This window comes from Pteronotus mesoamericanus, unplaced genomic scaffold (genome assembly GCF_021234165.1).
Source record: "Pteronotus mesoamericanus isolate MK-2021 breed Mesoamerican mustached bat unplaced genomic scaffold, CSHL_Meso_final contig_164, whole genome shotgun sequence".
Taxonomy (NCBI): domain Eukaryota; kingdom Metazoa; phylum Chordata; class Mammalia; order Chiroptera; family Mormoopidae; genus Pteronotus; species Pteronotus mesoamericanus.
In genome coordinates this window covers 1,228,137-1,370,617 of record NW_026555065.1, presented here as the reverse complement: position 1 = coordinate 1,370,617, position 142,481 = coordinate 1,228,137, and the positions used below count along the sequence as shown (strand labels likewise).

The window sequence follows — 142,481 nt, the reverse complement described above, 5'->3', positions numbered from 1 at the left end:
TTTACTTGTTTATTGTGTTTTCCCCACAACATAAGCGCCTGAAGGGAAGGCGCTGTATCTGTCTGGTCTATCACTGAATCCCTCGTGCCAAGCACAGCCTGGCACACAGACCCCTAGCATTCGTTGGATAAATGATCTTTTTAAATCCTAACAATCTAGTGAGGTATGGACAGAACGGAGGTTCTGTTAGGCCAAGGATCAGAGTTCTGGCCTGTCTGAGCACGGGCATCGCCTTCCTTCTTAGGACACCTCGCCTTTTTTCGCCGGAAGCAGTTCCCCTTCTCCCATGTCCTTTCTCACACACTTCAATCCACCTCTCCAGAAAGGGCAGGGCGGACCTCCAGTCCCTCTCAGCCTGGTGCAGAGCCCCTTAAAATCTTCCCAGGTTTTGGAAGCTCAAAGAAGCCGCCCTTTTCCAAATATGGACCCTGCCGGGTACCGCAAACCTCTCCCTGAGCCCCCAGTTAGGGGCAGAGTGGCAAGGGGGCTGGGTCCCCGGCGGGGGGGGGGGGGTGTCTCCGCACTGTTTACAGTAAAATGGGGCGGGCCCTCTACCCCACCGGTAGCAACCGTTCAGTGCCTTCACTCAGTCCCAGTCCTTGACTAGGGATTTCCCCAGGGCCGTGTAGGGACGAGGGGCAGGAGCCGGGCGTCAAGGGCAGTGAGGACATCCAGGCCCCAATTGGGGATGGGCGAATTTCGCACAGCAGAACCTTTCTTCACCAACACGTCGTTTCCCAGCCGGCCGGCTTTGGAAGAGACACCCCACATTAACCGTCCCTCCCGCTCGCACCCGCCCCCTCCCGGCCCTGCCTGGAGAGGCTCGCCTTCCTCGCCGCCCGGAGGTCGGAGCTGCTGCCGCGCTAGCGTTCCGCATCGCTCCAGGGCCCCTCAGGCGCGGAGCTCCGAATCCATCAAGAGTCTCCGGCACGTCTGAGCTCCGGTGGGCGAGGGCTTGCGTGTTTCCTCCAGCTAGGGAGGTCGGAGAGCGGAGGTGGAGGCAGTTTCAGGCCTTAGGCCTGGCGGGCCGGGTCGGGTGAGACGCGCCCATCATTAGCCAAACGGGGCGCCCGCGGCCCTCTTGGGACCTCACCAGCGACCCGTAGCTCTGACACGCGCTGGTCGTACCCCGCAGGAAGGACGGGTCCGGCCTGAGGCCTGGGGCGGCGGCCACCATGGAGATCACCTCGGCCCAGGGCCGGTGCCAGGGGCCTTGGGGGCGGCCCTGACCGTCCTCCTCCCCGCCAGTGCTGGGTCGTGGACGTGCCCCCAGCGGCAGTCCGCCACCTCTGGCTCTCCGCCTTCCCCGGGCCGCGCTGCTGCCTGGGCGCGGCGGCGGCGACGGCGCCCTGTTGAATGGGCTGTGAGGGCCCAGGTTTGTAGCGCTGGCGAACGCGGCCTCCGGGGGCGCAAGGCAGCAGCAGCGGTGGCGACCAAACGGGTGTTGGAGTTGGCGGCGGCCATGGAGGGCCTGGCTGGCTATGTATACAAGGCGGCCAGCGAGGGCAAGGTGCTGACTCTAGCTGCCTTGCTCCTCAACCGGTCTGAAAGCGACATCCGCTATCTGCTGGGCTATGTCAGCCAGCAGGGAGGGCAGCGCTCTACGCCCCTTATCATCGCAGCCCGCAATGGCCACGCCAAGGTGGTGCGCCTGCTGTTAGAACATTACCGGGTGCAGACTCAGCAGACTGGCACCGTCCGCTTCGACGGGTAGGTACATCCCAACTCCAGCTTCCGCTCCCATTTGCGCCGACCTACCACTTCATGGGTCTTACCCTCCCTTACTCTCTTCATGGAAGTATCACTTATCCCTTTTTCTACCTCCTGCCCCATTAATGCCCACCTCATCTTCCAGGGGTAATATTCCATCCCATGTTTTGCTACTCATCCTCATCGGCCCCAACATTTTTTTTCCTTTTTAGAGGTAAATAGCCACACCCTCTCTCTTGATGTTTAATAGTTCTTTTCTAGATAGTCTGTGAAGAAACAATACGAAGCCGGTGGTTGCTTTTTCAGGTTTTACCTTTATCAGTACTGAGGTTGTAAGAGATCAGAAATTAACGAGATCGGCAGTTAACATTGGAGACCTCTGAAGAGTTATTTGGCGAACCAGTTTTTACTCTTTCAAGTTAGTGGTATGATAAACCCTTTGGTGGTTTTGCTGGGGCCTTAATGTCAAAATAAGCCCCTAGAACCAGCAGCAGCTCTAGTCTCTTGAGGGATTGTCAGGCAGCTAGACGTCCCCACTGATTCTTCCCCATTGCCAGGGGTAGGTATATTGGCTGCAAAAATGGCACTAGACTGGGTGTAGGAGATGATACAATTGTTAAATTACATGTTATCCGATGATATTGTGGGGAAGCTTTCTAATTTACTGTTTGTGTTTTTTTTTTTTTTTTTGTGGTGGGGAGTTAAAAAATTCATATTGTCATACTTAAAATTTGGCTTTTGAGTTTAATTGTACATTTTGGGGATAGTGATAATGTTGAATACGGAATTGTCAGATTTAACATTATTCTTTTTCTGTGCCGGGTGATTATAAAGTATTTTACAGATTACAACTGCATGATTTTGCTTCACTGATTGCATTTATTTTTGCTGACTTGTACTAGTACATAAGCTATTCTAATATTTTCTTTTGAGGTAGATGTGGTCCAAGCATAAAGATATGTAGCTCTAGTTTTGGTGATTGAAAACTGCTTGGTTAAAACATGATTAAAAAATCACTTCTTGAAGATGACTAGAGCATTGTTGAATTTTGATGGAGTCTTTTTCTTCTGTTTTTTAGATGAGAGGAAAGTATTTTAGAGTATTACATTTTAATGAAATGATAGTCCATGGGTCGTGGTTAATCTCCCCTAACACCTCTGTAGACATTAAGGAGATTTTTTTTTTCATGTTAACCAAAGATGGCAACCCGATTCATGTTTGATTCCCCGTACTGGCTTCAGTGTCCTTTCTGTAGCTCCCTGCATTCCCTAAGCCTTTTCTGTACCCAGAGGGGGAGCAAAGCAGAAAGACCCCTGAACTTCCAGCACCATTCCAGCTGTATAGACATATGCATCCACTGATAATATGAATCTTGGCAAAAACAGCTCCTGGGAACAGTGCTGCTAATGAGCTTAAGACGACCTATTTGGATGAGGGAAGTATACTGGAGAGAAAACATAGTTTTCTAAAGAATTTGGAAAGGCTTTGCTTTTATTTCTGTCTTTTTTAACCTTCAAAGAGAAAGGTATTTTGAGATGGCAGTTAAAAGAACCCATAATGACTAGAAATTGAGCCTATACAGTGGCATACCTTGCCCACTAATCTGCCCTGGCCTTTGAAATTAAGGGATTCAGTGAGCAAACATTTATTGAACACTTACTGTGTGCAAGGAAGGCTCTGTGGTATTAATTGTGTAGGCAGAGGTGAGTAACATACTGTGCCCACGGTGGAGGAAGACAGTCTAGTGGGCGCCGGGGGAGAGATACTTATCAATGAGTAATTGCAGATGCTGTGCCATTTAGGTTTCTAGAAATCTTCTGGACTACTGAGGGGCACAGGAAGAGGAAGTGCTTAGCTTTGCCTGGGTGAATCAGAGAAGGCTTCACAGCCAGGTGATGTTTGAGCTGAGTCTTAAAAGGATTGTAGAAAGTGAAGAAGAAGGTCAGCAGCATAGTGCACTTACAGTGACAAGTGTTTCAGTGCAGTCGCAGGAAGGGATTCAAGCCAGGGAAATTAAGACAGAGACTGTGGGAGCCTGGGTAGAGGTGGAGGCCAGATGTTGGTGAGCCTTGTATAAAGTACAAGAGTCAGACTGGTGAGACTGAAGCTGCAAGCGTTTCTATCGTTTGTGATTTTGTCTGACCCTTCTTGAATTTATATTTTTTTGTTTATGCATCATTGTAATTATGAATTTATTAGCTGCTATGTTAAAATAGTTTAATATTTATTTTACTTATTAAATGCCTATGATGGGCCTAGCCTTGTGCCACATCCTGTGAAGGTAGAGAAAAAATGTAAAGGTCCTACTTTTGAGGAGCTTACTAATTAATTAACAAAGGAGAATTGAAGTTCATGGCCACCTTTCTGCCCACTCACATGACTTGGTGAGATTATTTTGCAGTTTATCCCAGTCATTCTGGCATTTTAGAACTAGATAAAGAGGGTGTTATTGTAAATGTGATGATTTCACTTTGCACTCATTACAGACATTGTGAAAATGTTAGCCTGAGTGAAGTGTTCACAGTATAAATCTCACTCACCCCTTGGCGGCTGGCTTTTGAGGTACTTAGCCAACCCCCCATCTTTATTAATTTATTTATTGGCCTATTTTATTTTTATATATTTTTTCCTTACCCGAGGATATGCTTTTACTGATTTTAGAGAGAGAGGAAAGTGGGTGGTAGGGGGAGGGGAGAGAGAGAGAGAGAGAGAGGCAGAAATATCGGTGGGAGAGAGAAACATCAATCATCTGCGTCCTGCACACGCCACAACCAGGGATTGAACCCAGGCATGTGCCTTGACTGGGGATCAAACCCGCAACCCCTTGATGTCTGGGAAAATACTCCAACCAACTGAGCCACCCAGCCAGGGCTATGTTATTTTTTTTTAATTGAATTTATTGGGGTGACATTGGTTAATAAAATTATATAGGCTTCAGGTGTACAATTCTATAATACATCATCTGTATATTGTATTGTGTGTTCACCAACCCAGATCAAGTCTCCTTCTGTCTCCGTTTCTCCCCGCTTTACCCTCTTCCACCTTTCGCTCTGGTAATCACCATACTGTTGGTACTGTTGTCTGTGTCTATGAGGGTACCCCTCTCCTCTTAATCCTTTCATCTTGTTCACTTGTTGCACATTTACAGAATGGAATACTGCTCAGCTGTTAAAAAAAAAAAAAAAAAAGGAGCTCTTACTGTTTGCAATAACATGGATGGACCTGGAGAGTATTATGCTAAGTGAAATAAGCCAGTCAGAGAAAGACAAGTACCTATGATTTCACTTATATGTGGAATCTAATGAACAAAATAAACTAACAAAATAGAAACAGACTCATAGAGACAGAGAACAGACTTACAGCTGTCAGAGGGAAGGGAGGTTGCGGGGCTGGATGAAAAAGGCGAAGAGATAAAGCCAAACCCCCGTTTTAGATTCCATTGGCACTTGAGACCCATGGCTAGGTGGGGACAAACAGGTTCTTTGTGCATGCTAATATAGGTGTTTCCTAACTTTCAATTACTTGTGTACCAGCCTCACAATTTTTTTGCCAAATTGTTCATCACCTCTCCTGTTAGTTGCCTAATATTTAAAAAAGTCTCACTTCTTAGCTTTATACTGAACATAGGATCTGTGTAATTATGGGTTTGATATGGAATGTGTTTTCTGTGTGTGTATGTGTATGTGTGAAAGACATTAAATTAACATTAAAATAAAAAAAGTATGTTATGCCTCAAAACTTCTATAATACCTTAGGAACATAAGTGGATTGATTCATTGTAGAGCTTCAAGGGGAAGGGACCACCCACCCTGCTTAAGCTCCACGATGATATTTGAGTCCCTGTTCATATTTTTAGGCGTAACATTTGATACTATTTCACTTATGGCTTAATATGTGAAGGCTAAAATTGACACAGATGAGTATGAATGAAAGAACCTTTAGTTAGAGAATGGGAAGTTGTTAAGAATGTTATAGAAATGGAACAGAACAAAGGCTAGGTGTCATGTGACCATGGAATATTGTGCTGGCTTGAGTTCTCCAGGCTTGATTGCTCTGTGCCAGAATTTGTGGGAACCCCTGTACTATATGTTGGTACTAATAGAGGTTTGCTGATATGGGTGGGAAGAAGAATAGGACCTCTGGGAATTCTGAGGCTTTTTGTTGAGTGCTCTTATTTTTTTTTTAGTCCTTACCCAAGGATATATTTATTGATTATAGAATGAGGTGAGAGAGAGGGAGAGAGCGGGAGAGAGAGAAGGAAAGCAAGGGAGAGAGAAACATTGAACGGTTGCTTTCTATATGTGCCCTGAACGCCCTGACCGGAGATCAAATCTGCAGCCTAGGTATGTGCCCTCACTTGGGATCAAACCCACAGCCTTTTGATGTATGGACGTGCTCCAGTTGACTGAGTCACCTGGCCAGGGCAGCGCTCTTTCTTTTAAAGTCAGTGCTACTACTTACTAATACTTTTAATGGATATCCAGGTAGAGGAAAGGAATGACAGTCGCATTATTACTTGACTTCATTTAGAAAGTCATTGCTAGTATGTATTTCCAGGAACTTTATTTGATCTAGTGAACGATTTTAAGGACTTTGGTTAAAATAAAGTGCTGATTATTTACGTCTAATGAATTTTTATTTCCATTTCAAATACTTGAACCAAACATTTTTATTTCAAATTGAACCAAAAAATAGTTAAGTTTTGTGAACAGCAATGTTATTTTATATTGTGAAGTGTTTCCATCATCTGATACGTACATTTTGTTTAAAAAGGTGAATGAATATCAGATCATAGTTTCTTGATTTTTTTAAGATGAAATAATAATAGAGAGTTTACATTGCAATTTTGGTCTGAGTCTAGAAAGATCATTGTTTTATATAGTGCTTCTCCTATAGACACTAAGTAAATGTTGCATTGATTTTATTACATTTTTATTTTTGTTTGAGGCAGTATATGCTTATAATTTTAGCTGAATTTTATGAACAAAGGAATGTCAGCTGTTAGGATTATAATTCTCTTTAGTCTATTTGATATATTTTTTAGATGTAGAAATTAAAAATTTACTATGGCTAATGTTTCTGAAGGACTAGTCATTTTTTAATACATTGCAGTGATTTTGTCATAAACTATTTAAAGAATTGTAATTGCCTCAGTGAAAATAGGTAATGGAAACTTTCTAGAGGTGCCTGTTACCAAAAAATGAAAAAATGGAAATTATTAGGTTGTACCAGGGAAAGTATTAAACTATGGCAAAAACTAAGGGAAGTATATACTTGTAATTTAATTTTTATTCATACCATTTTTGGAAATTTGAGGTCAGAAAATATGTTAATCAGTTTTTTTCCTCTTTTTTAATTTTTAAAGTGGGGTCATATTTATCTTGGGATATAACTTCCAGAGTTACAGATACTGTATGTGAATACCTATTTTAATGTAACATTTCTTAAATTTTGGGTAGATTAGGTTCATGTTCCTGGCACACAATAATTTTATACTTTTTTTTTTTTTAAAGATTTTAGTTTTTTATTTTCAGAGAGTGGAGAAGAGGGGGCATGAGAGAGAGAGAGAAACATCAATGTGTGAGAGAAACATTGATTAGTTGCCTCTTGCTTGCCCTTAACTGGGAACCTGGCATGCAACCCAGGCATGTGTCTTGACAGGGCATTGAACCAGCGGCCTTTCGGTTTGCAGTCTGGTGCTCAGTCCACTGATTATTGGCTAATAATTTTATACTTGAGTGAAATTGTGGAATTATGTAAATGTATATATTAACTATTTATTTTTTAGTAGATTATAGTTAATACTCGCTTTGGAAATGCTTTTCAAATAGAAAAAAATGTCATGGACTATGATTTCTTACATTTGATGCATTTTATAGTTTCCAAAGTGCTTTTTTATTTTTAATCTCATAAACTTTTTAGTTACATCTGTAAAATGGGCATATTAATAGTACCCACCCCATAGGGCAATTGGAAGGAAGTTATTGTTAGAATTAAATGAAATATATTGTATTAAGCACTTAATACAGTGCTTGGCACATTGAAAATATATATTAGCTATTTGTGTTTATTTAAACTGTTACTCTTTAAGTTGACTTGCTTCCTTTTGTTTTTAACTATACCTATTTTTAGTTAAGGTATAATGTTTAGTAAGGTACATAAATCTGAAGTGTACAATGTGATAAAATTTTAATGTTTACATCCATGTAATCACCCTTTAGATTAATATGTAGGACATTTTTATCATTCTAAAAGTTTCTGCTGTGCCTTTTCTTAGTCAGTTCCTCCCCTCACCCCTCCCAGAAGTAATGATTTTTCTGCCTTCTATCACTATTACCCTTGAATTTCCTATAATTGTAGTCATAGCAGCATACTCTTTTCTGTATAGCTTTTTTTTTTTTTGCTTAATACTATCTGAGCTTCATCCATGTAGTTGCATGTATCCATAGTTGTTTATTTAATGGTTTGTAGTAGTCCATTGTATGAATATGTGGCAGTTTATTTATTCTGTTGATGGATATTTTGGTTATTTCTAATGTTCGATAGTTATGAATAAAGCTGCTATGAACATTTTTGTATAGGTTTACTGGTGGACATTTGCATTCTTTTCTCTTCAATATATATCAAGCACAGAGTTGCTAGGTCATAGGATGGGTATATGTTTAACTTTAATAGTTACTGCCAGTTTCCCCGAACTGGTTGAACTAAATTACATTTCTACCAGCAGTTTTCACCCGCAACGAGAGTTTGTGTTGCTCTACAACCCGGCCAGCACTTAGTGTTGTCATGTCAGTTCTTACTAATTTTAACTATTCTGGTGGGTGTGTATTGGTAACTCCTAGTTTTATTCTGCATTTCCCCAGTAAGTATTTTGAACATCTTTTCATGTTTGTCATTTGAGATCTTCTTTTGTGAAGTATGCTTGTTCAGTCTTTTCACCCATCTTTTAACTGTATTGTTTGCCTTTTTCTCATTGACTTGTCAAATGCATCTGATACAAATGTCTTCTCCCAGTGAGTGGATTCCCTGTTTTCTTTCTTTACAATGTCTTTTGATGAGAAGTCTTTAATTTTAATGTAGTCTAATGAATCAAATTTTTTCTTTTATGGTTATTGCTATTTTTGCATTCTGTTTAAGAATTTGTCATCAACCAAGGGTCATGAAGTTAGTGGATTTTCTTTTGAAACTTTTATTGTTTTGCTTTTTATATTATAGATCTATGCTACTTCTATAATTTTTGTGTGTAGTTTGAGGTACAGTAAGAGTCAAGGTTAAATTTTTTTTCCCATACAGGCATCTAGTTGCTTTAGCATCATTTGTTAAAAAGACTATACTTTGTACCTGAATTTCACTGGAGTATTTGTCATAAATCAAGTAACTCTATGTGTATGAATCTGTTTCTGAAATTTTTGTTTGTTTGGTCTGTCCTTGTGCTATGACACACTATCTTAAGTACTGTAGTTTGTCCTTCAACTTTGTTTATCTTTCAAGACTATCTTGGTTGTTCTAGGTCCTTTACATTTCTATATACATTTTAGGATTGGCTTCTCAGTTTCTACACACATGTGGATGTGTGTGTGCACGCGCGCACACAGTGTGCCTGCTTGGATTTTGGTTTTGATCACATCAAATCTGTAGATCGTTTTGGGGAAGAATTGACATCTTAACACTATTGAATTTTCTAACCCATGAACATGTAATATTTCTCCATTTATGTAGGCCTTTAATTTCTCTTAGGAATGTTTTTTAGTTTTCAATTTGGAAATATACATTTTTTGTTAGACTTATTACTAGATACAAATTTTTCTGATGTTGTCTGGTATGCTTTTTGACAGTGAAAGAAAAAGTTTTGAACCTTATGTATCATCATGACAATAAAAATGTAATAAGTAAATTTTGATTAAACTGAATTGTTTGTAAAAGGTACAGTTGATAACAACTAAAACACATCATGGATGTAATATCTTAATTTTTTATTCTTTAGTTTAAAACATTAACAGTTAAAGAGCATTTATAAAACAAACATTTAAAGAGAGACTTCAGAAACCTAATTTTTTTGAGGTTTATCTGAGGATTCAAAATGCGCAAATATTAAGTGTACAGTTAGGCTGAGTTTTTTCCCTAAATATCCACCCATGTGGCTACTAGCTAGATCGTGATTTAGGTCATTTTCAGTAGCTTTAGGCCTCTTCCCAGTCACTCCTACATCCTCTCACATAGGTAACCCCATAGGTAACTGTTACTGAGAAGGCTTTGCTTACAGACATTTTGTGTCATTATTTGAAACTGAAGAAGTAAATTGCTTTTGAATTATTACAAACTGTTTTCTTTTAATTTTCATCAGAAATAATAGGTGGTGATGTTTTCTCAGTGTTGTTAATTGGGGTTAAACTATGATATTTATATAGGCTTATATTTATATTGGGAGATTATACTCTTTTTCACTTCATGGGAGGTATAATTTGACCTGTGTGGTATGGTGAGAAACTCACTAATCAGGTGTTTAGTAATAAATTGCTCTAGTGAATATTGGTTTTGATTGATCTTATTCTTTAACATGTTCAACTATGTATATTTATTTTAGTGGTTCTAGCACAGTAGAATTAAGTATTTCCAGCAAAAATCTATTTTTAGGATTAATGGTCAGTAATAGATTAAAATGTTGGGAAACTGAGGTTGGGGAAAAATTGGAATGGAAAGGTGGGAAAGATTGACTTCTTAGCAAGCTATTTTTTTTTTTTTAAATCCTCACTCAAGGATATGTTTATTGCTTTTAGAGAGGGAGGAAGAGAGGGAGGGAGAGAGAGAAACATAAACATCAATATGAGAGAGAAACAATGATTGGTTGACTCGTATCCTGACTGGGGATTGAACCCACAACCTAGGTATGTGACCTGTGACCTTTTGGTGTACTGGGTGATCTCCAACCAACTGAGCCACTCAGCCAGGGTGCAAGCTAATTTTATACAAGTAGTGAAACTAGCCCATATTAGATAGTAAGTAAGTGGTGACTGTGAAGCTGCTAAGTCCAATCATAGACCAAAGGTCAGGGAAGATGCCTACTTGGTTTGTGGAAAGTATTAGTTGTTTACTGCTGTTAGTATTTTTTCCCCAGTGGCTTAGTTGAGGAACACACATAGACACACAATATGGACACACACATATATGTACATATTTTTTAAACTTTTAAATTGGAGTAAAATGTATAGAGACAAATGCACTAATTAAAAGCGCATGTTTGTTTAACAAAGTCCCCTGTGTGCTTCCTGCCATTTACTACCTTCCCCGAAAGGTAACCAGTATCCTGACTTCTGACACAACAGATAGATATGTAAATGTAATAATATGATATGTACTATGTTCTGGTGACTTCTTTTCCTCAGCATCATGTTTATGTGACCCATCCGTATTGTTGTAGGAGCAGTAATTGTTTCATTCTCTTTGCTGTAGTAAGGTATAATATTTGCTTAGCTTAGATGATCTTAGGGCATAGTTATGGGCTTAAGAACTTTTCTCCCTAAAGCAGTTTCTAACACAATGTTACTGTAGGGATTGGGTGGCTTTCTTACCGACCTGCTGAGAGAAACTGGTACCTGGGGGACACTGGGAATGAGGAACATGCTGTGCTCTTAAGAGCCTGTGTATCAGCTTGGTGGTAAAGAAGCTACCTCAGTACATTTCCTCTGTCTGAAATTTATTTACTTTTGCTAGTAAAAAGAGAGTGTTTTTTAAAAAAATTCATATACGTTAGTAATAATAGTAATAGCTAACGTTTTTTGAGCTCATACTAGGTACAGGTACTATGCAAAGTGCTTTCTGTAAATTACCTGGTTTTATTTTCACCAAAATTAATGTTTTCCTAGTATTCTGTAGATTGAGGTTTTGGTCAGTAGTAATGAATACATTCTGTACATTTATGTCAGGGTGTGTGGCCTCCATTTTCTAACTCTTTGTTCTTTTCATGAATAATAGGTATGTCATTGATGGTGCCACCGCTCTTTGGTGTGCGGCGGGAGCAGGACATTTTGAAGTTGTTAAACTTCTGGTCAGTCATGGAGCCAACGTGAACCATACTACAGTAACTAACTCAACCCCTCTGCGGGCAGCATGCTTTGATGGCAGACTGGACATTGTGAAATACTTGGTTGAAAATAATGCCAACATCAGCATTGCCAACAAGTATGACAATACCTGCCTAATGATTGCCGCATATAAAGGACATACTGATGTGGTCAGGTACCTTTTAGAACAACGTGCTGATCCCAACGCTAAAGCACATTGTGGAGCCACAGCATTGCACTTTGCAGCGGAAGCAGGGCACATAGACATTGTGAAAGAGCTGATAAAATGGCGTGCTGCTATAGTAGTGAATGGCCATGGGATGACACCATTAAAAGTAGCTGCCGAAAGCTGTAAAGCTGATGTTGTCGAACTGTTGCTCTCTCATGCTGATTGTGACCGAAGAAGTCGGATTGAAGCTTTGGAACTCTTGGGTGCCTCCTTTGCAAATGACCGTGAGAACTATGATATCACGAAGACATACCACTATTTATATTTAGCCATGTTGGAAAGGTTTCAAGATCGTGATAACATTCTTGAGAAAGAGGTTCTCCCACCAATCCACGCTTATGGGAATAGAACTGAATGTAGAAACCCTCAGGAACTGGAATCCATTCGGCAAGACAGAGATGCTCTTCACATGGAAGGCCTTATAGTTCGGGAACGGATTTTAGGTGCTGACAATATTGATGTTTCCCATCCCATCATTTATAGGGGAGCTGTTTACGCGGATAACATGGAATTCGAACAGTGTATCAAGTTGTGGCTTCACGCCCTGCACCTCAGACAGAAAGGTAACAGGAATACCCACAAGGATCTTCTTCGATTTGCCCAAGTTTTCTCACAGATGATACATTTGAATGAAACTGTGAAAGCACCAGATATAGAATGTGTTTTGAGATGCAGCGTTTTGGAAATAGAACAAAGTATGAACAGAGTAAGAAATATTTCAGATGCTGATGTCCACAATGCTATGGACAATTACGAATGTAATCTCTACACCTTTCTGTATTTAGTGTGCATCTCCACCAAAACACAGTGCAGTGAAGAAGATCAGTGCAAAATTAACAAGCAGATCTACAACCTGATTCACCTTGATCCCAGAACTCGGGAAGGTTTCACCTTGCTGCATCTAGCTGTCAATTCGAATACGCCAGTTGATGATTTCCACACCAACGACGTCTGCAGCTTTCCAAATGCACTTGTCACCAAGCTCCTGCTAGACTGTGGTGCTGAGGTGAATGCTGTGGACAATGAGGGGAACAGTGCCCTTCATATTATCGTTCAGTACAACAGGCCCATCAGTGATTTTTTGACCTTGCATTCTATCATCATTAGCCTAGTTGAAGCTGGCGCTCACACTGACATGACAAATAAACAGAATAAGACTCCGCTAGACAAAAGTACAACTGGGGTATCTGAAATACTACTTAAAACTCAAATGAAGATGAGTCTCAAGTGCCTGGCTGCCCGAGCAGTTCGGGCTAATGACATTAACTACCAAGACCAGATCCCCAGAACTCTTGAAGAATTTGTTGGATTTCATTAAGTGACTGGATATGTAAAATTGTTTAATGTGGTGCTAAAAAGTAAAGAACTTTAATCACAGACAATAGAATTATGTGTTCATAAATTCTACTTTTCTTTCCATTACCCTTTCTCCCTACCCATCCTTCCTTAGTTTTGTATTCGGTCTTCTTGCCTCATATGGTAATTGATTTCAAATACACTTTAAACAAAGCCACATTGTTTAGGTGTAACTAATCTAAGGTGTTTGAATATTGGTCACTTAACTATTTTTTTTCTTTTTTAAGGAATGAATATAAAATGTTTATGTAACAACATTTATGATTTGAAGTTCTGTTGAAAAAAACTACCTACAAAAGTATTTCTGTTAAGCCTTTGTCAGCATGTTATCCTTGCAGCAGTTTTGAGGATTCCATGAAGAAAAACAACTAAAAATGAACATTATTAATAATGGGGTACCCAGGTGTTCTGCACATGCCAAACTGCTGTAGGTAGTTTTCACTCTTTCAATAATCATGTGGAGTGATACAGCACATTATAACATCAGGAGGATTAAAAAAATATAGCTGCGGATTAATCTAAAAATGTGCTAATTTAATAATAGGTATAAATTTATAAAGTTAAATCCATTGAAATTGTTGCATTATGCTGGATGGTATATACCAAGTAGTAAAATCTTAAAATAACTTTTCAGAGAGTATTGATGGACTATTTGCCTTTAGGCTTGAATTCTAAAATTCTTTGAAGTCTCTTTTAATGTAGTTTATCTAAATTGTAGCAGTCTGCATTTGACTCAACTCACAAACATGTAAAAGTTATGAATGCTGTGTTTTCTTATGAAACAAATTGTCACATATAGTTACACACTCTATTTTTGTTATTTTTCCCTCTCTTTCCTCCTGTGTGGTATCTTAAAATTTGGAAACTACTTTTCCAGAGGGCATTATTTGTGCCTCCCTAATAAGGTGTGTATGACAGATGAAAGGAACCAGGATGTTTTTAATTTCTTTGACTTTCCTAGTCTTTGTAAGTAGAAAAATAATCACTAGAATGGTACAGGAAATTAAATATTTTTCATGATGAAATAATTTGCAATGCTACTTTGAAAGATAATTTATGTCTGAGAGCTGCAAATTTTTCAACCACAAAATGTCAGTCATTCCGACAGGCTGTACAGAGGTCTTTATTTTATTTTATTTTATTTTTGTTTTGTTTTAATGGCAACATTTTAAATGTAAGACTAAAAGAGTATTCTGTGATTATCTTTTAAGCATCACAGAAATTCAAGTAAAGCGTACACACCTATTTTTATTGATGTTAAAAATGATAAAATAAAATTAGCTATATCTGTATTTTTCTCTCTAGTGCCAAATGAATGCCTTAGCTACTCGTAGTGCATGGTACTGTAAGTAAAGACGTACACTTTTTTTTTCATGAAAAGCATTATAATGATGTAGCAACATCATATATAAACTTAAAACCTGTAAGGTTTCAATTAACACTTTATGTATGGATATTGCTTTGTGAAGTATAAGAGAAAGGTTGCAGTTGGATCAGTATAAAACATAATGACCAAGCCAAAATTAGCACCTAGGGCCTTAAATAAAATAAAGGTACCCCACAAAATGAACTACTTTGAAGGGTGGGAGGGAATGGAAGGGGGAACTTTAAAAACTTTTTCCCCCAAGAATGCAAGATACTTTTACAGCTACTGTAGTTATAGTTTGTGTGTCCTCTTGCTTCAGTTAGGAACGTTTTGATGGTAAATTCTGTCATGGTAATATATTTCTGTTTTTCTAACCTGAAATTTTTACAAGGAAGGTTTTTTAGGATGGTTTAAAGGGAGGTATTTGAATGAACCCTAATTTGAAAATTACTGGCCTTGATCCTCCTGGTGTGAGTCAAGGAAATACTGCACCTTGCTTTTGACACCCCTAGTGGACAGAGAGAAAAAGCACGTCCTCAAGGTGAGTGAATCATGTCTTTCTGCAACTCAGATCGGACCCTGCATTTTTCAGACTTCAAGGCCTGCTTAATTGACAGTCTGAGGAACGGCTATAATACTTGGTATTAAGCTGGTTTCATTAATAATGTATATGATTTTTAAACACCAAAACTTAAAATATCAGATAATATTGCATGTTTTAAAAACCATTTCATCCCTTTGGCAACACAAGACCAACACTATTTTAGATATTGTTTCTTTGTAAAATGAGGATAATGATTATATGTACATATTTAGACATCCAAATCTAATGACACAGTGTTTTTGAGAAAGGAGAACTGAATGCTGGAGAAAGTAAAACTGCTGATTGAAATGCTGACAAAGTTGGAGAAAATTTGAAGACAGTGGAATAAACTATGAACTCTGCTAATGGTAACTGAGTTTTTTTTTTTTTAAACTATAGTAGAGAAGTATGTTGTGCACTATATTGCTAAGGATGTGTGATTCTGTCTTGTAAAATAAATCCAAATATGTATTGTGAAACACCTGTATAAAACCATTCTTGAAACAAGTGACCTACATGCCTGTTTTTTTATTTGTTTTTGGTAGAATTATTTTAAAATATGTTTAGCCAAACCCTTCCCAAGGTTAAGTTTTTTTTTGTTGTTTTTAGATTTTTGTTTAAGGGAAATAAATAGGTAAGAAAGGTGATAGTTCTGTATCTCAGCTTTCTGAGAACTCCAGGCTGTTTCCATTTTCCAGCCAGTTTTGTCATTTTATGTTTCATATTGGTAGGATTAAGCTTTGGATTGTAAGTCTTCCCTGATAACATTACAAATTCAATCAAAACTTCTTTGTCTTGCTCAGTGATTGTCATATAAATTTGGTTGACCTGATGACTACCTGGGCACACACCATGTGAAACTTAGCTTGATTTTGTGTAGAGTTGCTTAAATTGAGTTCTTGAGTTTAGGTGACTATTTAACTCAAGGAACAGGCAGCAACTCCATTCCCTCAATTGATAAAGAAGGGGGATGCTTTTGATAGAACTCTGACACTACCATTTTTTTCAGTCTACCCTGACTTGCTGTAGTAGGCCGCAGTCCAACTACCGTAAGGTTCTTCACTGTGGGAACTTCAAACAAAGCAGGCAAGCTTTGGTCTTGCTTATTTCTGGGAGAGGTTTTATTTCATGATATTAATCTTGATTAATAACTGGTAGTTATGAGAAACTTAGGTGTGATAGCACTGCGTGAAGTAAAAGATGATAAGGGGCAGCGGATGCCTAAATAACTACATTTGGCAAGTGATTTTGAAAATTAAAATCCCAAGGGAACAACACCCTGTCGCCAGTCTCCACTGCAGCTCCTTTATGAATAAGACCATTTTGGAGTATTCAAGCAAAGCATTTCTGTTTTGGGAATGGGGCAGGGTAAGGAGTGAGTTGCTGGACCTTGGACTTCAGTTTGCTGGTTTTAGAAGCAGCCAGTGATTAAACTAGTGAGTAGATGGATAAAAGTATAAACAACTTGTTTTTATGGTAGATTTTCTGTAAAAATCGTAAGTGTTCCTTTTCAGACTAGCCAGATGTACCAATGTACAGATGACGTTCTATTTTTCCTCAGTGACTGTACTGTAACATTAAAATGGGTTACAGAAATCGAAACTCTTGCCTTTTGCTCTCTGACAAGTTAGTTACTAGTTCATAAGATTTTAAGCTGTGTTCAACTGTGAAAGTGCACAGCTGTGCTCCGGATACCCTCTCTGAAAAGCAGAAAGCTCCTAATTATGTGTGGCACGTTGCAGGGCTTTCTCACACATTTCTGGCAGATTTGCCCACATCTTCAGATGGGCTGGGTTATATAGCATCCCCACCCCCATAAATGGGATCTGAAATAAATACTACACTGATAGTGGTGATAGATACATTAATTTTTACAACTGTAAAGTAAATGTGGTCTTTAGTCCTAGGTTTGTGGTGTATTCATTTGTGTTAATGTGTAGGGAAGGGACATTAACTTGATGGTTATGGGGAGTGTATCTTGATGTGTGTGCAGGGGTGAGTATTGCTAAATCATTAACAGCTTTTCATTTAGGGGTGAGTCACGTGATGAATGGCCTAATCAGAAAAATGAAGGAGCGAAGATGCAAGCTTTACCAAGTGATGACGTGAACAAGGTTTTGTATGTTTTTTATCAGGTGTTGTAAAATTTGTGCATGGCTTCTTTTTTGTTGTTGTTACTTAGTAATTGGTAGAGGAGAAAACATGAGGGGGAAAAAAAAAACCTCAGCTTTGCTAACCAATCTTTTCAAAGGTACATAGTTGGGGGGAGTAAAATCTGACTGGCCTAACGTGTTGAAAGATCCCATCCTCTATAATATTCACCCCATCCTGCAATCTTCCATGTAGAGGAACTAAATGGTTGTATTCTAGTAATTCACTGTGATTTATAACAAACCAGTGATGTTATTCTATTGTGCACTTTTGTCAAACCATTTACGTGACTTTAATAAACTTAGTAAACTTGCTGACTGCACCAGAGATCTGTTAGTGATTTATATATTGCATGACATTTTCTGTTCGAGTTTGACATGTAGAATCATTTTTAATTTCATGGCAATTGACAGTCCTAATAGCTCAGCTAATTTGAAACTAACAAAATTGCTGTGTAAAAGGAAAAAATGGTGTTTGTGTTCAGTAAATGTTAAAAAAAAACAACCTACCTTGAAGTTTGTGTCTTTATTGTTCAGTGTTCCTTAGTTGAGATATGTTTTGTTGAATTCATTTGAAAAAAAGTTTTCAAAGTTAGAAATGTGAATTGGGAAAAAATTCAGATAGTAAAGAAAACTTCAAATAGTAAAAAAGACAGAAAGGTAAGAAAGAAAGAAAATTCCCTTTTCATCTCTCTCTGCTTCCCATTTGGAATCTTCAGAAGGTGGTCACCATGACTAGTTTTTTGAGTTGCTTCCCAGAATTTTTCTGTGCATGTATGTACTTATTTTTCTTTTCATTAAAAAAAAAATACAAATGGATTTTACCTTTCTTCCACTATTCTTCATCTTGTCTTTTTCATTTAATATGTCTTAGACATTTTAAAATTTTGGTATGTGTAGATTTAAAAAAACAAAGCTTCATAGCAATTAATTCTATGGGTGGACCTAACATTTATTAACCAGACCTTATTTTTGAACTTTTAGGTTTTCAGTTTATTTATATTCCAAGTAATGCTTCAGTGAACATCCTAATATACTATATTCATAGGACAAATTCATTGCAAGCACTGGAACTTCTGGTTTAGCTACTGACTATTTAAAATCTTTATAGAAGTTAACAAATTGTTTTTTATCTCCCTATACCCTTACTGACATCAGATATTACCTAATGATTTAATTTTTGTCAAGATGATGGATGAAAAATAGTATCTCATGGTTTTTGATCTGTGTCCCTTTGTTATGAATGAGGTCGACACTTTCACATATATTTACTGACGTTTTATATTTCTTTGGTTTTCTCTTGGGTTGTGGTCTTGTTAGACATTTTTTGGAGTTTAAGGAAATTTTCTTTGACATGTCACAGTTTGTAGTTTGTTTTTTGACTTTAAGTATAGTAGTTTTTATAGAAGTTTACATTTTTATGTAGCCAAATTTATCTTTTTTAAAAATGGATCTGAGTTTTGTACTTTGCTTATTGTAAGGTTATCTCCATTTCAAGATCAGAAATCTTTTTCATCTGTGTTTTCTCCTAGGCATTTAATGGCTTCTTCCTCCCACTTCTCTCCTCTTTTCCTTTTCCTCCTCCTCCTCAGGTGGTTCACAAAGCTTGTTGGCAAGATTAGACAAAATCGTATATTCTAATTTGCCTGTGCTCTGTAAATTGGGTGTGCTTATTAGTCCATCCCAAGAGCAGGACTGGGGTTTCCTCCTGCCTCTACAAGTGGGAACAAACTGTTGGAAATTAGTACTTAATAAGCACCAGCTATGTATCAGGAACTATACCAGAGATGTGCATACATGAATAAGAAAGAAGGTTCCTGTCCTTGGTAAGCTCTTTGTCCAGCTAAATGTTCCTATTTGAAATCCAGTTTTCTAGTTTTCCTACAATTTTAATTTTAATTTCCTAAATAAAATTTTATGATGTTACTCTTGACTGTGGCTTGGGACAGTTTCTGAAACATTTTAGAAAACATCATTTGAGTTGCTGCTTGTTTTTTTGTATACTACCCCAGAGATAAGAACAAAGAATGTGAATGACTGATAAGAGAGGATGAATCCATAAAGGAATGGTATCCCATCCTTTCTAAAACAAGTATTTTTCTGCTCATACCCGACGGTAAGCCTCATGAGTTTGCTAGGTACATTTTCTCCTATGTCACATTGAGAAGTTTCAGAGCCCAAGTGCCAGGCTAACTCTGTTCACGGTACACCAGCAAAGCTCCTCTGTGCTGTTTCAGCTTCTGTTTTGGAACATGCTGTCCTACTTTAGTGGAAGCTAATGGAATAGACAGTGACACAGAAGTACTCTGCAGATTTTAATGGAGTCGATCAAGCTTGACTGCCCTTTGAAAAGAGCCTAGTTGATGTTAATACTAATATATGGATAATTTGGGGTTTTTTTAAAATAGTAAGTAATGCAGAATAAAGGGCTGATGGCATTAACTAAGAATAAAAACAAAGGCTAATGTATTGTTGAATGAAAATGGGATCATTCACCACTGAAGGTGATATTAAGCCACCCAAGGCACATCTGCTGGTGGATAGACCTGGCCACTTCTTGTTTGGGGTGAGGTGTGGTTGCCGTGAGTCACTGTGCCAGCAAAGGAGCATGAGTAAGCCAGCTGCTTCTATTATAGGCTGCTTGGCATCTTGGTGCTTGAAGCTAGTGGGACTGACTCAAGTCTAGTGTCTTATTCTGGGGGAGGATTGACACTAAAAGTCTTGAGTACTGATGTAGATAATGGCTTGCATTTTAAAAACCTCTAGGAAAGGCAAGTTCCACACCTCCCAGGAGCTCTTCCACATTTGCCTGGGCAGAGTTACTCCCTTCTGTTGTATTCAAGTGAACACTTCGCTCTTTCCAACTGACATCTGCCAAGTAAAGAAATACCACCTTAACAAAAGGAGAACCCAGGAACTCCACTGTTTGCACTGGAAGGAGGTCTACTGGGGTTTTTTTCTGGGGGTTTTGTCCATGGCTGCCACCCAGATATGACCCAGGGCAGCTGAGAAAGGCTGCACTGTTTAAGACACTGACATTGACAATTAGAGAATAATAGACTTTTATGGGTCTAGATGGCTGGTTCTCTTAAGTTTTAATGTGCTTGAAACTATCTCATAGGTATCTGGTTCGGGAGGTCTGGGTGGAAGGAACTGTGTCGTTTTGAGGTGGTTCTGGGACCCGACTTTGAGAGGCTCACCTCTAGATACATAATCTACTTGAATAAGCACAGTTTGCCCCCTGAGCATGCGTGCCCACATCATCTAATGGCAGAGAGAGAAGCAGCACTGATGCCTGGATTTCTCATTCCCAGCTCTCAGCTGGCCGGAGCTGACACTGCAGTTGATGTCCGTTTCCCTGCAGAGGCCAGAGGCCTCTTTGGAATCTACCCATGGATTGCACCTTAGCTTCTGTATTTTCACGGAGGGCTTACCCCGGCCCACGTGGGCTCTTCCCATGTCAGAGTCAAAGGTGAAACCATTCAGAACGTTTTGCACATCTCATTTCCTAACTTCTGGTTGGAGGTCTTTCTCCTCTACTAGATAGCAAGCCTAGAACTTAAAAAAATCCCCACAATCTATGGGCCAAATTCTAAAACCACCTTCTGTTTGGTAATGTGGTTTACAAGAGTCAGACTTTGCCCCAGGCATGTTTTTCTTCTGTGCTCTTGTTTGTTGCAGATTTGCTTAGGTATCAAGGGGATACCTGGAAGTCAAAGCAGTTTGTCTAAAGAAGTGTCTAGGATGAGCCAGTAATGCTTTAAAAAAACCATTTTTAAGTTACACTTTATGTTAACACTCTTGAGTTCAGCCCTTTAGCTCCATCATAAATAATTATTCTACTAGATAGAACATTGCTAATAATGGATAGAACATTGCTAGTAATGTCCCTCTGTGAACCACAGTATGAATTTTAATGTTGATTTGAGGTTGCATTTTGGGTTGCTTGCCACTAAATGCTAAAATTGCTGTTCATCTTCCATCCCAGACAACAGCATCATCTTCCATCCCAGATAACAGCAAAAATCTGCAGCAAATCCCACTCTGGAGACTTGCTGAAATGAGAGAGTCTTCTAAACTCCAGGCTGGACTTGAGTTAATTTGAACAACATTATGATGAGAGCGCAGTTCCCATTACTCATCACGGAAGGTCATTGGTGCATGTTAACCCCTTGTTTGTTTTCTAGCCTCTACGTTCACAGGTCTGTCGACCTCAGCTGTCAGCACCAGGAGAACTTTGATCTCTTCCAACCAATTAAGTCTTAATCCCTGGGCTGGGCCTTTGCATAGCTAGCTTTTAAAACTCCCAGGTGATTTTACTATGCAGCCAGGCCTGAGAAACTGCCCTAGCGTGAGGCTTTGCCCCTCATTAAGATGCGCCTTCTCTGCTCGCCCTGCCCGGCGCTCTTAAGGCTGGCCTTGGATGTTTACACCCAGAGCAAACACATTTAGAAAGGGAAATTGATGAGAGAGACACACAATGCAAAGGGCTTGAAGATTCAAGCCTCCCATTTTTTCCATCTTTTCACCGTTTAGTTGTTCTCGGGGGAGGGCATGGTGGGACTGTGGAGTCCTATGGATGAAGGCTGCCTCTTGAGTCCAGAGGTTCCAATTCAGTGACCCTGGGCTGCACCTGACATGCAGATAGGTTTTGTTTGGCCTGCACTGTGGTTGCACATGATAGTAAAGAAATTTTAGAATTCTATTCTCCAAGTCAGATTTCTATAAAAAGGCATTTTGAGTTGGTCTTTAACAGGAGACTTGGTGCTTAAACAAAGCACTTTTTAGTGGGTTCATTGATTGTCCAGCAAGGTTGCTATTCATGGAGGTAATGATGCAAATAAAATATGATTTGTAAAATGTCTCCTGATTTTGCTTCACCATTTAAGAAAAGTATTTCCATAAAGAGTTACTTTATATAAATTTCCTTTGCTCCTTCAGTAAGCCCTCCTGGCGCCAGGCTGGAACGACAGGCTGTGGTGAGCGTGAGCTGTCCTGGGATTAATTAGCCTTGGTTTTGCTGTGAAAGCTAGGGCTGCCTCTTAATTTCTCTGGTTCTGAGGGTCCACATCTGTGGGGAAACAAGATGAAATAATTTCTGTGGTTCTACTTCTGATTCTTGGGATTACAATGGCACAGGAATAGAATGGAGACAATTTGGTCTAAGAGCAGAGTGTGTGTGAAGGTGCAGAAACTCCAAGTCAGGCTGTAAGAAGGTCAGCACTGAAGTGCTAGCTTGGGGAAGTCAGGGAGGCCTGAGGGGAGAGCTGGAACAAGGGGGTAGAAGCTACAGTGACGAGGGTTTCAACCATCCTAACCGGCCAAAGATGGGACGGCTGGTCTTGGGAGGAAGGGAGTGCTCTATCAGTAGCGCCATCGGTCCCAGAGCAGGCAGCAACCCTCCCCAGCACTTACAGATAATGGCAAGGAAGCAGGGAGCCTCTTTTTTTTTCTCTCCCTCCCTCATCCATTTCCTCCACTTCAAAGGAGAGTGTATTAGCTACCACAAGCTCCGCCCACAAAAAAGGGAAGTCAGTGCTTTGGTTGTTTTTAAACACTTTTTCTTTCTTAAAAATGTTTACGACAGTAAAGGTCGTACTATGTAACGGGGGACAGATGCCTTTGATGTATCCCCCTTTCATTTCTACCTCAAAACAAGGTTAAGGCATAAATTACTCGGCTTGGGCACCAGGCGTGCCTCTTGTCCTCGCGGCGCCGTCATTGGTGGTACCACTTGCTCCGAAGGCGGGCAGATCAAATATTTGCCACCGAAGGGTGTCCATGCACCGGCCGTATTCAGTGCATTCCAGAGAGGACCCCTCAGCAGCGCCGGCCGAACCCTTTTCCCGTGCGCGGGTGAATGGAAGGGAGAGATGGGAGGCTGTGTGTGCGTAGGGCGGGGGTGATACCGGGAGAGGAGGCTCCCCACCCTCACCCTCGCTCCTGCCCCGCCCCCAGGCCCGCGGGTGGCGGCTGGCTGCGCGGGAAGACCGAAGGGAATGCTGATCCATAGGGAACTGCGTCATCCACACGCTTCCGGATGTACTGGGAACAAAAGCGGCCGGTAGGGGAGGCAGCCGAGGGGGCGGGGCGGGCCCCGCGCGCTGTGGGGGAGTGTGGGTGACAGTGTGAGCAAATGAGGGTGCCTCCCCATCTCTGGGTGGGCGACCTGTATCCTGGGCCCCAGCTGCCTGCCCGTCACAGTCTCCACGTCCCAGAGCCTTTCTTCATCCCTGGCCAGCAGCTGTCATCATTAAGCCCTCGGGCTCCGGGGACCCATCTTCTGCTTGGAGAGGGGTTAGGCGTGACTCAGGAGCCATCAGCAGCGTGGGGGGTGGGTGAGGGGACAGTGCAGAATTCATCTGCCGTCCACTGGGTCCTACTGGAACTAGAGGCCAGGCGTGTGCAGAATGGGTCTGCATGTGCAGTCTTCCTCTCCAGGCTTCTTCTGAGGATGGGGATGATTAGGAATTCCTAGCACCTTAGTGGTGGGGGTAGCAAATGCCCCTGCAGAGCCTGGGGGAGGCTTTGGGGTGTGCCTTGGGAGGGGTCCCTTTATATACCTAGGGGTCTTTGTTGGAGGTGTCTTGGTTTCCCAGTAGGACAGTCCCTCTTAAATCTGGCTTGAGCTCCCTTTGAAGGGAGAGCAGGCTCCGTTTCTCAGATGAGGTCGAGTGCAAAGCGAGCTGGCATCCTCTCTGCCCCAGCTGGGTGGGGCCACCGGCCTGGGCCTGCGTACTGCCTGGACCTGGCCCCCATGGACTCGCGGCCTCCTCAGGAGCCTCACTCCAGCGCTTTGGAGGTAGGGTCCAGGCTGGGCTCCCTCCTGCGCTTGGCACTTTTAAAGAAGCCGAGCTGTGGGGAGGCAGAGGCAGACATCTCAGGAGTGGGTAGAGTGTTCAAAGCCTAGCTCCCCTTCCTGCTCTCTCTCTACTAACCCTCCTCAGGCGTTTCCCTCAGAGGGCTTCCAGAATGCCCCAGCTCAGGATGACAACCACCAGCACCCTCTGTCCCGCCCCAGCTCTATTGTGAGCCTCATGAGGCGTCACTTAATTGGTGAGGGAGCACTGGAACAGAGTGAACAGAGCCTGGGTCTGGAAGCAAGAAGCCATGCTGGGTGAAACGCTCTTCTCTGGGCCTCCTTCGCCTTGTCTGTAACAGGAGGAGGCTGGGACCAGGGCTTCTTAACCTGAGGTTCAGAGACAGTGAAGGGCTTTGGAGGCTTTGTTAACAGCCTGACTTTGTGGGAGACACTCTGGTTGTGTACACTGAGAGGAACTCGGGCTCTCCCCAGGTTCTCAAAGGGACCTACCAAAGGGTGGGAGCCACAGGTGGAGTGCCCTCTGGTGGCCAATTGGTCGGGGTGCTGCTCCCCACCTCCACCCCGTGGGGGGCCCTCACCTTCCACAGCGCCAGAACCAGCAGGGCCAGCAGTAGGAGGCCCCCCAGTGTGCTGCCCACAATGATCCAGATGGGGATCTGTGAGTCTTCTTGCTTGGAGATCTCAAACGTGATCTGCAAGGGGAAGAGGGAGGCCAGGTTCATGGCATTACTGTCCTGGGGCCTGGGTGGCAGCCTGGAGCAGGGCTGGGGCACAGGAGTCACCTGGCCCCTGGAGGGAGGGCTGCTTCCCTGTCCTCAGGGAAAGATGCTAGAAGGCCGGTGGGTGCCACCCAGCCTGCAGAGGCCTAGGAGCTCCCAGCCCCTGCCCGGTAGACACCTGGGGTGAGTGACCCAGGGGATCTGCCTCCTCTTTGAGACATTTTCTGCCTCTGGCCTTTTTTGTTGCTTCCTCATTATCTCCCAAACTTCTAAATGCTGGCATGTCCCATGGATCTGCCCTCGGGCTTTTCTTGATCTAGTCACTCCCTGGTGAGCTCAGGGCCCGTGGTATTTTGAGGGGCCCGCACAAATGATCTTACTTCTTTAAAATTAGAAGAAATAAATAATATAACCTTGCCTGGATTATATTTGTCTTTATATGTACACAATCATGAAATGCTCATTTAAAATAGTTTTTTTCACGGAGGAAGTGGCCCCAAAAGCGAAAGTGCCAGGGCCATGGACGTCCCAGTGCTGCCCTGGGCGAGGTCCGTCAGGGCTGGAACCATCCATCCTCTGACCACTCTCACGCCTCTACAGCCAACCTGGCCTCGGGGCTGAATCCTAGGCTCATATCTGACTGCCCGCTTGGTCTGCCTGGCGCTTTGAACAGGTCCCAAAACAAACTCTCGAACCTACTCCTCACCCTCAAATCTATTCCTTCAATCTCTTTTCCATCAAAGCAAATGGCACCCTCGTCCTTCCTTGCTGTTGCGCAGGCCAGGAACTCTGTATTTGTCTCACACCCCCATGGACTCCATCAGCAAAGTCTGTCTGTTTTACCTTTGAAACACCCAAAATGTGGCCCCTCCTCTCACTTCCAGGGCTACTCCCTGGGCCTGAGCACCCTCAGCGCCCGTCCGCAGACTGCAATAGCTGCCCAACTGCCTCCCTGCCCCTGCCTCAGCTCCCGCAGTCTGTTCCTGGTATAGCTCCCAAAGGGAGGCAGGTCTGTGCTCTGCTCAGCTCAGTGACTCCAGGTCTCCTTCCTCTCACTCAGAATGAAAAACAGGGTCCTTGCCCTGGCCCGCAGGGCCTGCGCTCCCCGGCCTGCTTCCCTCGCTGACTCCTCTCCCACTCCCTCTCGTTCCCTACTGCAGCCCCCCAGCCGCCTGGCCTCCAGCCTGCCAAGCACACCTGCTGAAGGGCCTTCGCATTGCTGTGCCCCCAGCTGGCATGGCTCGTAGTCTCTGTCAGATGTCACTTCACTGGAGAGGCTTCCCCTAACCTCCCTGAGTGACATAGCACCCCCTGAGTCTCCACCCTTCCGGGCTTGCCTTTTTTGCTCTTTTGGCAGACCTCAGACCCTGTATATACATTGTGTATACAGGGGTGGGCAAAACCTACTGCAAAACCTACAAAAAAACCTATCAAAAGATGTTCGTATGAAAAATAATATAATAATAAATAATAATACAAGAATAAACTGTGTTTTGTATTACAACTGTAAGCCTACTTTTGCCCACCCTGTATTTCTGTTAGTTGCCTTCCTTCCCACCTGGACTGTCAGGACGGCTGGGGCTTTATCGGGTTTGCTCACGGCCCTACCTTCAGTGCCAGGAATTGTGCCTGGGGCCGAAGGCGGTGGGGGTGGGGGTGTGTGTGTGTGGAGCGCTGTCAAAGTGTTGAATGACTGACTGACTGAGCCCCGGAGACAGCAAGGTAGAGTCCTGGCCTGGCCATCGAGTCACTATTCAACTTAAGCAAGTCACTGATGCCCCTCTGCCTTTCCTCACACAGCCTCAGTTCCCATGCCTGAAAAATGGGGGCGGTGGTACGTCCCTCACAGATAACACATGAAGTGTCCATTACAATGCTTGGCACGTAGTTAGGGCTCAACAGATCACAGGTCCCTTGCTGCCTTCCTGCCCCCGGCCCCTAGCACACAGCTGAGCCAACAGGGACTAACATCGGAGGTTGCTGGATTTCAGTAAGAGAAGTGAGGCACCCAGGAAGCATAAGGGGGAATTTTGGTGGGGGGGTGGAGTGGGAATGGAAGGAGGAGGAGAATTCATTTGAATTAGTGTGGAGGGTAGGCTAGTCTGTGTATGCATGTGGGTGCCTGTACCGTGCCTCTTCTCTCTTGGTCACCTGGGAAATTCTAACACATCTGTCAAGATTCAGTTCAAGTGAGCTCCCTCCAGAAAGCTCTCCTCAGTTTGACCACCTCTCACCACCCGCCCCCCTGGCCCCGCCCCCGGACCTCTCCTTGTTCCTTTGTCTGCCTGTTATCTTTGTATCCCCTAGGGGGCCAGAATCAACAAACACCAAATGAATGCATGAATGAATGATCAAAAAAAACCCACTCCTTGGGTGGGCCCCCTGCCTGCAGTCCTTGGGCTTTGTACCTGCCAGCCCTGTGCCTGGCACACCCACCGTGTTTGTGATGGGTGTTTGTGTATTTCCTTAAGAGGTGGCTTCCAGCCCATGCCTGCTTTGCTCTCCTTCGTTTCCTGGGGTGCGCCTGGGGCTTTACCCAGCATCTGGTGTCTAACGCTCACCTGGAGCCCAGGTTGGCAGTTTGGGGGCATGGCCAGTGGAGGGCAGCAGTGCCTCGTGCCTGAGATGCCTCTTTCTAGAGGACTGGACATTTCCTCAAGATCCAACTTCTCATTTTCCCAGGACAGCACGGCACAGAGCCCCACCCCTTTCCTAGACCCTGATTCAGCCATTTAGGTCTGTGACAGCCTGGCTTTACTCAATAGAAAAAATTTCAGTATCAAGACATCTTGCATCCCTGGGCCTTCACCAATTCAGTTCGCACCAGACATGTAAAGCACAGGTCACATGTATTTCATTGGATTTGAGGTGCGAATGGATGGGGAAGATAAGGGTAGGAAGGTCATTCTAGGCTGCCAGCCTGCCCAGGACACAGCGTCACTGCTGCTGGAGCCAATGAGCCACCCAGCAGCAGGCTGCCCCGGGCCCCAGTGTCCGCTTCCTGTGGTGTAAAATGAGCAGGTTCCCCTCCTTTCCTTGGCCCCTTTGGGGCTGTTGAGGTGCAGAGCCTGGGGTCCCTGAGGCACCGGGCAAATGCCTACTTATGGCAGCCTGTCCACTTTTGCTCCCAAAGGCCTATTTGTCTTGCTTTTTTTCTCCTCTGATGCTGCACTAACTGCTGGCAGGTCTGCCCATCTCTCTCCTACAGGAACACACAGCAGAGGGTGTAGGAAAACTGTAGGGGGTGGGGTCACCCCTTCCCAAGCTAGCCTGGCTCAGGCCCAGGTCTGCAGGGCTCACCTGGCGGCTGGGATCCTCCTCTCGGAAGATGAAAGGACTGTGGAACTGTCTCTGCAAGGCTGCGTTGACCGTGATTTTCATCAACTTGTACTTGAGCTGTATAATCAGAGGCCTTGTCAGAAGCGGGCCCCTCCCCAGGTGGGAGTCTCCCTGGCACCCACCTTCTTCCCGTTTTCCTGCCAGCCTAGCCCAGGTGCTGTACTTACTGCTTTTAGGGACCGCAGCCACAGGTTCCCCAGCAGATGGAAATTGACTTCCTGGTTGGGGGCCAGCCTCACGTTGCAGTGGATGGAGACTACATCAGAGTTGCTGTGATTCTGAAAAAGAAGGTGAGTCTTGGGGGTGAGCAACCAGGCTCTAGGGCAACAAGGAGGCAGACACCGAGCTATGACCTGAGAATGTGAGCAGGTGCTTGGGCCTCCAGGGAGATGGCTTAGCTGTGCTGCTAGATCAAGTGGGACTTTGTTTCTGGGAGTGGAGGAACAGAGGACAAGGGACAAGGAGAGAGGTGGAGGTGGGGGACGCATTGGCTAGGGGTGCCAGGAGGTGGCTGGAGGGCAAGGTGAGGATGGTACAGCCAATGCTGCGTTTGAAGTTGTGCATAATGGGTGTATTCCAGGAACAAAATTTTGGTTCAGCGTTAGGGAACCTATAAATGTCATTACCATACAAACAAATTAAAGGAAAAAATTAGATGATTACTATAACAAAGGCAGAAAAAGCATTTTAGGAAATCCAACTTCAGTTTATGATAAAAACTCTTGAGGAACTTCCAGAATCTGAATAAAAGGTATTTATAAAAAACCTATGGTGAGTATCATATTTAATAATAAAAAAATTAAAAACAATTCCTTTAAAATCAGGATCAACAAGACTCTTTATTTACCATAACCCTGGCGGTCCTAGCCAGAGCAATAAGACAAGAAAAACAATTTATATGGATTGAATGGTAAAGTTAAAGCTATTATTATCAGCAGATGATGTGTCTTAATGGAAAACCCAAACAAATCATCAAATAATTAGAAAGTATTGGGATAAAGTTATCTGTGTCACTCTTTTGCATCCATCTCAACCCTATCCAAACCCAAGTCTTCAATAAAAAGCACTACCTTTAAAAAATGCTTGTGTGAAGCACCTGTTTGGGAAAACCAAATAAAACAGCTGAGATTTTTGTCTGGGTAAGGAATAGAGAAAGCATACACCAAATACCTATCTGAGGATAGAGGCAGCTGTGAGAACTAAAACCTGGAAACCAGCAGGGGTCTGAGGGAGGGCTTTGGGAATTGGAGCTGAGCTGCCTTTCATTTCCAGGAGGCAGGGAGATCCCAGTTGATGTGGTCAATGTCTCTAATACAAGTCATGTATGTTCTGGCCCCCATAGTGAGGCTCCGTCTGGCTTCCTCCCCTTCCCTCTGTTTATCTGTATCCCATGGCTCTGTTAGGCTCAGGTGCAAGCCCACTAGCCACTGCCACCTTCTCCTCCGTCTTTTTTACTTTTTAACTGTCTTCATCCATTCTCCCACCCCCACTCCCTGCCTCTGGTTATGACCAATCTGTTCTGGGTATCTATAAGCTTATTTTTTTAAGATTCCACATATAAGTGAGATCATACAGTATTTGTCTTTCTCTGTTTGACGTACTTCACTCGCATAGTGCCCTCAAGCTACATCCATATTGTTGCACACGTCAAGATTTCCATCTTTTTTTTTATGCCAAATAATGGTCTATTGCATATATATATATATACCACAATTTCTTTATCCATTGACAGAAACCTAAGTATTTTCAATATATTGGTTGTAAATAATGCTGCAGTGAACATGAGGGTGCAGATATTTTTTGAATTTAGTGTTTCCATTTTCTCTCACTGTTCTTTTCCTGGAGTCGGTGTGCGCCTGTCGTCCATCTCTCTCCTACAGGAACACACGTATCACAGGCTTGCTCCCTGCCTTCTTAGGCACACAGTCTTGTGTCTCCTGAGAGATAATGAGTTCACTAAGGGCAAGAAGTATCTTTTCCTTATTCTGTTTTTCCTTGGTTTGAGGCTGGGCATATCAGTGCTCAACACACTCTTATTGACCGACTCTGGGCTAAGGAGAGAACTAGCCCCCGCAGCTCCGGAGGCAGCACTCTTCTTCCCCCATCCCCAGGGCCCTCGGTGTGGGGGCGCTCACCAGCTGTGGGGCATGACTCAAGTCTTCCTCCATCGGGGAACGCCGGTACTCAGTGCTGTTTCCCCAGACGTTACAGGAAGTGTTCACCTGCACGAGGAGTACACACAACTAGTTTCACAAGCATTCTGGCAAAATCAGCATCTGGAATGTTCCTTTCTCCTCCTCTTCCAGAGAAGGCCCAGCTGGGCCTGGTTTTGGCAGAAGGAGCTGGGGTCTGAGGACTTGGGACACACCTAGGGGTATGTATGCCTGTCTCCTTCCAGCCCCCTCCCCTCGGCCAGCTCCCAGAGGGCAGCAGTACCTGGTCTGTGAGGAAGTCCCTCAGCATCAGCAGGCGGTTGCCACCCCTGGTGGCGATGGGCACGGTGATCTTCATCATGACTCCGTGGACGGGGAACAGGCCCAGGTTTTGGATCTGCAGCCGAGAGGGACGAGTCCGTGCATCAGCAGCAGTTGGGGGAGGGGAGGTGGGGAACAAGGTCTGTAGGGGCCAAGCAGCCCCTGGGGGCTGTGATCCCCCAGCAGGGCTGGGAAAAAGGCCCCTTCCAGCCCCCTGGCATTTTCACTGTGGAAGCTTTGAGGCTCTGCCAAATCACTCTGGGGGCTGCAGGGATGCCGAAAGGGGTGGGCCCTTGTGAGCTGGGGACCAGTCAGTGGTGGGGGGCATGAGCCTGGCAAGCAAGGGTCACTTCCATTTTCAGTTCCTCTTGGCTCTGGGGGGTTTTGTTGCCTGGCACTGGCGGCCACCCTGGGGTTGGAGATGGTGACAGCCATTAATTTACTATAAGAGATAATCATTAATTAATGAAGGCTTTGAATAGTGTGCGATAGTTCACATTCCAGCTGTGACACATTTGGTATTAGAGCCACAGTGATAAAAAGGAGGACTCTGAAATCAGAAGGGCTGGGACTATAACTTGGGGCTGCTGCCACGCGTGAGCTGTGTGGCCTTGGGCAGATGCCTAAACCTCTCTTGGACAAGTCTTCCAGGTCTCAGTGAGCCTGGTGTGCAGTTTCCAGCTGTCCCTGCCCCCGGCCCTCACACGGCAGGTCGGGGTGGGGGAGACGGCAGGGCCCACTGTGGCAGACATTGCTAAGCTGCCTACTCAATCTCCTTCTCCTACCATCCTTAGCGACAGACACCAAGGCAAAAAGGCTCAGTTCCTAGGCTCCCTTACAGCTAAATCACAACGTTCTGGACAAAGTGGGAAAAGGCCAAGGAGTTCATTCCTGCTCTTTGTCTGGAATGAAAACATGATGGCTGGGCTGCAGCCATCTTGGACTGTGAGGTGGACTTGAGGTTGATAATTGCATGTTGAGGACAGTGACACATAAAGACAGGAGACCCAACCCTGGATGACTTTGTGAAACTGCCAGCTCTGGACTTCTTGTATGGGAGAGAATGAACCCTGTTGTGTTTAGATCACTGTTAAAAAAAAAAAAAAAAAAAAAAAAAAAGGAATGTCTTGACTGGCATGGTTCAGTGGGTTGGGCATCACTCCACAGACCAAAGGGTTGCTGGTTCAATTCCCAGTCAGGGCACATGCCTGGGTTGCGGGCCAGGCCCCTGGTGGGGGTGTTTGAGGCAAGTGATTGATGTTTCTCTCACACATTGATGTTTCTCTCCCCCTCTATTTCTCCCTTCCCCTCTTTCCAAAATAAATAAATAAATAAATAAATCTTTAAAAAATTAAAGATAATATTATATGCAGTCACACTTAATTTTCACTGATACGCTCTCCCAGTCTAGCCCTGGTATTTTCCCGATGTAGGCTGAGAGGCCCAGAGAGAGGAAGCGACCTGCCTAAAGTCATCCAGTGGGTGGGCGGCAGGGTTAAGGTGATCCTGAGCACTGGCAGTGATTTCAGATTCCTCCCCGCCTAAATGCGGGGTCTTCACCTCCTGGCCTTCGCCCTCTGCCAGGCTCCCCTCCAGTCTTACCTTGAAGATGCAGTGGAAAGGAGGCCCAATGCCATCATAACTCTCCAGTGAGCTATTGGGCTTGACCTCGTAGTGGCTCAGACTGCTGCTCCTGCAGGGACAGAGGACAGGGCCGCCGTGAGCTCACTCAGTGTTGGCTAGATGGATAAATGAATGAAAGAGGGTGTGGGCATGGGTCTGTCTCCCCCTAGACCACAAAAAAATAGGTTTCCTCTTGTGTCCATTGGGAGCGCTGTGTTGGGAAGGCGGGGCCCAGCAGGAATAAGTGCTGACAGCCATCAGCAATGTCTGCCAGGGGTGCCGGACGGGCACGAGCCAGAAGCGCCAGTTATTTGCCAGCCATGCCCTAGCCTCTCAGGCCAGGGGCATGGCCTCTTCTGGGCCCGAACTTGCCCACTGTGCCCCATTCCAGCCTCTAGCAGCAGTCATGAGAGAGCCTGAACTTGCTTCCTGTGTGTTTGCTCTTCTGCTCGGATGCCTCCGTCTGCCTGGGAGCTCTCCCAGGACAGACGGGGGCCAGTGGTGCACCCAGGGGGTGCGGGCAGTACGAGCGCCCTGTCCAGGGAGGGGCATTTTCTCACTCACATTGTTTAGAACTGCTGGGGAGAGGTGGTAATGAAAAGCAGAAGAACTTTGTAGGTTTTATTACTATTTTAAAATTCTCCACAGATCATGCCTTACTTATGGCCCGCACCTGGGGAGGACAGCGCCTGCTGCCCGGCCCTCCGCCTTTGTCCCTGCCGGGGCGGGGCGGCGGGGTGGGGGGGTCAGGTCCGCACCTCCTCCTTCCTCTGTTTTGATACCATCTCCCTACCGTGGATCAGGGAACTGCACCCTCTGACCCCCCAGGGACACACTTGGCTGCACCTCATAGTCCCTTAGCACTGGGCCCGGTTCCCGGGGCCGCTGACCCTATCAGGGCCCCCCAGAGTGTGTCCCATCTTAGGCCTTGCTCCTCCCATGCCTCCTCTGCCCCAGGGCCCTGAGGCCCCGCCCACCTGGTGAAGAGGATGTCGGCTTCATATTTGAGGTGGAAGCGCAGGAGGGCCGTGTTGTCTTCCTTGGTGCTCTCCTCCTCGTCGCTGTCACTGCAGGGAGAGCCAGGCAGCGCGGTGGGGAAGGAGCCTGCCCTCTCTCTGCCCAGCACCCCCAGCACGCGGACTGGCTCCCCGCATGGGGGCCTCGGTCAGACTGAGAAGGACCATCCTTGCCCCTCCAGGGCACAGGGGCACTAGAACAGGAGGGGAAGGGCTGGGGCATCCAGGGAACTGGTGACCTCAGCTTTTCTTTTTAGTATTGGTTGATAAAATTATATAGGCTTCAATTCTATAATTCATCATCTGTGTATTGTATTGTGGGCTTACCACCCCAGGTCAAGTCTTCTTCCATCGCCATGTATCCCCTTTATTCTCGTCTACCCCATGCTGCCTTTTCAAGTGCAGCACATCTGGGCTGGCGTGGGGCAGGAAAAGACTCGGGATGGAAGCTGGGAGGACCGTGCAGGCTTGGCCATTAATTTCAAGCCTTTCCAGCTGAGCCCCTTCCTGGGCCTGAGGGGCAAATCCTGTGCTGTGGGCCTGGAGGGAGGCGATGCCTTTGGGACAGAGGCTGCCTGCTCTGCCCAAGTGAGGGGGCGGCAGTGAGGCGTTCTCAGTGCAGCAGTGGATTTGTCCTTGAAGCGCAGCTCCGGAGCTGACAGGGTGGGGGCAGCTCCCACCGGTTGACTGAGGTGTTTTGCTGCCTTGAAAAGGCTGGAGAATGAACTTAGGAGACGTTTGGAGGGAGTTTTGTCAAATGTGCTGCCCTTTCCAGCACATGAATGAGCAGGGAAAATAATTTCAGACATAAAAAGGTACGATTTCCTCTTGTGACATACACTGAGTTGTATTCTCTTCAGGAGCCTTACCCCCCGAGGATAGGGGTTCAGTTAGAAAGGGGGCACTGGACACACACAGACACTGCAGTGTCTCTTCCCCGCACATGCCTGATTCACAAACACCCACAGCGGTGCAAAGATACCACTGTGCAAGCGCATTCATTTTCCTGTGAGAACAGGAAGAGCATGAGGGAGGTCTAAAGATATCAGTACATCTTACAAACTTTGCTTCACGTCAAATGAGAATTCCACCCAAACACACGATTTGTTTAACCGTGGCACAGGCTGGTCTGTGGGTCCCCACTGCTCCTTCCTGTGACCTCTGACTGAGCGTGTGTGAGTGTGTGAGTGCACATGTCCGCATGTGTTGGAATGCTGTTCGGTTTGCCTTCAGTGTTTATTTCTCAGCATGGGAAAGTTCTCAGGAGGGTTTTGGGCATTTACAAGGCTCCAGAGTTGGCAGATCCCTTCCCCTCTCCCTCCCTTCCCACACAGAGGTAGTTCTGAGAAAAAGAAGAGTGTTCACTACTGACACAGGGTGACGCACAGTGTCAACCTATAGCAAACTCCCTGGGAGGGAGACAGACAGACAGAGAAACAGACAGATCTACCTACATAGAGTAAGGGAAGCTCTTTTAAAAATGGAAACATTTCCAAAGGGAGAGAGGTGACCAGGAAAGAAAGAGCCCTGGACAAGGAGTAGGACAACTAGTGTTCAGCTCCCAGTTGCATTATTTACTTGCTGTGTGTCACTGGGAAATTCACTCAAGTTCGCTGACCCTCCGTTTTCTTCCCTGTCACTTGGAGATGGGGTGGGGAGTAACTCCTGCTTTACCTATCTTAGGGGGCTGCTGTGAGGACTGACTGAGATATTATATGTACAGTGCTTTTTAAGTGTAGGGTTTTTAAAGAGCTGCTGTATTAAATACGGCATTATTTACATCCAAGCTGCCCAAGAGCGATCGGTGGCAGCTAGCAGGCAGCGGGTTGGCCCAGGTTTGGGGACTGACCAGGGGCCCTCCCAGGTTGGGGCAGTTAGGGACAGGGCTTGGTGGGAGATTCAGTGTGGGGAGGGGCAGAACAGGGCCCACGAGACGTGTGCTGGGAGGGAGAAGGGGCAGGCAAGGCCCTGACCTGCCCGCTGTGAGCTGGATCTCCAGGTGGTGCAGGAAGACGGATTTGCTGAACTCGAAATCTAGACGGAAGGCCACCTGCAAGGAAGAAGTCACTGGAGCTGGGGCGGCTGGGCACTGCTCGTGTGGGCATTGCCTGGACAAGCGCTGGCCCACCCCTCCCAGTCCCCCGCGTGCTTGGGTGAGCCCTGCTGGCTGGGAGGGGGCTGCGGGAAGGGAGCGGCTGGGCCTGGCGCTGCTGAGGAGGACACGCCCAGACGGCAGCTCCTCTGACAGGATTTCTGGACGGTGGGGCAGGCCGCCTGCCTTCCTCCTCCTGTTTTGTTTTTAACTATAGGCAACTAGAAGGCAGCAAGTTCACCTTCGGATTCTTCCTGCAGGATTTTCGCAGGGAGGGCTTGCTGGCGGGAAGGAGAGCTGGCTGTCACTGTGCAGCCGAGTGCGTGGGGGCTGGACACGAGAGGAAAGAGGCCCTCCCAGGCCTTGTTCTCGTGGGTGATGGGAGGTGAGGCCTGAAGAAGGACGATGGCTGCCCAGGGGCCGCCCAGCAGGTTAATAACCCCTCCTGCCCCTCTGAGGGCTGCCTGTGTCCTCTGCCCAGGAGTGGGCCTGGGGCATCTGGGGTCTGACCCTCCTGGAGTTTCCCCAGAAGACGTGGGGCCAGGGTAGGGGTGGGGTGGGAAGCCTGTGCCCTGTGCTGCCCCCGGGGCTCCACTGCAGAGCCCCTGGGTCGTCAGAGCTGCACCCTGAACCACAACCTTGACTTGCGCTCCCCTGGGAGGTTCCTTGAGCCCTCATCCCCCTGCCACCAGGCCTCCTCCTGGTCCCCAGCCTGGCAGACCTGCTCTCTGGCTGGCTCCTGCCTAAGCTCCCCTCTGTCTGGTCCCTGCTTTACAGGAAGCGTGGCCTCAGTCAGGTCTTCTCTTGCTCCAGAATCTTCAGTGGCTGCTCACTGCCCAGGGGGCACGGGCAAATGCCCCTGCCATCCGGAGTCTCCCTTTTCCCTCAGATTTGCTTCTCCCTTCACTTCATGCCGCTTACGCTCTTGTCAAATGCACTTTTATGCACGTGGTAGGTGCTTGAGAAACGGTAATTTTTCTCCCCATTCATGGTTCAATGTCAGAGGCTGGACATCTAGTTTAAAAGAGCCTAGAGGACAGTGGGATAAGGGGACGAGAGTGGGGGGCGGCGGGAGTGGTAGGACTGCCCCGAGGGGCGGGGGAGGGGCCCGGGGCTCTCGCGGGGAGGGCTGCCCGCTGCCCTGGGGCTGGCTGGCTGGTGAGAGCGCTTGAACCTCTAGGCACAGGAGAAAAAGCTTCAAACCCACCCTCAGGCCTCCCCATCCCTCCCGTCTGCCCACTCATTTCTCTTGCCTCCCTGGGCCTCCCAGTACCCACCCTGGTCCCTCCCCAAACTGCCCCCAGCCCCAACCTTGGCCTTGGCCCGGAAGAAGGGGTAGCTGACATTGCAGACTTTCTTGTGGAGTCTCTTCTCCTCGTTCACACACTCAATGCTGCCGTCGGAGTCGTCCTGTGGGGGGAGGGGGGGCACGGGGCAGCAGTTCGGTGGGGCCTGAGACCCGGGTGTGGGGGCCACCCTCACCCTCCACTGCCCACCCCGGAGCTGCAGCAGAGGCCTTCTGAGGCTGGGGCCGCAGGGGCCCTGGGGGCTCAGGAGTGGCCGCGATGGGGGACCCGCTCAGGGCTGCTGGGTTGCGGAGCGGTCAGGCACTCCCGCCCATGCCGTCCCTTCCCCTCCGTACCAGCCCGGACACAGCACTCATCGTCTCGCTTACAGCCGGGGACACTGAGGCCCAGAGACAGGAAGCAACGAGCTCAGACCCCCCCGGAAGTGGCTTCGAAGGCTCCCCAGACTGGCTCTTCTGCCTCCCTCTGGCTTTGCAGCCCTTTAATTGACCACATGTCTTTCCATCAGGATTGAAAAGGATCTCTTTGAGCCAAGAAATGAGGCTTTTGCGGTCTTGTACGACTTTGTAATCCAGGATCCCCGTGGGCAGGCGGGCAGGTGGGCAGGCTGTGGGCTGACCCCCGGTGGGTAAGTGTGGGGGGTTTTTCTGAGGCCCTATTCTGCCTCCCCCAGCGCAGGGCTGCTCCCCTGTCAGGAGGCCCCCTGAGCCCCTGCTACCGCCAGGCTTGCAGGCAGCGAGTGCTGCTTTCTCTCCTTTTCCTGTGGCTCCGTCCCTCGAAACTCTCCCACCAGTGTCTGGTTCCAGGCTCTGAACAGCAGGTCACCCACGGGCAGGACATCGAGAAAAGGCTGACCGAGGTTAGGGGAAAATGCTGCCAGGCTCCCCAGTGTGACTGGGGCCCTGCTGGGTTAGCGGAGTGTCCCTTGAGCACAGGTCCAGAGGGAAGGGGCTCACACACTGGATTCCAGCTGGATGCTGCTGGCTGACTGTGGACTCATTTGCATGGGTCTCATTTTGCTCAGGTGTTAAATGGGAATGATAATACCTATTGCATTTAATTGTTCTGTGGATTAAATGATACAACGCATGTAAATGCAGGGCCTTGTTCAATGCCCAGACTTGTGTAATCACCCCATGCACGGCAGCTATCACTATGGGGGTTATTTGTACCTGTCATTGGCTCTGCACTGTTGGGCACAGCCTGGGCACGTACATGTGTGAATGTAGAGGTATGTCTGTGTAGACTGTGTGTGTGGGGGGGTCTGCACGTGGGTACATGTGTGTACGTGCACCCAGTTGCATACATACCTAGTATGTATGTTCCCTTGGATGTATATGTATGTATAGGTTTGTATGTTTTTGCATGTGTGTGTACAAAGTGTGTGTGATAGACTAACACATCGGTACTTGGCTGAGGGGGTGTTTCCTCTACTACAGCTTCCCTTGCCCGGATGGTGGGGAGGGGTGGGGGCAGACAGCGGAGGGGCGTGCTAATCTCCAAGCTGTGAGCATCTTCTGGGCTGGGGACAGATGGGCAGCATCTGTGAAGGAGCCGGGCTGCAGGCCAGCCCTACCCACGACCTGCTGTGCGTGCGGACACAGCGCTTTACAGAACACATTTCCCACTTCTCTTTCCCTTCAATCACTTTCAGAGCCCTTCTGTGCCACAGAGACGAAATCCCATGATTCCTTCCTTCTGGGGCTGTGAAGAGGCACAGGGCTGCAAAATCTGGGCCAGGGGAACAGGAAAAAGTGGCTGCATGTTTGGGGCCCAGTTTCCCCTAAACACCTCACATCCGGACAGATACAAAATATATGGGCAGGAGAGGGCCGGGAAAGGCCATCGGATGGGCCCCTCATGGTCACTCAGGGTTGCGGGGGAAGGTTGGGTGGGGGCCCAGAACTGTGCCTGACAGAGGAACTGAGCACAGGGGCGGTGCTGGGCAGTGGCTCGGCAGTGGAGGTGAGGACAGAAGGGTACTGACCCCGGTCCCCGCCCTCCACCCTGGGCTCCACGTGGCTACTTGGAGATTCGTGAGAGCAGAGACTATGTCTGAGGGGACCAGGGACCCTCACCCCCACCAGCATCCACACACGACAACAATATCTTAGTTTAAATCAACAAACATGTCTTGAATGTTTTCTATGTTCCATCCCTGGCTTGGCCCTGGGGGCAGATGTGGCCAAGACAAGGCACTTGCGCCCCAAGAGTTCAGGGCTACAACAGGGCAGCGTTCAGACACTGGTGATCTTCTTGGATCCCACACAGGGCTGTGCCAGAGAGCTAGGCGGGGCCTTTCGGAAGGTATCGCATAGAGCATGACATGAGGACTAAGCCCTTGTCCTGACGTGCAGGCTCAGGAGCCAGCTGCTGGGTGTGAATCCCACTCACCTATTTACTAGCTGTGTGGTCCTCTTCAGACCTTTTAACCCCTCTCTGTACCTTAACTTTCTCCTCTGAAAAACAGGGATACTTCTACCACTGCCATCTCCACCTCCATCACCGTCTCCACCACCATCACCACCACCTCCACCTCCATCACCTGAACCACCATCACCACCACCTTCACCACCACCACCTCCACCTCCACCACCATCAACATCACCTCCACCACCTCCCTCAATATTACCACCACCACCAACTCCGCAGCCACCACCACCAATTACCACCATCACCACCACTACAGTCATCATTACTAAGAGGCAAGCACAGTACCTGGGCATTGTAAGTGGTTACTAAGGAGGGGGCATAGGAGGGAGGGAGTCCCAGGCAGGGCCTTGCTGTGCTGGGGAACAGCGTGGCTGGTGGGGCTAAGGGTGTGGAGGTGAGTGCAGAAGTGGCAGACGGCGGGTGGGGAGGCAGGGAAGGGCTTTGTATTCCATAATAAGGAGTTTGAAATTTATCATGAAAGCAACTGGGAATGATGGGAGGTTTTAATGTGGGAATAACTTCTTCTGATTCTTGTTGGAAGGCTCCTTCCGAGAAAACCTGGAGGATAAACTGCAGGCAGAAGGTGTGTATGTGCTGGTGTGCACACACTTGGGGGGTGTGTATGTGTATGTGTGTGTGCGTGCTTGTGCATGTCTGTGTGTGTGAGGGCCGAGGGCCAAGGACACAGGCTGAAGGACCTTTCGCCCATGTTCCTGAAGGGCTCAGACTCCCCTCTATCGGTGGTTCTCCGCCCGGGCAGCACACTGGCTTTGCCTGGGCAGCTGTGAAAGCACAGCGATCCAGGCCCCGCCCCAGAATAGGCCACTGGGGGTTTTTGGGAGAAGCCTGGACACAGGTGATCCTGACATGCAACCAGCCGGGCGCCTGCCTGCACCCTCCTCTCCCGCCTCTGCCCTTCGCCTCAGGCAGGACGTGCAGGTCACCATGGTCTTACCTTCTGGATCAAGCTGGCAAACTGCAGGTTTGCCGACTGTGAAATGTTTAGGACTGTGCCATAGGCATTTTCGCCCCTGTTCTCCAGCATGGCCTCCACTGCCACCCGCCGGCGCGTGCTCTCTACGATGAAAACCGTGGTGTCAAAGGACAGCGTGTATGCGGAGCAGTCCTGCGCAGGCTTCCTCAGCACCCTCTGGCAGTACTCCCTGCAGGAAGGAGACCACCAGGGATCAGGCCGATGGAAGGGCAATGCAGGGCAGAGTACTCATGTATTGCCTCTCTACTCAGCACGTTTCCCTTCGGGCTTTGGCTGCCAGGAAGCTCAGAGCTAAATGTAGAGACAATTCCGATTATTAGCCTAGGCGCTTGGAATATTTGCTTCTTCGTCCTTCTACGAGGTTTGAATGGGCTATTTCTATTTATTGTATATGTCATGGTATATCATGGTGTATATATCTTCTGTCTAAACTCTAAATCACCTCATAGTTGTTTAAAAATGGAGCAGAAATTATTGGAAAATATATTACATAAATTTAAAATAGGGTACGGTTCCTTGTGTTTCCTCGTATGCTAGTTTGTTTCTTCCAGGGGATTTGTGGGCACACTCTGCTAGTCTCCTTAGCATAGGACTCAAGTGGGCAGTCAATGAATCTTAAAGGTCACCTCATCTGGGGATTGGAGGAGGAGGGCCTGGATCTCCAGGCCCCGGGCCTCTACCTTTCATCAGTTTTATAGCACGGGGTCCAAAGAAAGGATTCCTTTTTCTAAACAGAGTTGGAAGACCTTGGTTTGGACTAGGAGTATTCATTTTCCAGAGTAGGTAACTGAGGCTTAGAGGACAAAGAGACTTGCGTGAAGTCACACAGGAGTTAGAGGCAGAGCCTGGATTAGACTCAGGCTCCAAATTTAGTGTTTAAGCTGCGCTGCTTACGAGAAGGATGTGCAGGAGATAATCCAGGGCCCTGGGAGCCTCAGCTCCACGATCAGGGAAGGAAGTCAGGGTAGGGGCAGGAGGAGCCAAACTCACATAGCTGTGGGAAGGTCACTGCGGGCATCCAGCAGGAGGTCAGGGACACAGTGCTCGTCCTCATTGCAGCCATTCCAGAAGGGAACCTGGGCCAGGGAGAGCCAGGGGTGGGTGGCTGGACAGGAAACCCACAGCCTGGAGTCCCCATCTTTGCTGCGGGCCCTCCCTTGCCCCCCTAGCACATCAGCTCCTCTACTGCACTACACATGGGCGTTGTCTTTTCCGCCCCTTTCATGGACACCGCACTGCTGTGTCTCATGCTTTTGCATAGATGTTAACTCCTTTAAAACATGGCTCAAAACTCAAGTTCTCCTGGTTCCCTTTCAGTTTTTAACTGAGCTGGTAGCACAGCATACCCACTTACTCAGCACAGCAGTTCCAGTGAAAATTTACTGACCATTGACGGTGTAGGGGGCCACGTGTTTGATACTACGGCTATAGAATGAGGAAGACACAGCTTCTGCTCTCAGCTCGTGGGGAAGATGGGTGTGTGAGCAAATAATTATAGTGTGAAATGTGCAAAAAAATAGAAATCTGCATGACAAATAGGAGAGGCAGAGAAGAGGAAACAGTTATTTTGCCCTGTAGATGGTCAGAGGAAGCTTCAGGGAAGCTCAGGGAAGTGCTGAAGGATGAGCCGGTGAGCTGGATGGACCAGAGAGCGAGGGAAGTCCCGGAGCGAGGACGAGTCTGTGCACAGGTCCTGAGCCATGAAGTAGCACGGTGATTCTGGGAAACAGTGGGTAATTTGGTGTTGCTATAGGAAGGGGTGGAGGAGATGGGGAGATGGGCAGGGGCCTAGGGGTCATGCCTTGCAAGTGATAGGAACCACTGATCGCTTTTGACACGGGGTTGTCCTGCTAGATCTGTCTACTGAAGGCTCCTTCTGGCTTCCGTGGGTGGATGGACTTGAAGAGTGAGGGCTAGAGGCAGGCAGACCATTGAGAAGGCCACTGAACGGTTCACGAAGGGGTGATGTGACTGGTGACAGGGTGGCAGTGGGTGTGGAGAGGAGAAAACAGGTCAGGGGCCTCAGAGGTGGGGTCGGCAAGTCCTGCGGTTCCTTGGGGCTAAGGGAGGAAAGGGCCCAGGATGTTGGCTGAGTTTCTCTTTCAGCGTCTGGAGGGAGGGCCGCATCGTTCGTTCATGAGAGGAGGGGTTAAGCGGAAGGGGCATGTTCAGGCAGCTGGGTACTCAAGCCTGGAGCTGAGGAGCAGCAACTGTCACTACCAAGAACACAGCCCAAACGCAGGGGATGGGAAACAGGTGTCACAAAGGCCACACATATCTTAAATTCATTAACTTTTCTCAAAGGTGAGCTCCCTAGCCTTTACTGAGATCGGCTTGCTCGTAACTGAGACACACCGCCATCGAGCCCGCCCCCGGAGCTTCCCAACCACAGGGTGCGTTTGTGCTAGAAGCAGGCACGCTGTAATAACGCCAGGGAAAGGCGACAGCAGAGCCATGTAAAGTAGGGCAGAGAGAGGTCATCCCATGAAGGGACATGGTTCAAGACCCTTTGGCCGCCTCAGGGGCTTCACTGTATTCTAATAACCATGTCATTTTGGTGATTTCAAGTCTCCAATAAAATACCTCCCACCTTTGCCCAGCATACTCTAGGAAGTGTGAAAACTACATAATAACCTTTGGGAAAATTTCTATCCAGTTCATTAAAAGGAATAATTTAATGCAATGAGCAGTTTTTATACTCCATTATATGGAATGGCTCATTCCCCCAAGAGGTGAGATATTACTGCACTAGAACAGTGTTGGGCATTTAATAGATGCTGAATATGAATTTGTGTAAGAGTGATGGGAAGGATGTTTCTAATTTGCTGGGGGCTAGAAATCCAGATTAACAGGCTTTCTAGAAGTTTAGCTGCTACTCAAAGCCATCAATGGTATGGCCCAGACTGTCCTTTTCAGCTTGTTCTCACCTCTTCCTCACACACCCCTCACTTGGCTGTGTCCCACGCTGCTCCCGAGCGAAGCCCGTCCTCCCCACCTCTGCCTGTCTGACTTCTGTCTATGCTTTAAGGTCCAGCTGAAAGCCACCTCCCCTGTGAAGTCCGCTGCCCCATCATCTGATTGCTCCATTACACTTCCTCTGAGCTCTTTGACCTGGCCCACGGCCCTGTCGCCCCCTTGCATTGGGATCACCAGCATCAGAGCAGAGTGCCCTGCACGTTAATCTGCATCATGTGCTTCCACCTGTGTGTAGAACGAACGACACGCACTCACCTATTCATTTGCTGCCACGGCTTTGTAACAACTGTGGTGGGGAAAACCAGTAAGGACTTAGTGCAGCCAGCCCTTCCCCTCTCCTGGCTGTGCCAGTCCATTTCCCTCCCTCTCTCTTGAGCTGCATTTTAAGGCAGCCTCTCCTGTGTTTGTGACTCAGAGTCAGGGAGAAAGTGGAAGGGAGGGTGCGAAGGTTGAGGGTTGGGTGGTGGAGTGTGGAGGTCCGGGAAGAGGTGGGGCGCCACGGAGGGGCTGTGGGCGGGGGCTGATGGGGTGAATGGGAGCAGAGAGGGGATTTTCAAAAGTGTTGCTGTTTGAGTCCTTTCATGTTGGAGAAGTACAGGTAAGAATGTGAGTATTTGAAGTTTTGCTTGCCAGCTGGATTCTATAGAGCAATTCTCAGACACCGTAACCCCCCAGGCCACAGTCTTCGAAGCTTTGTGGTATATTTTGGAGTTGTTCGCTAAATCCTGAGGGTTCAGGTATGAGAAACCCCATTTTACACATTTTGCTGCTCTCCCAGGCCAGCCCTGACAGAGTGGCTAGCTGCCGGACATTTTCTCTGAGTGGGATGTACCAGGAGTGGCAGATGTGAGGAGCATCTGGTGTCAGATTTCAGAAAACGCCGATTGCTCCGATTGCTCCTCGAACCAGGCATTAGAGAATGGGGTGGAGGGTGAGGCCCGGGCCAAGGGTGGGGCTAAAGCCACCTGTTTTGGGGAAGACTGTTAATAAGTCAGTAATTCAACACACCACTGACCAGGCTCTCTCAGGCCTCCAGGGTCCTCATCTGTAAATGAGGTGGGCGACTGAGGTCTAAGCCCCCCTGGTCCTGTGGGTCTCAGGTCCTGTGATCCCCTGAGTGCTCACCCTGTGTCGGGATACAGGGAACCCTCCAAAAGGAGAAGGTCCATACCCTCAAAAAGTTGTTCAGCACAGGTCACGAGGGACGAGGGAAGGAGGCGGGAAGGTGTGCTGGGGAAAGGGCGACTCTGTACCTGTCACATTCAGGCCTGGGCTTCGGGGCGGAGGTGGGCGTGGGGCAGGGTGTGCCCCCGAGTTGTGCGCCCTGCCTGCCAGGACGTACCGAGACTCTGAGGGACGTGGGCCAGCCGTCGTCCAGCACGGGGCCGTGGTCGGGGTCCTCCAGGGAATACTCGACTGAGAAGGTCACTGGTTTCACGTAGTCAGCGGTGTCCTGTGTGGGAGGAGATGAGGGTGGGTGCGGGAACACCCGTTTCTGGGCCAGCACCACCGAGAGAGGACTTCACTGCCCTAATCCAGGAGGGCTGCCCTGTCTGCCCTCAGCATGAGTCCGGGATACAGGAGCTGCCAGGTGGGGGGCGGGCACTGGAGAGTCCCCTGGAAAGGACCCGGGGCTTGGCATAGGACAACCTGACTGCTCGAATGTTTCACTAAGCTCCTGCTCACGCTTCAAGGCCGGGCACCCGTCTCGCCCGTACCTAGGCCTCCAAGAAGCTAGGCACCAGCCATCCCCACATCCTGTCCTGCCTTGCCACGGCCACTTCCACGTGGCATTCCAACTCTGATTGTGTGTCGGTCTCCCTCTGTCAGAAGCCTCTTGGCACAGTCCTAGCACTGTGACGGGGCTTAATAATTGTGTTAAATCCATAGAGGAAAAACCTGTGACCAGTAAGGGGTGATTCAGGTTGGACCTATGTATAAGAAATGGTAAGAGGGGATGCGTAGAGCTGCCTAAACAGTCTCCCCCAGGGAACCCAAGTCCCAGTGTGAGTGGCCTCTTTGTATTAAGGCAGTGGCTCTCAAACTTGATCTTGCACCAGAATCCCCAGGGGTCGGGGGAAGGCCATTAAAACACTGAGTTCCACCTCCAGAGTTTCTGATTCAGTAGGTCTAAGATGGGGCTTGAAAAATATGCATTTCTAACAAGCTCCCAGGTGATGGGGGTGTGGCTGGTCCAAGGACAACGCTTGGAGAACAAGTGTATCAACACATCAGAAGAGGCGCCGTATTAACAGACGTGAGGACTTCTTACCGCTGCTAGCTTTTCTGACTTTGCCTGTTGCATCCTGGGGCCAGGACGCTCTGAGTGTCCCCTGCTGGTGTTCCTGAGGCTGGAGCTGTGGCCCAGGCCCTTGAAGTTTCTGGATGAAGTGAACTTCTCATGCTCTTCTTCATCCACTGGTCCTCCCTCTCTGCCAGGTTGGCCGCTCTCTGCCCCTCCGCCCAGCTCATCCTCACCACTGGCCTGCCAGACCTCCTCTTCATTTTTAATTGATGCCCACTTATTCTTTCTTCCAAGCCATGGTCCCTGCTGGCTGACCCTGTTCTTTCTGCTAGACCTCAGCGAGCACCACCTCCCTCCTCACACTTCACCCCCTGCTGAAGAATTTGGGCCCTTGACAGATGCGGGAGAAGGAATTTGGGAGGAGGGTACCGTCAGGTGGTAGGTTGTAACTTTTTCTCTGGGGCCTGAGTACGGGGTGGCCGTGGCCCAGGACCCTGCCCGCTGGCTGGCCTCCTGAGGTCTGCTGGCACCAGCTGGGCTCTCCAACTCTCCCATGGCAGCACCCCCTCCAGCTCTGTGTCCCCTTCCTGTAGGAGCTTGGGTTCTGCTAGTGGGGCTGCTGGGCATCAGGCTCACCAGGACATGGAAGCTGATCCGATCGCAGTGTTCCTGGCTGGAGGAGAGCAGGACAGCCCTGTTTGTGTATCGGTCCCCGCCTTCATCTAGATGGGCTCGTGGTGTGTACCGCCTCTCGTCCATCGTGGCATTGTATCTGATGCCTAGAGGAGGGAGAGGACAAGACCATGAAGGTGAAGTCACGTTTCCATTCAAGACTGTTTGCCTCTCATTTAAAAAGGCCTCTGAAAAGTCAGCCCCTTCCAGGAAGCCATCCAGGCTGGTCAGGAAAGAGCTGCTCATCTGTCCTTAGGAGACCCAGTGTGGGCATGAAACTCCCAGGCAGAGAGCAAGCAATGCAGTGAAAAAGAAGAAAAGAGAGAAACTGAAACAAAGAGGGAGGCAGGAGGAGCAGGAAGGGAGATGGGGCTGACAGTGAGGGGAAAGAGAGGAAGAAATGGAGGGAAAAGTGAACGTGGTAGAAGAGGCGAGAAGACAGGACAAGGGGTGGTACACGTTTGAGCCCCTCCTGGAGTCAACACAACTTCCCACCTCTCTCCTTTCCTCTTCCCAACTCTCACCCTTGGCTCTGGGATCCCATCATGTCTGGTTCCAAGGCTCCGCATGTGTCAGGTCCCATTATACTAACGAGGGCTGGCCAGCTCTCACCAGCTTCCCACCAATTCCTCAAACTTAAGACTCTGTTCTGGGGTTAAAGGCCTACAGCCTCCTCCCTTTCAAACAGGCTGATCTTGTGTTGATTCCAGGAAAGGCGCAGTCCCTTCTCCTGTAACCCAGCTAGTCCTCTGGGTACGCCAGGTCCTTGCATCTTTCTCCTTTTGTAGGTAGATGTTGAAAGAAGGGCACAGTCACCCAGGCCTGACTTTGTTCTCATCTCCCCTGGACATCCGTTTCTTCTTCTTCTGGTTGGCCCTGCTCCTTGGTTGGGAAGCTCTCTGTAGTCCCCATTTCCTGCACAGGCCCAGCCGGGTCCCAGCTGGGTCCTAAAACCTGAAGTTGTCACTTCCTAGAGCTGCCCGGTCCCAAGGCTGCCATGAGCAGGTGTCTGACCCCAGCCTTGACTACAAGTGAAGTGATGGACCCTCGGAAGGAAACTGCCCTCCTACAGACTCATACCTATTTTGAAGAGTGACCACCGCTACCTGGGTCTTCATCCTCCTGATCGCCTGGTTTCCAGCACCACCTCCTGGGTCTGACTCTTTCTCTGCATCCGGGCTGACTTAATGGCTCTCACACCCCAGTTTACTCCACTGCTCCCAGTCCCCTGTTGGAATCCAAACTGTACCCCAACTATTTCCTTCTCCTGACCTTGCCCTCGGTCACCATGTCTCACTGCCGTCCTTGCTCTGGCACGATATCCCCTCTCTGTCCCTTGGAATTAGAGCACCACGTGGACATCCAGCAGTCAACAAAGGTGGCTCTGGGTGTGACCTGGCACTTAAAACATGGTAATCCTGAAGTCCCCGGGGGAGAGAGAGGGGCCCAGTTTACCGACTGTCGCTGTTTGGAAATGGTGTGCCAGGAAGACGGGTGTGAAGCAGAGGAAGGCGGCCAGGCAGGTGGCATCTCTGCCGCTGCGTTTGCAATCCCTGTGGAAGATGTTGATCTTGGACGGCTCAAAGTGGAGGCTGGCATTGATCTGAACCACAGGGCGGGACCTGGAGAAGAAAGGCATGTCACTGGGGCGGGGTAAACCCAAGGCGGCCCCACTGGGACCTGAGGGAAAGGGGAGGGCCAGATGGGAGTGGAATCTTCAAGACCAAGACTGGAGGGTGAGGCAGGCTGTGGGGATGGGGGTGCAGAGGAGCCCCAGTTGTTGAAGGACTGGGCAAAATGTGTACAGGTGATGAGGGATGGGCTCAGCAACCTCCTTGGCCCTCCTTGGCCCCCGAGGTAGCCCTTCCTTATTTTCTTTGCTGGAGGTTATACTGACTTCCTTTTGCCTCCTCATCAGTTTTAGATCAGTGGTTCCCAACCAGGGTAAACACTAGGCTAATCTGGAGAGTTTAAAAAAAATCTTGGTGCACAAGTTGCACTCCAGGTCAAATTAAATAAGAGTCTTTGTAAACATGCCTTAAAGCTGTGCTTCTATATTTTAATACATTGGCGCATCTCCTGGGGATCTGTAAAAATGCAGATCCCGACCTCATAGGGGGGCACAGATGCTGCATTTCTAGCAAGCTCCAGGGTGATGCTGCTACTCTTGGTCCCTGGACCAGACTTGGAAGAGCTTGGGGTTGAGGCTCCCCAGGGGATTCCAGGGTGCAGCCATAGTAGGGAACCACTCCCTGTACCAGAGATTCTGTCCCCATGCACCCGACACTACCCATCCAGGCAGCCAAAGAAATGTAAACTTACTCTTCTATTGGTCTTAGTCAAACATATTCAGGGAAGGAAATGTGTTGCCTTTCCCCATGCATTTGTATAAAAAGAAATGAGTATAGTGTGATTTAGATGCTTCAAATTTCCAGCGTGATTGTCTCTGCTAATACTCGGAGACATGGTGATAGAGGACTGTGGAGTGAAAAGGGTGAATTTGAGTCTTGGCTCCATTGGGAACCTGGGTAGGTCACATGACCTCTCTCATGGGAATTATAAGAATCAAAGCAGGAAAGTGAGACAGTGTACAATGCTGTGTAAATGTAATAGCTTATATCAGTAGTTCTTAAGTTCTGCTATCCATTGGTAACAAACACATGTGGAGTCTTTAAAAACTACCACCTCCTGGCCCCTCCCCCAGAAATTCTGCTTCAAGTGGTTTGGGCAAAGCCCTGGCAGTGAGAGTTTTAAAAGCTCCCCAGGTGACCCTAATGGGCGGTCATTCCCGCGTGAGATCCATGGGATTGGACCAGATAGTCTCCCCAGTGGGCTCTGCCCACAAGTTCGTCACTACTCAGGGCTTTGACAGAAAGCAATCTCTGTATTAGATATCTTCCTTCCTGCAAGTGGAGAAGGGAGATCTGTTCCTTTAAGTAGCTGGAAAGGCTGAAGTTGAAAAAAATGCCTAAGTAGCCAGGACTTTTAGGGTAAATTCTAAGAGAGGCTTTTTGACACTAAATGCTTGAAAATCTTAGAACTCCCTTGAGAAGAGGGATTGGGATTTCAGAATAATTTACAGTCATTCCATACAAAGGAGATTTGTAATCATGATGGGATAAGAACAGGGTGAATTTGGCTGACAGTGATTAAAGACAAGGGACAAAGGTCCCGAAGCATAGCTTTTAAACCCTGTATCCATCATGAGTCTCAGGAGAGCCCGAGTCAAGAAAAGCGAAGGAACCAACCACAAAATCACGGCGTTGCCAAGGCCGCCCACCGCCAGGTCGACAAGCCCATCTTCGTTGAGGTCCAGTTGCCCGTGAAGGCTGCAGCCAAAATACTGGAGGCCGGGAGCCAGCTCTGTGGCGGCAATTCTCTAGGGAGTGGAAGGAAAAAGCTGGGACCGGACATGTGAAAACAGGGTGCGGCGTGGCCACCGTATACACATGGGAACCCCGGAGGGAGCCTGTTTGAAACCATCAGGATGTTTCTCCAGCCCAAAGTTATCTCCTGTCGTGCTGGCACCTGAGATTCCTATCATTAAGTCATAATTTTGGACTCAAGTACTGTGTCTGCAAATAGTTCCCCATTAAGTGTAAATATGTTACCTGGCAGGTAACCTGGTTAGCATCTCTAACCGTGGTACATTGACTAGCTTACTAATAACATATTGAGCAAAGATAATGATCCTGAGGGGCTGGGAACTGGGATGGGTCACTTTTGAGGGGAGCAAGGTGTCCAGCATGAAGCATTTCTGGAGCAGAGCAAGCCCAGATAGGAGTTCTCCACTGTGGTCAAGTGCATGAATGCATGTGGAGGGGGTGAGGTTCGGGTCCCTGGGGCTTCGTTGTTGTTGCTGTTAGCAGGGAGAGGGTGGCCATTTTTCCTAAAGAAAAATGTCCCCATTTTACAATTTTGACACAAGGCAAGTAGGGCTAGGAGATGGGAATCCTTTCTTGGGAGAGGACACAGCAGACTATCCTGAACCAATGACCAAGCATGAGCTACAAGGACTCCAGGTCCCGGCTCCACCCATTGGCGCTACCTGCTTCGGCGTCTTTAGGAGGCCGCCTCGGAAGCCGTGGAAGATGTAGATGGCCCCTTTGTGGTTGTCCTCCAGAGGGGCTCCCACCACCACGTCGTTGTAGGAATCTTGATTGAGGTCCTGCACTGAGACGATGGAGGACCCGAATCGGGCATTCTGGTAAATGTGGGAATCCTTCAGTGTTCCGTTGTAAACAAACCAGTTCTGTAAAACCGGGGCAGGAAGAAGCTCAGGGGGGGCCTCTGACAAGGGCCCTTGGGGTCATGACCCCCTCTGGCCTGCAGCATCCTCTCTCTACCCCATCTTCCCCAGCATCCCTTCTCTGGTGACAGAAGCCCAGCAGAGGAGCTTCCTAGCCTCCCCCGCCCGGCTCAGCAGGCAGGCGCTGGCCTCTCTCGTGACCCAATTTCCCTCGCGGATACGAGCGTGAAGGCAGGGGCCAGGTGCTCCTGGGAGGCTGCCGGACCCCACACAGCCGTACCTGTCTCAGGTTGTAGACGTACACCCGGCCTCGCTCTCGGCCCTCGCTGAAGTACATGGGTGCGCCCACCAGCAGGACGTCAGTCACACCGTCACCATCGATGTCCGCCGAGGTGATCTCACTCCCGTAGTAAGAGCCTATCTGCGGCACAGGGATGGGGAGGGGGCTGTGGGGCTGGTTGCTGAAAGGCCTTGCCTTGCCAGCGCAGGGGACCAACGACAGCCTTGGCCTCGGAATGTTGGGTGCACAAATGAGGAAGTCCTTTCCTTCTCCTGCCCCTCACTCCGTCCCCTCCCAGGGAGTGGGCGTGCCCTCTCAGTTTGTCCTTCCTTCACCTCCCTTTTCTTTCTGTTGCCCATCTCCACCCCCACTCCTCTTTCTTTCTATTGTTCAGTTTTATCAATTGCCATTCATTCCGTTCATGACTGATACATTATAATGGCAAAAAATGAGCATATAAAAAAAGGTTTGAAGAATAAAAGTCACCCATTGTCCAAACATCCAAATATTATGAATGTTTTAGTGTATTTTCTTATAGTCTGTTTTCACAAGAGTGTGTGCCTTGTTTTTGTGTATATATATGGCTTTATTTTTCTAATCTGGGCTCATTTTATATATATATATATATATATATATATATATATACACACACACACACACATATACACACACATATATACATACACACATATACATATACAGTTTACAGACTGATGGGTCATGAGTATTTATTAATTCTTTTCTACTACACAATCATTGGTGATTCTATAATATTCAAAATCATGCATGTGCCAAATGTGTTTAATCAGTCCTCTATTGTTGAACATTTGCCTTGTTCAATTTCTAATGTCACAATAACTATGGGATTAGCACCTTGTGTGGCAAATTATGATTTCTTTGCAGCAGTTGAGCATTCACTGGGTTCCTCCCGCACAGTGGGTGCCAGGCTCGCCACTTCAGTGAGGGTGCCATCTGCCCACTCAATCAGAGGGTCCTCCCTGGCTCCACCCTCTACCTTACCCCTCCTTCCTGCGGTTTCCCAGTGAGTCCTGCTTGGTGTTTGTCAAACATGGCCCCAGTCCACCTACTTCCCTCCTCTGCAGCCTCTTCCCTAGGTCAGGCACCAACCAAAGGCCCTCCGCCTCCTGGCCAGCCCCTCCAACCTACCCCCATGGGCAGCCAGAGTGGCTTCCTAGCAGCTGACCATGTTGCTTCCTTGCTTCTGGGAAAAAGTTCAAACTCTCCAGTGTGACCCTGCTGGACCTGCCTGCCTCCCTCCCTCCCCAGCCTCTGGCCCCCACATCTGGCTCCCAGACACCCTCCTGCCATACCCAGTGATTTCTCTTCTCCCAAAGCCCCAGACCCTGACTGGGTTCCAGGCTTCCCTCGGCACAAACTTTTTCTTGTCACCTCTTTTCTCCTTTCTTCCCTCCCTGTGAATGTCTGCCATCCCTCAGGTCAGTCCCTCCGCAGGTGCCTCAGAGGGTGGGCACTGCACCTGCTGGGTCCTCTCCAGGCCTGGGTGCCCTGCCTGGCACACAGGAGGCACTCAGGAAACGTTTGCTGGATCAGTGAGCCACCTAAGAAAGCAAAGAAGCCCTTCCCAGGGACAGGCCTTGCCTGATATGCTTTGCAGCCTCGGGTCGGCATGTGTGAGCCTCGTGCTTCCTTAGGAGAGATCACAGTGCTCATTGTAGCGGGAAGGAACCGAGCAGAGAGTTTGAGTCACTTGTCCAAGGTTAGAAAGCTGGCCATGGCCAAACTGGGCTGGAACTTGGGTTAGTCTGTCACCCAAGCCCGTGATTCTCCCTCCCCTAGTCAGCTCTTGGCTTAGGGTGCTTTCAGAAGCATGAAGAGCTTTTTGATGAAGAGATAAAAATACAGAACAGAGAGAAAAAAAGTCATGAGCATGGGGTGGGGGAGGGAAGTGATGTGCTTGCCTAAAGTAATTAAGAGGCAGACAGCAATAAGGGGGAAGGGAGGGAGATTGTCTAAATATATGGCCTCAGCTATGTGGGTCATGGTGATTTAGAATCCACTTAATTTAGCTGCCTTCAGCACTGCGGTTTCTCCTTCGGATGTTGGAGGCGGGACTGGGTAGTAAAAATGTCATAAACTCATCAGCAAATTCCCTCCAGCTCTCAAGTCTAGCCTTGGATTCTGAAAAGAGCCAGCCCTGGGCGGAGTGTGGGTGGGGAGGGTGGAGGCTGGGGCACAGAGCAGTGCCCTGGGGCCGCCGTGGAATCATAGCTTCCCACAGCTGGGTGGGGTTTAGGTTAGACCCAGTGAGGAGCTTGTCCTCATGGTGACAGGCCAAGGTCAGCAGACGATGCAGGAGACAGGGCTGTTCCCAGGCTCTGGAGAGCTGATGGTGAGCTGGGAATGACAGCAAGGACCTGGACAGGGTGCCGCCTAGCCCCAGGGTGCCATGGATGCTGGGTGCTGCCATCAGGAGGGGCCAAGGCCTGGTTTTGGGGTTGTTGGGAGTCAGGAGGTGGCACAGTGTTAAGAGCCCCACCAAGAATCCTGGATTCTGAACTTGAGCCGGCCATGAACCTACTCTATAACCTTGGACAAACTATGTTGCTTCTTAGGACCCCAGTTTTCCTCAGCTACTGAAATGAATTTTCTGTTTTCTGATCTTTTTCCACTGATGACTCTATCATAGCTTTCTACTTTATATTCGTGGCCATCCAACACAAGACTGTCAGCAGTGCGGCCTGGTTGCCCACCACGTCTCAGGCGGGGCAGTGGCATTGGCCGCGGTACCGTTCTGCATTGTGACCATTCCGGGAAAAGGAGAGAAGCTGGCGTCCTGGAGAACCCATGGGGCCTGGAGTGGGTAGCAGCATGAAGGTGGCTTGAGGAACATGACTGCCCCTCAGGCACCCTGGTAGCCCAGGCCTTAGTTTAGATGCTGCATCTAGCCCTGGACTCTAGAGACAACCAGGGAGAAGCTGGCAGCCAGAGGCAGAAGCCCGTGAAATGCCAGCAAGCAAGTTCTCCAGCTTCTCCTTGCTGTGGCAGGGACCGGGATCTGGCTTTCTGGGGATGGGCCAGTCCAGCTCCAAGGCTGCTGTGAAGGAGATATGTGTGCCCCAACCAGGAAGGATGTTTTTGGGCCTGAGGACCATCCTACTGAGAAGGAGGAGATGACCTCCAGGGACCCCTCCAGCCCAGCCTTTCCCATTTGTCCAGCCTCCTTTGTTCCCCACCCCCAAACTCCCCCTTCATTACCTGCTCGCCCCGCAGGGCCTGGTGGATGGTGAGACTCCGGTTGTTGTGCATGGTGAACAGGATGGCTTTGCCCGTGTGGTTGAACCGGGGGGCTCCAGCCACGTACACCCGCCCCTGCCTGGAGGACACGACCGATGTGACTGTGTACCCTGCCACAGGAGGAAACAGGCTGGTCTCTGGCCCCACGTGCTCAGCAGGCCTTGCCAGGGCCCCCCGAATGGCTCAGCTCTGCCGGAGGGCAGGGAAGGCAGGGAGGGCATGGAGGGCTGGCCCGGCAGGTGCGTTAACGCAGGGCGGTCGTTCCCAGGCCTGTGCCCGGTCCTGGTGGGAGGAATAAAGAAAGCCAGGTGGGGCTACTAAAAGGCATGGCTGACCTGGAACATCCACAGCGCCTCCTTCACAGCCCCTGCAGGCTTGGCTTTTGATCTCCACCAATTGGCCCCTCTCAGGGGCCAAACTGTGTCTTCTTCATTACCATAAACCCCTGCTAAGTGGCTCATGGAAACTAGTGCTGTCTATCTGGGGATAAGGATTACAGGGATTTTTGCAGCCCCAAAGCTTGCAGACTCAAAGGAGGGAGCTCCCAAGCTCCTCCAGGCCATGAAAATGCCACACAAAAGAGGAAGAAATGGAAACCCAGGGGCTCTTTGGAAGGGCACCAGTCTGTGTTCTCAGGATGGCATTGCCCGATCATTGTGATTCTCGGGGTGCCCAGCCAGCATCCAGAAGGTGAACGTGTAGCACCTTCAGGCCACTGTCCTGAAAGTGGGGCAGGTGTGCAAGCTGAGAGTTCCACTTCCTGCCACACGACCTTGAACGGGATCCCAGTTTTTAGAAGGTGTCAGGCCTGTTGGCAGCTCCTGGGCTGTTTCTGGGGAATGGATGTCTCCTTCTGCCATGTGTGCATGTGTGTGCAACGCTGTCCCTGGGGTCCTACCAGCTGGCCCCAGAGTGGCTGCAGGATGCACAGATGAGCTGATTGAGTGGCCAGCGGTGTGGGAGCAGTAGGGTGTCTACTTTGGTTCCATACACAACCTTTTTGACTCTTGAAAGCGTGTTCTGGGAAATGGGGCTTGAAAGGTCAGGAAAGGTCAGGACATTGCATGGGGGTCGCGAACGCGGCTGTGTATTTAGCACAGTCCTAAATGAGGGTAGGGTGGCATTAGCCTTGCGATGTGGAACAGAGATTTCTTCTGAGCTGAGTCCGCAGTGGCATGACTGGGAATGTTTTCAGTTGGCCCTGAGCTATTGGACTTCCATACAAGGAGGGATGGGTGGTGGTGGGAGAGGCCTGGGGGCCTATTGTCATGGGGGCAGGCATGGGCAGACCCCCAAAGCTCCATCAACATTGAGAACTTCCTGCTTACATCATTCTGTTGGTGGTGGCTTCAGTTTTCATGTGGCTGTTTGGCCAGCAGGCAGGGCCACCCTGAAAGCTGAACCAGCCTCTCTGAAGGCCTGACAAGAGGACCTGCGTCAGAAGGCCGTACAGCTTCCTCAGCACGGAGGCGGAGAGCCTGGCCTCCCAGTCTCCTTCCCCCATAGCTCTCTCTTGGGGCATGTAGGGAGGAATCTTCCCTACCCACCCAAGGTGGTGACTGTGGTTAAGGCCAGACAGCTGGGCTTCATAAGGGGACTTCATCCTGGCTCTACCCATCAGGGTTTTCTGGGAGGAGGGGGAGCATCTAGAAGCAACCACTGGGTACATTTCAGGTAGAGGTCCATGCCTTGTCATTTATTCTACCTACTTACTTGCCAGGCAGGGTGCCAGGCATGGTGGGCACTCGGCTGAAGAGGCGATCATCCTGATCGGTGCTTGAATCAGCACCGAATGCTCCGTGTCGTGTGAGGGCAAGTTCTGGCTCCCCCGGCTCCCCTCCCTGCCTGTGGCGCATCACCCGCCCTTGCTCTGGCTCTCACCCAGATATGCGCCGTGGTTCTTGAGCTCCTCGGGGAACTCCTTCAGGTAGGACTCCCGGAGAGGAATGACCTTCCCACCACTGGTCTCCTTTAGCACAGCTCCGTTCCAGTCATAGGCACCGACGGCTCCCAGCAGAATCCCATCCTGGCATTGGGGAGGGGACACGTGTCAGCTCTTATCCCCCCAGGTGCCCCTCTCTGGGAATCCACACCAGGTCCCGCCCCATGAAGCACCTGCCAGCCACCCTGGACATCTTCTGGATTCATATTTAACAGCCCACCTTGTAGCCAGGATCTTTGGCTTTTGAATGAGCCAAGGAATCACTCCTTGTTCAGAGTCAACTAAACACACAGGCATTTTTGCCTCAACACATCCTTAGAGAAAAATGGGTCAAGCAAATCCCAAGGGTGGGATCTTAGGAGAGAGGGAATGTTCTAGAAAGAAACTCCAAACCCACGACCAAACCTCTGTTAGTTTTGGGCTTCAGAACCCCACCAGGAAATCTCTTGTCACTATGCCTTCCTCCTGACACTCCTTTAAGCTGTGCCCCTGCACTTGGCCTCCTTCCACATTCCTTTGTAGAGTCTGAGTTGCTTCCCTGTATGTGAATCCTATTTCTTCAATTTTTAAGTAAAAATTTACTGAGTGTTTACTTTTTGCCAGATGCCTCATGGAGCTCCAAGATCCTAATTGAATACACGAATAAATGTAATAGTTGCAAACTGGGATAAATGTGATGAGGGATGTAATCAGTGCCACAGTGAGCATTCATTTAGATTGAAGTGGAGGTCAGCAGAAGTATTTTTGAACAAGTGATGCTTACCCAGATGCTGGGAGGGGGTGGGGACAACTTGTGCAAAGGTCCTGAGGCTGGAAAGAGTTTAGAGCCTTTGGTTTGAAGGAACCGAAGGCTTCTTGATGGGTCTGGAACAATGAGTGAGATGGGGCAGAGTGGTTCAAGAGGAGGCGGGACAGGTGAGCCAAGGCCATGCATGATGACCAACGCCCTGAGGACAGAGCTTGTCATTAGTTGTAAGGTAAGTGGATGCTGCAACTCTCGGGCAGGAAGACAGGAAGCTCTGACTCCTGGAGTGAAGTCTCCATGTGACCGAGCCCAGGGTCCTTTCCTGAGGACTGGGTCTGCTCACACTCTGGGCTACACGTGCACGCTATGCACCACCGTCCCACCTCCTTAAACAACCCAAGGAACCAGTGGGTACAGGAAGACAAACAGCAAGCACTTAGAAGGGGAAGAGAAGTGAGTAGGGGCAATGAGGGACGAGAAGGGCGGTGGGAGCAGGGAGGGGCTGCCTTCCTGGGTTACACTGGTGATTAGGGGCCGAAGGGTGGGGAAGCAGCTTTGGGCTATTAAAGCACTAGCTGGTGAAGTCGCCCTTCTCCCACAGAGCCTCCCTAAGCCCAGCTCATCGTCTGGATTTGAGGTTCCCCCACCATTCGGAGCCCAAGGCATGTAATCCCCCCTTACTCTCAAAGCAATGGTGCCAATAAAAAAAATGTGATTCTGGCCTTGGGACAACCAGAGCCAACTAAACACACAGGCAGGGTCTTCCTGCACTAGCGTCATTGGTGGCAGAGGAGGAGGTGAGACTGTGAACCTTAAGCTGTGCTTCCTTTTCTCATTTCCAAAGTGTCGCTTTAAAGAGTAAAGTTGATCTTATCAAAGGGTTAAAAATCCCAATGTTCTAGAGGTAGAATGGGGCATTCTGACAGTGTTTTCATAACTATAAATAAAGTGCTCTGGAGAGAGTCCGATGCACTTGGTTGTGTTTAACATCATGCTCTCTGATTAGCTTTCTCCCTCCTATTCTGTTTGGGCCTCAGCCTGGGAGAGCCTGGTGACCCACTGGGGCCAGGATTGGGGCCAGGCGCTCAGGACTCCCTGCCCACCATGTCACCGCCAACATCCCCGAACTTGGGTGTGCTCCATTCTTTTCAGAACACTTTCTCATCCAGTCACCCATCTGCATGAGGCCAGAAGGACAGATGTCATTATCTGCACTTGACAAAGGAGCATCTGAGGTTCAGAGAAAGAAAGGGACTTGCCCAAGGTCACACAGCAAGTCAGAGGCAGAGCTAGGATTTCAATCAGGAAGGCAGGTTGAGGAGGAGAAAATATCCATCTGCTTGCCAGAAGCCTCTGGATGCTGCTCCCGGTTCTCCAGCTGCGCTCTGCTCTGGGAGGAGCGCAGGGTTTGGGCTTCACCTCTCTCTCTTCCTTTCCTCCCTCTCTGCCTGTTAAGTTCAAGTTTGCAACTACAGGTCAGACTTTTTTGCTTCGTGGAGAAACCTTTGAAGATGAATTTTTGACTTTGCAGATGACACAAAGCCTCTGTGATGCACTGAGAACGGTGGGCTCAACCCAGGCGCCTGGGATTCCGCTCGGGAACCTGATGCTGACTTGGCACATGTGAAGCCTGGGGGTTCCACAGGGGCTCCTGGATCTGGCAGCACGGGCCGGGGGATGGCTCCCAGGCTCTTGCCTTCCGCCGTTTTACCCGGGTAATGGCTGCAGGCTTGTGGTCTCAGTGGGAGGCCCTTTCTGGGGAGGGGCCTCCTGGGGGCTGGGAGAGCCCCACTGAGGACAGGTACACTGGGAGGGGAGTAAGGGGAGGGCTGGCTGGAGCATAAGCGAAGCCACCAGAGCCAACTTCATTATGTCACAATTTTTTCCCAGCTGTGGGAGCCCAGATATTTGGAGTTTGGAAAAAAATCTCGAAGCATGTGGCCAAAGTCGTGACAAGAGGGAGCCGCGCCTATAGGCCCAGCTGGGAAACAAACAGCAGGCCTCACGCTCCAGGTCCGGCAGCTGCTCCCTGATTTGTGGTCTCCTTTCCTGTGGGGCCCTCTGGGCTCCCACCAGATATCAGCAGGGTGTGCCTGGGTGCCCCTTGTGCAGGTGGACCCGTGGCACAAGCTGGCTTTGCTGGAGCTCTGCGTGAAAACGAGAATGCAGGCTTGGCGGCCCTCAGAAGGCCTGAGGCCCAGCCTGTGCCCTCTCTGAGGATGACCTGCACCTGTCATCGCCCGAGCACGGCGCCCGCTGTCACATCCTGCCAGCTCAGCTCCTACCCGCCCTCTGACCTGACCTCTGCAGCAGCCCTCCCTTCCCAGACGAGCTGAATGCTTCCTGGGCCGTGGCCCTACTTCCCCCAGCTCCACATTCCAGAAAAGCCCCTGTTCCCAGCCAGGTTGGGCCCATCCCCAGCCCTGGAGGCCCTGTAACCTAGGGCAGCGGTTCCCAGCTGGGGGTTGATTAGCCCCCAGGCAACATTTGACGATGCCTGAGAAGAGTTTTGGTTGTCACAGCTGTGGGTGGTTGTTGGGGTGGCTATGGCATGTGGTGGGTAGAGGCCAGGGGTGCTGCTGAACACCGATTGTGCATAGGACAGCCCCACAGCAAAGAAGTATCCAGCCTCGATCATCAATGTGGCTGAGGCTGAGAATCCCTGGCCTTGTGGCTAGAGCATGCGCTCTGGGGACAGACATTCCTGACTTCCAGTTCCCCCTCCAAAGCTTCTAGCTGTGTTACCTTGGACAAGTTTCTTTCTCTGAGCCTCAGCTTCCTCAGCTGTTCTGCTGTAAGAATTAGCATTTTTAATTCTTAGCGGGTGCTTGGCTGATAATAAGGATTTGGTACATAGCAGCTCTTCTCATTGATTAATTCATCCCAAAGTACTTCCAGGAGGCAGGAGTCAAAGAATCAGATCTCACAGTCGAGTTAGTGCTGCAGATGAGTCTTCATATCAGCTCGTGAGAAGTGCTCGGATGGAGGCACAGACAGCTATTTTGGGGCCCAGAGGAGGGGATGACTGATTGGGTGTATAGTGGAGTTAGAAAAGGATTTTAAGAAAATTTTACTTGATCGATTATTACGTAAGTCTCAAAATGCACACTTCAGTTCCAAGCATCAAGATTCAATTCTACAAATATTTTTCAGACATCTATTCAAAGACTAAGGGTCAGAGAGGTTAAATGATTTGTCTGAGTCTGCGTAGCCAGGCATTAATGGAGTTAGAATACCAGACGCCAGCAGCTCTTCTTGGCATTGGAGAGGAAGGACGGTGGAGGCGGGCGGAGGTGGCCACTGGCGGTCCTGTGCGCAGGTGTGCAGGGAGGCCGCCTCGAGAGCACCAAGTGCTAGCTCCTCCCCCAGGCCCTCCCGTGGCTCTCTAGTGCCTGTGATTCCACCATTAGAATGACTGTAGAGGGGGCAGGAGTCCATTCTCAAGAGCCCCTTCTAAGGCAAATATACCATTAAGAGGGTGGATTATACTGTAGTTGCTTGGATCCTGGCATTAGACTTGTTTTCAACAAGCTCAAGGTTGAGCCCAAGGAAGGACGAGTGCCAGGATGTTTAGACGGGGTGGGGCAGGAAAGACCCAGAAACGGGTCCTCCCCGTTTCTGTGGAGGGAAGCCCCTCACTGCGTGCCCTGCTGGAAGCCGGTGGCCAGGGCAGTGAGCAGGGGCTGTGGGGGCAAGAGGCACATCGCACTTGACTGCTCATCCGAGATCAGAGGGTTGGTTGCCTCTGCTCAGAGTTTCCCGGAATGAGGCCCAGGAGCGAGGTGCTGAGCACCAGGGCGCAGCCCAAGGACACACAACTGGGCTTAGGAGGACCCTAGTGAACTGGAAATGATCCCTGCCACCAGCAGGCACCTTGTGAACAATCTGGAATAACATGCCGGCATGCTTGGCGACCGTGCTTTGGCCTCACGGGAGGGGCCCATGGCAGCCCTGATGGCAACCCCGGCTGCCTGCCCTCGCTGGCGGGTGCGGGGGGCACCCCAGGGTTCATGCACACGAGGGCGCAGGAGGCTCCTAGGTCATCTCACCATCGTGGATTAGTTTCTTTCACTTTGGAGTGAATCAGATATGCACAATGAATTCAAAAGCAAAACTCTTAGGAAAGATTACAGCTTTAAGGTTTCAACGGTTGAGAACCTTAGCTGTCCAGCCCACCACCCCGGGAAGGCCCGTGGAAGGGCTCAGGCCGAGGAAGCAGAGGGTGTCAGCTCATCCCACGTAGGTTACGGGAGAAATGATCTTTTTATCTTGGGTGAGTCACCCAAGCTTTTGTGTAGACAGGCCCACCCTAATAAAACTGCTTCCTTCTGTAAACTTTTGTTGTTGAAGAGGATTTATGGACTGCAGGGTAGGATGTTTAGTCTGAAATTCCTCTGCAGGGTCCTCCTGTAGGAGGAGCCTCCTAGTGGTCCATCCATCACCAGCGGATATCAATTATTTATGGTCCTGTTCCTTCCTCCAAACCTTCCCCTTTTGGCCCATGGAGATTACAGACTCTTAAGAGTCTATGCCCCCCTGGGAGGTATGGATCCCTTCTGCAAGCTTTCTGGTAGCTTCTTCTTGATTACTCAACTTGACAGGGAGTTCACCACCTCAGCAAGCAGCCAGCAGTAATAGGAGCTATTTCAGCTATCGGGTGACCTCTGCCAATAGCGTTCCAAATACTAATGAAAACATTGGCTTAAAAATCCATTCTAGAATTTGACCAGGGATCCATAGCTGGTCTTTCTGATGGTAATTTCCAGAATATTCTCTTTCCCTGTTTTGTAAGTCAAGACTAGAGTTTCCTGGGTTGGCTCCAGCTCTCTCAGTTTCCCCAGTGGCTCTGTCTTTGGCTATCAGCATGGGATGCAGTTTCTGTGGTCTCGAGCCGTGAGCTCTTTGGGTGGCCAGGTGATGTCTCGGGGTCTCCTCTCCTACTCTGGGCTCTGGTCCCTTCCTCTTGTAGTTTTAACCCTTCCTAACTCAAAGGTTGGTTTCCTTGCTAGACAGATGACCCTAGCAGACAGGGCAATGGGCCACTTGGCCTTTCCCCTGCCATTTGAGAATGTTCTCCTGGGTCCCTCCCCCAGGGCTGGAGATCTTTCCTCTGACTTAACTAAACAGGCCTGGGGCGCCGAAGGCTCCTTCAGCTCATTTGCAGGAAGCAGCTGTCTGAGGCTGCCAAGGTGGGCACTTCTGGGGGAGAAGAAGCCTGGGGGCTTGCCCAGGAGATGGACTTCCTTGGGCTCAGGACTTGCTTTGGGCAAAGCTAAAAGTGTGGAGCCACCCCGATCCCCAGAGAGATCTAGCTGACCCTGAGAGCAGTGGAGATGGACTCACAGGGACAGGCTGGCTGTGGCCAATTATGATGGCATTAGTGGCTGGCATTAAAAAAATCTGTGCTCTAATATAGTAACCCACTGGCTGGTCACAGTACCAGACAGCCCACCATCAAATTGCACCATTTCTTTGGATTTGGAAGGGTTCCTTTCTTTCCCTCCCCTCCCTCCCCTCCCTCCCCTCCCCTCCTTTCCCCTCCCCTCTCCTTTTCCCTCCCTGCCTCCCTCCCTTCCTTCCTTGCTTCCTTGCTTCCCTCTTTCCTTCCCTCCCTCCCTCCTTTTTCTTTCTTTCTTTCTTTTTCTTTCTTCTTTCTTTCTTTCTTTCTTTCTTTCTTTCTTTCTTTCTTTCTTTCTTTCTTTCTTTCTTTCTTTCTTTCTTTCTTTCTTTCTTTCTTTCTTTCTTTCTTTCTTTCTTTCTTTCTTTCTTTCTCTTTCTTTCTTTCCTTCCTTCCTTCCTTCCTTCCTTCCTTCCTTCCTTCCTTCCTTCCTTCTTTCCTTTCTCTTTCTTTCTTTCTTTCTTTCTTTCTTTCTTTCTTTCTTTCTTTCTTTCTTTCTTTCTTTTCTTTCTTATTAAAGAGTCTCAGAATCAAATGTCAACATCTTCTCTTCCACAGTCCTATCACATAAAAAATTCCAATACCTGTCACTTGAAAACAAGATGGGGCGATAGAAGAACTGGGGTCTGTATCTACAGGTTGGGGAGAGGCACCCTGCTCTCTGTGACTGGGCAAAAGAAAAAGAGTTGGGCATGTAGAAAAAGCTGCACAGGGGAGTGTATGACCTTGACCTAAACAGCAAGCTGGGGCTCTGAGTCCTGGTCTGCCCCTGCAGCTGGGGAACCTGTAGGTCCTTAAGGACTCACCTTGTTCCACTCACTGAGCTGCATGGGCCGTTTTCAGGGCTCAGCTCAAGCATCCACAAATAGCTGAAGTTTATCTTAATTTCCCTTCTCTTCAGGTTCCCTGATTTCTGGTGTACACAGATCACAGTATGAGAAGCAGGAGACGGAGCTTGTTTTATAAGAACATATCTCCCCAATTAGATTTCGAACTGCTGCCAGCTGAAATGTTACCTCAATCTTTTTTTTTTCTTGTTTATTCTGTTAGTTGTCCTAATTGTTACCCTCATCTTTATCTATTTTTGTCTCTCCATTTCCTGGTACAGAGCCTGACACACAGAAAGATGCTCAAAAATGACTGTGGAATGAATGAAAGAGACAACGGACATTAACTCTCTCTCACTGTCCCTAACATCAGGGCTGGCCCCGACGTGTGCTCAGATTTCCCCCAGTGTTGTGCACACAAACTTCCTCTATTCTCCTGCTCACTGCCACCTATAGCTGCAGAAATCCTTGTCCTCAGGGCCCTGCCCAAGTGCCATCTCCTCCCCAGATCCTTTTCTGACATGGCCCCCATCCCGCCCAAGCTTGGGCCTTTCCTTCTATAAGACCCTGATCACACACTGTCTTGATTAGCATGAGATGTGAACATGTGGTTCCTCCAATGAGCTCCATGGAAGGGGACCTCCTGAAGTTGTACATTTTTAACCAGGAGAAATCCTATAGTTTCTTTTATTCTAGTTGGCAACGCTCAGGACTGCTGCTCTGGGTGGTTTGCAAGTTGACCAACTCCTGGTGGCAACAGGAAATTCTGGTTCCTTTTCGTGACTTAGTTGCATTTGACGAATCCTTGTTGGATTTGATTACACTGGATATCCTTGCTCAAGTTTCTGATCAGCTCTGTTCCCAGAGGTAGGAGATCAGGGCTAGTCCTGACTAGTACATGACTCGCTGCCTGACCTATTGGAGGGATACTCTCGTCTCTCTTCCTGCCGGCTCCTTATGCTCAGACTGCAAACTCCTTGCGGGCAGGGCTCTCGCCTCTGCACCTCGTGGGATCGAGCACAGGACCCAACATGGGGGAGGCACTGGAAAGATTTGCCGGTGTGACCAGCTGAAAAGGACAACTATTACCACCTGCTGACGTGGCAGGACTGTTTCTGAGCATGAAGTGGGGTGCAGGAATTCCAAATTCCTGGAAAAATGTTAAGTGCTCTGCACCTAACTTGACCGTTAGGGTTGCAGGGCCGCTGCATGTGCATCTTGCTGTATGCAAGGGAGCATGGGATTGTCCAGATGCTGCTCAGGAAGAGCTGAGCGTGAACCGTGTTTCCGCCCATCTGCCTGCTGCATGTGGGGCATCTGTCCCCACACCCTCTGATTTGGGATTTCTGACTCAGACCCCTAAGATTCTGGATTCTCTTACCAAGCAGCTGCTTGGTGTAAGGGAGAGAGCGTGAGGTGAATATTTCTCTCACTTAGACCACTTCAGCTGGTCACTCAACCATTCTGTGACTTGGTTTCTTTAGCTGGAAACTGGGAACAAGGAATCCTGCCCTCTTCATCTCAGTTGCGCAGAACACACACACGCACTGGGACACATGTCTATTCAAAGCTCGCCCACGAGAGCTCGTGCGGATATGGACACATGCAGGCTTTCCCCACATGACACTCTTTGCACGTGGAGCTCCCAGGAAGGGCTCATGCCCAGACAGTTTATAAAGCCTTTTCACTGGCAGCACTTCCTCTGTCCCTCAGGCAATCCTGTGGTTTTCAGCGGAAGCTTGCGAATCAGAACCCGGTGAAGTGTGAAGGGGCTGAGTGACTGTCTGAGGCTCTGGGGCTGCCAGCAGAGCCCCAGATGCCACATGTTGTTTGTGACGCCATGTGCTCACCTGGGACCTCTGTAATCTGATGCCGAGTTCACACAGAGAGGGGAACCATGAGGGCCACATCTGGACACCCTCGTGATGTCGGCGCATGGCTGTGTCCCTGCTGGCACAGACTTTCTTGGTCACGTGTGGGCACTATTAGAGCACATGCAATTGGTTTTGCCAAGTTGGCCTGGTTTTTACACGAGGCCCTATGGACTAAGTGGGACCATTGGTTTTCAAGGAAATGTCCCCATTGGCACTCTGCACAGGGAGCATGAGACAACTTACTGTAAGTTGAAGACCTTGACATCCCTTTTCCAGCCACAGAAAATGGGAGGCAGAGAGACCAAGAAGAAGAGAAGGGAGAGAAGAGACAGCCCAGGAAAGGAGTAGGTTGACTGAGAGCGCTGGGGGTGCAGGAGGGTGGCTGTGACCTGGTCCGTACCTCCACCACGTGAGAGGAGAAGCCCGTCTGTGACATCTCCAGTCCGAAGGAAGTTTCGTTCTTGTTGGTGCCTAAGACAGAGGGACAGAAAGAGATCAGTTCCATGGATGGCTTAGTGCCACACACATTTGCAGCTTAATCCACAGCATCGGCTTCCCAGGGGGCACCTTCCAGGAAGTGAGAGGGACGCTGAGTCAGCCCCTCCTTGTCTGCCCCAAGTGGCAGCCACCCTGCAAAGGAGGCACCGAGCACCTTCCAGGGGGTCGTGTGCATGGATTATTAGTGGTCCACTCCCTGCTGCAAAGGGCTTGGGACAACTTATATCATGGGGTATGTCTGCCATAAAATGGTCAGCATCGGGGAAAGGTCAAGAGAAGTGCATGGAGAGAAATAGTTTTGAGCAAGAAATGGAATTTCCTACTTTGTTCATTCCTCTTATTCACCATGTTTGGTTCTAGCTGCCACTGGATGATTCCCAAACATCAAATAGACCCTCTGGAGGGAGACCGTTGCCACCACAGAGGTGCATGGGAAGCCTCCTGTGTGCTGCAAGCCCCTCCCCGCAGAGGGCCTTCAGCTTGTCATCGGAGCCAGTGTTCTTGTCACCCTGGACAATCATTTTGAGGAGAATTACACTGATTTGCATATTTAAGTTCTAGTGTTAGTGTCAAAACTCAGGTTCATACTTTCTATTTATCCTTGTCTACGCGGACTGTGTTTTGTCTCCTGTGTCTGTAGCTCATTGTTTCCGACTCCCTGCAGGCTGCTCCGGCTTTGGGACGCTGCTTTCCACCTCTTGACAATCCTCCCACATGGCAAAGCCCAGTATGGAAAGGGCCCTGTATCGTAATATATGGTGCAAATCTATGGCCAGTCAAAACTGGAACTTCAGTCGAAGGGAGAAAGGCAATCTGAAGGAACCCTGCAAAAAGCTCTTCGGTGGAGTGGGAGGTAGGGATGAAGTGTTTTAGACTCTGGAGTCAGTCCAGCTGGGTTCAAAGTAGGGTTGCCAGAGAAAATCCAGGACACTGTTACTTCATTTCAGAAAAACAACGAATCTTTTTTAGTGTAAGTCTGCCTCAAAGATTGTGTTTTCTATTTGCTAAATCTGGCCACTATCGTTCAAACCCCAGCTCCTTCACAAGGGGTGGGTGTGCTGGCAAGTCACCCAGCTCCTTTGAGCTTCATTTTCCTCCTTGGTAAAAGGAGGAGGCGATCAGCAAAACCATGTCCCGGGGCTGTTCGTAGAGCACACGCAGCTGCATGTCCAGCACAGCTACACTCCAGTGCTGGCGTGTACCGTGAAGGGGGGACTCCTGCGAAACCATTTCCTTCTGCGGGGTTGGATATCACTCCGAGGTCTTTACCTGATGTGACCCCAGGAATATGGACCCCTCTCTATATGAATTGCTCACCTTCCAAGCTGAAGATCCTGTCTCCCAGGGCATCGACAATGTCCTTCAGGGCCGCCTCGTCGGTCACGTTGAAGAAGTGCTTGTCATCTGGATCACTGGCGATGTATTTGATTTCATTTAGAAAAGCTTCTGGATTGATCCCCCTGCGGTTGTAGTAGCCCAGGACCTGCCAGGGAACAGGGCAGGGCGACAAACCAGGACATAGCGCAGACCTACCCGCATACCCACGGCCCCGACCTTGGGCCCCAGGGAGGGCTGGAGTCACTGCTTCGATAGCCATGTGTAGTCCTCAGAGTCCCATTTGCATTTTGAAACAGACAGTTACAGACTGGTGTGGTAGGGGCCAGAGGTAACCCTGTTCTAAGATGGGGCTCTGGGGGTTGGGAGGCTGGAGGGTTTCTAGTTTTCTGAGGTTTCAGAATCTCCCTAGAAGAGAAGAAAAAAGCCCCACGACTATTGTGGATAGGCCTAGGCAGAACAGAAAGAAGGTTCTCAACTTGCTCTTTGGAAGATAAGGCAAGGAGAGGCCCGTCCAGGCAGCTTGCTCACTGTCCAGAAAATGCCCCCCCGGGGACCCCGGGGGTGTGATGGTGGAGCCTCTATAAGATAGCTGGCAGCCTGCGGGCGTGGGCAGGGAGCGGGCAGGACAGGCGGGACAGCACTCACGGCCACGGCGTATCTGGTCACGTTGTCCCTCTCGCTTTCCTGGATCACCTTCTCCAGGTCCGGGCTGTCGTGGGACTCCCCGTCCGTGATGACGATCATCACCTTCTTGGCCCCTTTCCTTCCGCCCTTCTGGAAAGCTTCTGAGCTGAAACCCAAGCGAGGGGGGTGGGGGTCACAAGAGGGACATGGGGATGGGGCAGCCCCTGGTGTCTCCCCAAAGGGGCAGCCGCAGAAGCCCCCTATGCTCTCCTCCAGCAACCCAAAAGGTTTGGGAGCTTCAAACCACAGAAGAAGCGGGGCTGAGACGCCCAGGCCACTCCAATGGATCTCTATCTGCTGGTCTTTAAAAAGTGACTTAAAAAAGGCCCTCTAGCCTCCTGACCATGCTGTTTTGGGCAAATAGAGGGGCTGGGTAAGCCTGGGAGGGGAGCTCAGAGCCAGGTGGAGAACTTCAGAGGCTCTAAGTTGGTGGTCGAAAAACCCAGTTGCACATTAGAATCACCTGGGGAGTTAACTAACTAACTAACTAACTAACTAACTAACTAGTGATGCCTAAACCCTACCCAGACTCTTGAAATCAGAATCTCTGGGTGGGACCTGGTCATCAGTCTCTTTCAAATGCTCTGAAGAACGCAGGCATTGAGAACTGTTTCCCTATGTACTGAAGAGGTGCCGGGTAACTTAACACCCAAACAACATTAATCCATAAAACCCAGTTATGAAGCCTCACAAAGTTCTGATTTCTCCCACGAGGACAACTTGATTCTAATTTGGGAACTATTAAATATCACATTCTATGACAAATATTCCTCCTTCTCACATTTTATTTTGTTTTCAGTGCTGGGAGCAGGCGCTTGGCCTGCCTGTTCGGCAATCCAGCCAGAGGATGGGGTGGGGGTGGGGACTGGCCCACTGACCCCGAAGCGTGGAAAGAATCTTGCAGCTGGAAACCTGTCTGTGAAGCATGGAAAACTGGCTCCTAAGCCATCACTGGCTCTTGGTGCCTCTGTGATCCACCCTCTTTCAGACTGTGAGGTTCTGAGAAGGGCAGAAGTGGTCTGGCCCGAGAGTCTGGCCCAGCAGGTAGAATTTGCCAGTAACGGTATAGAAACAAATGTTACTCTTAGACTCCGCAGTGATTCCTCGTGAGTCGACCCACAGGTTTTAGCTCCATGAGGCTAGGTGAAGCCGGTCTCCAGGCCCCAGGGCTTTGGTTGCCAGAGGTATCTCTTATTACACAGCAAGCTGATGAGCTGATGTGTATGATTTAGAGGTTGAGGATTTCACAAAATTTGAATAAATTAGTTCAGAGCATCTTCAAGCTACCAGTTAACAGACCATCTGCCATTTTCTTGGCAGCTCTTCTGGATATGCTGACTTAAAAAAAACCCTCTCATTTTAGTATGAGCTGTGGACTAGCGGGGGGCAGAGGCATACTCAGTGTGACTGGGGCGGATTTTGGACTTAAGTCTGACTCAGTGGAAGGAGAACGCTGCTAGTTCCTCAAAGGAGAGTCTAGATGCTTCCATGACATCCTTAGAGGGCCAGGCTTGGGAACAAAACCCCATGCAAAAATGTATAATGGGGAAAAGACAGGTTTGATTATATGTGGATTCAGGAACAATTTCAGGATTGTATTTCCACAAGCTGTAGTGGAATAGTGTGAATATCTGTGTCAATCTGTAATAGGGTAAATACTGGCATGAATCATCAGATTTAATATTGTGATTTTTGTATTGTGCAAAGGACTTGGCTTTGCTCCTTTGTAAATCAGATGATAAGTTCCTGGAGAGCAGTGAGAGCTTTATACTCACAACATGTTCTGTGAACCTGGAAGCCAAAGTGATCCTGTGGCAAAATAGGGCAGTCATGTCTCCTTCCTGCTCAAAACCTGCGACGGCTGCCATTTCTCCCAGGCCCTGACACTGGCCCACCGGAGCCTTTATGATCTGGTCCCGTTACCCTTCTGAGCCCCTCCTTCCGTTTGCTCCCCTCCGCCCACACTGGGCTCTTTGCTGGTCCTGGGACCACCGGGAGTGCTCCTATCCTAGTGCCTTTGTCCGAGCTGTCCCCGCTCCTGAAACGCTCCCCCCAGTACTGGCTCGGCCGACTCCCTCCCCTCCCTCAGGTCCCCACTAGAATGTCAGGCCTCAGCGAAGCCTCCCCTGAGGACTCTGTTACTGCCTATTAAATAAATACCTGCCCTCTCCAACGTGCTTGGCTGCCTTTCCCATGCTCTATTTCCCCCCACAGATTTTAGCGCTATTTATTTGTTCCTTTGTGTATTGTCTGCCTCACTCTCTAGAATGTCAGCTCCACAAAGGTGGGACATTTGTCTGTTTTGTTCACTGCTCTAACCCATTGCCTAAAACAGTGTGAGGCATGTAATAGGTGCTCAAAAAAAAGTGTCGTATGAACTAAGGTGGAAACACACCATTTTGTCCCTGCGCCTTCACAGCCCAGCCATATGCGGCTGCCAGACTGACTTTCACGGGCTCATCTCATGATAACACTCTCATTTTCAAGAACTTCAGTGGCCATTCACGCTTGTTTTAGCTACAATATCATTGCCCTCACAATTTGGCTCCAAGACATCTTCACAGCTGTGTGGTTCACCACTGCCCACCATGAACTTCAGCCTGTGGTCAGAGCATGACCGGGGATGTAAACATTCTCTTTCCTAAACTTTCCATCTCCTCTGTCCTTATCAGGGCAGAATGTCTTCCGTGGCATGTCTTCTCTCCACCTCCTCCCGCTGGAATCCTAGGGTCTTCCTAGGACGGGTCAAATGCCACCCATCTTGGCAGGCTCCCCTGACCCCTTTCTCGGATCCCTGCCTCTCTCAGCCTCACTGAGTTAGGCTGACACTTATCAGAGTTTCCCTGTTGGGCTGGTGCCAAGGGTTATCGTCTCTGTAACCCCTCAAGTCCATGGCTTGGACCTTTGCACCTTAGTAGCTGCACAGCAAAAGTGCATCATGAATCAGTGAGTGAGGAGGGAAACCCTTTTACTTTCAGAGGCATTGGCTACGATCTGGGACCCAAACTTAGTGGGTTGGGAAGATCAGATTTCAAATGTCACTTGAGGTGCAGATTGCACACTGCAGCGGTCTGGTCTGCTGTATGAATCATGAATGGTTTAAACTACCTGGTGAGTCACACACTTCCAAATGCCCTGGGGTTGGTGGGCCGTGAAACAGGACCAGAACTGTGGGCTCCTTCCCTGTATGGGGCAGTTAGCCTTACATGGAGGAAGTGATAGCTCCAGAGCCCAGGCTCCCTCTGTTGCCCCAGATATTTTGCAACTGGCTGCTGGGGTTTCAGGAGCTCACCCCAATGATGACCAAACAGAAAAACAGCTTGTTCCTTCTGAGAATGAGCAAGAGCCATTTTCACACAGAGGGATGCTCATTTCGGGAAAAAGCTTGAGCAAGTTTAGTAGCAAAAAGAAATATGTTAGTGGAGCAGTAACCTAATCATAAAGGGTTGTGAGGTTGGAAAAAAAAAATCTTTTGACCACATGAAGTCATGTTACTACGATATAGCTCTAACACTGCAGGATTCTGGTAAACACATTGACTAACCGTATGTGAGGCAGGATTATAAGGAACTGGGGCTGCGGTTTCAATGAACATAGCAGAACTCATATTCATAGGTGTGAAATTTACAATTTAAAATCCAAATGCTGTGGAAACAGTTATCTTAGGAGTTTAGGCCTCAACTTGAAAGATCTTGAGGATGTGCCTTTAAAATCACTCCATTTCAGCGGGGGTGAGCACAATGGTCTGAACAATGGCAACATCCCTGGAATAAAGACGTAGTGCACTCCACTGATGACAAACACTCCACAGGAAGATTCTGTCCTCCCAGAACCTACACACTCTTCACAGTGTCACTGTGGCAGAGCGTATTGTCCAAAGTTGGCTGCAACAGTATTTCCTATCTCAAGGGCTCTTCTGCAGTGTGACTTTGCCAGTCCTCCATCAAGAGGCAGAATCAAGTTTTCTTCCCTTTGAATCTGGGCAGGCTTTAGTGGCTTGCTCAATCAAAGGTATATTCTGGGACCTCCGCACCTAGGTCATGGGCAGCCACACAGTTCCTGTGTCGATCTCTTGGAAAGCTCACTTTTGAGATGCTCCCTCTCAGAGCCTAGCTGCCACATCATGAGAAAACCAAGCTATGTGGCCATGTGTGGGTGCTCAGGTCACCAGCCGCAGCTGGGTTCCCAGCCAACAGCCAGGAGCAACTGCTAGTCACATTGGTATGCCATTTTGGATGTCCAGTCTAGTTGAACCTTCAGATGACAATAGCCCCAGCTCACACTGAACTTCAACCACATGAGAAAAATCCAAGAGAGAACAGGCTGAGCCCAGCCAATTCCCAGAAATTTGAGGGATGAATAAACTATTGTCTTGAGGTACAAATTTTGCGGGGGTTTGTTACACAGCAATATATAACCAGAATGATATCTAAGATTTAAAAAAATTAAAAAATTTTTTTCCTTTTTTTACCGAGCAAATTCAATGCCAAATGCCGTCCGGGTCTCTGTTCCTCCTCTCTGCTCAATGTGGCTGGCGGCTTCTACCACGTCTTTCACAGACTTGTAGTCATTGAGGTGGAATTCATGGACCGCGTCTTCTCCGTACTGAACAACGCCAACCTGCAAGTTAGAGGAGAGGGCATCAGAACTCCTGGAACTCCTGACCCCTGAAACTTAGACCTTTGGTGGTAAGGCTCCCTGGAGTCATTTTATGCCTGTGACTGTTCAGGAGCGAGGAGGGTGGGGGATCTCCCCAAGCTGAGGGGAAGCAGGTTCTGCAAAGTTCTGGGAATAAATGGATGGCTTGGTGAGATGAATGGGAGGTGCATTTTGCGGAAGAGACTGTGGTTTAAAAAAAGCCCAACAAGTCAAGTTCCTTCGTAAAAAGACAAAAGTTGAGAATAGAATTGAAGTCTAGAATATTAGGAAGAGAATGGATGGAGGTCATGGCTTTCAAAACTCTGGAACTAAGGTTCCTTAAAACTTCGAAGAGGAAAGATCCTTTTATCCCTAAGGTTGACATCTTGACAATATTAATAGCATTAAAGTGCAGTAGGGTTAGAATGATAACACGTTACCATTGGGTGGGCCCAGGGTTTATCTGGTACACATGCATTACAACTGCTGGACTTTCACCCATGATACCCTAAAAGATCATCTTTCAGTGCTGGGGAACTCATTACTTCATAGGATAGTTCTCTCCCTTTTTAACAGCTCTGATCATTGCAAAATGATTTCTTAGATTGATTCGAAGTCTGCCACCTTGGCTTCTAGCCATCAATCTGCCAAAACAATATGGAATAAATACACTCCCTTTAGCCAGGCAGTGTTTCAGTATGTGCTGGCAGCTATGACCTCCTTCCTAGTCTTCTCTCGGAGGTCAGTGTGTCTAATTCTCCTCTGTGCCTCACCCAACATTTCCCACCTTCCTTCTCACTCTGTATCTGGTTAAACTCTTTCCTAATAGGTGGTGACTATCCCAGCATTTGACCTGGGAAGTGAGGTCTCCCCCAAACTCTCCCTTGATGAGCTCGGCAGAGATGGGTGTCCTGGGCTGCGGGGCCCTCGTGCTGGCCCTTTCACTTACACCTTCTTAGCTCATGCAAAGATGCTCTCTTTACCTCCCAAAGCAGCATCCGCCATGGGGTTGGGGGGCTCTGTTTGGAGGAGGAAAGAGCCCCAGAGATGCTCACCTGGATCTGCCCAGGGCCGATATAAAACTTCTTCAGGATGTTGATGAGGAAGTGCTGAACCTCCAACCAGGGGTAGATGCTGTTGGAGCCATCCAGGACAATGACGATGTCCATGTAGGTGTGGCACCCTGGGAAGTTGGGGACATGGTCACCGCTACCCAAGGAGCCAGTGTCTGCAAGTTTCTGATTCTCCAGATGATTGTCCAAAGGACAATAGAAGAAGGACCCTGTTACATGTGTGTAACTACACGTGTATAATTCCCTGGGCTGGGGAGCTCTTGTTGGGCAGGAAGTTTATATGGGCAACGTGAATGACAAGGCCAGGAATTCCTGCCTCTGCTCCATCACTCAGTGCTGGCTGTTTGAACAAAGCTTAATTACACCCAACTGCCTCTTCTCCCCAGGGACGGACCACCGTCAGTGGGTCAATGTTTCTGAGGCAGCCAACACTGTCCAAAAGCAGTACTTGGTTATCATTTGTTATACTGTAATGTGCAGACTGGCATTTACAACTCTCAGCCCGAGTGAATGGGTTTCACTTTTTAGGAGGGTGGTATGGTGTAGTGGTTAGTAATGTGGAATCTGTTTGACTCCTGGCTTTGAACTTGGGCAAGTCATTTAACATCTTGGCATCAGTTTCCCCTTCTGAAAAATAGGCATAATGATAGTAGAGGATTGTCATGAAGAATAACGAGATGATGATGCTTCTGAAGGGCTGAACACCAAGTAAGTGCTCAAGCAGACTTAGCTGATAATCTTTTTCTTTAAAAGCAAACCACTTTGTTGATGTGGCAATTGCATCATGGGCCAGGCTCTCATGCTTGTGGCTCTGCTCCAAGCATAAAGGTTTCTCTATATTTTTGTAATATTAATACGAAATTAAAATGAATAATAAAAACCAACAAAAAATCCAATGAAACATTGGTTAAGTAAATAAATGTAAAAAACTTTTAAAATGTAAGTAATTTATATCTGTTTGTGAGGCGTTGGGGTTACTTTGAAATAAGACACGGTATGATACAACATGATATAATATGTATTATACTATACCATATTGAAATATTGGGCATCTCCTTATTTTTATTTAAAATCTACTTTACAGCAATACGGATGGCAGGAAGCTTTTGTGTGTGAACGAACATTCCAGCAACACTTGCGTCATAAAGGTACATTATGTTGCAGTCAGTGTTCCCCAGAGAAAGGAAGGGGGTGGCTTTGAGCCTTGGTGCCCATTGCCTTGTGTCTGGAGGGCATTTTAGAAGCATTTGGGTGGTCTGAATGCTCAGAGTCACCTCTGTTTTAGGAGAAGTTGTGAGACATTTTTGTCCCATCTGCATGGGATTGTACAGCATGTGATGGCGTGACACTTCTGGCTGACAGCACCTGATTGCTTTGTTTCTTCCCAGTCCGGTTTAGCTCAGCCCCTCGGACTGAGCACCTGCCGTGTGCTGGAGCGCCCTGTGACGGGGCGGCCACAGGGGTGACTGGGACAGCAACGCCTTCCTCAGGAGCCAGTGGTAGGGGCCAGGTTTCTTTGATTTTTAAACAAGTTTTTATTATTAAATGCCTTTATTATGCTGATTTTTCTTTACAGTTTCAAATTTTTCTTTTTAAGATACCTTGGGAATTATGATAAGTGAAATAAGTCAGACAGAGAAATATAGGTACCATATGATTTCACTTATATGTGGAATCTGAAAAACAAAATAAATGAACGAACAAAACAGAAACAAACTCATAGATACAGAGACAAACAAACTCAGGTTGGGGAGCTGGGTGAAAAAGGCGAGGGGATAAAGAAGTACAAATTGGCAGTTACAAAACAGTCATGGGGATGGAATGAACAACATAAGGAGTAGTCAATAATATTGTAATAACTGTGTGGTATCAGGAGATTACCAGGCTTATCTGGAGGATAACTTTGTAAGTTATATAAATGGCCAACCACTATGCTGTACACCTGAAACCAACATAATATTGAATATCAACTGTAATTGAAAAACATTTTTTAAATTAAAAATAAAATTAGATACCTTGGGAAGAATCTTGCTTTAGGTCTGTGGTTCCTAAACATGGCTGAACACTCCACTGAATCTCTCTCTCTCTCTCTCTCTCTCTCTCTCTCTCTCTCTCTCTCTGTCTGTCTCTCCCCACCCTATCTCTCTGGGGCTAATCTCAGACATGCTGAGTTCAAACCTCCCCGCGGGGCTGGGGGATGCTCTGAGCTCTGTATCTGATAAACTCCCAGGGCTCTGCTGACGGTCAGGTAGGTGGGAGGCCTCCACCGCAGGAGGTTCTGGAGGCTGAGACTGTCACCCCTAGGCCAGAGGAAATAGCGGTCCTGGAGGAGGGGGTGGTATTCCTTTAGGCACACCTCAAGACCTTGAGCCCCCTCCTGAGCTTCGGCACTGCCCTTCCCTCTGCTGTTTTGTGAGGTTAGAATCAATGCCTTCTCATCGTCCTAAAACGACCACTTTCCAGCCCCCTGGTGCAACCATCTTTCCATCCCTGACTGGGCCCTCTTGTTTAGAGGGAGGCTGCAGTTAGCCAGAGGCGCTAATCCCCTCGCCCTCAATAAAACGGGCAGCAGCTGTTTGGGTAATGGTATTTAGACCGGAGGAAATAGTGAGGCTCAGAGCCAAGCAGTCTGGGCTTGCAGGAGGCAAAGTCTGAGCATTATTTCCCAGATTTTCCTGGCGGGTGGGGAGTGAGTGGGAGGTTCACTGTTCCATGAGGCTCTGGGAAAACTGAGCAGAACTTCCTGAGGTCCAGGGACACTGGTTCAATGGGACTATTACCTCGAATCTTTCTGTTCTCCTTGGTCTTCCACCTACAGCGTGACTCAACTATATAACATCAAAGGGCACCATTCACATTGTAGTCTAAGTGAGTGATGTCCCCAGAACTGTGCAGTACGCAGCTTGCCTGCTGGACACGGTCGCCCAACAACTTCTTCCTCACTCAGGTTGGGTTTGCAGTGAGCTTCCCTGGCTACCAGGATTGCCTTCATACCTTTAGGTCATTTGCCTCCTACCATCACTCTGTGGGGGAGGGTGGGCCTACATTACGACCCCACAGAGGCCCAGAGAGGTCAACTGGGTTACCCACAGAGACAGAGCAGGGTGGAATGAGAGTCCAAGTGCTGCTTTGTAGCTGCAGGGTAGCAGGGATCAGAGCTCTGAGCCTCCTGTGGACTGTCGGCTGCTCAGGCTGAATCTGCAGATTTGAAACCACTTACTTTGGAGAGCTGGGGCCACAGTCTTGGAGAATCGGAAGTTGGAGTTGACTCGCGAACACATCCCTGTCGTGTAGTAGGAGCTCCCACACTCGTGAGACCAGAGGGGGCTGCAGGCCTGGAGATCGTAGCACAGACCCCCAGTCAGTGGGGGCCCTCAGGGTGGGCCCAGGCCCACTAGCCTTTGGCCCAGCCCCAACCTCCGTCACCCAAGACAGGTATCCTCTGAGTATTGTTATCCTCCAGCTTTAGACGATCTTCTCTGAATACCTAAACTCTCTTGCTGCCATTTCCCTTGGTTTCGGGGTGATTAGAGAAAAATGGATTTTAGTGTGCTCCTTTTTTTCTGTTTGCAAGGGTCTCATTCTCCATTTCACCATCTAGGGTTGGTTTTCTTCTTCACCCTACCTGCCCACCCACCTCCCACACAGGAGAGTTCATCCATGGGAATAGGCTCTCTGTCTGAACACATTACCTGAAGGTCCTTACTGGGCACACTTCCAGGACTTGGTCCTGACAACATGCCCCTGGCTTTTACGAGGGGAAGAAAAAAGACTGAATGATGAGTTCCTCTCAGAGTCACAGTCATTAAATTAAAACGAAAGCCCAGCTCCATGTCTCAATTTTTCCCCTGCTGCTGGGAAACCCAGGACTGAATTTTATGCTGTAGTTTCCTTTGGTTTGGAGGAGTAATTATTCCACTTCCAACCTCTTTATTTAATTAGTTTTCTATTTTTACTCAGATTTTAAAGGTTTAATTTTATCGACATCCTTTGTTGAAATGGCTGGAAACTATTTTTGGAAGTAAGGGGAGGATAAAGAATGAGAGGGTGGATGATGGGTGATAAATGGATAGATGGATGGATGGATGAGCGGATGATGGATGAAGCGTGATGATGGATGGCTTGACAGATGGATGGATGGGTGAATGGGTGGATAAAACGGCGATGGATGTATGGATGGATGATTAGATGAGAGGATGGGGGGATGGATACTTACCCAGGTGGATGAGTGGATGAATGAATGAATGGATGGATGGATGAATGGAGAGGTAAATGGAGAGATGGACAATTGGTTGGAGGAAGGACTGATGAGTGGATGGATGAAAGGATGAGTTAGTGAGTTAACAAAAGTTGCTATTTTATACTAGGGACTTAACATACCCACAAAAGCCCAAGATGGTCCACCACACCGTCCTTCTTGGGCCTTCATCCCACCATGTGAAGTAGGTGAAATCGAGTTAGTAAGAATGTGACAAGGAGCCTCAGAGGGAGCAAAGGCCCTGACACATATGCGTGTGGGCTGAGCCAGAGGTCCTGCTGCCCTTGGCTGGAGACGATGAAGGGCTGTGGGCTGACCACACAACGAGCCCTCAGGACTTTCGCCAGCGGAGCCACTATGCTCTCCTCAAGTCCCTGGGCACCCTAACCATCCCGTTGCTCTCGTGTCTAGTGCTCCGTGCCCCAGATGTCTCATCTGTCAATAGACATGGACCAACAGACGAGAACAAAGAATGACACATGCCCTCCCATCTTAACATGAGCAGTACATTATAGCAGGCTTTCTGGGGTAATTTTTTTTTTTTTCTGAAATCTTCTCTTGCAGCTGTTTCTCAGAATAAATCTCAGGAGGATCTTGTTTTGAACCCCTAGTTTCACCCAGAGCCATGGTGGTTCACCAGACCGTGGTGCCAAGGAGCAGGCAGTTCCTGTTTATCCCTCCACATGCACATGCCTACTGCATGCAAAGCCTGTGTATGCTCACCTGGGCAGGTGAGAGACCTCCAAGCATGACTTGCGGCTGCCTGTCTGTCCCAACATCATGTTTACATCACTCATTTGCTTACTGTCGACCCCCAAAACCAGAATGTAAGCTGCAGGGGGCGGCAGCTCTGCTGACTGCTGAATCCCCAGCGCCTGGCATCGGGCCCAGGAGATTGCGAGTGCTCAAAATAGTTGTCATTAAAATGAACGAATATCTCTATTACCTCAGTCCAAGTACCCTCTCCTCTTTCTTCATTGCTAAAGCCTGTTTATTCTTTAAAAACAAAACAGCAACCCCCGCTGGGAAGCCTCCACGTAGGCCTGTGCAGTCCAGGTGGTCCGTCACTCTGCAGCCCTTCCCTTGGTGGTAGTAAATCAGCGTTCACTCATTTTTGGCTTCCCTTCGAAGTCCCTTAGGGTGCGTGGTGTGTCCTATTTCTTTGATCAAACCTGGACAGAGATTCTGCCTCTGCCTTGGACATTTGGCTCCCCAGAGGAAGGGACAGTCCCCCATCGGACTGTTGGCCTTTATTTATTCCTGTTCCTTTTCAGGCTGCCAGTCCCCTACCCTTGGGGTGTGTGCACAAAAGAGCTCAATACTTTTTCTTGCCCGGATTGTAGCCCCATTCCTGAAGTTGGGGGCACAGCAGGAAGCTAGTGGAGGACCTGCCCTCCGGGTGAGCGGATGGGCAGCCTGGTGGGTAGCATGCAGAGCGTGCGTGAAGACACACTCAGTCGCTGCGTGCCTCTCCTGGTCCTGAGAGGAGGATCTCTGGGGCAGGAGGGCATGGTGCTTGGAGAGAGGGTGGGGCGGGTGTCTCTTACCAAGAAGCTGTTGTCCTTGGGGTTGGTGGCCAGGCTCAGGCCGAGGCGCATGTTGTCCTTCCGCTCGGACACGTTGGACAGGGTGACCCTTCCTGAGGTGGGAGGGAGAAGCTCAGCCTGAAGCCCCTGCTGCCCGCCCCTCACCAGAGTCTCCTGCTGCTGCTGCTGGCCACCAGAGGTGCCTGTGGCAGGGTTGGTGCCAAGCAGAGTCCTCCCCAACTCTCCTTGCACATTGGTGCAGACCTTCACAGTTTACTAAGTCATCGCCCAGACATGGTCTAGTTATTTCCTCTCAACTCCCTTGAGATGAGGAAGATGGGTCTCAGAGAGGCCAAGCAACCTGCCCAGAGTCACACAGGAAGCATGTGGCAGAGCTTTCCATCTCCTTGTTCAGAGATTTTCCTCCTCCGGCCCCCTGATGGACCCCAACACTCCCCTTGTGTCCCATCCGACACATACCAGGCATCCTTCGTGGCCTGCCTTTCTTTGGGCAGTGCCACCTCCACATGTTTCTTCGTGCCAGCCTGCCACCAAAACTTACCCGCCCCCTGCCCTGATCTCTCAGGGCCAGGCGCTCTGCTATCCTGATAAGCTGATGCACGACACCTGATTCCCCCTCTCAGGTAGCACATGGCCAAATGACAAGAGCCTTCTAGAGGCACAAAGTCTTGCCAGGAAGGTCATTCTGTGGTTACTGCCATGAAAGGTACCAAAGAGAAGGATTATCAGTCAACTGGAGGTAGGGAGAGGGTGGTGGCAGTTTAGAGTTACTCAAAAAATTATTTCGGTTAAGATTTTACTAGATCATTCTGTCAGGCCCCCGAAGCAAAGGAAGTGAGCTTGAACTCCCTAGACACGTGTTGGTATGTAAGTGTATATGCATGTGTGTGTACATGTGTGAGTGCACGCATGGGTATGGGCACATGGAGGGAGGGTTTAGGGTGAAGCAATCGGGCACTTTGTGGAGCCCAGAGCAGGCCGATCCTCCTCTGCTGTGAGGAGGACCTAGTGTCTTCTCTGCTGGGAGAAGGAGCGTGATCTCTCGGGACCCTGCCTTCTGGGCAGGGGCCAGCAGGGCCTGGGGCGGGCAGCAGCAGAGGCCAGGGCCGCGGCCGCCTGGCTCTACGGGGCTGGGGGCGGGCAGCTGTGTTTGTTGTTGTTTCCCTTTGGGCTCCCTCAGTTTGCAGTCAGGCTCCTTTTGAAATCTAGCCCCTCTTGGCTGTGCTGTGACTGAGGTGGCTTTCTGCTTTGCCTATCCAAAGAAACCAGAGAGAAAATAGTAATAATGACCCCAAGTTTTTAAAAAATCATTTCTTATTATTTACAAAGTACCATCCACGCGTGCTCTCCCAGGACACCCTCTTGGTCCTGTGAGGCCCAGGAGTCACTGTCTCCATTTTACAGATGAGAAAAATCAAGGTGCTGAAAGGGTTAGTGACTTCTACAAAGGCAATCGCTGGAAAAAGGTAGAGTGGGGACTTGAACCCAGGACATCTAAGGTTACGTCCTCAGTCTCCCATCTGATGGCAGGGCTGTGGTGGCTTTGGGATGGCAGTGAGAAATATGGAGAGGAAGATCCAAGCCTCAATTGGGCAACGTGCACACCTCAGTGGCTTGAAGAATTCTGCCCTCCATTTATTTAAGGGGCATGTCCCTTCCCCCAACTCCCCCTCTCTATCTCCTTTGTCTCAGTAACTGAAGTCCTTAGAAACTGGGCCTGCAAGGAAGCAGATGGGCATGGTAGGGAAGACCGTGTGTTGGAGTAAGAAAGACTTACTCCAGTCTTTCTAAGTTCGAGTCCTGCTTCTGCTTATGCATTTGGGGCAGTCACTAACCTCTGCTCTGTGACCAGGAGAGACTAACACCTTTCTCAGTGGGTCTCTGTGAGGATCTGGGACCTGGCTTCATGCAGGTGTGGGGAAGAAAGTACCGTCTGTGGAGTCTTTCATACTGAGGTGTGAATGACTGACACCCCTAAGCCTTCCCTGGAGAGAGAGGAAAGAACATTCCTGGCTTGGCAGGGCTCAGCGCCTGGAAAGGCCGTAGGAAAACCCAGGGCTCCAGTTTCCCTGCCTTGCATTTTCCAATGTGGGATAAACCGACAGATGGTCTTCCTGCTGTGCATTTTCTCCGGCATGGTAGGGAAAGAACACTCCTGAGATGAAGCACTTTTCCTCTGCCCTGACTCACTTTGCTGCTCAGCTTATGTCCCGGTGCAGGAATGTTTTCCAGGGTCTGGTGGCTTCTCACTTCTGGCAGGGGCTCCTCCTTCGCAGGGGAATTGGGTCCACATTGGAAACCAGAGCACCAGAGGAAACTAAATGATTGGTTCATGCATCTGCATCCCCACCTGGACCAGGAGCATCTCTCGGTGTCCTGGGCCCCAAGCCCAGGGCCCACACTTCCCATCAGCCCCCTGGCTCCCTCTGCCCCCATCATACAGCCATTCTTTCTGTTTTTCAATGGAACAAGATTATTCCCGCCTCAGGGCCTTTGCACTTGCTCTTCCTCTGCCAGGAATGCTCTGGTCCCACCTGCCTACTTTTCACCATCAGACCTTTACTCAAATGTTCTCTGCTCAGAGAGGCCTGTCTGAGCACCTTGCTAAGGTAAAACCCCCTCCCCACCTCCTCCCCACCCAGTCTATCTTATCATATAGCCCCCGGTTTATCACACAGCATTTATCTTGTCTCTACCTGAGCTTATCCTTCTTTCTGGTTTGTCTACTCACTATTGTCTCCTCCCAGTGGGGCCTATTGCATCTTATTCTCTACTATATCCCCAGTACCCAGCATTGTGTTTAGCATATTCCAGGTGCTCATTTAAGTTTGGGGGACACATTAGCCTGGAATGGATCCTAGGGTCATCGGTCATACCCTGTCCACTTTACACATGGGCAAATGAAGACTGAGAGAGCGGTGTGAGCTCCCTATGAACACACAATGAAGAAACTACACAGTGGGAAGGAAAAACGCAGCTTGGCCTGTTTTGGAAGCTGAGCTTCAGAGTAGCGATGACTGGGATCCATGAGCCACCAGCCAGGCCCCCACCTCCCCTAAGCTGTTTTCCTGAAGTCTGGGCCTCGGCTGTACTTGGGTTTGAACTTCCCACCCGTGGTGCTGATGCAGATATGAACAGCAGGAGCATCCAGCACAATGTGATGGGAGAGCGGCCGCCTCTGACATCTGAGTTCTTTGGGCTTTCTCTTTGATGCGGGCCTTTTCATCATCTGCTCGTTCCTGAAGCTCTGCCATCTTCCCACCTCCCCAGGGAGCCCCAACTGACTGCTCTAGGGTAGAGGCTCCCCTCCTGGAAGAGAAGGAGGCTGAGGCTCCTGGCCCTGGGGCAGGCCAGTCCTTTAGGACATGGCCTGGGATTGTGGCTTTTCAGCCCAAATGGAACTTTTGCTCCCCTCTGTGAGCAAAAGGGTGGCCTGGCCGTTGTCTGACTTTAGGACAAAGTGGAAGTGCTCTAGAGGACCGGCGTGTGTGTTTATGAATGCACACGTCCACACACACACAGAGCAGATTTTACAAGAGCTCGAAGGCCTCGAGGCTGCTCATAGCAACTCTTAGGGCTGAAAGGTCTTCAGTGAGGAACAAAGCCTTCATTTCAGAAGGGCAGTGTTATGTCGTTGCGGCTAAAGGGTGGCCGTCGACTGGCTGGATTGAAATCCAAGCCTTGCTGCTTGTTAGCTGGGCGACCCCAGGCAGGCCCCCCAACCGCCACATGCAGTCATTTCCTCCATTGTTTAATGGTTAAATTTCATAGGTTGTTGTGGGGATTAATGAGTCAGAACACCTAAAAGTGCTTAAACCAGTGCCTGACACGGAGTGAACGTTACGTAAGATGTGTGAATGCCAGCTGCTGTCGTTAGGACCTCTGAACCAGAAGGAAGACAGGAAGTGTTTTCCTCCTGCGGGGAGGGGGCAGTGGAGGAGTCAGTGCCCTGAGACACTGGACGCCTGGGTCTGATTCCTGGCCCACCTCTCACAAGCTGTGTGACTGCGGAAAAGTTGCTTCCCCTCTCTGGCCTCAGCATCCTCATCCATAAGATGGCACAGTGATACCAGCTGGTCACCTCTGGGGCAGCTGGGTGAGCCTGTGTGACTCTGTATTTTAGAGCCTGTTCCACCCTAGACAATGATTGGCCTCTTGGTGGAGGGATCAGAGGCCCGAGTTACCTAGATTGAGTTTGGTGCAGTTCCCATGGGTCACTGGACACTTGTACACGTCTCCCGTCTTCTGGTGGCTGTTGGTTTCCAATGGAGCACCCACGACGAGCCTGGGGAGGGAGGGAGGACAAGTGAAGATGCTGGGGGAGGTGGTCCCTCCTGGTAAAGGCTGGAACCTGGAGGGCAGTGATGGGGGAAGGTCAGGTAAGGGGGGAACCCGGCAGGAGCTGCCACATGCAGACCTTCAGACTCAGACCTTTGTCTCTCTGCAGGGGGGATGCTGGGCTTTCAGCATAAAGTCACGGGGCCTGAGGCCTACTCCAAGCCCTTTCCAAGATGAGGAGATAGGAAGATGAAGACCACGTGGGCCCAACCACCAATGGGGTGGAGGCAGCCCCTGAGAGAAGAGAGCAGGGCACACATCACGGAGGAGATGATGCTTAAGCTGGGTCTTAACAGTTGAATATGAGTGTGTCCAATGGTGGGAGAGTGGTAATGGTGGCCCTCCGGGCAGAAGACTAATTTTGGAACTACGGAATCTTAGCCCTCTCTCACTGTCGGCAGGGGCCTCATTTTTCACCTTATATGAGCTTCTCAGCTAGTGACTCAGATTTGGGTCATGGTGCTCAATGGTCATGGCTGTCCCCTGAGCCACTAAGTCTTGGCTCAGGGAGGGCCAGGCCGCCAGCAGGGCTTAAGAATGCCAGAGGCAGCCAATCCTCAGGGACCGCCTGTCTACTCTGTCAGTGCCACCTGCTTTAGGCACATCTAGGCTTTAGGTGCCAGTCTAACTCTCAGCCAGCAACTGCCACCTCTGTTCGGGCCCTGGTGCTCATAGTGACTCAAGAATGGAACACTCCCAGGACAGCTGTGCTGGAATAGCAGAAGGTGCCACACCTCACATGGCTCTGAGAGGTCTCCCAGATTCAGCGGGCCAGAGAATAGAGGATGAGGGAGGTTGGGGCACAGGTACAGGTGAGATACCGCCAGGCAGTGTGGCCCAGAAAGAAGCCGTCACTCGTCTTCTGACTTAAGAGGGTTGAGAGAGGACAAGCCTGGAGGTTTAGGCTACATGGGACTTTGGTGGCTTCTTGCAGTCAAAGCCCCCAGCCCCCACTCCCACCCTCTCTGTGCTGTCAGGAAAGAAAGTGAGGCCTGAAGTGGGAGTTAATAGAGCTCTGTTTGAAATTAAGAGTCTATGAAATAAGAGCTGAGGTTTCTCCCCTGGGGACCAGATAATGACAGATTCTAAATATATTGCTTATTAAGCATGCCTTTTTTGACTGGCAGAAATTAATTGGACTCATAAAAATCTGTTTGTCTAGACTATGTGATTTTTGGCTACTTAATTCTGCTAGGGATTGTGTGGTCAAGTCCACTCCATTTTTTTTCCAGCCAGAGAGAGAGAGAGAGAGAGAAAGAGAAAGAGAGAGATATCAGTGTGTGAGGCTTAGGCTCCAAGCTTGCTTTTCTGGCTGCTCTGGTTTTCAAAGCCCACCTGATACATAACCAAGTTTTCCAGAGGAATGTTCCCTCCCAGAACCCCTGCCTGACAGGGAGTTCTTTCAGGACAGAGTACCTTCGAGGAATAGCTTGCAGGTGCCTCTGGGAGAAGAAGAAACTGCAGGTTCTAGATTAGAAAAATCATGGCCATCTTCTAGAATAGCTACCCTCATGTGTCTTCTAGAAAACGCTCCAGCAACCTGACCAGGTGGACTCCTCACGTTTCTTCCCATTTTATAGGTCAGGACTCTGAGGCCCCACGACCTGTTTGGAGGGGTCCCCGACACAGGGTGGGATTTTTGGGCTGAGAATCCAGAGGCTGGGTCTTCATCCCGATAGGATTCAGCCTTCGGCTGATAGGATTAGGCAATTCCTGGACTGCCTACCTCTCAGGGGCACTGTGGAAAGTCAGAGATGTCAAAAGACATGGAGAAACAGAAGGGCTTGGATCAAAGTTAAGTTATTCACAAAGACTGGTGGCTTCCCTAGAAGACATGTGTCCTGGTAATGGCCAACATGCTACATTCCAGCAGTAAGTCCACCGAGTCTTGGTAACCTCCGAGTGTGCTACGAGACTGGGCTTTGTCCTTTACAAAGAACCACAGCCGTCGCCTACATCCCACTTCCATTCTCCCAGGCCTGATCTCTCTGGGTGTCTGTGGCACTACAGGACGTAGCCGGACAGCTTACTGTCCCCATATTACAGATGCAGAAACTGTGGCCCTGAGGGGGGACTGACCCAGGTCCCACAGTCTGTGGTAGAGAGCTGGGACTTGTTCACCTGGGACAGCTTTCTTTGTGTTGCCCCAAATATGCCTTCGCCACGAAGGGAGGACCTGGGTCATTCTTGAGTGTCGGCATTACGTGTGCCTGTCGGGCTTGAGGTTTTGAGGATATGATTCAGTCTCGCTGCGAGGGGAGAACTGCCTAAGCACAGGGAAAATGTTTGCATCACCACCGAGACCCGCCAAATTACTCCTGGGGTCTGGCAGCCCCTGCCACCTCCTGCGGCCTCAGCCTTATATAGCCGTCTACAGCTTCAGGGCCTGCTGTGCTTCTTGGGGACTGGATACCCTATACCCTCTGGCGTGGGTACCAGCACGGCATGGCAAACCCCGAAGGTCGTGGCGAGCATCGGGCCCTTTCCGTGGGCCGTGTGCCAAGACTCCCGGGCTGTGGGCTCCCGGCGTTCTTCCCGTGGAGGCGCGGGGATCGGGGCTGCTGTGGATGGCAGGGTTGGTGGCAGGCTTCAGCCACAGCCCTGTGGGACTCCCCGACCCCGTCGGGTGCCTGCCCTTTAAATGCGGCCTGGGTAGGGAAGGGGGCTCACTGTGGTATTGGTCACCTGAGGAAGGCAAGACATGGCCCCGCTGGGCCCAGGGTTTCCTGACTCCCAGCAGGACACGGGCTAAGAGAAGGAGTTTATGGTTCCCTGTCTCACACCCTCTCCAACGGCCCATGGGGACTCATCCTGACTTTTGCTTATCCTAGGCTCCACGCTTCAAAGCAATTCTAGTCTCTGAACTTTTATTTTACTTTGCTTTATTTTATTTTATTTTTTCACCCTGGTTAGTCTCTGAACCTTTTAAAGTGTACACTCTTATAAGAAAAAAAGGTAATAGGTACTTCCAACGTGTATAAATTTTTATGTTAATGAAACCAGTGTACAGCCATCAATCTGTGTATTAAATATCTATAATCCTGTTTTCTCAAATAAAATGTAAACCTAAAAAGAGCTTGAATCATTTTGTTTCTATGCCCCAGCATTATGTTTTGCACATCCTCTGTGGTATGCACACTGTACCCTGGAGATCATCCGTTTAAGATCCAGCAGAAATTCACACCTGCTTCAGGAAGCCCTCCCTGATTACCCCAGTCTTTTCCACATAAACCAGCATCTAATCCCTGCTGTCTGTTGTGGCCACTGTTTTAATGTCATCTTTCCTTGCAGGCTAAGATGTTTTCGTGCGCCCTGCTGTGCTAGCGTAGGGTGATCTGGAAGGCCCTTGGAAAGAGGTACCCACTGGCTACTCTGACCTCCTCTCCGACTAACAGTCTACAGCAGCAGCCTCCGGAACTTTCGGCTTTGCCTCGGGCCTAACAGGGGCCTCCAGATTCAGTGCCTGGAAAAGGGTTGCTCAGAAATTGAGTATTTTTCTTGTGTAGAGGTGCATACAGTGACCCAGCTTCCATTAGAGTCAGTATTGCTGCCCTGACCAGTGTGGCTCAGTTTGTTGGGTGTCGTCCTGCAAAGCAAAAGGTTGCCAGTTTGATTCCTGGTCAAGGCACATGCTTGGGTTGCAGGTTCAGTCCCTGATTGGGGAGCGTGCAGAGGCAACTGATAGATGTTTTTCTCCCTCCTTGTTTCTGTCCCTTCCCCTCTCTCTAAAAATAAATGAATAAGCAAATAAAATCTTTAAAGCCAATGTTGCTTGCTTCTCTGGTTTCCACTTCCCTCTTCTCAACAGTCCTCATTTCTGTATGGGGACCCAGAGGACCTGGCTGGCTCCGTTCCCAGTCCTAGGGATAAAGCGCCTACCTCAGTCTAGTCCCGTTTATCCCCTGGCTGTAGTTATTGAGTCAGGGTGGGCAAATGACTTTAGTCACCCCAATCAGAATGAATCTGAGGACTTCTGCTTGGGACTCAGGAACCAAAGTAGTTCTTATCCTCAGGATATCGTAGTATGTAGATGCAAGCCCTGGAACTGCTGACAACGACCTTGTGACAATGAGAGGCGTGAGCTGACACATGGGGGATGGTGGTGTGGCTGAGAGCAGCATCAAGAGGAGGAGCTGAAGTCCTGATGATGCTGTGAACCCCTAGATCAAACTATACCTGAAGCCTGAAGCCTGACTCTGCTGATATATAAGCAATAACTACTTTTTACTGTATAGGCCTGGTTGGGTTGAGTTTTCAGGTATTTATGACTGACAACATACTAACTAGAATGTGCAAGGCAAAAAAATAAAAGGAGCACATAGTTAAATCACTCTTAGAAATTCCATATATTACCATGCAATAGGAGGAACATGGCATCCAAGACCAATGAGAGAGAAGCAGGTTCATATCCCCCAGCTCTTACTCCATCTGGGCATATATTTCCTGCTTATGTGGTGGGTGGGCTCTTAGGTACCGCACACGCTATTTTTCTCTGGTTAACTGCATGTGCAGAACTGTCCACTGGCCCAGCCTTTTGGCCCATCCTTTTGTTTGCTGTGTCTCCCATTTACAACAGACACTTGGATAGGGAGCTCTGCACTCCGGAAGTTTCTGGTTACCTGGTAACTGGCCCTGCAGACGGAGCTGGGCAGAAATGTGGTGGTTCCTTGGACTAGCTGCATTGTGGACCAACGAGGCACTGAAGACCTGAAGCAGGGAGGGCTGTGTCTGAGGTCTTAGAGCAGATGGTGACAGAGCTGGACTGATGCACAGTGACCTGATTCCCAGGGCAGTGCTCGCCCAAGCAGGGCTGGGGGCCGGGGGATCTAGGCCCAGCTTGGCCTGTTACTGGGGAGGCAGGTGTGAACCACTTAGTTTCCCAGCAGATGGGGTGAGCAGATGCTACGGGCAGAAAAAAGCCACAGGATGCTTGGGGAAGGAAGAAGGAAACCTCCAGCTGATGGGCCTGCCCCCGGAGGAGGTCCTGAGCCCAGAGGCCAGCAGGAACTGCAGAGGAAAGGCAAGATGTGGGTTTCATCCCCACCCTGGCTAGCCTTCTTGATCCTCTCTGCAAGACCTGACCTCACATCCCAGGAGGTCTGATTATCACAGTTTATTCTTCTCATTTTAATGATCCACTTTTGATGCAATTTAATTGCATTTGATTTTGATCACAAGACAGCTTTGTGGCTGGAAGTGCACTTAGTATCTGAGGCTCAGACAGTAGATATGACAAGCCTGTGAAGAGACACTGGTCAGTTTCAGAGCTGGACTCTGTGTCCAGGGCTCGCCCCGCTACTGTGAAAGACTGGGATGCTCGGAAAGCCCAGCCGTGGGGGCTGGGCAGTGCCCTGCATGCGGGGGAGGGCTGCCCTCTCCGGAGCCAGCTGGGCCTGGGTCCGGGCCCCAGGGCCTCTCACCTGCCCCTCTCTCACCCCATTCCCTGACTCACCTGTTCCTCCCTCTCAGCTCCCTTCCTCCACTCAAACCCACTCTGGGCCCTTTGTTCCATTTCTTTCCTGGCTTCATTTTCCTTTCCTGAAATCAGATAGGGGCATTAGGCAGGGGGTTCCACGTGAGGAGCAGAGAACTCAAGGAAACAAAAGAGAGACTATTTCTTTAGCGAGGCTTTTTTCTCCCTCTCTCCATGGAAAATGTAATCTCCTCCAGCCAGGGTGAGTATGGTGGCTAATGTGTTCAAGATGGGGCCGGCAAGTGCTGAGTGCAGCAAACCCGGCTTGGAGCGCGGCCCCGGGGCCGTGCTGCCCGGGGCACGGTGCGGAGGGAGAGCTCACCTGGGGCCTGCCTGAGGGGAGATGAAGGCACCTGCATGTCTTCCTGGGCTGGTTGGAGGGGCTCATGGTTCACTGTGGCTCTGACGCCTGGCGGGACCTGGATTCCTGGGGGCCAGGAAGATGAGGACTCTGCTGTTTGCCAGCACATCCTTGACACTCTCTCTACTGCTGTAAAACCCTCATCAGAGACAGGAATCCTTTGTGTGTATTTTAAACAAACACAAATACTGTGATGCTTAATTTTATGTGTTAACTTGACTGGGCCATGGGGTGCCCAGATATTTAGTTAAACATTATTCTGGGTGTGTCCATGAGGGTGCTTTTGGGTGAGATGAACATTTTACTTGGAAGGCTGAGTAAAGCAGATTGCTTTACCCAATGAGGATGGGCCTTATCCAATCAGTTGTAATCCTGAATAGAACAAAAAATGGACTTTTCCCCAGATAAGAGAGAATCCTTCCTGACTGACTCACTGGGACATCCACTTGCTCTTACCTTTCACTCAGATTGAAACATCAGCTCTTCCTAGGTCTCCAGCCTGCTGCCCTCCAGGCTGCAACTACGCCATCGGCTCTCCTGGGCTCTAGCTTCCTGACTCACTCTGCAGATCTTGGGGCTTGTCTGTCTCTATAATCATGTGAGCCAACTCCTTATAATAAATCTCTTCGCATACAGGTGGTTTCTGACTTACAATGGTTTGACTTAGGATTTCTTGACTTTATGATTGTGTGAAAATGATATGCATTCAGTAGAAACCATACTTTGAATTTTGATCTTTTCCCAGTTTAGCAGTGTGTGGAATGATGTTCTCTTGTGATGCTGGACAGCGGCAGCGAGCCCCAGCTCCCAGTCAGGCATGTGATCACGAGGGTAAACAAGTGATACTCTACAGTGTATTCATTGTGTTAGATGATTTTGCCCAACTGTAGGATAAGTGTTCCAGGCATGTTTAAGGTGGGTGAGGCTATGCTATGATGTTTGGTAGGTTAGGTGGATTAAATGCATTTTAATGATCGAGTTTCGATATTTTCAATTTACGGTGGGTTTATCGAGATGTAACCCCATTGTAAGTTGAGAAGAATCTGTATATGTACATCCTATTGGTTCTGTTTCTCTGGAGAACCCTGACTAACACATTTACATAGTGTTTGTTATGTTCTAAGGGCTTTACATACATTGTTTTATGCTGCTGAAGATCCACGCCCTTATTCATTCATTGAATCACAACAATTTATTAAAAAAAAAATCCCTGGCCGGTGTGGCTCAGTGGGTTGAATGCTGGCTTGCAAACCAAAGGGTTGCTGGTTCGATTCCCAGTCAGGGCACATGCCTGCAGGGTCACAGGTCCCCAGCAGGGGGCACGTGAGAGGCAACCACACATTGATGTTTCTCTCCCTCTCTTTCTGTGTCCCTTCCCCTCTCTCTAAAAATAAATAAATAAGATATTTTTAAAAATTTTATTGAGCTCCTATTAAGGCACCTAACACTGGGGGCATGATGATGAATGTAATGTTGTCCCTGCCTTCAGGAGGCCTCCAGCATAGCAGAGGAGGCGGGCAGGTCAACAAGCCGTCACTACACAGCGTGGTTCCCTAAGTGGTGCCCAGCCCAGCAGAATCAGTCTTCCCTGTGAGCTGGTTAGAAATGCAACGTCTTAGGCCCTACTCAGGCCAACAGGCTCAGAAACTGAAGGTGGGGTCCAGCATTTGTGTTTTAATAAGCCCTCCAGGAGATGCTACTGCACGCTCAAGTTTGAGAAGCATCATAACACAGTGCAAGACATGCATATATGGGGCAGCTGAGGTAGGGCAACCTGCAACCTAGGCTGGGCTCAAAGCCCCAGATCCATTTCAGTGAAAGCCATCCTCTTCACCATGACATCAAGATTCCATATTCTTACACTGCTGCTCACCTGTCTGCCTGTCTTTTAGCGGGGCTGACTGTTGCACAGCCAAGTCATCGTTTTGGGCTCCCCTCTGATGTCACCTCCCCATAGAGGCCTTTCCCGACCACCTGTCACTTCCCATTTCGCCACCCTCTCTTATCCTCCTCCTAGCACTTTGTACTTTCTGATGCCATCTTCCTTATTTACATTTAATTGTCCTTACCTCCTAGTAGAATGTGAGTTGCAGGGAAGCTAGGACCTCGTTGGTTAGGTTTGCAGCTCTAGACACCTCAGCAATTAGAACAGTGCCTGGCACAGAGTAGTTCTCTGTGGTTCCTAAAATGTAGTCCCCAGATTAATAATTTAATCTGTTGGCTTAGTGGGACAACTGTAATCCAATAACCTGCAATTTGGGACCACTGGCTGCAGGCCCTTCACTGTCTTCCAACACCTGTTAACCCTGCTGGGAGAGTAGAACAAGCTCTATTAGAGGAACTAACAGACTCCACGCTATGGCCCGAGACAAGGCTGTTAACTGCCCTGGGCCTCGGTGTTCTCATCTAACAAATGGGACTGTATTTGCCTGGGCTATATACCACCCAGGGTTTCAAGGGTGGTGGGTCCCATACCTTGCTGTGCATTAGAATCACTTGGGGAGTTATAAGTGTAGGTTCCTGGGCCTCCTCTGCAGAAGGTTCTAATTCAGCCATTTGTGGCGGGGAGCAGTGAGTCTATTTTTAGAAGCTCCTAGATGTGCAGGCAGGATTGGGGCCCTTGTGTGAAGGATCTGCTTGGGAAGCAGATAGGAGGCTGTCCGCAGTGTGGGAAATGTGTGTTCCAGGAATTTCCACTACATCTGGGGATCATGTCCACGACAACCTCACTGACAGTCCAGACACAGTCCAGGACTGGGTATTACACAATTTTTTTTTGTTTTTTGTTATTGTTTTTGGTTATAAGAAAACACATAAGAAACACCTCCTTTAACTGGTGCAAAAAGTACTACCTTTAGAGGGACTGAGCAAAAAGGAAAAAGGACTCAGGGACATGCACAACAGTGTGGTGATTGCAGGGGGAGGAGAGTATTAGGGAATAAATGGTAATGGAAAAATACACTAAAAATTAAAAAAAATAAAAATATTGTTTAACATTTTTTTTAGATTATAAAGGTAACACATGTTGGTTGTACAATGCTCATAGTGCAGAACTGTGCAGAGTAAAACATGCAAGGCCTCTCCTCCCTTTCTCAACCCAGCCCTCTAGACAAAACTACTGTTAGTAACAGGAGTGCAGAAAACCTCCTAGGCATTTATATAGGGAATTTAAAAAAGGGAATCCTTTTACATATGTGGCTCTGTAACGTGCTTTCTTCACTTGATTATTTTATATAATTTCCATGTTAGTATTTATCCTCGTCACACTTGGACCTGGTCACCAGGGCCCCTGTCCTGGGTTCTGCTCTGACTCTCCTTTGGCTCTCCTGCTTCCTATGGGGCAAAGAGTCCTAGAAGTCAAGGGGACAGGCCCCCTAGAGCCCATGTGTCACCACTCTGGGTACCAAGGAGGCCGGATCTCCTGCCCAAACAGCCTGGGCCAGGCCTGCTCCCTGGATCTGATGTCGTGGTGAGTGATCACAACACCGGCAGGGCCAGCCCAGGAGTGGCTACTTGCGGGGGTGCGGATAGAGCTTGGATATATTGGATGGAGTGTCCAGACCTGTGAGGTCCCTCAGTTCCCAAGAGGGAACTGTAGGCGGGAAGAAAAAATGGCGTGCTGTGGTCAGAGCCTCCATGTGCTTTCTTGCCCCAGGCCCCTCAGATGTCAGGGGTGGGCCTGGGATAGACGGATAACACAGCTCTGCCTCATCCTTTATGCAGCTTGCACAGTGTTACACTTTTCTGTTTAACCATTCTCCTATTGATGGATATTTAAATTGTTTCCTTGTTATCCTCATTGATAGCTATATTTAGGCGCTTTAAAAATTTCCGATTGCACATGGCCTTTTGTAAATACTAATGAATGAAAATGCCTCAGTACACAAGCAGCTATGGGGAGCGATGCAAGCAGTGCGTCCAAAGCCCGTGCGCGTTCTGGTGTGGGCTGGCCCTGGAGCCGGCCCCTGTCCTCTCGGGCACAGAGCCTGCTGACGAGCCTTATCACAGCTGCTGATTTCACAAGCTTGGCTCTCTGCTTTGTTTCTGGAAACTCCTGGGTCCACCTAGCTTACATCCAAACAGCATTTTTTCCTAAGTTGCAGAAGTACTTCGAACAGAAGAGGAAAGGTTACCTCAAAGGCTGTTCTCAACCCATTTGAATGGAAAATGAGAATCTGCCTCCCTGACTGTGAAGAATAGAGTGGCCAGCTTGTGCCATTGAGCGCAATGCCCTTCCCCTTCTTACACCCCAATGCCGGCCTCCCCGGCCACTTGTCCTTTTCTCATCACACCTTGCACTCTCCTTCCTGCCTCTGTGCATGTAGTTTCCTCATCCCCAATTCTCAGCTGGCCCCCTTCTACCTGCCCTTTAGGACCTCTTCTTCTAGGAAGCCTTCCTTGATCTCTTAGCTGAAAGCTCTCTTTCAATTCCTATGATGCTTTGTTCCTCTTCTCTCCCCCGACCCTTCTCTCCTGCAGATAGTTTGCCTCTAGATAGCAGAGAAAAAAACAGACCCATGTTAAAACTCCACCTCAGTGCTGGTAAAACTACCTTGTTTGTGGATTAAATGGATGGGCAGTGAGGAGGCTGCTCGTTTTGCAAAGACAAGCTAAGTCTGCTCTTGGGGTGCAGCTGGCGCGGAGCTGGGCCGGGCTCTTACGAGTCCCCTTTGTAGATAGACCACAAGCCTTCGGGTGCCTTTGGTCCCACTCTCCCAGGAAGGTGGCTGTGATCGGGAGTCCCCACAGAGAGGCTGAGTCCTCAGTGTAGAACTTTCCTTTTCTCTTTTGAAAATGTCTGATAAACACTTGTTGGTTTTTTCAAGTCATGGTCAGAGAACCGCGGTCCCCACCCCACCCCGGTTTTATAACAGCTCTTTCCCTGGAAATGAAACATAAACACAGTAATAGTTTGGGCAGATGTTTCACAGTGGAATGTATAGTTTTAATTTCTTGGTATGTGGAAGGCTGACAACTCCCCTGCTGGCAAGGGGCCTTGGCAAGCCCTGCCCCCCCATTCTAGGCGGGCCTGTTTACTTAGGATCAAAACTAGGACGGTGATATTTTCTATGTGACCAGGGTACACACCCAACAGCTCATGGCATTGGACCCATGACCAGAGGAGGCGACTAGACAGGAAAGCAATTCTCTTTGACTGGAGGAGAAAGCAAAGCCCAGAGGAGGTCAGGGTCCTCTGAGCAGAACCTGAGGCACAACTGAACACCTGTAATTCTGACTGTGTCCAGGGCTCTAGTCATATGGACTCAGATGAGGGAGAAAAAAGAGAAGACCCAGAGGTGAAGGGAGAGGCACTCTTTTGGGGCCTGTTGATGCATTTATGGTTAGCTCTGATCTACTCTAAGATGGGCTAAGTGACCAGGGGTGAGCCACCTGCCCTCTCTGGGCCTCAGCTTCTTCATCTGTAAAAGCACAGGCTTGGACAAGCTCAGTACAAAGAAGGAGTTAGTGCTGGGCACGTGGACTTAAAGATGAATGAAGTGTAGTCCACACCCCTAGCCTGGTGGGGACTGAGAGACCGATGCCTGACAATTTCAGCGTGGAGGACAAGGCTACGGAGAGGGGGTTCCTGGGTGTGGCGGGCACAGAGGAGGGGCGCTTTCTCAGCCATGGGAGAGGCCTTCCTAGAGCAGGTGACTTCTGGATGGAACCTTGAGGGTGAGTATGTGCCACCCAGGTGAAGAGGGGCTGCAGCCCGCAGCAGGGAATGATAGCTGAGTTCTGATGGTGCCAGTGCTTATGTGTGCTACTCTAAAGTACCTTTCATGAAGATTGGGCCCAGCAGGACAAAGTCCCTGCCTTCAAGGAATTTGTCTCAATCCCAAGCTCACACCATTCATCTGCTTTCTCTCCCAGCATCCACGCCTCCTTGACATTCCAAATCCCCTGTCTTCTCTCCTCATTTGTTCAAAGAACTATCAAAAATGGCCCAAAGTGTAGACAGATGGTTAGATGCCTACATGGGCATTGCATTTTCTCCTGAGCAGGTTATCCCCACCTTCTTTATGGGGCTCTAAATTCTTACTGTCGGTCACCCCTTTGGATTCAGGCTTAACAATCACTCTCAGTGTAAGCCTTGACAGGCGTTAACCTATGAATCCATGAGAACTCACAGACCCCTTAAAAAGGATTAAGTCACTGGTTCCAGACCCTGGTTGGGCATTAGAAGTACCTAGGGATGTTTAAAAACAGATTCCCAAGTCCTGCCTCTAGAGATTCTGATTTTATAAGTCTTGGATTAGGATGAGGAATCTGTATTCTTTTCCTAAATTTCATTGGCAATTCTGTTCTGCCAGCTTTGGGAACTCCTGGATAATATTATCAGGTGATTACCGGGTTTTTGACATAATGGCAAACAGGTCACAAGGGAATTGGAGGAAGGATGCATAACCAAGACATAGTTAATAAACACAGGGTCATGTGTTTGTCTACTTTCAAAGCATGTTGCATGAACAAGCAAATAAATTAATGTAGTCATGAATGAATGTTTGGGGGAGTTTATTATGTGTCAAGGATTATGCTAGGTGCTTCCTCTGACACTGATGCACTTAATTCTCGGGGGGGGTGGTGCGGAGAGAGAGAGAGAGGAAGTCCCATTTTGAAGCTAAGGAAAACTGCAACATAGAGAAACTAGGTGACTCACCCAAGTCACTCAGCTGGCTAAGGGTAGCTCTTTTCCTCCCTCTTCTACCTGGTCCTCTCCCCACCTCTGGGCATAGGAGAGCAGGGTACACAGAAGTCAGTCATGTGTTCCATATGGAAGCCCTGAGTCACACTAGGGAATCATTGGCTATGCAGAATCCTTCTAGGTCCTGTCCATCTGGTTCAAAGCTCAGGTTGGTTCCCCTCCTCTCTTTTCAGGATCATGAGTAACAGCTCTTCTTATAGCATTTTCTTATTTGAAAAAGCCTTCAGGAAACAAAGAAGCTGTAGACTCACTTGAAACGCTGGAGGGCTAAGTCTGTCATTACATTTTTGGAAATGTCCTCCTCCTTGGGTTACAAACTCATTGACTCAGTGGTTGGGGAGGGGCAGAGAGGAGCTGCTGACACAGGGCATGCTGCCCAGAGTTGGGCCAGGCCACCGTCCACCAGCTACCTTCCCTCTGCCTGACCTTGCTTTAGATGGGCACCTCCAACTTTTGCAGGGAAAGACAAGGATAGGAAATCACAATCCCATATGGGGCTATTGTCTCCATGCCCTTTGTAAGAAGAATGTCCAGCTTTGAAGTAGAAAACACCCAATCAGAACAGAAAAAGAAAAAAGAATCCAAAAAAATGAAGATATTGTGAGGAACTGCTGGGACAACTTCAAGTGTACCAACATTAGCATATGTGGTTTCCAGAAGGAGAAGAAAGAGAGCAAGAAATTGAAAACCTATTTGAAAAAATAATGAAGGAAAACTTCCCTAACCTGGTGAAGGAAATACACATACAAGTCCAGGAAGCACAGAGAGTCCCAAACAAGATGAACCCAAAGAGGCCCACACCAAAACATATCATAATTAAAATGCCAAAGATTAAAGACAAAGAGAAAAATCTTAAAAGCAGCCAGAGAAAATCAGTTAATTACCTATAAGGGAGAGCCCATAAGACTGTCAGCTGATTTCTCAACAGAAACGTTGCGGGCCAGAAGTGATAAAAAGCAAGGACCTACAACCAAGATTACTCTACCCATCAAAGCTATCATTTAGAATTGAAGGAGTTATAAAGAGCTTCCTAGGCAAGAAAAAGCTAAAGGAGTTAATCATCACCAAACCAATATTACCAGAAATGTTAAAGGTTCTTGAAGAAGAAGGAGGAGGAGGAGGAGGAGGAGGAGGAGGACGGGGAGGGAGAGGGGGAGGGGGAGAAGGAGGAGAAGGAGAAGAAATAAAAAATATGAGTAATAAATGGCAATAAATACATATCTATAAACAATTACTTTAAATGTAAACAGATTAAATGATCTAATCAAGACATGTGAAGGCTTAATAGATAACAAAACAAGACCTTATATATGCTGTTTACAAGAAATTCACTTTAGATTGAAAGACACACAGACTGAAAGTAAAGAGATGGAAAGAGATATTTCATGAAAATGGAAACAAAACAAAACAAAAACCTGGAGTAGCAATACTTATACCTGACAAAACAGACTTTAAAACAAAAGCTATAACAAGGGACAAAGAAGGACCCATCAACTCCACTTCTGGATATTTAGGCAAAGAAACCCAAAACACTAAATCAAAAAGACACACATCCATACATTTATTGCAGTATTATTTACAATAGCCAAGATATGGAAATAACCTAAGTGTCCATCAATGGATAAATGAATAAAGAAATAGTGTGTATATACACTGGAATATAATTCAGCCATAAAAAGGAATAAAATCTTGCCATCTGCAAAAATATGGTTGGACCTAGAGGACTTAACACTAAGTGAAGTAAGTCAGACAGCAAAAGACAAATACCACATGGTTTCACTTATATGTGGAATCTAAAAAACAAAATAAACAAATAAGCAGAACAGAAACAGATGCATAGATACAGAGAACATTTTAATGGTTGCCAGATGGGAGTGAGGTTGGGTAAAAAAGGTGAATAGATTTAGAAGTACAAATTGATAGTTACAGAATAGCCATGGGGATGTAAAGTACAGCATAGGCAATATAGTCCAGAATATTGTACTAAATACATACAGTACCAGATGGATACTAGACTTATTGGGGTGATCACTTTGTAAGTTATATAAATGTCTAATCATGAGGTTGTATACCTAAAACTAATATAATATTGCACATCAACTGTAATTTAAAAAGAAGAAAAGGAAAAAGAAAAAAAAAACCCAAACTAAAAGTAGCCAGCTTTGGGCTTTCCTAAGATTTAGCTCAGGCCCCACCAAGCCTTCAAGAACCATTCTCTCCTTCTGTGGGGGTGTGCCAACCCTGAAGATGCAAAGATGAACAAAAGGCAAGCCCTGCTATTGGGGGCTCACAGCTGCCGTTCCCCCATTAACCTCTCTTAGCTCTTTATTCTTCATTTCATCTTCTCTCTTCTTCCCTTTCCTCATTTCATTTTCCATTTCTCTGAATTGGTTTTTCTGTAGCCCTCTCTCTCTCCACATCTCTCTGCATTATTGGCTCATGGTGACTTGTTACAGCTAAACCAGGAAGAAATGATTCAAGAGGGAAAGTGGAGAGGATTTTGGAATTCAACAGAAAATGACATAAACCTCGTCTCCAGTCAATAAAAAGCGTTTGTCATTGGCAGCTTTGGGGAAGAGAAGTTGCTGAAAGGGAAGAAAAGCCATTTGAAAGGGTGAACTCCTGAGGAGCCTTTAATTGCTCTTGAAAGAGGCAGGGAAAGATAGAAGGAGATATTCTAGCCAAGCCTGGAGAAAACAAGAGGTAAGTTAAATAGCGATTGATCACAGTTGACATCAGTGAGAAAAAGCATTGATAGGACATTGGTTTGTTTTTCTATTTGTATATAACCTTAAAACATTTATCGCACCTTGTGGTTTTCAATAAGTAGTTCCACTTTTCACATCTTATAGCCTAACTGACGGAGCCCTGTGCTGCCTTGCGTTAGTGACATCCACGGGAAGCTTAGGTGATTAGAGAGAGGAGCCATTACCCAGTTAGCCTTGTTCTTCCTAGTGTCAGGGATGATAATTACAGAGAAGGTGCCAAAGAGCAATTAAAAACTGAGTACCAGTCTCAATAATTCAAGCCTATGCAGTCATAGAAAGTCATTCTCTAGATTGCTTCCATATCTTGGCTATTGTAAATAATTCTGCAATGAACCCAGGGTGCATATATCTTTTCTAAACTAGTGTTTTTGTGTTCTTTGGATAAATACCCAGAAGTGGAATTGCTGGGTAATATGGTAGTTCTATTTTTAATCTTTTGAGAAACATCTATACTGTTTTCCAGAGTGGCTGCACCAATTTACAAACCCACCAACAATGCACAAGTGTTCCCTATTCTCCACATCCTCGCCAATACTTGTTATTTATTGTCTTTTTAGTTCCTAGCCATTTTGACAGGCATGAGGTAATATCCCATTGTGGTTTTGATGTGCATTCCCCTGATGATTAGTGATGTCGAGCATCTTTTTATATGTCTGTTGGCCATTTATGTCTTCTTTGGAGACATGTTTATTCAGGTCCTCTGCCCATTTTTTAATTGACTTTTTTTGATGTCGAGCATATGAGTTCTTTATATGTTTTGGATATTATCCCCTTATTGGATATTTGTACATATCTTCTCCTATTTAGCAGGTTGTCTTTTTGTTTTGTGGATGGTTTTCATATAGTCAATATTTGCATGGTGACAGATGGTCACTAGACTTGCTACGGTGATCCCATCATAAGGTATGTAAATGTTGAATCATTCTGTTGTACACCTGGAACTAATGTAATTTTGCATGTCGACTATACTTTAATAAAAACAAATATGTCACAAAATAGTACATGATTCCATTTATATAAAGTTCAAAAGCAGCCTAAGTTACTCAATTTTGATCAGAGTCAAAACAGGGATTACTTGTGAAGGGGATACTGAGAGTGAAGGTGCTCGGGGGAGGCTTCTGGAGTCCTGGCAAGTCTGTATCTTGATCAGGGCAGCGGCTACATGGGTAGGTTCACTTTGTGAACATGGATTGATATGGATATGACCATTGCATGTGTATCATATGTCAGTATGATTTGCTTACTTCTCCAAGTGTGATTCAATTAGAATTTTTTCTCCCCCCAAAAATCATTTTCAGCTGGAGTGAATTTAAGTATTTGTTTATTCTCCACCTCATATGAGAAACTCCTCTTCCCTCTCCTTGCTGGACTTAGGCAGGACATCGGTGTCACAAACCCAACAGTGTTGGTTATGGTGTCAGAGGAGGAGGAGGCTGCTGAACCCACAGGCTGCTGAAGGGGGGGTGGTGGTTGGAGAATATGCTGAGTTGGCAAATCCCTCTGGCTTCCCTGAACTGCCCAAATTAAGTTTATTTTTCTTTCGTGGAGGTTAGTGACCAGGAGACTTTCCTTTCCATGTTTCCACTACTGAGACTGTGTGTCTTACCCCCCAAAACCCCCAGTGGTTGGCCCCCACCTCAACTTTTCTATGGCTCTGAGGACTGGCCTTAGCTCTGGCTCCGGCTGACCAGTGTGTGGGTCTCAGAGGTTACCTGGGCCCTCACTGACATACTCTTCAAGGGCCAGGAAAAAATTACTCGGAGACACAAAGAGCCTTGGGAGCCTCCTGTGGGCTGCATCTCAAATGCACGCACTGCCTTAGTTCTCTGGGTGCTCAGGGCTCATGGGCTCTCTCCTAGGCCGCTCTCAACGCTGCTGTGTGTTTCTGAGGGCCTGAAGGTGCCCCAGCTGCCGCCTGTGAGGACCACTGCCTGGGTTTCCACTCCTTCAGCTCTCTGCAGCCCCCACTTTTTGTCCATGCTGCCTGCCAGGGTCTGCTGGGTGGCTTGGCCTCGGGCCCCAGGCCAACATGTCCCCACGAGTACAGCTTTTCCTCTCTTTTTCCGTTCCTCTCGTGCGTTGGATGGTATCATCCTATCGTGGGCTTTGCTTCTGTAGTGATTTATCCTTTAACCAGAATGAGTCATGGTGCTGGATTTTATTTGTTCCAAGAGAAAATAGCAGAGGGCATTTGTGTGCTGCGGTGTTGGGAGCCCGCGCTGGGGGCCCGGGCCAGGAAAAGAGTGAGCTTAGCATGTTCCTCAGAGAGATTTCCACAGCAACAAAGCCTGGGGCTGCCCCAGGCTCCACAACCAGGACTGTCACCCGAGGAGGAGGGACAGACTTGGATAAGACCTGTCATTCTGTCCAAGCAACAGTTCCTGGGGCCATTTCCTTGAAACCTCTCCCTGGATGCCCTGTCCTGTCTGGAGCATAGGCCAGCAATAGGCGCTAACGGAGCCGGCGTCTGCCGCGGTGACACTCCTCGCTCCGTTTCTTCCTCCTAAGAGCCCTTTGGTCCAGAACGTGGATGTGACGCCCTCCAGTTCCCACAGCTTGGAAAGTGGCTTCACGGGGAAGGGGACTCATGTTTGTGTGGTGCCGAAGCCTAGGCTTTTCCTGAGGAAGGAGCCCCTCTGATGGGCTTTCATTTATTTGCCAAGGCCAAGAACTGAGCCCCGGCCTTCCCTCCCGATGCTGCTCTTACCCTGCACAAAAGGGCAGCAAACGGGAGCCTGGGGAACCTCCGGCTTGGGAGGGGAGGGAACGGCAGTATGTGAGGGCTTCACCCCCTGGCCTGGGCCTTAGAGCCAAATTTTGCAAATTTCTTCCTTATGAGCTACCTTTCTGGTCAACTCTAAATGGTACCATCAGTGGGCCTCTGGGTTTAGACATAGGAGATCTTAGTAAAAATGCAAATTTGTTATCTGGGCGGGTCAGTGCATAAAGGCAATGTGATTAATGCCTTACCCAAATTAGAATCTAGTTTAGGTAGATAGCACCTAGGAATCTTGAGCCAAGGACCCAGGATGGTGGGTGAACTAACCCTTTGGCAGTTTCCATTAAGCTACTGGTGGAAATACACAGGCAGCAGAAGCAATGGGACTGGGAGTTGGGACACCTGGGTTTCAGGGCTGGCTTTGCCACTGACTTGCTGTGTGACCTTGGTGTAATCTATCTCTGGGCCCCAGTTTCCCTGTTTTTAAAGTAAGAGGGTTGGGATAAACAATTTCAAAGCCCCTCTCAGGCTGGGGAGATCTCGAAGAAGGCGGAGTAGCCCTGAAGGCCGGCCCCACCCGTGTTTACTGTGCCCCCTGAGCTTGCCCTCAGGCACCCGGTCCCTCCCACCCCACCTCAGCCGGCTGAAGACCACGGCAACGGTGGCCCTGTCTGCTTGGCCTGAGGAGACAGGCCCCCTGCCTGAGGTCTCCAGCCGTGGAAGGCACTGCCTGTGCAGAGAGGCTTCGGGAGAGGTAGATATTTGCTTGCATCAGGCAGGTCCGTTTCAATTTTGTCTGCCGTCAGGGTTGAGGGTGCCAATTACTGGCGTGACACCAGCCTTCGGTGGGGAGGTGGCGGTGGTGGGGGCTGCTGGCAGGATCTGCACTTGGCCTGGTAGAGGGTGTGCTCCCAAGGCCGCAGGTTTCTGGGCCTCCCTCCCCACTGCCTCAGGTCCGCACGCAGGGCACCCGCCTCAGCCCTTTCGGCATCTGAGCACACAAGCCTTGAGTTACTGCACAAGAACCCAAAAAGACCCTTCAAAGAGATGGAAGGCAGTTTAGGACTCATTGTGACTCTGAGTCATGCCACCACATCTGTCCTTCCATCGCTGAGGGTGATGACAGGGGTAAGATGCTCCCTCTGTCCCCCCACCCAGAGAAGCTCCTGTTTCCTCTCAGGCCACCCCAGAATTTAAGAGACCAAGGTTCTGGCATGGTTTTTCAGGGGACAGCAAAGGCTCTAACTTCCTTCTCAGTCTCTGACTGCACCAAATTTTCTTTCTCCACTTTCCGCATCCAGGGACTCCCTCTCTCACAGCCCTTGTCCCCCGTTCTGTGTACAAGCTCTCCTCGGTCCGCAGGCGAGGGAGCGGCCAGGTAGCAGCCAGGGAGCACCCTGAGGGCAGCACACCGGCCAGGTGAGCAGGTGCTGGGACGCCTGGGCTGCGCTCCTTCTGCTCCCCTGCCCCTCAAGGCTTTGCGCAGGCTGACGAGACTAATGGCAGTGGTAGCAACGGAAAGAAGCAGGAGGGGCGGGGACGAGGGGCGGGGACACGGGGCCAGTTCAGCCCCAAACCCCTCCGGTGCCCATTTCCATCTGAGACGCCAGTGCAGGAGGAAAGAGGGGGAAAAGGAGAGAAGAGCACGGGGAGGAGGGGAAGAGAAGTTGCAAAAGTAAGGAGCAGGGTGGGAAACGGAGAAATCAGAAAGAGAAAATGGGCAAAGAAAAGAAAAACGAAAATTGCAAAGGAGGAGGAGGCAGAGGAAGGGCTAAGAGAGACAGGAGGGATTTTGGGTGGATGGCAATGATGAGATAGGAGCACATCTCCTCAAAAGTAGCCTCGCCTCCATCCTCCCAACCCCATCTCCACACCCACCCACAATGCACCCATATCCCTGCACTGACTCAGGCAATTCTGGTTCTGCCTGTTGTCACCAGCTTAAGACACTGAAAATGGGAATCTCTTGCTGGTAGTTCTGAGAGTGGTCCCAGACCAGCAGCAACAGTACCACCCAAGAACTTGTTAGAAAAGCAAATTCTCCTGCCCCACTGGACCCAGTGAATCAGAAACTCTGGAGGTGGGCCCCGTGATGCCCCCTGGGGATTCTAATGCACGCTGCCAGGTTTGAGAACTGCTGCTCTATAGTGGTAACTGCAGGCACTTTTTATGTACGTTGCAGTGAGTCATTTTAAGAACTCTAGGCTTATTCTGTGTGCATGGGCATACGCTAGAGTAGCTCCTCACACCTCAGGGGCTCTGCGCCTGTAGAGGTTTGCCCAGTGCTTCAAGCTTCCCATCTGCTTCTGGGAGAGGCATGTTGGGAACCCTCTAAGAGCTGCACCCTGCCCTCCCGGTCTGAGACATGCAGCCCCTTCCCTGCTCCTCACAATTCTCTCCTCCTCTGCCCTCTGGGGACCTGAGCCCCCTTCTATGCCTACCTCTGATCATCTCTCTCTTCTCCCACAGGCATCCCAGGGTTCTATCCCAGCTCCCCTTCCTTCTCTCTGAACCACTCCTCTGAGAAGAGTTCTTCCAGCGCACCCGAGTCTCCACCCTGATCTCCTTGCTCAGCTGGAGGCCCCTGTCCCTTGCTGCTGGCCCAGCTGGCCACCTGCACCCAGCTGACCCCCAGATACTTCAAACCAATGGGACAAAAGCTTAGCTTGCCTGTTCTCCTAAAGTCTGTCCCCTGTTGATGGATTTTGCTTTTCTGCTTTTTCACTGTCTTCTGAATCAGTCATCCTCACACTGTTTCGTCTCTGACCTCGCCTCCTTCTACCCTTGCCTTAGTTCCCTCTACTCTAGCCACACTCTTTTGAACATTCCAAGCTTCTTCCCACCACAGGACCTTTGCACTTGCCATTCCCTCTCCCTGGAATGCTCTTTCCTCAGATATCCATGATTGTCTGAGATTCTCCCTTTTCTTTGGGGTCTGATTGCTGTCGCCCTAGCATTGAGGACTTCCTTAATGGCCTGTATAAGGTAGCTCACCTACCACTCCCAAGCCCCATTACCCTGTCTAATGATTCTTCATTGCACATCTCACCATTTGACAGATGATGGACAAGCTAATAACATGTCTTGCCCCACTAGAAGAAAAGGTACATCTGGATAGGGACTTTGCAGTTTTGTTCACCATTGGATTCTCAGGACTTAACACACATTCTCAGGAATGAATGAATGAACTCTTGATGCTGATAAAGCAGGCCCCTTCCTCAAGACCCCCATGCATTAGACCCTCCGCTCACCAAGAATTCTACAACCTTTCCATCACACCCCCCTTCCAGGGTCTCCTCTCTCAACTCCATCCTCCACATGGTAGCCAAATTGATCACCCTAAAAATTCCAACTCTGGTAAACCACTCTCCTGCTCTAAAACCTCCAATTGCTCCCTATTGTCTCCCAGATACAATCCTCTTGCCCTGGTATTTAAAAACCTCTGAAGTAAAATCCTTGCCCTCCCTTGGTCTCACTGCTCTGCTTTCTGCTTCTCCTCCTCCAGCTACTCTGGACAGTGTCCTTTCTCTGAATGTGGCTTCTTCTTTTCCAGATTCCCTCCACCCAGTCCTGCAGAATTATGAAGTCACTCTCCCTTCCTCAAACTCCCCAAGTTCCTTCTGTCTGCCCCTTCTTGGCATTGACCATCCAGGACTGGGGCTCTGGGGGCATACGCCCTCTCTCTCCGGCTGACTAAGCTCTCATTCTTCCCACATGCTGTTTATGTGAATATGCTAGTGTTGGGCCCTCGGCACACCACAGTGTTGGCTCTCTCCTGGGGTCAGCAGCGTAGCCAGTGGGGAAGGACACAGCCGTTGGAGACTGTATGTTCCTGCCAGCCTCAGGGCTGGAGTTGCTTCTGTTCTGGGCCTCCCTTAGGCCTAATGAGATTTGGGCTCCACATCTGCCTCAGACACTTCCTAATTTATGTCATTTCTTTCTTGGAGTCTCAGTTGCCATGTCTGTAAAATGGGAACAAGTCTTTTCTGTTACAAGTTGCTCCTGTATCCCAGGGAATTCACCTTGGCCTCTTAAAGCCCCCTGAGTTTCCAAGGGGCCTCCTTTAGGAGCCCTTGGGTGTTGTCAGGCTCCTGCTCCCAGGCGCGCTGGAGGGGAGGGGAGGGGAGGGAATGCTCCGCCTTGCCGAGAGCTGAGGCTTTTCTCCCCAGGGGTGAGAACTTCAATGACAAATTGGAAACTTGTGGGGCCCAGCTCTGTGTTATCTCAGTGCCAGGAGGCTTCCTGCTCCCAGGGACCAAAGGCTTGGAGAAGCCCTCTGCGAACCCTACACTGGAGCTGCCGGACATCAAATGCTCCTAAAAACCAACTGACTTAATGATTTCAATGTTCATACATTAGAGCCATGTGGATTAAATTTCTCTGAAAATACACAAGGGCTTAAAATGCAGGGGCAGAGAATACTCAGCCCAAGAGGAATTTGTTTTCTGTTTTCCTTTTTGTGTGCCTGTGAGTGTTGTTATTGTTGCTAAAACCCAGGCATGTGGAAAACTATTCAAGATGCTCGAAGCCCTGGTGTACACTCAGCTTTGTGTAGTTTGAGGCCTGTGTGAGGGGTGTGCGGGGCAGAGGTAAAGAGTTAATAAAATAAAGTGGGAGCCCCACCAGGTGTGTCCTCCTCTCCTCAATCCATTTACATCAGGGTCTGATGCCCTTGGCATTTAAGAAAGCTCACGGCCTGGTGAATAGGGACCAGACCCCACTGGAGTCTGTGGTGGGAGACCAGCTGGTAGGTCCTTCTCTGGGTCAATGCTGGGACCTGGGTTTGGGGGCTGAGGCTGAGGAGTGAGGCTGTTTCCCACTGGCATCCCCTACTCGCAGTGGAGATGATGAGCCTCAGTGACCCCAGTCTCCCTGCTAGAAGCTTCTGGGGAGCTTTTAAAAACGCAAATTCCCTGGCCCCACTGCAGACCTAGGAAATGCAGAGCAAGGTGTGCAAGTTCTGCCTTAAGGACTGAAAGCCAGGTCTACACCCACAGGGCAGGAAGCGATGGCAACACAAGGTGGGAAGCGATGTGTGCCATTAGGGACCGGGCTTGGGGAGGGTACGGCCATTTTAGGCACGGAGGAGGGTCCAGCAAGTCTTCATGGAGAAAGTGTCTTACAAGGATGAACATAATTAATACTGGGACATATTTTGTCCTGTATTGTTTTTTAATTATTTCTAGGATATTAGTGTTGCTTCCTCCACTGGTCTGTGAGTTATTTGAGAGTGAAACCATGTCTTACTGAAATCAGTATTTTGCAGAGTCTAGCACAATTTATTAACAGATGCTTAAAAAACAATTACTGGTCAAAACAAATTCTATCCTGAATAAGCCAGTTCCATGTAATATTTAACCCTTTATATGTAAAGGATATGGATGCTGTGCCTCCTATGTGTGGGCTGGTTGAGAGGGGTTCAAATAATTAACTCAGTCTTTCAAAGTATGTTCTTTGTAAAATTTTAAAAAAAGATTTTATTTATTTATTTTTAGAGAGGGGAAGAGAGAAGGGGGGGAGAAATATCATTGTGTGGTTGCCTCTTGTGCATTGTCCACTGGGGACCCAACCCGCAACCCAGGCATGTGCCCTAGACTGAGAATTGAACCAGTGACCCTTGTTTTGCAAGTCAGCACTCAATCCATTGAGCCACACCAGCCAGAGCTCAAAGTATGTTCTTACGAGCATCTACTAAATGCTAGGGAGTATACCCCTGATTTTGGGAAGAAAGACAATGAAACAGGCAATTACTATCCAGTTTGATAAATGTCTTCACAGAGGAAGTGATATGTAAGTTGATAAGAGAATATGAAAGAGGACTTTCAATTTCAGCCATAAACAACTATGAAAACTAGATAAAATATATAAGACGTCTATTTTCAGGCACTGGAGAGCAACCAATGAAGAACTCAGTACTTGAGAAAAGATAAGCACAGGAGCTAAACCCACATTCACCCAGCTCTCTCTATGAGGGCACTTTCCTTACTGACCACAGAAAAATAGAGTTCAAACAGGGAGCAACAATCTATACCCAATAAAAACGAGTGTATAAGTATATCCTCAATAAAAATGTGTGTGTATGTCCAACAAAAAGACATGTATATGAATGTTAATTGCAACTTCCAGTCAAGATGGCAGCATAGTAGACACTCTTTGCCTCCTTGTGCAACCACAAAAAGGAATTACAACTAAATCTCAAAACAAATAACACCCAGAACTGTCAGAAAATTGAACTGTATGGAAGTCTGACAACCAAGGATCTAAAGAAGCCATATTCATCCAGGCAGGTGACTTTTACAGGGAAGGAGTCAAAGCAGCTCTACCTAACACACAGAGACAAACACAGAGGGGCTGCCAAATCGAGGAGACAAAGAAATGTAGCCCAAATGAAAGAACAGAACAAAACCCTAGAGAAAGGACTAAATAAAACAGAGATAGCCAACCTATCAGATGCAGAGTTCAAAACAGTGGTGGTCAGGATGCTCGAAGAACTCAATGAGTACGGCAACAATGTAAAGGAAGAAATGAAGGTTACACTAAGTGAAATAAATAAAAATTTACAGGGAACCAACAGTGAAGGGAAGGAAGCTGGGGTTCAAATCAACAATTTGGAACATGAGGAAGAAATAAACATTTAACTGGAACAGAAAGAAGAAAAAAGAATTCAAGAAAACAAGGAGAATATAAGAAGACTCTGGTACATCTCTGAATCACAGGGATGCCAGAAGGAGAAGAGGAAGAGCAAGAAATTGAAAACTTATTTGAAAAAATATTGAACAAAAACTTCCCTAATTTGGTGAAGGAAATAGACATACAAGTCCAGGAGGCACAGGGAGTCCCAAACAAGTTGGACCCAAAGAGTATCATACCAAGTCACATTATAATTAAAATGCCAAAGATTAAAAATAAAGAGAGAATCTTAACAGTAGCAAGAGAAAAGCAGGGTGTACAAAGTACAAAGGACTAAGACTATCAGCTAATTTCTTAAAAGAAACTTTGCAGGCAAGAAGGACTGTCAACAAGTATTCAAAGTGATGAAAAGCAAGGATCTACAACCTAGATTACTCTCTGCAGCAAAGCTATCATTTAGAATGGAAGGACAGATAAAGTGCTTCCCAGACAAGGTAAAGCTAGAGGAGTTTATCATCACCAAGCCATTATTACATGAAATGTTAAAGGGACTCATTTAAGAAAAAGAAGATCAAAACTATGAACATTAAAGTGGCAACAAATTCAAAACTATCAACAACTGAATCTAAAAAAATACCCCAAAAACCAAACACACACACACACACACACACATGCATGCACACACACAGACACACAAAACCAAACTAAGCAAATAGTCAGAACAGGAACTGAATCTTAGATATGATCATTTGGAGGGTTATCAGCTGGGAAGGGGAAGGGGGAGAATGGTGGAAAAGGTGCAAGTATTAAGGAGCATAAATTGGAAGGTACAAAATAGACATGGGATGTTAAGAATAGTATAGGAAATGGAGAAGCCAAAGAACTTATATGCACGACCCAAGAATATGAACTAAAGGGGGGAATGCTGGAGGGAAGGGAGGTACCAGGTGGAGGATAAAGAGGGAAAAATTGGGACAACTGTAATAACATAATCAATAAAATATACCTTTAAAAAAAAGAAATGTTAATTGCATCTCTATTCAAAATAGCCAAAATCAAAACAATCCAGATATCCATCAATAGTAGAATGAATAAATAAATTATGGCATATTGCTACAGTGGACTATTATACACCAGTGCAGAAGCATGAAGTATAATACATTCATCAATATGTCAAACTTCAAAGACATAATGTTGAGTAAAACAGGTCAGGTACCAATGAGTATCTACTGCATGATATCAACTACATAAAGTTCGTAAACAGGCAAAAGGAATCTGTGGCAATAGGAGTCAGAGTAGTCGTTACCTGCAGGGCACTGACTGGGCAGGGGGCACAAAGGAGCTTTCTGGGGAGCTGAAAATGTTCTATGTCACGTTCTGGGAGGTGTTTGCACAGACATAAATGTTTGTAGAAGTTCACTGAGCTGTGTACTTAAGATGTCTACACTTACTGTATCTAAGTTACACCTCAAGAAAGATATCAAGTAAGATATTCCTTTATAAAAATCTCTCTCTCTCTCTCTCAGAGAATTAGCCATATCCAAATGGCGGTGTGAGGTGAGTGGGGAAGGTGGGAGAGGTTATCATGAGAGGAGGGATCTGCATGTGCACAGAAGCATGTGCATAGTACTGGGGAAATCTGATATAAATCAATTTGACTAGTGATGACTGTTGAGCACAGCAAAGGAGGAGGGGAAGTGGAAGAAAAATAAGTTGGGGAGGGTAGGCAGAGACCCAATTGGGAAGAGGGCATCGCAGGACGTTAACCACCAGTGTTCTTCATATGGTCCCTGAACTTGGCCAAAGCACCTAAGAGGGCCAAGCCAAGGCCTTGCCCTTTCTATCTCAGGAAGGAAAGAAGGCTTGCCTTCTGTCTGCTAAAAACCAGTCGGAAGGAGGAGAACGGCAATGAGCAGTAAATGTGATGTTTACTTATTGGGTCTTATTAGGGTGATGAAAATGTTCTAAATCTGATTTGCAATGATGGCCGCACAACTTGATCAATTTGCTAAAAAATCATGGAATTGTACACTTGAAATGAGTGAATTTTATGATATGTGAAATATCACCCAATAAAATTATTTAGAAGTCAGAGGTTAATCCTTCCCTCTTCTTCTTCTTTTTTTTTTTTTAAAGATTTTATTTATTTATTTTTAGAGAGAGGAGAAGGAAGGGAGAAAGGGAGAGAAACATTGATGTGGGAGAGAAACATTGATGTGAGAGAGAAACATCCGTTTGTTGTCTCTTGCAGGTGCGCCAACTGACCTGAGACCGAACCCACAGCCCAGGCCGGTGTGCCCTGACAGGGAATCAAACCGGACCCACTGCGCCACACTGGGTAAGGCCCCTTCCCCAGAAGGGCTCTGGGATCTCCCTCCACCCCACCTGGCTCTCACTTTCCTTTAGCCCCACTGCCACCTGTGCTTCAGCTGGTGAGCACATTCACATCCATCCCCTCAGAGACACCGCTGAACTGTTCTCTAAGAAGCCAGGACCAGAGGCGCTGCCCTGCTGAGGAGACAGAGGCCCTGAGAGGGGATGGGAGGGGGTAGCTCTTGGTTTCGGGGTACCTGCTGACTGTGCTGTCACATAACCAGAAGGAGGAGTGTTCATTTCCATGTCTCAGGTGAGATTATTGAGGACCTGTGAAGGGGAATGCTCAAGGTGTCACAGTCAGGACAGAGCCTCTGCAGCCTCTATCGTCCAGAACAAGGAGTCAAGTCACTGGAAATGGGGGTGTCTACATGTGAGGACCAGTCTGGCAACCGCTGAGCTCAGGGGCAGAATGGGGGACCAGCTGGGGAGGTCAGGGCTGGTGGGTGGCAGCTCTCACTCACCACTTCTTGCCACTGATGTCATGCTGCTGCACCGTGTAGCCAAAGAAGGCGGCCCTGGAGCCAGGGATGATCCGTGGCTTCCCGGTGTCCATGTTGAAGGTGTCCGTGAACCCTGGGGTAGGCGGAAGAAGAGAGGACAGCAGAGGAGTCAGGCAGGTGGAGGTCTTGGCCCCAGAGATATAGGAGGTCCCACTGTCAGGTCACCTACCTTGGAGAGTCTGGGAGAAAATGTTCTGCTATCCTTGGGGATCCCCTCTATGAAGTAGTTGACATAGTCCCTGCTTGAGGGAGCCCACAGCCTGATGGGAGAGGACCAGCCCCTTCCCTTAGTGGGAAAAATCCAATAGGGGAGGCATAAAATTTACTCTTAGGGAGACCCAGTCTGAGTGGGAAGACCAGTCCCTCCCTCAGAAAATTCTCATTCTCAATGGGAGAGAGAGCTCTCTTCCTCCATCACTCCTTTCTCCAACTCTGCTTCTTCCAGCTTCTGCTGATCTGCTCTTCCATATTTTTCCCCTCATTTTCCCCTCCTCTCTCTCCTTCTCCCTTCTCTCATCTTTGCCTGCTAGTGTCAGGGAACTGACTTCCCACCTCCCCATCAAGCCTGGTGTCTTAGTGGCCATGGCCCAGCCCTGCTGGCTGAGCCAGTCTGCAAGGCTCTGCCTGGCCTCAGCAGGGTCCTCTGTTGGCTGCGGCAGCTGAGGCAAAGCAAAGATGGGGGCCCACAACCCTTTCACCCTGGCCCCAAAGATCTTTCCTCTTTGGTGAAGTCACATGTCAATTTCCACCTGATGGAAAGTCTTGTTGTTGAGCCAAATGCTTTGCCCCTTTGGCATTCTTGTGCCAAGTTACAAGCAGTAACAACACACATCTGTATGGCAGTTTGGGTTTCCATCATCATTTACCGTCCCAGGACTTGGGAGAATGAGCAAACAACATCCCCATTTGGCAGAGGGGTTTAGCCCCAGTGAGGTTAAGAGTCTGGTCCAGGGCCACACTGCAGGTCAGTGACAGCATCAGGACCAGGCCCGCAGATGCCTGCTCTTTGACTCCCCTCCATTTTCAGGGCGTGTTTGGTCTTGCTATACATTGAAGTGATGTTTCCTCTGAGTTGTCAGTACTAACAGGACCACCAGACTAGGGACCCCTGCAGTTTACAGTGTGGAATCCTACCTCAAGCCAAAATCTTCAGATCAGTGAAAACCAAACAGCAGAATAGAATTTTATTATTGTCACCGCTTCCATGTGTAGGGCACTTTATAAGTTTCAAAGAGCATTCACATGTATGTTATCATTTCATGGCCATGACGACCCTGTGATGGGGTTAGCAAATAGAAAGCCAAGGGTCAGAGAGGTGAACTGACCTGCCCGTGGTCCCACAACCTGTTGGAGAGGAACTCTGAATCTGAGGCTTGGAACGGCAAGCCTCCCACTGTCCTCTCCTGGACGCTGGCCCCTGGGCTGAGCGTTCAGGGGTGATGTCCTGGGGCACTAACTTGATAAGGCCTATTGTACAAGTGGTTTTCTCTAAACTTTTTGTTGTTGTTGTTGTTGTTGTTGTTGTTGTTCAGCAAATAGATAGAGTAGCCAAAAGCTCCATCATTAGAGTTATGGAGTGATTTCCTAGAGGCAAAACTGAAATGCCTTCCCGTAGAGTTGTTTGATACATGTTATTTCACTCACCCTTGTCAACTGAGTATCCATGCTGCCTGGAGCACTGACTTAAGGAAAATTCTGAGGTCAAGTCTATGCTCAGTGGACAAGACTAGTGTGATCAGTGAGCAGTACCTGCTGCAGATACAGGAGAAGACAGTGGCAGCAAGTGGCTATGTAGCTACCAACCCTGTCTTCATGATTCCTAATCTGCCACATGAATTCAGTGTCACGGCCACTCAGGGGCGGTGGCGGAGGATGGGTAGGTTAGCCCCTTAGTGCCTTATTTACGAAGCCCAGACCGTGAACGTCTAGCAGCAGCCTGGTTAGCAGCAGGCAGCCTGGGGGAAAAAGACCCTGGTCAGGTGGGAAAAGGGGATGAAGGAGCACAAATCCTTGGCCAGTGAGGGGCATGTCACAGGGGAGAGAGACACCCGTGTCAACTGTGTAAAGTTGGGAGGTGAACAGAGAGGTACTCACTCTTCCACTCTGTCCTAGCAATGGACACACACACACACAGAGAAATCCACACACAGAGAAATACATACATATATGCACACACATGCACAGGCCACACGCAATCCCTGATTATGCGGCAACACTTTATCTGGCTCCCTGGCACCCCGTGGAGATATTCCCTGGTGGTCCTGGTCCTCCCCATCCTGCATCTGACCGCAGCAGAGGGAAGTGGCCCCGAACAAGAGGAAGGCTTGCCCCGGCAGTCAGGAAATCCAGATCCACCCACCACTCCCAGGCCTGCAGCGACGTAAGAACCAGTAAAGACAAGGCTGTAAATTGTGTCTTTGGGGCCTTCCTACCCTTTGTGCTTCTTGTACAAATATAGCCAGAAGGCTGCTTCCGATACTCCTCAGCCGCATACCCTCCATCCCATCAGTTTCCCACTCTACTCACTTTCAGAGCCAAACTCTGTACCTGCAAGGCCCCGCGTGAGCCCACCTTAGTCCCTCTACCCCTCAGGTCCTGTCCTGCCCCTCCATCCCTCTGATCCAGCCACCCTGCCCCCAGCTCTCCTTGCTCTTCCTAGGACGCGTCAGATCCGTTCTCTGACTGGTATCTTCACCCTGGCTGTTCCTTCTGCCTGGCAGGCCCTTCCCCCAGGTATCCGCATGTCCCGTTCCCTTGAGTCAGGCCACCCCATCACTCTTAAACCTTCATTCTTCCTCATAGTATTATCCCAGACATGTTACATATCTGTTTATTCTCATGTAGCTGATATTCTATAATATTCTCATGTTTTCTAAGGGCCCCGAGACACTGCTATCTCCTCACCATTGTATCCTTAGTGCCTCAAGTAAAGATCTCACTCATAGTTAATAGCCACAGTTATTGGCTGATTGAGTTGTTAGAGACCAGGACCCATGTTGGCTGGGATGCGTTCTCCTGTCCATGAGGAAGGGGTAAAAGAAAACAATATTTACGGAACACTGATATATCCTAGGCACTGTTCTGGGTATTTAACCATTAATTTTATGTAGATTAGTTAAATCTCACGCCAACCCTGAAACATAGATGTTACCATACTCCTGGGAGGTTAAATAATTTGTCCCAAATCCCTCAGCTGAGAGGAGGTTAGAGCAGGTCCATGATCAAGTAGCTTATAGCATCAGGTGATATGTGACCCCTGGGCGATCAGCCTTCCATACAAAGTACCCACTGGGGGAAGGGAAAATTCTTTTTAGAGAAGGTCTCCCCCGCCACCTTCGGGTCCCCCCTCCTCTGCTTTGGGGTTAGGTTGAAAGAAGCTGATGGGAGAGAAGGCAGGGGCCCAGCGGTGGCACCTTCTCTCACCTAGGGCTCTCCCCTAGCGCTCCCACCCCCGCCCTCCTGGGGACAGGATTAGTGAAGCCAGGCCTTAAGGAAGAGGACAAAAGCCCTCAGGGCTGGGTCACTAAGTTACAAAGCTCTAGTTTCTTCCCCCATTTGGCATTTGCTTCTGACCAAACTGAACCAACCCGAGACTGGATTTCCTAAAAGTGATGTCAAGCCTGTTGCCCTGACCTCCACCCCGGCGAGATCTCTGGTCGCTCCTTGGATGGCGCACGGCTCTCGTGCTTGGGGAATGTACTCTGCTCAGAGATTTAAGGAGCCTAAACACCAACAAAATAAAACAAAGTTGTTTTTGACGGGAACCAACAGGCTGGTTGCAGAGACACTGGAGCCGGGCTGGGCAGCCTGCCACTCTTCTGCTCTTGATATTGATGACAGGGGGGAAAAAACCGCAATTCCTGGGCTGCTCTCCTGTGGACCGTGGCCAAAGTTACATCAGCAGCTGCTCCCCGTCTCAGAATCTTATCGTTGTTTAAAAAGCACCCATGAGTCCCAAGAAGGAACCGAAAGTACAGCATGGAGCTTGAGCATCACAGGGACCCACGGTTCTTAAATGCAGGCCAAGGTGGAGGCCGCCACCAGGTCACCAGGTGGGGTAGCCACAGTCCCAAAGGCTGAGGCACACTGGTCCACGCTGGTCTAGAGCTTCCGTCAACGCCACAGCTCCACAGGGAGTGCTCAGTGTAGCTTAAGCAGTATCTGCTGAGAGTCTACTGTGGCTCCCCACCCCACGCACACCCATCCACACCTCTGCCATATAACTAAATAACGTTTCAGGGATCTTGGGAGAAGGTCCAGTATCTTCACATGGCCTCAAAGCCCGCTGACACCTTCTCAGCCTCTTTCTCCCCATGGTCCAGGTACCAGGGTCCCCCTTTCTGCTCCCTAGAGGCACCTTGCTTCCTCCCACCTTGGGGCCTTTGCATATGCGGCTTCCTCTGCCTGAATATCGCTGATGACCTTCTCATCACCTTGAAATCTCAACACAAGTGTCATAGCTTTCCCTGCCCCCCTAGGAAGGCTCCTTGACCCCTGATTATACCAGGTCTTGGCTAATGATCTCATCACCCCTCATACCTCACTAACAGGTGACAGGGGACTCCACCTTTTCTTATCAGTTAGTAATTATACACCACAGGTGCGATCATTTGATTGTTCCCGCCTCCCCATCAGGAGGGTGGCTGCAGGAGGGCACGGTGGGGTCTCTTTGCTCATCTCTGGGCCCAGCCCTGAGCCAGCGGCTGGCCCCAGACACGACTGGGGGCAGAGCAGCACAAGATGAGCGTAGAGACTCTGCCAGCTTGGGACAACGGCCCATGGAAACCCGGAGAGGAAGTGCAACTCTGTAACCAGAGCACTATGATAGAGAAGAGAGGGACAGCTGGGGCTGGGGTGTTAGGAAGCTTCTGGAGGTGTGCTCCAGCCTCAGGAGCAATGCATAGGAATTGGAGAGGTGGCCCACAGGTGGTGTGAATGTGGGCCCAGGGAAAGGAGGGAAAAATAGCTGCCAGGCGGTGGTGTCAGGAATTGCCCAGCTCCTCCCCCTCCTCTTGCCAGGCTCCTTGAGGGTGAGGTACCCGGCACTGTTCCAGATTTATTTAATCCTCACAACAACCTTTTGAGGTGAGTGTATTATTATTCTCATTTCACAGGTGAGGAAATTGAGGCACAAAGGAGGCGGGCAACTGGCCAAAGTCACCCGGCTGGGGAGCGGCAGCGGTGAACTCTGAGGCCTCGTTGGTCCGGCCCCACGCTGCCTGCCACCACCAAGCCTCCCTCACCCCCTTCAACCTCCACGCCCTTCAGCCACTTGAGTTCCTTGCTGTGGTGGCCCCACCCGGGCTTGTGCTCCCCCCACCCACCCCTTCTTCTCAAAAACTTCCCCAGCCTGGGTCCCACACCCTCAGAGCCTGCTCACTAGAGCACTGGTTAGCCCAGGTCGCCAGAAAGACCAGCCAGAGTCCTGAGGGCCTTGAGTGTCTGGACCGAGCACCAGCCTGAGCTGACAGCGACAGGAAGCAACCCTGGGACCCCAAGAGTGAAGAGTACTCAGCAGCCGTGGTGGCCGGGCCTCACTCATTCTTCCGGCTCCGCTCCCCGTTGCACATGCACCTGTGTAAACAGAAGCTTTCATTTTCCTTGGACGGTGGGACTTGGGATGGCGGCGAGGGAGGCTGGAATATGACCCAAACTCTCTGGTATTATCTCCCTTCTCCCAGTTTGACTTGGGCCCCAAGAATCTTGAAATCTAAAAGCAAATCTCGGGTCGGGGGGAGGGGGGAGAAAAGACCCTGAAACTGGCCTAAGCAAAAAGAAATGGTGAAGTGGACCTCCTGCTGCTATGGAAGGAAAAAAAGAAAACATTCCAAAGTGAAACAGTGCGAGCTTCAGGGGACTGAGCTTCAGCGGCAGTCACTTGCATAGCTACTGGGCAAATTCCACCAGGTGGTGGCTCTTCCTGCCACCAGCCATCTCTGTCTTCTGCTCTGGGGCCATTGTTGCAAAGGTAGGCAGGTTTGGGGACACTTCTGACGAGGCCCGAGGGTCCTAGTCCAGACCCCTGTGAGAGGCACTAGCGATATAGGAAAGAAGAGACAGGGAGCGGGAGAGCGTGGTCCGGCCTCATCAGAGTGGCTTCTGGCCAGTTGAGGGAAAAAGCCTCCATTGGAGGGGAGGTAGTCTCAGCCCAGGGAGCCCTCTGACTCTAGAGAGAGGTGGGGGCCTGCTGTCCTCGTAGGATACCTAGGAACTATACTCGCCCCCAGGAGTCCCTCAGGTGGGTGGGGTCTGGGCACTGCCCGTGGAAGGCCCCCTGTGGGGAGAGAAAACGTGCAGTCCATCCTCTGCAGGTGGCTGTGTGGGCGACGGGAAAATCACCCTGTATTGTGGGCTTTCCTCTGCCTGTACCCCCCTCCAGTCGTGGAGGGGTTTAGTTAACACCTGCCAAGTGTTGGGGTTACACCTACACACGAGCAGAGTGAATTCCGTACATCTTCTCCCCATCCCAAGGTTCTGATCAATGTGAGGACCAGGACTGGGACACAGTAAAAGGTGTTGAATTAAAGTAGCAAATTCAGGTCTGCCTACCAAAAGCTGATAACACTGTTAGGCATCATGTATGAGAGTTACATGTATGAACTCATTTACTCCTCATGACAGTCTTAATGAGATAGGTATTATGATGTTCCCTGTTTTTTGAAGTGAGGAAAACTGAGGCACAGTTTCTGAAACTTGCCCCATGTTACATATCTAGTAGGTGACAGAGCTTGTATATGAAATCAGGGTCCCTTTCCACACTGCATTGCTAGTCCCAGTTTCTCACTCCTCTCTACCCATACCCTTTGCTATGCAACTTTGCAGTTCCCCTCACTAAAGTGGCTGGTTAGATTCTGCCCCAACCTCTCCCCTCTCCCTTCCCCTCCCCACAGCACTACTCAGCTTTGGGAAGGGCCATAGGTGCCAGGAATGAACATTCTTAGCGGAGGTCTTAGGACACCCGGTTTTTTCCTGCTTGCTCATCTGCACTTCCGACTTTAATGTGAGAAGTACTTGCTCAGGCTGGCCCATGGATCCCAGGAAGGGGATGAGAGAGACATCTGGGGCCGAGCTGCCCCCGCTGAGCTGCACTAGCCAGACCCACCTGAGATCAGCCATCCCCGATACATAAGACCAGCGGAGCCACTCAGCTGAGCTTAGCTGGGCCCGCTATGCCCAGCTGCCGCAGACACATGAGTTAAATAATTACTGTGTGTCACTCAGATTTGGGGAGCATATTATAACTTTATCAGAGTATTTGGTCACTGATACAGCCTAGTTCTTAAATGATGGACAATTGAGAAGAAGGAGAAACAATTTCACAGAGTGACTGGATGAAGACAAAAGGCAAAGGGCGACTAGAGATGCGTGGGGACGTGTGGTTTCTGGGATAGTAACCCAAACATTCGCTCCTGAAGAGCTCATGCGGAAGCTCAGCACGAGGCAGGGCTAGGCCTGGACCTTGCCTGTCAGAGAGCAGTGTGGCCCAGCAAGCGGTTTGTGACCTCTCCTACTTGAGCCACACTCTGAGCCTTGGAGCTGAGCTGTCCTGCCTCATCAGGACACAGAATGGCAGACATAGGGCACAGACATACAGGCAGACCCTCAGCACCGACTCTCAGCTCAGAAGTGGGCTCTCTGCAGCCACAGAGCCTCCATAGAATGAGGACCCTCCTGTGCCTCATTTTCTGTTCTCTTACTCATCATGGGGCATGAACTCCCTGCCCCCCACCCCATCCCCACCCTAGGCATTAGCTACTGGGTCAAAGGTGGTATGTAGCAAACCTGTTATCAGGGAGGGGTAACTTATTAGAATTTGATTTTTAAGAGCAACCAGGGATCTTAACGATCAAATGCGCTAGTGGCTCCAAACTTTGTTTTTCTGCAGTGAACCCCACCTTTCTGGAACAACATTTATACACGAAAAGCAGACACAAAAAGTGGAGGTGGGGGTTAGGGATGGGGACAAGGACTAGCTCCATACCCCCAGCCTCAGTCCTTAGACACTGCCTTGGAACACTGAGGTGTCCTGCAACACAGGTGGAGAACCACTTAATTGAGTTTAAGACCCTTGTTACAAGAGAGTGAACTAGGGCTCGGAGAGGGGTGGGGATTTGTCCAAAGTCGCTGCTTTTCTTCAGGCCCATTTTATTCACCATCACTCCTGCATAACCCCCCTCCACAGCCCTTCAGCTCAGTGACCATCTATGTGTGCCTACGACGCTCCAGGCTCCAACCTGGGCAGTGGGGACACGAAGTCTGATAAGACATGACTTACTGCCTTCAGAATCTACACCCACGTGGCATGTGTGGGCCAAGAGGCATGTTTGCAAGCCACCAGAGCCTGAAGCAAGGCTGACAGAAGGTTGCACCAGGGCGGGGTGCTTGGGGTTCTAATTTCAGCTTTGTCACTAACTGGCCATGTGTCCATGGAGAGTCATGACACCTGTCCAGATGGGGCCTCAATTTCCTCATCTGTAAAAAGAGAAGGTTCAAGCTCTCTGGCATCTAAGACCCAGCCCCAGCACATGTTTGAGAGGTTCTCTTGGGCAAACTCACAGCCAGCTTCCTTTCTAACAAAGGATTAAGGTTTCTTATTCCAACTGAAAAAGAGAGGAAACAGGCTCCAAGACTGACTTGCCCGTGGCCCAGGTGCCAGGGTCTCGTCCTATCTGCTTCCAGGCATCACATCCTTCACCCCTTTCCAGTGCCCCCTCCAGGCCAGCTGTGTCTGTGTGAGGGAGGCCGGGGCAGCTGAGAGCTCTCCTTGGTGGGATCAGGTTAGACCTTCTACTCAGGCCTGAGGATGACGCCCTCCTTGCCCCACTGCTGGATCAGGAATAGCTCTGTCTGTGTAGATCCTATGCTAACCTCTTTGAAGCCAAAAAGAGAGACTACATTCACTCCAAGGGGGTTCTGTCTCTCCTCATCTCTGCCCTACTTGCACAGTGCCTGGAAGACAGCAGGCTCTCTACAACGTTGACTGAACAAACTCAGGAATGAATGAATGAATGAATGAATAGGCATGGATGAGCTTATTGAATTAACTAGATATTCCTCTAAGCAAATGGGTCACAGGACAGTCTTCCCTTTACCCACGGCCCTGTCCATTCACCCTCTGCTTTCTCCAGCCAGGCCCTGCCAGGCATTATGATACACACTGTGTGTTGGCCACCTTGGAGACCCCTGGCCCTGGCTGGCCTGCCTCTCTCCCCTTCTTCAGTTTCCTTGTCTCATCAAAAGAAATGTCTGTTCCCTCAGTGTCCTGTTTTGTGCTAGACAAACAAATGCTTGCTAACGAGTGACTTATTATGATGTCCCCCCAACTCTCCGAAGCCATTTGCAGCCCTGCAGGAGGATGGATTCTCAAAATCACAAACAATCAGACCTGAGCTGAACAGCCTGAGGGAGTAGGGAGGGCCCCATCGCTGGGGTGTGTGGAGGAGGCCAAATGCTTGTTGGAGCAGGTGGGATGGCAGCTGAAAGAGAGATAGCTGCATAAGCATCCCGGGAAGGGAGATGGAAAGAAGGAGCAAGTGTTGCAGAGAGCAAGGGCTGCCCTTTTAATTTTTTAAACGAAATCAGACATTTGCCAATGTGCTAGTTAAGCAGGTGTCTGGCTCATTGAAAACAAGCCTAAAAATGGAAAACAGCAAACACCAAGTTGAATTATGCTGTCATTAACATTGGTTTTGCTCCCAGCCTTGGACAACCATGTCATGCCTTCAGAGAACATATGGACCACCTCCTCCAGGAATAAGACGCACCATTTTATGAATGCTAGTATATTTTTCAGCCTTACATCATTTGTCTTTTTTTTTTTTCAAGTAGGGAAAGTGATAAAAATGGACTTCTTAAGCTTTTAAGAGCTTCCATAAAGGATATTAAAACATACCAATGTTGATGTTATGAATCTCTGTGTTGTAAGTTCATTTAATGTGCAATCATGTCTTGATCAACGACACCCTACCCCACCCACCAAGTGCAGACCTCAAGCTCTGTGGAAAACGAATCAAGAAATGTGACCCCAAATACACACCTATAGGATCTGGCTGGGCTGAGGCTCCTGAGGACCTAGATCATGCCCCAGCCAGCCCAGACCTGCCCTCTGGCCCATATGATCATTGCTCAGTTGCCCATAGAACATTTTTACTTGGATGTCTCATAGCATCTCACACTTCATAGGACCAAAGGGTGCCCTAGGTTTTCCCAAGGCTAGTGTGGGAACTGGCTTTTCCCCAAGTCTCCCTGACTTAGGACTCAGCTTTACCACCCACCTGATTGATTGCTCAAGTCAGAAGCTGGGAAGTTGTTCCCCAGGATTTCCCTTCACTTACTACAAATCCTGCAGTAGTAAGGGGTTCTACCCCTTCAGTTCCTCCCAAATGTGTCCATTCTTCTCTATTTCTTCTCACAGCACTCAGACCAAGTTCTTCTCATCCTTTTGTGCCTGGACTTTTGTAAGAGCCTTCCAGCTTGTGCCTCAGTTCTATTTTTGCTCAGCTCCAAGCAGCCAGAGTGATCTTTCTAAAATACCAATCAGATCCTGGCACTTTCTTGCTTAAAATGCTCTAGGCTCACCAGGCCCTTCAGGATCTGCCTGCTTCTGTGCTGTGATCTTCATCACTTTCAACTTCCAGTCACATGCCTTTCTCCCTGCCCCTCAAATGCACTCAGCTCTTCCCACGTCAAGGTCCTTTGCCTGGAACATTCTTCCCCAAGATCTTTGCTCAGCCAGTCCCTTCTCAACCTCCAGTTTTAATGGTGTGGCCTCAAAGAAATCCTCCCTTACTGTGCTATGGAGAATCCATTATTCTCCCTCAAAGCATCTTCTTTATTTCTTTCATAATTAAATAATTATAGATGGTTATAAGCCATCTATATCTTTGCTCATTTGGATACTGTCTTCTTTCCCATTGAAGCTTAAGATCCAAGGGAAGGGACCAGTGGAGTGGTGGACCCTGCTCACAGAGCTGACTGTGTGCAATCTTCCCATTCAGTGATGTCATGCCAGTGGTTTAAAATTAACCATGGTGGGAGGATTTACACCATGGTAATTGGCAAATGCTACAAATAAGGACTCTCCCCACCCCATCTCAAGAGCCAGAATGGGTTGTTAAACATTTACCAGATACAGGACTATATCTGTCTCCCTCCTTTATCGTCAGCATCTAGAATAATGCCTAGCACACAACAGGTGCTCAATGTGCATTTGTTAAAAGAGACTGAAGAAAATACATGCATAGAAGCATTCAGGTCTCTGGAGCCTCACATACTAACCTGCCATCAGGGAGTTGAGGGATTGCGGTATGCTAAGCTTCAGGAAGGGAAGGAAGTTAGAATTCTCCTTTTGGCTTCAGAAGCCCTGGTTCTAATCCCAGCATGCCTTCTGACTTGTTTTATGACTTAGGACCAGTTTCTTCCTGGCTCTGTTTCCTTAGGTGTAAAAGGCGCACTGGACTAGATGCTCTAGTTCTAAGACCCTGTATAAGATTTAATGGAGCCCCTTTAGGTATACTGTTACCACTTTCTTTACCTCTGACTCGTGGGGTTACTGCACTATATTACACAACTGCAGAGGGTGCCGCTTACATTGTAGCTGACTGAGTTATGTGGTGCACAGTCTGCACAGCTGTACGTGGCAGCTCTTCCCACTCTGATCCTGGCCACTGGCCATTTCAAAGGGAGTTGAATTGGACAGTTAGTCCCTCCCTTTCCTGACATACTAACCAGCTCAAAAAGCTCAGACAGTTTGGTTTTGGTTTTCTAACTCCTAAGATTATTTTCTGCTTGTCATGGGGGTGTGGATCAAGAGTCCCATGCATCTGGGGTTAGCCCCAGCCCAGGGAGTGTTTGGGCAAAGTAAGAGCAAGACGAGGCTCAGCATATGCAATTTGTGGCAGGGCTTTCCCCTGGAGGAGAGGAAGTAGGGCAGTGAGGACCTGGGGAGCTGCTGTGCCTGTCTGCCCCTGGTGTTTGAATACAAACTAAAAAAAGGAATTGTGGGGGCCCGTCCCTTCCAAGTCTACAGGGCCCGCCCTACAGTGGATAGACCCACACCCATCTGAAAAGTTCTCTGGCTGCACAGAGCTCAACATAGATCTACTAGAACCCAAGTTAAGCTAAATGCTATTGGCCAGGCTTGGTGGGGATGGAGGATTCTGGGTAGTGAAAGTGTTTTGGTTCCCTGAGGGCTATGCAGAAGTGCTTTGGGTTTTGGTGTATGGCAGTTACTCATGGTTTTAAAGCTATGCCAAGTGTCTACTGCCAATTATAGGTCCTTAGAAGAGCCAGGGGCTCCTGACTCCGTCTGCCTTTGCTGGAAAACAAAGGCCTGCCTGGAGAGGCGGTGAGCTCTCTGTCATTGTAGAGAGGCAAACCAAGGATGGCCACTTGTCTAGGATGTTCAGGTTCCAAGTTCCCTCCCAGGCAGGTACTTGGTACTGAGGCCCAGGACTTCTCATGGACCTGCGGTTGAGAAAGGGCCAACTATGTGCTGAGTTCACTAGTGCGCTAGATGAAGTAATTTTAAAATAGAGTCCCTGTTCTCCACTTCTTTCTTATGTTACATGTGCCTTTACGGTCAGAGTCTAGGTTCTGTCTGGATTGGGAATGTTGATGGAAGCATGGGAGCATAGTCCCAAGGGGATTTTGGAATTGGGAAGGCCAAACATTTGTTTAGAAATGATTAAATGACAGCCTTAAGAGGATACATGACTGACTCAAATTCAGTATTGGAGCTTGAACTTGACCCAGAGGTCATCTGCAGCCCAGGGCTTTTTCATTACCCTAGACTTGGAGGGTCCAGCTAGTGAAAGATGTAATCAAGTCCCAAGCTTTGGTGTCCACATCTGTAACACTTAGGATTGGTCCAGATCGATCCATTTGGGCTAAGTCATAGCTGGTTTCAAGCAGCCATTTTAAAAAATTCGATAAGGGATAGGCTAGGTCTAATGTTGGATCAGCCCTGAACTCCCCTGTGTGAATTACTTTATAGCTATCTTACCACCCAGTAGGCTGAGCAGAGCCAGGTTCTGCAGAAGAGGGGCTGCTGGCTGCTGTGAACTGCCTGAGGCAATATCAAGACCCTGAAAACGGTATGTGTTGGAGGTAGGGCAGGATGATGCAAGCTACACAGAGTAGGAGAAAGTAAGAGGCAAGAAAGTGAACAGCGCCCACTGCCCATGGGGCCAGGGAGCCTTATGGAGAGTGGCGGTACAGCTGATAAGATAGAGAAGACCACAGAAATATGATCTTCTCTTCCTGGAAAAGGAGGGCTTTCTGAAGCTGCTAGGGCCCAGAAAAAGCAAAAAGCTCTTCTCCACTGTAACTACTATCCACTAAGGACATTTATTGGGGGGAGAATTAGGGGGGTAACTCTTCTTTCATGGGGGGCAACAGACTTGTGGTTCCTCACTCCCCAACCGTGTCCCTTTCCACCCCATCCCACCCGACCAACTCTAGGCCAGCCCCATGCTCATCAAAGCCTTCATTGGGGCCTCTGGTTCCACATAAAAGCTCTCTCCACCCTTGTGAGTGGGAAACCCTGGGCAGACCCTCTTCCCTGGCCCGCCCCCATTAGCAATGAGACCGTCTAGTGGGGCCGCTGCCAAGCCAAACAGTACTGCAGAAGCAGCAAGGGACTGGGCTAGCAGCGGCAGGAAAGTGCCCTCTCGGGCCTCTCCCTGGGGTGAACTGGGCACGAGTGAAGATGGTCACTCCCATTGTCTGGACACCTGCCAGAGGCTCTGGATTCCCTCGGGTGAATACCAAGGGGGCGCTGGCCCTTGAGAAGGCCTTGGTCAAACCTCCAAGGACAGAGAGCCAGTGCAACTGAGAAAGCATGTCACACAGATGAAGTGAACCCTGTCGCACTTCAGTTCTGGGTGAGTAGGGGTAGGGTTATCTGTCCTTCCTGAGGCTGCACATAGTGACCCAGTGCGAGATGCGCAAGAAGAGCTTAGGTGGAACAAGAGTGAATATTAAAACGTGACTGCTCATATGTTTGTTTAATAGATATCAGAAAGTTACAAGCAGCCCTGGATGGTGTGGCTCAGTTGGTTGGAGTGTTGTCCTATATACCATAAGGTTGTGGGTTTGATTCCAGGTCAGGGCATATACCTAGGTTATGGGTTCGATCCCCATTCAGGGCATGTACAAGAGGCAGCTAATCAATGCTGCTCTCTCATATTGATGTTTCTCTTGATTTCTCTCTTCCTTCCTCTCTCTCTAAAAGCAATGAGAAAATATCCCTGAGTGAGGATAAAAATAAATAAATAAACAAATACAAACATACATACATACATACATACAAGCAAATCAAAACTTAGATCTCACAGCAATTATTGCTTAGGGTGAGGTTAAGTGAAAAGACAGTTGATTTAAAGTCAATTTAAAGAAAATTATTAAGTGAAAGCGGTCAATGTGTCACATACATGTCTAAAGATCAAACCTGGATTTGGAATCTGGCTCTCCTGTTTAGTGGCCGCTGTGTGACCTTGCCCTGTGTGACAGACTCTCTGTTCAAATCTCAGGCTGTGACTTTATCACCTGGATGATCTTGGGTAAGTTACTTAACTTCTACATGCCTCAGTTTCTTCATCTCTAAAGTGGAGAAAACAGTACGCTCTTACAAGATTATCAAGAAGACAAGTGCTTAGCACAAATCCTGATGTGCGGAAGCCCTCAGGGAATATTAGCAAGTATTACTATTGTTAAATGCAATATATTAGCATTTATTGAGCACTTCATCCTTGCTAGACATTTTGTATGGTAATCAGTATTCTTTCTTTCTTTTTTTTTTTTGAAGTTTTTATTTATTTATTTTAGAGAGAGGGGAAGAGAGGGAGAGAAACATTGATGGATGAGAGAGACATCAATCAGTTGCCTATCACAGGCTCCCAACTGGGGACCTGGCCTGCAGCTCAGGCATGTACCCTGACTGGGAATCAAACTGACAACCTTTCGGATAGCAGGCCAGCACTCAATCCACTGAGCCACACCAGTCAGTGCTAATGGGTGTTACTTCTAATTTTTCATACTGATCGTAGAAGGTAGATATTATAATTTTATTATACATTCTAAAGAGAGGAAGTGACCTGCCCATGGTCACACACTTAACAAGTATCAGGGCCAGTATTCAAATACCAAGTCAATGGAACATGACCCTCATATGAACCTTGTTGGGCTCAGGCTCAGTCTCTCTACCTGTACTGGGTTTCTTGTCATCTCCCAAGCCACCAGGGCAGATGTTGATCTGGTGGTTCCCAGGGATTGAATCATACCCTAGAGTCTACTGTTTAGCCCCTGCCATCTTCTCTGGGCACTGCCAGCTCCTTCTGGGGTACAAAATGACACGGCCGTGTGCTTTGGTACATGGATATGTCTGAATCACTACCCTTTTGTGGGAGATGAGGCATTTTAAACTTCTGCTCCACACCCCTTGTTTCCTGGGAAGCCTCATTATATACCTAGGTTTGTACTGTGTAAAACAAGACCTTTCCGATGTCTCCTTGTGTTTCTGAGTCACAGTAAATAACCCTGAACAGCTCAGGGCCAGCTGGGCCAGCCTGGACTGCCTGCTGTGACCCGAGGTGCCCCTTTCAAGGCTGTCTTCCCTTCAAGAGCCCCTCCTCCTTCTCAGCAGCCCTCCTTGCCTGCCCGCCTGCAACTGTCACTAGCCCCTTCTGGTCTGGAAAAACGGCCAGACGTGTTAGGACTGGAAGTGTGGCCACCTAGGGAAAGCTGACCGGAGAGAGGGTGATGCTCATCTCAAAGGGGATTAATTAGTGGTGTTGCAGGCTGCTGCAGGCCAGGCTGGGGTGAGGATTTTGTTGACTAATTGATTCATTCCACAACTGGCTGGCACTGCTCTGGACCCTGGGATATATAAGCAAACACAGCATGCAAGAATCTTTGCTCTCATGGTGACATTCTGTTGGAGGAGATAGCCAGTAAACAAGGTGAATAAATAAACAGGGAATGACACTAGACAATGAGAAATATCTCAGCAAGACTAAAGCAGGGGAGGTTGAAATTCTAGTTCGGGGTGCAAGAAAGGCCTCCAGGAGGAGATGGTGATGCGGGAGTAAAGACCTGAAGGAAGGGAGAGAGGCTCTTCGGTGAAGAGCATTCCAGGCAGAAGGGACAGCAAGTACAAAGCCTAAGGTGCCTGGTATGTTTGAAGAACATTCTGGAAACTGGGTGGAACAGAATGAGCAAGTGGCAGAGGAGTAGAGGACAAGGTCAGCAAGGCAGAGGGAACCAGATCACACAGGACCTGATCTCTTTCTCAGAGTAGGAAGTGGAGTCCCCGAGGGTTTAGAGCAGAGGAAGGACATGGCATGATCTGACCTACATTCTAGCAGCATCCCTCTGGCCACTGGGAGGGAGATCCTCAAGGGGACAATGGCAGATGCAGGGAGATCAATTAGGTGACTGTTGCCACAAGCCATAGGAGCCTTTCTGGATGCCCTGTATGGTAGCTCCCAGACCCCTACCTGCCTCCTGGTCACAGTCCTCCAGGCTGAGCAGAGGTGGGAAGATGGATGGTGGACTTTCACATCAAGGATGATGTGGGACCAGTGCAACTGACAGGCTGGGGTGGCGGGGGGCTACTTTTAAGATGTGCTAGAGCATAAGCAGATCCACACTGAAAAGGGAGAAAAGAGCAGGGACAATCTTGGTGATAACTACAACACATTAAGAACAATCAGTGGGGCCTCTTGCTGAGCCTCCAGCGTCTCTGCCCCCGGCTGGCCTCACCATCGGCAGCAAGCACATTCCTCGGCTGATGTTTGGCTTGTGGTTTGGCCTGGCCCTCTCACTGGTTACTTGTGCTCAGAAAGGCTTTTAAAACCAGAACCTGGGTTTTCTTTGAGTTTGGGGCATGAATCATTGCTTCTGGGCCTGGAAAGGGGATGGAGGGACAGGAGGCCCCGCTCTCGGGGTGCTCCCTCTCACTCGGGCCTGCGTGCCGCCGAGGCATGTATACGTGACACGCTCGCTTCCAAGCTCTGGCCAACATTCCCAACCGCCCAGGGGCCACCTCCACCTGCCCAAGAACCCTGCGAAGTTAACATGTCTACACTGACTCAGCTTCCCCTTCCTCAAACCTTGTCCTCAGGTCAGTGGCACTCCCCTTTGGCCTCCCAGCCACCTTTCCTTCCCTGGTGACCAGGCCCGGTTCCACTTTGCCCCTCACAGTCTCACTTCTCTTTCAGCTCCCCACCGTCACTGCAGGCTCTGGCGGCCTCTTACCTGGGTCACTGCAGCGCCCATCTTATCAGTCACCTGTTCCCAGGTGTTGTCCTATGCTATCCACCCTCCCCAACCTCTGTGGAGCTTTTCAAAACACAGATTAGAACATGCCACTATCCTCCCTCAAAAACCTTCAGCGGCTCCCTGTCTGCTAAATCCAAATGCCTCGGCTGGCATTTGGGTCCTTTCTCAGCGCCCTTAGCCCACTGTGCCTTCTCGCAGCACATACTCAGCGCCCTGCGGAGCAAACATCACGCTGTTTGCCCAGACACAGTCTACCTTTCCTGCACTTACAAAATAATCTCTTTCTCATTTCCCAAATCCCGGAGTCTTTTATCTGTAGCTCTCTTACAGCCTCTGACTCCCCTCATAAGCCCTTGTATTAGAGTTTTTTATCCGAGGATCTTCTCTCCTACTCCACTATCAACCCCTAAAGGATAGGACTTATCGCTTATCTCCCAGAGCACCTAGCACAGGGTCTGGCTCATACTATCTATTGTATTGGGGCCTCCTGGGGGGGAGGTGCATGTACAAAGGAATCCAAGATATCTATCTTGTCCGTAAATATTTTTCTAGGCAGTTCTTACATTCATTCAATGCATATTAATTGAGCACCTACTATGTCTGACACTGTTTGAGAGTTGGGGACACAGAGACTAATAAGAGATGTGGCTTCTGATCTCAGGCCACTGGGGGAAGATGGTCAGGCAACTATAAAACTGTCTGGTGGGTGAAGTCCAGGCTCTCCTGAGGTCACACAAGTGCGGCTTCAAGTTCTGGTTAAGGGGGTCAGGTGAGGCTTTCAGGAAGAAGTAGTGCCCAAGTGGAGACCGGAAGAATAAGTGGGAGGCAGCCAGGAGGCAGGAGGTAGGATAGGAAACAATAGGAGTGAATGCTGGAGAAAGCTGGTGTGTTTGAGAAGCTAAGAGGCTCAGTTTGGTGGGGCGCTGCAGGCGTGGGCAGGGGCCCTTGGCGCTGCTAGAGGTGAGTCCTGAGTGCAGGCCGGGGCCACCCTTTCAGGATCTAGTTAGCTCTGTGAAAGAGTCTGGACTTAACCTAATGGCAATAAGGGAGCCATTGAGGGTTTTAAGCAGGGGAGTGACTACACAACACAGCCTGTGGGTTAGCCTCACTCTGGCTCCTATTGAGAAAGGTCTGGATGGATTGGGACTAGAGGCACAATGACACCTGAGTTCGGGCTGGGGGCTCAGAGAATCCCTAGGGCCCTCCTGCTCTGCTCCAAGCCAAGCTTCCCTGTGCGATGCAGCATCCCTTCCCCACCCAGTAAGGTGCTTCCTTCACCAGAACACTCACAACAGCTTCAGCAGGGACCAAGATCACAGCAGGGACCAATGACCCTAACGGGCTCTGTCCAACCCCTTCTGGACACCCGCTGCTTCCCCTCAAATCTCCTGTGTGCTCCATCTGTCTGGGGGCAGTTCTGTCCAGCATCTTCTGCCAAATCAGTCCCTGTAGCCCCTCTGTCTTTCCTGGGTATCACAGTGATCAATAGCTTATGGCCTTGGCGGGAGGAGGAAACTGGGTCACCAACATATAACCCTTCAACTACCAACTTTTACCCCCCAAATTCTACCTTCGTTTCAGCCTCTCAAATCTGACTCAGGTCATGTCTCCATCCCAGCCTGGCTATGAATCCTGTGCGGTCCCAGGCTGGGGAGGACTGGGAGAACTGAGAGTCTGGAGAACTGGAGACATCTTGGCTTCACCACTGACTGCTGTGCAACCCTGGGCAAATCATCTTCCTTCCCTGGATGGCGTTTTCTCTTTTGCTTGATTAGGAATTAGGCTTAGATTACATTGGTAATTCTCAGCCTTGACTGCCCATTAGAATTATTGGAGAGCTTTAAAAAAATACTGGTGCTGGGCTCCACCATGAGATGCCATGGCCTGGGGTGGGGCCCGGGCAGATGTTTTGTTTTAGACCATCATTCTCTGTTCATGCGGCATGGAGGACACTGGATTTGCTGACCATCTGCAATGCTACCATAGACCTGGGGTGGGGGGACCGAGGTAGGCAGATGAAAGAACCTGAGGAGTGACCCCTTCCTTAGGAGTGCTAACCCCGCAGGACCACCGCAGTACAAACTCCGGCAACCGTGGAAAGCTCAGCAACTTCAAGTTCTGGCTTCTTGCATTCGCCAAGGTGATTACTCCAGAGCCCAGTGTCAAATGCTGGAAGGTCCCTCCCAAAACTTCTCAAAGTGGTCTTGGGACAGTAAGTGGAGACAGGAGCATCTTCTGAATTCTGTGTGCCTTTTGAACTGCTCCACGGATACTCCTGCCTCCTTGGACACCAGCACCTTGTGCGAGCCCCACAGTCTGCGTGTGATCTATACCCCCTGCCCTCACTGTGCTCCTTGAGGCAGAGGCTGTTGCATCCCCAGAACCTGGCGGTGCCTGGGGTATAGTGGGTGTTCGGTACATGTTGCCAAATAGACAAGCCACTCAGTTTCTTCATCTGTAAAGTGGGGGCATGGTGCCTCCTTGCTAAATTACAGGCACGTGGGAACAACCGCGTGAGCAGGGCCAGCTTCATGGCTGTGCAGTTGTTCAGGGCCCCACACCCAGAAGGGTCTCTGCTTGGTGCAATGTTCTCCTGTGTCCATCTTGAAATTCTTAATCATTTAAAAGAAGGAGCCCTGCGTTTTCGTGTTGCACCGGGTCTCACAGATTACGTAACCATCCCTGCCTGTGTGGTGTGAGTAAACTCAGAGGAGAGCTCCATGTATAAATTATTTATGGAACTTTATGATCACTATCAATCACTGACTATCAGGGCCTATTAAAGGGAAGTTCCAGCACAAGGAGGGGAGAGGGACATTGCTTTGTGGCCTTCTCCTCCGTACGGAAGACGGTGGTGCTATGAAGCCCTGGGATGGGCCAAGCTAAGAAGGAGGATAGTGGACGCTGGGGACACCCCCAGAGGTCTACAGAGATCTTGTCCCGCCTGCCTGCCGCAGATGTACACAATATACTGAACTTTATTCTTTTGGCTGAAGCATTGCTTTCTCCTTAAGTTTCTCTGATGGGTATGGCAAATTGGTTTCCTAATGTCATCTTTGGCTAGAAGACCTGCCCCTGAGTTCCCAGTGATCTTCAGAAAATCACAGGAAGTCATTCTACCTTTAAGAGCCCGGTTCCCCCATCTATCTAAAACCCATAGCAGCTTTGGCGTTCCCTGGCCTCCCCTGGCCCATCCTGACTGATGAACAAACATGTGGGAGAGCTCTTTGCAGACTGTCAGGAGCTGCACCCACTTGCTCATGTCATGATTTTTCTATGGCCTTCCTGAGGCCCAGTCATCCTGATCTGCAAAGAAACAGGCTGTAGAAACCTTCAGGGTCGGAGTTCTGGCAGCTTGACCCAGCTGGGTGATGCTGCCGGGGGAAGAAAGCTGTTAGCCTCAGCTGTGGAGGCAGGAACCGCTTCTCTGTGTCATCCTGTTTGCAATCCCAGAGCACGTTGCTATAGCAAGTTGCCTAACTCACCCCACATGCCACGTGGAAAAACCTCTGCCTGCTTTAGAGCAGCATCACCCAAGCCACAGACTGGCTTCTTTTTTGTCATAGGATAAGGTTGTCATCATCCACAAGGGCCAGGGTAGGACACACCTGACGCGATGGAAATGGGCTGAGCAACCAAACCATGCCAGACAGGTCCCCCTGCCTCAATTACTTTGTCTGCTTGCTGGTCCTAGTGCCTGAAGTTCCATCCACCATCAGGCCTTCATTCCTTTGGCTCAGGCGCAGTTCAGTTAAAATGTAAATCCCTTTGGATAGGACACATGAAGTTGTCATTGCTCATTAGTGCTATTTAATATGAATGATCTCATTAAGCCTGGAGCTCAGAGCAGTCTTTGATTAGGGGAAGGGGAGCAGAGGTGGGAAAGGAGGAGAGGAACAGCAGCCTGGACCATGGGGGTGGGGTGGAGAGGGAGCCCTTGGGCAGAGTGTTCCAGAGCACTGGGCACTCGGGGGCAGGTGGTAGAGCCTCACTTGGCCCTGAACCAGGATGCAAGTGAGAGAGAGAGGTTCCCATGTTAGGAGGCACCATGTGAGGACCACTTCTCACCCAGCACCCTGACTGAGAAATCACTGTCTAGCTGAGTTTGAAAAGCGAGTTGCCACCCTTGGGCTGGTTCCCCTGTGAGAATGGCCAGGTGTACACTGATATGAAGCCAGCTCCTTTAGCAAGCGCATCATATTGGCCTTTCTCTGCCTTCTAGGCCCGCTTCCTAAATAGATATTATGCATAGATTAAGAGCAGCAGCTTTGGGATCAGACAAATCCCGACACCATCTCTCACTCGATTTGCAGGACCTTGGATGAGCCATTTAATTTCTCATGTATAACCTGGTGATTGCAATAATGACTTAATGTAGCTCTTTTGAGGCATGAGATGTGAAGAGGTGCTTGACACAGTGGCCGGTATCAATCAAATAATAAATGATGGGAAGTGTGATAACTGCTACTGATAATTGAGGACTTCTGGGTGCCAGATGCTCTCCTAAGCACTTGAGATGAATGAAGCATATAAGATCATCTAATGCACACATCAGCCTGTGAAGTTGTTACTATCCCCATTTTACAGTTGAGGAAAATAAGCCCCAGAGGGCTTATCCAGGGTCACCCACGTGGAAAGGATTTGAATCCAGGCAGCTGGGCTCCCAGGCCAGGCGTGCTGACTGCTACTGTTGCGCAGTAAGCGTGTGGGTGAGGGCGGATGAGAAACAGAGGCAGGGAGAGGACCACACTGACTTTTTCTTCCAGGTGGGATTTTATTCATCTTATGACTCAGGTCATAAGTACACAGAATGAAAACACTTCAGGAGTTTTTTTTGGAGCTTATTTAGTTTCAGTTTACAAGATGACAAACTCCAGTCTCTCTCTTCCCCTTCTCTCCTCACTGGTAACAAAGACTTCATACAGTTAGGATTTATATGGTGGGCGCTGGGGACGGCCCCCGCCTGGACCACAACTCCCTGTAGCAAGCACTCCATATTGAGGACCTGTGGTGTCTTTGGAGCTCATAATTGTTTGGGGGAAAACAGTTTCAAATGGCCATGAATCCTTGGTGGTAGCCCACGGTTTGATGCTGGTGGGATAGGGGCATTAAGTAATGAGAACCAGCAGAGATACCATTTTTAAAAATGTAAGTGCATGTTTAAAGCTTGTTTTGTAGCTGGCCCTCCCCCGGGGTCAGCCAGAGGCTGTCGCTGCCTGCGGAGGATTATGATGGATCCTTTCTCTTTGCAATCACAATAGAACATGGCTTAACACTGACTCCCAAAGTAGGATTTGAAGCTTATAGTGAGACAATAATCTCCAAAGTCAGGTATCATGGCCTTTTAAAATTTTCAAACTCCCTTCTATATAGAAAGCTCCATGCCAGGCCAGCTCAGAGCATAGCTGTGTCCTAAGCAATGAGGAGAGAGAACAGAAGGGGTTTCCAGCTGCTGGAAGAAACATCCACTACAGGTGGGGAAAGAAAGAGGTTCAGAACGGGCAAAATTAAGGTGAGTCTAAATTAATCTTAGGTCCTCAAAGGGCCCACGGTCCTGGGTGGGTGGGACTGGAAAAAAGAGAAAGGCAAGGAGATAGACATCCTATCTTTGGGGTGGGAGATCCTCTGTGGGGTTGATATGGGGGTGTGGTGAATAAGTAGAAAGAGGGTGATACTCCATACCCATTTCCTTTGGGCCCCCAGTGCCTGATTAGGAAGGGTCCAGAAGATCCTCTACTAATGACAGCTGACAGGCTCAGCCGACAAGCTCCCAGAGGGGTGGGCAGTGGGGTAGGCAAAATGACTACTTCATCTCCTTCGCTGCTCTTCCAAAGCTAGAGAGCAGGGCTTGGATCTTCAGTCTTTGCACACCCATGGTGCCTAGTACTGTGTTTTTCCCAGGCAAGGTTTTTCTGCTGAATAAAACCCCCACTCACAAGGATATGCAAGGGCCATGCTGAGTGGTACGGTTCTTCTCTTTGACACCACAGAACACTCACACTAAAATTATATTGACTTGAAGGCAGCCTCATGGCAACCCCCTACTCCCCTCCAAGTTTCCATTATGATCAAGACTTTGGGCCAGGTCTTTGGGAGGAAGAGCTAGGATAATTTAGATTTACTTAGAGCCGTGGAATGTAGGCCTCCTCTGAGCCTCCAGTGCCCTGGTATCCCCTCTAGGTTTCTCTTGTGAACTTGAGTTTGAAGTTACATCTCTTTGTCCTCATATTCCTTATTCAATGGTCAGTATCTTGAGTGCTTAATATGTGTCTGGAACTTGCCAAGAACTTTATATACATTTACTCATTTAACATCAGCTCATTTACAGAGTAAATCTCTAAGTTCTATTATTATCACCCCCATTTTGCAGGTGAGAAAACTGAGGCATGGGGCCATTTAGTAACTTGCACAGAGAATTGGCAGAGCCGAGGTTCATCCCAAGCAGTGAGACCGCAGGGCCTTCACCCCATGCTGTTTCTGATCTCCCTGTGTGTCTTTATGGGGCCTGGCAGATAACAGGTGCTCAGTGAAGACAGTTTTAAAGACTTATCACCTCATCAACCCTTACTACCAATGTGCTATGATGGTATAGTTCTCCTCAACGGATCTGCTCTCCCTGAATGGCAACTGGAAAAGTCTTTGGACTTCTTTTTCTGACTTCCTTGATAGTTTTGCGTTCCTGATCACCCTGCCCAGACTGTAGCAGGCGCTCCAGAAAGACAGAAGCTCTGAAATCATAATGGCCTCAATGAGGACTCACTTCCAACTTTGGCCTGCAACAGGTTCCCTGCCCAGCCAAACTGCACCATCACCAGGAAGCGAGCTGGCAGTCCTCTCATTGAATCCCTGTGACGCATGGATGAGAGACCATCCGTCCTGCCCTGGAGCCAGGGGAATGCACCCAGTGAACTCTGCTGTACTTCCAGTCTTCAGACTCCACACTGACCAGAGTCATCTTTGTGGTTTTAAAATATTCACCATTTTGTTGTTTAACTAGCCCCAGGAAACGACACTAATGTATGAATAGTCCTACTTTACAGCCTGTCCACACTCTACACACTCCTTTAAAGCCTAGTTCAAATGGTACCTCCTCCAGGAGGCCTCCCTTGCTTATCCAAATGGAACTGAACTTCTCATCTGAACCGCAGTCTGTACCTTTTCTGTGCCATTCACTCCCTAGTGCCTCTATCTATTTAGTTTTCCCTGATCTTGCCTTGTTCTTAGCTCCGGGCAGGGTCCAGATTGCATACATGCTTGGGCCACAACCTCAGTTCCTTGCAAACAGATGTTGTTCCAACATTGATTGATATGTTTAATGAATCCCATATTTCAAGAACTCAAACTGACCAAACATAACTCAGGGGTGGTTTTCTCCATAGAAAGGGAGCTGTGAGTCACAAATCCTGTCCCCATGCTTCACCTCACTCCCCACCCCCACGCCACCCCTTTGGGAATAACAACATTAACAACCACTACTTTAGCTCTGCTGTGCACCAAGCCCTCTGTAAAAGACTTTTCTTACAGTGCTTTTCTTAATCAGCGTCAGGAACTCACAATTTGTATCTCCATTCTGCTGAGCAGAAAACCTGTTAGAGAAATTGCATCGCCTGCCAAGGCTGTACAACTAGTGGGCAGGAGAGCCAGAACTGGAAGCCAGGTCTAATTTCAAAGACGTTGCTCTTAGCTTCCTGAGGTCCAGACTGTCTTTGGCCCCTAAGGCGGTCTCTCCGTCTCGGGGTCTGATGAAGTGGTTCCATCTATCTGGAGTCACACAGGCGTGCACTCTTTTTCTGTAGCAGGGTGTCCTAGTGATTTGAATGCAGTTCCTGGAGTTGCCTCCTTTCCCACTGAAATGACCCAGAGTGCACTTTGCCTCCTCCTGAAGCCGGGCTCTAGATGTGTGCTGTCCTGGCCACAGCTCTTCCTTTGTCTTCTCCAACTGCCCCTCCCCGCCCCCAAAACAACTAAATGCATCAATAAACATTTTCGATTGTGACTCTAGAGTCTGAATTGAACCCCACCAACAAGAGGCCCTTTAAAATACAGGCACTTCCAGAAGCTCCGCTGTAGACGGAGATAGGGGGGTGCACTTGTTACCGTGGTACCTCGGAACTGGAGTGAACGAGCATGGGCTGGGGTGGGGGCGTCTCTCCCGCTGCCACTGCATTTGACCCCCAGTACCCGCGGCAGCCCCAGCCTGAAGTACACACAGAAGGGGGAGGCAAGGCCGGGCAACCAGTCCCTGAGGCGGGCGCTGGTCCCCGCGTAGTTGAGGGGCCCCCGAAACCTTTCCTGGTCCACAGAGCAGTGTTGCTGGCCGCCGCCCCCGCGTGGCGGTTCCGGCCGGGGCGCGCGGTGTGGGGAAGCCCAGGCCAGGTGGCCCAGGGCGGAGATCCCAAGGCTAGCCCCTCGCTCCCCACCGCGCCCCGCCGGCCCGTGGTCCCCACCGCGCCCCGACACCTGGAGTGTATTAGGCGGCAGCGCGTGTTTCGGCGATAGTGGCTTCCCCGGATTATTGAATAATTGTATAATTCCGAGCGCAGGATGGGGGGCCGTGCCTTGTCCTTGCTTCGAGTGTCAGATACTAAAATTTCCGGGGTCTCTGGACTGCGAAGCCGGTCCCCGCCGCCTTTGGCCTGGCCGCTCACCACTGTCTTGGGGCCGACAGCCCTGGGGCTCGCTTCTTCCCTGGCCGCAGGGACTCTGGGCAGCTCTCGGCTGCCAGGTCTTCCCGGCCCTCCGGGACCGCCGCGCCCGGCTCTCTACACCGCAGGATGCGCCCTCCGCGCCGGGCAGGAGGGCAACGAGGCAGCGTTCACTCCGAGCATCCCATTCCCTTCCCAGCCAGGGCTGCGCGCTGCTGGTGCTCCCGGGACGCCCGAGTGTCCCCAGCAGCGGTGCGGGAACCCCGGCGTGGCCCTTGGAGGTAACCAGGAAGTCCGGGGGGGCCACCAGCCCTCAGAGCTTTTCAACTGGAGCCCTTCAACTCTTTCCGAACACACTAAACTACTGGCTCCAAGTCGCTCCCGCGAGCCTCCCTCTTTTATGGAACTTGGCGGAGCCGCTAGATTGCAGCCAGTTCCCGGAGTACCCGCTTCCCCAAGAGTAACCAAGGTCTGACCCTGGAGGCGCACCGTGTCCCGCTCCTGGCGGCTAGATCCAAGGCCCCGACTGGCCAGGGAGCCGCTCCCGGAGTCAAGGGGAGGCAAAAGGGGCACGTACCTGGCCACAGGCTGAGCGTCCAGGCCACCAGGAGGCCCCTGGGCAGGTCCATGGCCCGCGGCGCGTCGGCGGGTGCCGTGTGCGGAGCGGCGGCGGGGGGCGGCGGGCCAGAGCGGCAGCCTCCGGGGCGCGGCGCCTCAGCCTGCACTGCGCGCCTGCCGCGCGCGCGGCTCCCTGACAGCCGGCTTGTTCAGAGGAAGTGGGAGGGCTCGGGCGGCGGGGAGGGGCGCCGGACAGCACTCCGGCTCTGGCTCCCCTCCAGATTAGGCCCCTCTGCCACCTGGGCAGGCTGCATGCCGCCGCCTCGACGCCGTCTCCAGGTCTCTCCCCCAGCCCCCACCTCTGCCTTAGGAGAAAATCCCGGAGAACTGCTCCTGGGAACCACCTTGCCAGGGTAGCGCCTTCCTGTACACCACCGTCGCCCAATTCAGAGTCTGTTCAGGAAAAGTAGTTTATATTTCCATTTCCCCGAAGAAAGAGCTTCACAAAGCTGGGAAGGAAAGGTACCAAAGGTGACACAGGAGCATGGGTGGTGGCTCAAGTCTCCCTTAGCCAAGGGGAGTAGATGTACCTCAAAAGTCTATCCTGAGACACCCCCTTGCCTCCCTGCACCATGGGGTTTGGAATGAATATAAGGCGCAGTGCTTCTTCTGACCCTGGAATAAATGCAGAACCCTCCTCCACGCTCTCCATCCCTCACACCTGAGGCTTCCTAAAGCTCCCAGGAGGACTCCATGCCCACAGCAGTGAAACTTTTTGGAACCCAGCCACCTTCCTTCCCAGCTCTTCTAACCACTGACAATTAAATTCAATGCACAGTTGTTGCACAAGCTTTACATCAGGCCCTGGACCACAACCCATGGGTGTGGAGGCTGGCCTTCCCAGCAGGGGAGAAAGCTGAGGCGGAGGGGAGGGTGGCAAGCGTGGGGAAGACTACAGCAGAGGCCCGTCATCGCTTTCTCAGGAAAGCCGTCTGTTCCCCCCACCCCTTATCCTCAACAGGTCCTACTGCCAGATACATCTCTCTCTCCCTCTCTCTCTCCATTGTACTTAATACAGAAACTACACATCAACTGGTGTAATCACTTGAACTTTTTCTCTCCTTGTCTAGACTGAAAACACCATTAGGGTAGAAATCTGCTTGGTTCTCAACTGAGCACTCAACGCCCTCCCCACCAGGAACACAGTAGGTGGGTGGATAGGTCGATGGGTGGGTGGGTGAGTGGAGGGGTATGGGGTGCACAGAGGTTGTAGTTTTCTGTCTGGGAGGGGTTGGAAGTGCTTACCAAAAGAGGTGGCATTCAGGCTGAGTCAGGGAGGATAAGGTGGATTTTGAGCCCAGGTTCACATAAGCAGAGTAGTGGGCACTGTGCTCTTTTCTTGATAGCTATTTTGTTTTTCATTTTGGTATCCTCACCTCTTTTTGTCATCCACAGACTTTGGAGGAAGCTGATACCATCCCTGGGGCGTTGGGGGATGAGGTAGGGAGATACGTGGTTTAGGCAGAAAGGAATCAGTGTACTGCCATTCCCTGTCCATAGTTTTGAAAAAGGGCACCATGACAAAGGAAAAAGGTTTTCTGGGAAACAAGCTTTCTTGCTCTTCTGAAAGAGCTCGTAGGATGAACGAACGAACGAACAAACTAACTTTTTCCAGTTATGTGCCCAGTGTCCCCTTTATTGTTTAAGTGGGTTTGAGGCAGGATGCTTTGAACTCAGAGCACCCTGATAACAGCTGCCCGATGGACTGCAGGCCACTTCCTGGCCTTGCTCACATTGTGCCCTCTCTAGCGGTTCCCACACTGCAGGTGCATGGGAGTTGCCTGGAGCACTTACGAAGAATGCAAATTCCCCAAAGGTCCGGGAGTCTGGTGGGCACTGCAGGTATTCTGCCGTGGCAGCGGGCTGAAGGCTGCACTCTGAGACTGCCCATTGCTTGCTCTGGGGGCTCTCTGCAGTGAGTGTGCTGCTGCTGGTCTTTGAGTAACAAGTCTACCGTTCATTGACTCACATTGTCCTCGTCAGGGCAGGGGGGCCTCGAATCCAGCATGCGTGCCTTTGTGTAACGGGGCCGGGGGGGGGGGAGGTGTGCCCTCGCTTATTCTTCCAACAAATATTTGAGTGTCCACTGTGCCCCTAATGCTCTGAAAGTCACATAAGACAAGACTGTGCTCGAGGGGCTGGTGATGGAATTGAGAATACGCGACATCACCTCATATTTATCGGCAGTCATTATTTATTATTTAATCATTCATTTAAATCATTTATTATTTAATGATTTCTAAACATCCTTTAAATCACACAAGGCAGCAGCGTATGGGCGACAAATGCACGATCCACACTGAGCCTGGAGAAGCTCAGAGAAGGACTTTATGAAAGCTGGGGTTTGAGTTGAGGAGTAATAAAAATAATAATAATCCTTTACAATGTACATAGTGTATGTATTTATTTATTTTTATTGAGACATAATTCACATACCCTAATACTCACCAAGCAATTCAGCAATTTTTAGTATATTCACAAGGTTGTGTGACTCTTACTACTAATTTCTGAACATTTTTATTATCCCCAAAAGAAACTCTGTAACCATTAGCAGCCACTCCCCATTCCCTCACCCCAGCTCTTAGCAACCACTAATCTACTTTCTGTCTCTGTGGATTTGTCTATTCTGGACATTTCACAGAGACATGAAATCATAGAGTATGTGGCCTTTTGTGTCTGGCTCCTTTCACTCAGAACCTTGTTTTCAAGGTTCATCTTGTTATAGTATATATCAGTATTTCATTCACTTTTATTGCAAATAGCATTCCATTATATGGATATACTACATTTTGTTTATTCACTCATCAGGTAATGAATGTTGGATTGTTTCCACTTTTGGGCTATTATGGATAATGCTGCTGTAAAATTCGTGTACACGTTTTTGTGCGAACATATGTTTTCAATTCTCTTGGGTCTCTACCTAGCCGTGGAATTTCTGGGTCATGTGTTAACTTCATGTTTAATTATTTGAGGAACCGCCAGACTGTTTCCACAGTGGCTGTCCTGTTTTACATTCTCGCCAGCAATGTATGAAGGCTATACATGCAGTTTTACTAATTTTGAAATCCCTCTCACACCTTTGATGTCATTTAATACTCACAAGAGTCCTGCAAGAAGTTACCTTCATTTTTATAGATAAAGGGATTGCGTTGGTGAGGATTCTTTCAATTTCATGTAATAGAAACTCGATATAAAGTGACTACATCAGAAAAGGAAATGTACAAGCTTATGTAACGAGGAAGTGCAAAGGAGATTTGCTTCAGGTATGGCTGGATCAGAGTCTCACTTGAGACTCTTGTCTTTTTTCTCTCTATCTTCTTAGTTTTACTTCACTCTGCTGTCCTTCCCTGCAGCAGACAGAATTTCTCTGCCTGCTAGAAAGATGTAGCCAGCAGTTTCAAGCTTATACTTTATAGACTCTAAAGGGAGAAGACAGCTTTCCTCCTGGATCCAGCAGAAAAGTCCAGGGTTCTGGTTCATGCCCACCCCCGAACCAACCAGTGTCTGGAGAACATTGCACTATGATCGATCCAATCTGGGGCCCATGCCCAGCCCTGAGGAGTTGGGAAGAAAAGGGTGTTATGTTTGACAGCCCCACCAAAACCACGTATTACAGGAGAGAAGCTCTTCAAAGAAAACATAAAAGGGGGGATTACAAAATATAGTGGACAGAAAAAAATCCATACTTGCTAAGTCAACTTGAAGAATCTAAGCTCTAAGCAGCAAGGGCTTCATCCAAGATTCCACAGCGCCTACGTGGCAGAACTGGAATTAGAATCCAGGTGTTCTGACAGCAGGTTCAGAACTCATGACCGCATCACGAGCAGGCATTTCAGGCCAGGACTCATGAGCATGGGTAGCCCAGAGCCCTGTGGGTGGGCCCTCTGGCTCTCAAGCCCTGGGCCTGAGCCCTTCCTCTGTGGAGTACCTGTTTTCTCCAGGAAAGAAAGGTGGGTGAGATGCCATTTGCTCCAAAAGAACCCTGCTGTTTGGGGGCACTGATGACAGAAGCCTGGTTCTCCTATGACTAACACATTCTTCATAAAGCAACATTCTTGGGATGGCCCGATCGGGTCTGATTTTTCCACCCTTTCTCTGCATTTTCACCTCTGTGACCTAGGGTGATCAACTGTCCTGGTTGCTTGGGACTGAGGGACTTCCTGGGTTTCTGGGCTTTCACATTTCAAAACTGAGACAATTTCTGGCCAGCTGAGACAGGTTGGTCCCCTTATCCCGTGTTTCTGTCTATCTTGGACCCTCTGCCTCAGTTCGACTTTCCTTCCCGGTGTTCCTTGTCTCCTCACCCCCATGTCTCACTCTCTTCTCTGCTTCCAGGTGCCTCTAATGAATCTATGCTCCATGTGAGCATTGGGAGGTGAGGGGTCCGCCTTGTGGGGCACCCTGGGTCCGAGGCTCCTCTCTGTCCCCTCGTGCCCCTCACAGGTCTGGCCTCCTCCTTGTGCCTTCCTTGTCCATTTGTTTGTGCTTAGGAATTGCAAACTTTTTTAAAAAAAGATAAGCCTAAGCAAGCTTACAGTTACTGGGAAGGCACATCTTTTGCCAAAAAATGATATAATAAACTCCAAAGTTAAAACAAAGTAGTAAAAGGAGCTACAGATTGCTTTTGTTATCTGCTGTTTGAGTGATGTGTGACCCTGTTCCAAGACAATCATGAGGGCGATGGGGAAGTGACTGCATTTGTCACACACAAAGGGACTTTGAGGGCTTCCCTGGTTTCTGTTTGTCATGCCGGGTCCCATCCCTGCCAACAGAGTGAAGGATGTTAGCTTTGAGTAAATGCATTTACACCAGTAGCTTATGTTTGTCCCAGCCACATTCTACTTGAAGTAGAAAGCCCAGTCCAAAATGCTGGGTGGGTGATACCTTCTTCCAAATGCTGTGCCTGAGCCCTAACCTTCGTCCTGTTGTTGAGGGCCAGTGTCTGGGTTTTATATTGGATTAAGCCCTGTATACAACCTGTACTAAATCCAGGAACTTTTTTTTTTCTGATCTCCATTTCTCAAGCCACAAGTATGTACAGCATTTGCAGTAAAGAAATCAAAGGGAAGGAGTATGACCGTAGCACAAACAAGACACACAGGATGGATAAGGAAACATGCCTTTGAAGAAAAAGTATGTCAAAGGGTATGAGAGAATACAAATTGCCTTAAAAGTCTAGAGGTAGCCGTCAACATCCTAGCTGAGGATTTCTGATGAAGCTTAAATGAGCTAAAATCCTTGACATTGGACCAGCTGGAAAAGCCACATCAGA

At 48.9% G+C, this 142,481-nt stretch overlaps 2 protein-coding genes across 2 annotated transcripts; one reads left to right on the top strand and one right to left on the bottom strand.

The window, feature by feature from the left end:
- Positions 1-806: 806 nt before the first annotated feature.
- Positions 807-18,166, top strand: FEM1B (fem-1 homolog B). The gene is made up of 2 exons (XM_054565228.1): positions 807-1,710; positions 11,683-18,166. The coding sequence occupies exons 1-2, from the start codon at positions 1,463-1,465 to the stop codon at positions 13,316-13,318; spliced, it is 1,884 nt and encodes a 627-aa protein (XP_054421203.1). The 5' UTR covers positions 807-1,462; the 3' UTR covers positions 13,319-18,166.
- Positions 18,167-24,238: 6,072 nt separating this feature from the next.
- Positions 24,239-137,324, bottom strand: ITGA11 (integrin subunit alpha 11). The gene is made up of 30 exons (XM_054564223.1): positions 137,169-137,324; positions 110,628-110,739; positions 82,980-83,080; positions 78,796-78,887; positions 76,211-76,325; positions 72,973-73,100; positions 71,751-71,899; positions 67,241-67,385; positions 66,575-66,740; positions 65,160-65,230; positions 55,855-55,999; positions 53,935-54,083; positions 50,698-50,838; positions 50,217-50,420; positions 49,417-49,547; positions 47,624-47,790; positions 46,133-46,275; positions 44,594-44,704; positions 41,266-41,351; positions 40,237-40,444; positions 36,853-36,951; positions 35,423-35,499; positions 33,411-33,500; positions 32,413-32,503; positions 30,773-30,886; positions 30,472-30,558; positions 28,504-28,614; positions 28,298-28,393; positions 24,857-24,970; positions 24,239-24,310 (listed from the first exon to the last, which is right to left on the bottom strand). The coding sequence occupies exons 1-30, from the start codon at positions 137,218-137,220 to the stop codon at positions 24,239-24,241; spliced, it is 3,567 nt and encodes a 1,188-aa protein (XP_054420198.1). The 5' UTR covers positions 137,221-137,324.
- Between the last annotated feature and the right edge of the window lie 5,157 nt (positions 137,325-142,481).

Excerpts from the sequence above, each read along its gene's own strand:
- FEM1B (XM_054565228.1), top strand. The coding sequence starts at position 1,463 with ATGGAGGGCCTGGCTGGCTATGTATACAAGGCGGCCAGCGAGGGCAAG. Across the intron at positions 1,711-11,682 it reads GGCACCGTCCGCTTCGACGG|GTATGTCATTGATGGTGCCA; the intron begins GTAGGTACATCC and ends CATGAATAATAG.
- ITGA11 (XM_054564223.1), bottom strand. The coding sequence starts at position 137,220 with ATGGACCTGCCCAGGGGCCTCCTGGTGGCCTGGACGCTCAGCCTGTGG. Across the intron at positions 65,231-66,574 it reads CAGGATCTTCAGCTTGGAAG|GCACCAACAAGAACGAAACT; the intron begins GTGAGCAATTCA and ends CCTCTGTCTTAG. Across the intron at positions 50,839-53,934 it reads AGGCCCTGCGGGGCGAGCAG|ATAGGCTCTTACTACGGGAG; the intron begins GTAATGAAGGGG and ends CCTGTGCCGCAG.